We start from the raw sequence: 129225 nt of genomic DNA on the forward strand, positions 1-129225 counted from the left end.
CAGCCCCCGCCTGGGGTGGCATCCATGTCCCCCCGTGCGGGCGCTCCCAGGGTGCAGCTCCCACTGCCAAGCTTGGAGTGGCCCTGGAGGGGCCCTGAGCAGCCGACAGGTCAAGCACAGTCCAGGGAGGGCAGCAGCTTCGGGTCTGGTACCGGCCAAGTCCACGGCCTGAGCCGGGGCTGGCAGAGACCTTGCAGAGGCCTGGGGTCCAGCGCCGGCCTCATCTCTCTCTGGCTGTGTCCCACGTCCCTCCCCGTGGTAGTGTAAGCAGGTGCGGGGAAGGCCACAGGCCTCTGTGCACAGCTTCTGGATCTTTCTCTGGTCCTGTCCACCTTCCACTCCTCTCAACTCTCCTCTCAATGGGCAAGCAGCTCCCCCAAACCCCTTACCCTAAACGCCTGCCCAGACTGGCCCACCCAAGGGGCTCTCGGCTCCATTCCCACCGTCGCGAGAGCTTTAGGACAGCTGTCAGAAGTTCACTGAGGCAGGAGCCTAAATACCAGACCCTTCCGAATCCTCTCCCTAGGAGGGTTTGGCTCACCAATTCGTACAACCGTGCGCCAGGAGACAGAGCTCTGCGCTGTTGGGGCTGAGAGGGCGGCCCACCCAGTCCTGGTGACTGTGCTGCCCCAGGACGGCCGGTGCTGGGGGTGGCAGTAGTGCCCTCTGCGCGGGCAGCCGCTGTGGGCCTGACCGGGCCACTGTGGAGGAGCTGCGTGCGGCTGGGCGAGTGTGCGTCACGGCCTAAGCACTGCGCACTGCTTGTTAGGCTCACTATGCTCACTTGAAGTCAAGGGCCCTAACACCCAGAAACAGGGTTGATCGTGGAAAAGGTGGCCTTGGAGCCTCCTCCTCCCCCGCCCCATCCCAGCCTTTGTTCCAGGGAAAGCGAAAAAGGCAGCTGGAGGAGAGGGGTGGAGGCAGGAGCCCAGCTGAAGGTTGCCAGGGAAAAACTGATCCTTCCCCGGACGGGCAGCCAGTGCTGCCACCCCCACCTGGCCCCCACGCCCACCATCCCAGTGGCACCACCACTGCCCCATGTCTCCCTCCCTCCCTCCCTCCCTCTCCTTGGCAGGAGGAGCCCCGCAGCTGGAAAACCAGGCTCTCTCCGCTCCCACTCTCAGCAGTGCGGGACCTGGGGTACCTGTGGGTGGGGTGTGTGTGTGTGTGTATTTGTGAGTGTGAGTGCATGGCCTGTATGCATGTGTTCGTGCACATGTGTGAGTATGTGTGTGTGAGCGAGTATGTGTGTGTGTGCTCACAAACATGTACATGAGTGTGTGGTTGTGAAGGGTGCGCTTGTAGGCACACACGGCTGCAGCCGCCGGCACCCAGGTGCAGGTGAGTCAGTAAGACACCTGTGGGGGCCAGTGAGCCAGGCCTGAGCTGTGCCTCAGTGTTACCACCTGAACTCCATCGATGGCTCTTGCCCTGCTGCCCTAGGGCCGAGGTGAGGGCCATAGAGGAGCCCAGGCAGGGAGGGTAGAGGCACGTCCCCGAATCCCTGCTGTCACACCAATCCTGAGACAGGCTCTGTTAATTGTTCCCCCGACACACACACCATGTGAGGAGCCCAAGGCTCAGGGTGTACCAGGCCCGCAGCTGGCGAGTGACTGTGAGACAGGAACCAGGTGTCTGGCTGCCTGCGGAGCCCAGGCCAAGGCCCCTGGGCATCTCTCCCAGACCTGCACTGCCATCCCCAGGGCTCTCCCTCCAGGACTCCGTCCATGGGGAGCTGCCCCTCCGCTGCCTGTGGGACCTGAGGCCTTTCCCTGACTCAGGTTGGCCCGATCCCTTGTCAATCATTTGGGGAGCTTCCCAGCTTGGGCTACAGAACCCCCATCCCACCCTGCCATTGTCACTAAGCAGCACCACTGTCCTCCACATGGGTCCTGTCAGTCAGGGACAGGCAAGGGACGTCCACGCCCTTTGAGGATGGCCTGTCCCTGCCTCGTCCCCTTCCCTCGTGGGCCTGCTCCTTCTTGCAGCAGACACGCTGTGGTCAGCAGGATGGGCCACCGCTTGGGCCAGCTGCACCCCACAGCAGAGGGCCCGGAATCCAGTCCTGTCTCTGCTTCTGATCCAGCTTCCTGCTAATGTACCTGGGAGGCAGCAGGTGATGGCCCAAGTGCTTGGGTTCCTGCTACCCACATGGGAGACCCAGATGGGGCTCTGGGCTCCGACTTCAGCTTGGCCCAGGCCCTGCTGTTGCAGACGCCTGGGGAGGGAGCCAGCAGACGGACAATTGCTCCCCACACACATACACACACGAGTTCCTGCATGCGTCCAACCACCTCTTCCTGCTGTGGTCCCTCTGTGTGCTGGGAACCGAGCAGCACCAGCCTCGCCTCAGCCTCCACGCTGGCCGAGGAGACCTAGGGGTCGGGGTGAGTGCCCTGCACAGAGCCAGGAAGTGGGGGGCCCGGGGAGAATCCCCTGGCTCGCTGCTCTGCTCCCTCCCCTCCCCCCTGGGCTTTTCTTCCTCTGTTGCTTTCTCGCTGTCTTTCTAGGGCTCACTCCCCAGGGCTTCCTCCTTTGCCTTCTTGCTCGCCCCCTCCCCCTCCTTCCTTCCCTCTCTCTTTCTTTTTAAGATTTATGTATTTATTTGAAAGGAAGAGTTACAGAGAGAGGGAGAGACAAAGAAACAGAGATATCTTCCACCCACTGGTTCACTCCCCAAAAGGATGCCAGGAGCCAGGAGCTTCTCCCACGTGGGTGCAGGGGCCCAAGCACTTGGGCCATCTTCTGCTGCTTTCCCAGGTGCATTAGCAGGGAGCTGGATCAGAAGTGGAGCAGCCAGGACTCGAGCTGTCATATGGGATGACAGCGTTGCAGGCGGTAGGCTTTACCCACGAAGCCACAGCGCCAGCTCCTCTCCTCTGTTTCTATCTCACTGCTTCCTACACCCACCCAGCCTCTCCAGCTCCACAGAGCCTCCCATCCAGCCCTCCTGGGGAAACTCTCCCCAGTTTGTTCCACCAACTCCTCAGACTGCCCTGCACTGCCCACACGCACCCCAGGGCTCCCAGCCCCATGGGTGCCCCCACCCCTTCATGGCAAGGTCAGAGCCAGGGTGCATCCTGAGGCAGTTCCCATCACCAGCCAGGCCCATCCTCCCCCAGAGCCCCACTCCTGGCTCCCATCTTCCCAGACAACTCCTCCTGCAGGTGCGCATCGCCCTCTGGGGAGGGCCCACCGCTTCTGGATGAATCCCTGGCTCTGGTGCAAGACGTGCTGGCCCTTCTCCATTTGGCTGAGACCCTCCCTCCCCAACTCCACCTCGGCTGCAGGCTCACCACCACCACCACCCCGCCCCCGCCCCCGCCCCCGCCCCCGCCCCCGGGCCTTTGTTCAGCTGCCGCCTGTACCTGGGAAGCCAGGCGCTCTCTCGCTCCCACTCCTTGCACAACTCCACCCCCAGCCAATCAGCTTCCTGGCCTCTAGCTGACCAGGAGGCCTCTGCTCAGCCTCTGCATTGGCCCCTCTGCGCTTCCCACTCATCCGACCTCCCTCGTGCTGGGCAGCACAGCAGGTGGGAGCTGTCATGAGGGACCAGAAATGGGTTCGAGGTAAGAAGTCCAGGCAAAGCCCAGCCGCTGGCCAAGCAGAGCCCCAGGACTGCGGGGCTGGGGGGGTGGGGGGGCTGTGATCGCAAGCCCAGCCCTGCATGCCCCAGCTGGGGACCAGAGCCTGCTGCCTGGGATCCGGGCAGGCACCCCCCTTATCGCCTGGTGCTGGGCTCTTTGCCCAAGGCGCTGAGGCCAGTCAGGGTCATGCGAGGCTGGCCCCTGCAAACCACTGCCATGTCTGGCCTGGCTCCTGGCTGGCCCAGGCTGTGAGAGAAGCAGGGAGAATCTCCTTGCCCAGGCCCCGCCCCCGCCCCTGCCCATATAGCAAGTGCACAGCAGAGAATGGGGGTCTTTATGCCCACGGGCAGGAGGGCACCACGGCCCCTCGAGGTACCCCCACTGTGCCCTCTGGTGAAAGGGCCCTTTGTGGGGCTCTGAGACAGAACAGGGCCCTCCCCCTGTAGGAGGTGGCGGCAGCCAGCTACAGGGCCCTGCCCGGGTAGGGGTCACAGACCACGGCGGGGGAAGCCTTGGGCCCAAGGCCCTGAGGAAGAGGCCGGGTGACGGCAGGAAGTGAGGAAAGGCACAGATGGCAGCAAGAGGGGGTGGAACTGGACTCGCGTCCTGTGTCCCCAAGCCAATCCCGGGCCTCCTCCCTGACCTCATCCTCACCCCCCCCCCCCAGTCCCCTTGCTGGCCATGATGCTTGGTCGCCTGGTACCGCCCACCCTCAGGCTTTGCCCACTCTGCTCCTGTGCCCTTGACGCCCCTCCCTGAGGTGTGAGTGCTCACCGCCTCCTCCAGGGGGCCCACTGGGGCCACACTCTCCAGACGGCCTCTGCTGGACCTACCCCATCACCCTACTCAGGCTCCATCCCTGTCATTTAGTAGGTCAGGATGGGTTATTTTTTAAGGTTTTTTTTTTTTTTTTTTGAAAGGCAGAATTACCGAGAAAGAGACAGGGAGAAATACAGAGAAGATCTTCCATTTCTGGTTCACTCCTCCAAATGGCTCTAACGTTTGGGGCTGAGCCAGGAAGAAGCCTTCAACCCAGATCTCCATCTGGGTCCCCCATGTGCATGGCAGGGGCCCAAGGACTTGGGCCACTTCCTGCTGCTTTCCCAAGCACATTAGCAGGGAACAGGATGCAAAGTGGGGCAGCCAGGACTCAAAACAGAGCCCACATGCAATGCCAGTTTTTCAGGTGGTGGCTGAACCAGCCACGCCACAACGCCATGGGGTTTTTGGTTGGTTTCCCTGGTTGGAATGTAAATTCTATGAGGGGACTTACTTTTGTCTCCTGTCTCAATGTCTGACACCTTGGAGGGCGGGAGGGGCTGGGTTAGAACGAACGGACAGATCATTTTACTTCTCCTTCTCCAGCCCCGAGAGAGGCTCGGGGGACTGCAGGTGGTTCCCCACGGCACACAGAGAGAAAGAGGCAGAGCTGGCATTCCACTTGGGGATGTCTGACCCCCGCCGTGGCAATGTGCACCCACCTCCCTGGTGACAGCCACTCCACAGGTCACACCTGCTGCCTGCCTGGGCCCGGGCACCATGCTGCTAAGGATGCTCTTCCAAGTCAGCTCTGACACCCGGAGCCCTCCTGCAGGCTGGACCGATTCCAGTGCCAGGTGCGCATGCAGAGCCCTGGCAGCACCCAGCCTCCTGCCCGTGCACGCCAGGAGCAGCTCCGTCACTCCCCTGAGCCGCGCCCTGCCACCCCGTGCCACCAGCCAGGCTCCCGCTCTCTGCAGCCTTAGCCCCCACTGGAACACAGGGCAGTAACCTGCCCAGCAGGTGCATCTGTGAGCCATGCGGGCGAGAATGTGCAAGAAAGGGCTCCTGGGACCTGACCCCACCTCTCCACCAAAGCCTGAAGCTGGCAAGAGGGGAGAAAGGGGAGGATGCTTGATGTCCCCACCCCCCGGCCCCCAGCTGGAAGGAAGGCTGAGCCAGGGGCTGCCAAGGCCGTGAGTCAGCCTTCCCTGAAAAGCCAGACCGGGGCGGGGGGCGGGGGGGAGGCCTGGGTCTTCCTGCATGGGTGGGGAGGGCTCCCAGGGGAACAGCAAAGCCAGGGGGCTAGGAGCCACAAGGAGGAACCTGGAGCAATGTTCGCAGCCCCTGCTGGACAGCACTGGTCCCTGGAAAAGCGGCGTCTTCCCAAAGCCCAAATGTGGCATCCGCCTGAGGTGATCTGCCCCTCCCCTCCGACTGCCACGCCCCCCTCCATGCCTCCCCCCCACCTCCCGCCAGCCTAGGACAGGACCCCAGAGGGCAGCAAGCCAGCCACTTCACCGTGCAGATGGAGAAAGGGACCCAGGAGCAGCAGTGAGCCGCCAGGCCCGCCAGCCTGCAGGCCTGGCTCTGCTGGCCCCGGAGCCTGGCACTTGGCTCTGCCCTTGCCCCATTTCCCACGCCCCTCCGTCCCCACCTCCTGCTTCAGCCGCGTGGAACTTCTGGCAGCTCCCAAACTGGCTGGGCTGCTCCAGCCTCGGGGCCTCTGCCCATGCTGTGCCCGGGGCCTGGGAAGCTGTTTCCCCGCTCCTTTCTCTGGTTGAGCTCCCAGGCGCAGACGGGAGACTTCTGCAGAGCGCTGCTCCCCGTCCCCCAGCCCGCCTGTGCAGGCCACGTTCTGAGGCCCTCTCTGGACTCCCACCTGCTACGGCTCAGCTCAGCTCCCAGCAACACGCCCCCCCCCCCACACACACACAGCAGGTGCTCACTGTTTGCTTGTGAGGGTACCTGAGAACAATGGGGAATGACCCCACACGGGGGAGGGTCTCTAAGGTGGGAGCACACCCTCCTCCCTCCCCCACGTCCCTCCTATGGCCACCGCAGGCAGCTGGGGAGGAGCTGCGGGTGCCGACTCCACCCGCGGCTCTCATTGCCCCTGACCCAGCCTCGGGTGCGAACGCCCCCCTTCTCTAGCTCCGTGTCCCAGCTCCAGACAGCCACATGCTGGGCGCTGACCAGCCCAGACGCCCATCTGCCGCGGGCTGTCTCCAGCCAGGGACACAGGGAAGGCCTGAGAGCCAGGGAGCCAATGGTTCAGTCATTCATCTGTAAGCACCATCCCCACGCCGGGCACTGCCCTAAGTGCTAGGGACACCTAGGAAGAAAACAGGAGTGGGCCCTGTCCTCCGGGGGCAGCCAGCCCTGTGCCCCTCTCCCCGTCCTGCACTGTGGGAGCTTGTCTTCGTCTCTGGAGGGGACCTCCACGTGCCTCCTCTCCCTGCCAGGAACGCCCTCCTGGCACCCTCTCTGCAGGCCTGGAAGTGACCCCAAACATGACAGGACCGGGGAGGGGATGACACTGTCACCATGGCAACGCTCACGCGGGCTGTCACAGTCATTCTCTCAGGAGGGTTCCCAGGTCTGTGAGGCATGGTGAGGTTAACGGCGTGTCCTGAGGGCTCATGGTTGGTAAGCAGCAAAGCCAGGATTCAAGTCCAAGTCCACCGCCAGGCCCCTGGCTTCTCCAAGCCCAGGGGCTCAGATGCACTGGCTCACTCTCTGGCAACGGTGCCACCAGCAGGAAGGGCAGTGGCTGTTGGACTCGTCCACCAGGCCAGTTTTCTGTCAGTCATGAAGAAGGGGCTGGGTCTTGCCTGGCTGAAAGGGTGGTGGGCCCCCCCCGCCCCCCCCAAAGCCCCGTCTCTGTCTAGGGACCGCCATTCCTTCTCCACTGTTCCCAGGGCCTCAGGGGCCCAGCAGGGGAGGCCGTGTCCACCCCTCCCAACCCCGCAGCCAATGCAGACCACGCCAGGGACCCCGACTCTGCTGCCCCCCGCCTCCTGCCGCTTCCCCGACTGGTGCTCTTCCCCACCGGCCGTGTCACGGTGCGGCTGAGGCTGTGGGGGTGGCCCTGAGGCAGGCCCAGCATGGCCACCTGAGGCTCCTGGTCTCAAGCCAGTGAGTGAGCAACTCAAAATAACTGCTTCCCTTCCCTGACACAACTGTCTTCCCTGGGGAGCACGGCAGCTGCAAGGGATTAGGGGTGGGGAATGGAAGAAGTCCCCCCACCCACAGCCTCACCCCACGCGGCTGGATGAGGCAGGTGGCAGTGGGCGGGGCGCAAGGAGCCTGCCCCGCCCCCCGTCCATTGCCGCTGCTTCTGGGGACAAGGTCCTGCCCTGGGGCTGGACAGGGGACAGAGGGGATGTGAAGGGGGGCCTCTCTAAGCCCTCACCCCAGCCTGGCCAGCACGTGGCCCCTCACCTGACCACACCCCTCACTCTGGAACTGTCTTTCCAGTGAGGAACAGGCCCTGGATGAGGCTGACACCGCTGTCCCTTTCTTGGGAGAGCCTGGTGGTACTTTTCCTTCCAGCCTTTATTTACCCTCCCACCCCCACCCCGCAGTTTTATCTGCAAGGCAGGCAGACAGACACACACATGAACAGAGAGAGCCATTATCTGGTTCACTTCCCAAATACCCACAATAACTGGGGTTGGGCCAGACCAAAGCCCAGAGTCCAGAACTCCATCCGGGTCTCCCAGGTGGGTGGCAGGGACCCCGCTTCCTGAGCTGCCACCCGCTGCCTCCCAGGGTGCAGGTGAACAGGAAGCTGGATGGGAAGCAGAGCCGGCACTCCCCCCAGGGTCTCCAACTGCAACGCAGGCGTTGTAAGCAGCATCTGAACTACACGAATACTAGCCCCCCACACACACACAACGCTCCCCCAACTTCTAGCTTTCAAGAAACCCTTGCATTGTATGTATTTTTGATAAGCCACCTCATATCCTGTTTGGAACAGAGAGGCAGCATCTGTTAAGAAATAAGTAAACATCACCCACTTTCTCCCAACTGCCTGAAGGTATCCTCTCCTCCCCACTCCAGATGAGGGACTGCGCGTTCGTTCGCCTCTGACAGGTGTTAGGTCTGGGTAATCAGTGGCTACCGAAGGCACTCCCTCACCCTCATGGCTTCAACCAATCACCACTCTGTGCGCTCCTGAGGCTTCCTCTGCGGCCCCGCCCTCTGGGCAGTCCCGCGCCTGGCCTTGCTGGCAGCCCAGGCCGGGCCTCGCGCGCCTCTCACCTGCTCCACGTGTCTGCACAAGCGTCGCCAGACAACCTCGGCCGAGCTCATGGCGGCGTGCAAGAACACAGCAGCGGAAGCCAGTGGGGCTCCTTAAGACTCAGCCGGGAAGCCGCGCAGCGCACTTCCGCCCCGTGCTCTGACAGTTCCAGCAGGTGCAGGGCCCACCCAGATCCAAGGAGAAGGAGCTACAGGAGCGCTGCTGGGCCGTCCTGCTCCCCGGGCGGGGCCGTCGAAGTCGCAGGCTGTAATAAGCTACAGGAAAACACTGGGAGCGGTGTATGAGAAAATCATTTTTTAAAGATTTGCTTGAAAGAGTTACAGAGAAAGTGGGGGAGGGAGGGCGAGAGGAGAGGAAGAGATTTTTTTTAAAAAAAGATTTATTTAATTTGAGAGGCAGAGAGAGAGAGAGAGAGAGAGAGAGAGAGAGAGAGGTCTTCCATCGGCTGGTTCACTCCCCAAATGGCCGCAAGGGCCGGAGCTGGGCCAGTCGGAAGCCAGGAGCTTTTTCTGAGTCTCCCACGCCGGTGCAGGGGCCCCCGCTGCTTTCCCAGGCAGAGAGATGGGTCGGAAGTAGAGCAGCCACGACTGAAGGGGCGCCCATGTGGGATGCCGGCGCTGCAGGAGGAGGTGTAACCTACTACGCCACAGCCCTGGCCCCTGAAAAAATTCTAACAAGGGGCTGGAGCCACGGCTCAATAGGCTAATCCTCCGCCTGCAGCGCTGGCACCCCCGGTTCTAGTCCCGATTGGGGCGCCGGATTCTGTCCCGGTTGCCCCTCTTCCAGGCCGGAGTGCAGTGGAGGATGGCCCAAGTGCTTGGGCCCTGCACCCGCATGGGAGACCAGGAGAAGCACCTGGCTCCTGGCTTCGGATCAGCGCTGTGCGCCGGCCGCGGCAGCCATTGGAGGGTGAACCAACGGAAAAGGAAGACCTTTGTCTCTGTCTCTGTCTCTCTCTCTCTCACTGTCCACTCTGCCTGTCAAAAAAAAAAAAAAAAAAAAATTTCTAACAAGGGTAGTCTTGCATGGTGGGAATATGAGTACTGCGTGCTTTCCTGTTCTTACACTTGAGAAAAGAAATACAGGGGAGGCTGACAGGAGGCGTCTGGGCAGAGCTGAACCAAGGAGCCAGGCTCTCTGGCATCAAGGGCCCCTACCAGGGGAGAGGCACAGCAAAGGAAACCATCCACAGCAGAGTGAAAAGGTAATCCACAGAATAGGGAAACTATTTGGAAAGCATATATTTGATAAAAGGTTAATATCTGAAATACATAAGGAACCCATACAATGCAACAGCAAAACAAACCAATCAACCCAAATCACTAAGAAAGTGGCAGGCGGTGCTGTGGTGTAGCAGGTAAAGCCACCGCCTGCAGTGCCAGCATCCCATATGGGTGCCAGTTTGAGTCCTGGCTGCTCCACTTCCAACCCAGCTCTCTGCTGTAGCCTGGGATAGCAGTAGAAGATGGCCCAAGTTCTTGGGCCCCTGCACCCGCGTGGGAGACCCAGAAGAAGCTCCTGGCTCCTGGCTTCGGATCGGCGCAGCTCCAGCCGTTGTGGCCAACTGGGAAGTGAACCAGTGGATGGAAGACCCCTCTCTCTCTCTGCCTCTCCTTTCTCTATGTAACTCTGACTTTTAAATAAATAAATCTTTAAAAAAAAGATGGCATGAATTTAAAATCTACTTTTAGGGGCTGGCGCTGTGGTGCAGCGGGTTAAAGCACTGGCCTGCAGCGCTGGCATCCCATATGGACACCGGTTTGAGTCCCAGTTACTCCACTTCCAATGAAGCTCCCTGCTAATGAGCCTGAGAAAGCAGCAGATCATGGCCCAAGTGCTTGGGCCCCCGCACCCATATGGAGACCCAGAAGAAGCTCCTGGCTCCTGGCTTCGGCCTGGCTCAGCCCAAGTCATTGTGGCCGTTTTGGGAGTGAACCAGAGTATGGAAGACCCCCTCTGTCTGTCTCTGCCTATCTCTGTAATTCTGCCTTTCAAATAAGTAAATAAATCTTTATTAAAAATATATTTTAAAAAAGATAATTTATTTGAAAGAGAGAGAGAATCTTTCATCTGCTGGTTCACTCCCCAGATTGCTGCAATAGCTGGGGCTGGGTCAGGCCGAAACTAGGAGCCTGGAGCTCTACCGGTGGGTGGCAGGGGCCCGAGCACTTGGGCCATCTTCTATTTTTTTTTAATTAATTTATTTATTTGAAAGGCAGAGTTACAGAGAGGCAGAGGCAGAGAGAGAGGGAGGCCTTCCATCCACTGGTTCACTCTCCAAATGGCTGCAATGGCTGGAGCTGCACCAATCCAAAGCCAGGAGCCAGGAGCCCCCTCCGGGTCTCCCATGTGGGTGCAGGGGCTCAAGGGCTTGGGCCATCTTCCACTGCTTTCCCAGGCCACAGCAGGGAGCTGGATTGGAAGTGGAGCAGTTGAGACTCCAACTGGCACTCATATGCCAGTATTACAGGTGGCGGCTAACCCGCTGTGCCGCCATGCCGGACATCTGTTTCTGCCTCTCTGCCTGTGAAATAAGTAAATGACAACATTTTTTCAGTGCATCGACAAGCCCCTTCACTAAGCTGGAAGAACAGGTGGCACAGACCTTTTCCGCGCTAATACATTTTGTCCAGGGCTCTGAGATGCGTTCCCTGTAGCTCACCTCTGGGGAGCCAGCTACAGAATTACTGTTTTGCACTGTCTCGCAAGGTCAGAGGTTTAGGTCTGTTTCCAACACCAAGAAAAGAGGTCCCCAGCGTGGAAGAAGGCTTTAAGTTCGAGTGAACCCAAGGGCCATCTTGGAGGAGGGAGACTTGGAACCCGAAGGCTAGTGTGTTTATGGACAGATTTTACTGCGGTCACTGATTTCACTGCATTCCTTCTCAAACACCAGGAGGCTTCGCAGTTTAAGACTGTATGGAAGCAAGGCGTGGGGCAAGTCAAGTGATGAGAGAACCCACAACAGCTCTGACGAGCCTTCAGACGAGGAGGCTCCCGGGCTGTCTCAGACCCGTTTACAAGGGGCTCTGCTCGATGCATTTCCAACCCCGCCCCTTGCACACTGTTTTGCTTTGCCCCAGGAACCATGGAGACCAAGAGGCACACTTTTTCCAAGGCTCATGCTCCAGCCAGATGCTCACCGTCTTGCAGAGCTCCAATCCGGGAGCCTCTGTGCAGCCCGGAGGCACTGCTGGCTTGCATCTCGGGACCTGCATTTCCAGGGTTTGGAAAAGGTAGAGAGATGTGAGCTACAAGCTAGAATCGGGGAGAGGGTGGCGTCTGCGCCGGTGCCCAGGGCGGGCCGCTCTTTCCCTCCCCCCTGCCCCCCACACCTGCCTCTCCACCCGCCGACCCATCACTTCCACTCGCTCACTCCGGCAAAAACACCAGGAGTTAACACCCGATTCCCTGGATCCGAAGAGGCGCAGCCAGGACTAGAACCAGCGCCTGTATGGGATGCCGGTGCTTCAGGCCAGGGCTTTAACCTGCTGCGCCGGCCCCTGAATTTGATCTTTAAAAATTGTGAAGTTTGAATAACTAAAGAGAAAGTAAAAAAAAAAAAAAAAAAAAAAAAAAAACACAAAACCACTACTCAGGCTAAGGAACAGAGCACCGCTGACACTGGGAAGCCCCTGAAGAGGCCGTCCCGCGGCTGTGGCCCTGCCCCAACACCACCGTCTTCAGGTAAAGCCTGCTCCTGCCTCCTACAGCTACACATTGTTTTGTCTGCCTTAACACTTTGTATAAAGGGATCATGTTAACCTAGTACGCCTTGTGCTTTTTCACTTTGCATTTTGCTTTTTAATTTTTCTTGTCTTTGTAGTTGAAGAGCGAGCTCTGATCTGCTGGCTCACTCCTCAAATGCCCGCAGCGTCATGGCTCCCAGAAGCCAGGTCTCCCGTGTGAGTGGCAGGGACGCAGTCCGTTGAGCCGTCACTGCTGCCTCCCAGGATGTGCGCGAGGAGGCTGGAGTCGGCAGCAGAGCCAGCACCTGATACGGGACACAGGCTGCTCCGCCAGCGCGGGAGCCACTGTTCCGAACGCCCGCCCCTTGCGCTGCGTTTTGCTGGTGAGCTTCCTCCGTGTTGTTGCGGCTCGCTGTCATTTGCTCCTTTCCATTGCTGAACAGTGTTTACAAAGCATGAAGACAGCAGGCGGATGTGAGCTACTGCCCGCAGAAATATCTGCCAGCCCAGCTCCACGCTCAGCTTCCCATGCGTCCTCAGCCTCATTCTCTAGGGGAGAAAGCAGGCTCCAAGAAGTTGAGTGCTTTTAGTGCCCAGGCCCGGGGTTTGACAGCCGGACTCAAACCTGCTTCGGCCACTAGGAGCGTCACCGGGTGACCTTGGGCAGTCATGCCTGGGCTGTGGTTTCTAGTTCAGTGTTAAAATCCAACAAAAGAAGACACAAGTGCTACAACTTCTGCTGGCCACGGCAAGCTTGCATTGAGTGTGAGCTGCCAGTGTCAACAGACACGGCGTGTGAGCTTCAGCTCCTGCACCCCCTTCCCCTCCAGCACATCGCCACTGCCTTTTAGAACCTGGCTCACTCAGCAACCCTCGACTGAAGAAATGGTCAGGGACTCGGGAAAGCAAAACCTGAAAACCTGAACTAAGCTTCAGCAGAATCCCGTCCTGAGGGAGAGGTGGGGCTGTCCTTTGTGGACCCCACCCCCGTGAAGTCTATTCTAGATGCTTCCTGAGCAGGTGTTGTGTGCGCTGCAGGAGGCTGGCCTTATGACGGGCAGCCTTGGGCTTTATTCCCCGGCCTGGCCCGTCTGAGCCCTGCAGCCTGCATGAGTGCTTTGAAGTCTGTGCTTGTCTGTGGACGAGGGTGGCCCCTGCACCTGATCTTCCAGACGGGATGCTAAGGGTGCCATGTGGGAGGGACATGGAAGCATGCTGCCACCTGGGAAGCCATGCATCAGTGTAAGGCGCTGTCCCCACCTGCCCTAGAAACCATTCCCAGGGGGCTGGCGCGACCTAGGCCTCCCATATTGGAGCACGGGTTCGAGTTCCAGCTGCTCTACTTCCAACCCGCTGCCTGCTCACGTGCCTAGGAAGGCAGCGGTTAATGGCCCCTGCTGCCCAAGTGGGAGACCTGGATGGAGCTCCGGGCTCCTGGCTTCAGCCTAAATCAGCTGCAGCAATGACCTTGGGGAGTGAACCAGCAGATGGAAGTTCTCAATTTCTCTCTCTCCTCTATCACTCTGCCTTTCAAATAAATGAATAAACCTTAAAAGAGAGAGAGAGAGAGAAAGGAAGAAAGAAAAAAGCAGGCAATGACCCCTAGTACCAGGCCTTCCCAGGCTCCTGGGAGACAAGAATGACAGCAATGTGGACCCAGAAGGCCAGGTGCAGGGCGAGTGGCTTTGACTGACATCCCAACCTCTGGGGCTTGGGGCTGACTGCACATTCTTCATACCATCTGAATTCACGGTGAACATTTGTTACTCTAATGATCCATCCGTGGAACACAAACCTCTATCCCCTAGCTTTTCACCCTCAGGCCCTGGAGTTCAGTGGGCACACAGCCACGTACTGACCAACCAGGCCAGCCCTCACTGTGGTCACAGCCCCCTCGCGTTCTCCAGGCAGGGGACCTCCAACACAAGGGAGGAGAGGGATGGCATGTAACTCCCACGGGCGACCCAGGGCCTCGGGCCATCTCTGTCACCCTCAGAGGAGCTGACCCATTTCTCTCTGGGCCTTCGTGTCCTTATCAATAAAATGAGAGGCTGGGGTGCAGGCAGGATGTGATTCAAGGCCTTTAGCTAAGGCCACTGAGGTACGTGCAGTTTGGGGGCTGGTCTCCGGGACACCTGCTTCCCTCCAAAATGCCCCCGGATGGGGCCAGTCTTCCAGCCTGGCTGCAGAGGAAGCAGTCACTGGGTGCCAGGGTGGCCACGTGCTAGATCCACAAGGTCGTGCAGCTGACTCCGCCTCTCGTCTAGAAGCCAATTCCTGTACAACGCGCCACGACTTCCAAGGCACTGGATAATGCAACTCAGCCTGCCCCAGTGGCTGTCAACATACAAGGCCAGCCTCCAGCCCAGGCAGCCTGACCGATCTGTCCATCTTCTCTCAGCCTCTTGCCTCACAGCTGCCATCTCGCTAGGCTGGGAAGCTGAAGGCAAAGGGACCGTGTAGTCAGGGTGGCCCAGCTCCAGCTCAGACACCACGTCCGTCACCCTGGACGCCCCCCCACTTCCTCCAGGACGGATATGCGAAGCATCTGGGAAGCCAGCAGCTGCCGCCTGCCACCCCACGGAGGGCAGCGGTGAGGTCATCCCCATACATAGGGGCCGGGGGCCGGGGGTGAAAGGGGCTCTGTGTGCAGGAGACAGCCTCCCTGTCTTCCTGTGAACTCCAGGAGCACTGCACGGACATGCTGGCACCACAGATGAACCGGCAACCCCGCTCGGCTCGCCTCGCCACCACAAAAGCATCTTTCATCGTAACAGACTCCAGATCGCAGGAAGAGTTCACTGAACAGTGGCCGGAAACAAGCAGCCGCGCTGAAGGCGCTGGCTGACCCCGGCCATCTCTCAGGATTCCTGCTTTGCCCCGGAAAGTCGGGGAGACAGGTCCATGGAGTCTAACCGTGTGGACCATGGCATGTGGAAAGATGGAGAAGTGGACGGCATCCAGACCTGACCAGGCTAGCCCTGAAAGAGCAGGCTCTGCCATGCTCAGCCAGCAGGGGCTTCGCAGAGGGGTGGCAGCCACAGGGCAGGTGGCTCTAGCCTGGCTGTCAGCACACAGAGAAAGGGGCAAGTTGTGTTCTTTTCCCCAAGATTTATCTATTTGAAGGCAGAGTTAGACACACACAGAGGGATCTTCCATCTGCTGGCTCACACGCCGAATGCCCGTCATGGCTGGAGCTGGGCCAGGCTGAAGCCAGGAGCCTGGAACTCTGTTTCCCACGTGGATGCCAGGGGCCCAAGCACTCAGGCCATCTTCAGCTGCTTTCCCGGGCACATCAGCAGGGAGCTGGATTAGAAGTGGAGCAGCCGCGACACAAAGTGGTACCCAAATGGGATGCGGTGTTGCAGGTGGCAGCTTCACCTACGGCATCACAACGCCGGCCCCCGGGAAAGTTGTCTTAACTGAGCCCGCGGAGCTATGAGGCCTGTGACCACTGGGGACAGAGGATTGCTCAGCGAGTCACGCAGGGTAGCACAGCAGCACCACTCCCTCCACAGAGACAGACGCAGGACGTGCCCGTGGGAGAAGAGTGCTTCTTGCCACTTAACCTCTCAGGAGGCGGCAACGGTAGCAGCAGACCTCTAACCCCAGTGATAGCGGCTGGTGCTGCCAACCCCGAGCTCACCCCTGTGGAATGAAACCAAACCCAGAAGGAAGTGGCGAGGGGACAGCACAGATCTGGAATGGCCTTTTGTTTAGTTGACTTTTAACTTTCAATTGCATAAACATAACCTTTCCAAAAAGGTCTGGGTATAGCACACCAAAGTACACAAGTGCTGGGAAACCCACGCTGCCCGGGTGTCAGCACCGCGCGTCCTTCAAGGCGCCCGAGGACTGTCTGTCCCCACGCTGCTCTCCTCCGCAGAAATGCCGCATCAAATACACGTGCTCACCTTCTGCGGACTAACAAGAGCAACAGCGCCAGGCTCCCTCCCCTCACAGGCACACGCCCCAGAATAACGAGCGGTGGGGGAAAAGCAGCGCACAGCCTGGGTTCCGGCCAGTGACTCCGCACTCAAGCAGGGACTCCATCTGGAAGTCGGACAGGGAAGCAGTGAGCTGGTCCAGTGCAGACAAGACTAGATTATTCTAGTCCAGAGAGAACACGCGGGGCTGCAGCATGTCACCTACCTAAGGTGATTAAGAGCAATTTGGACCGTATGGCACCTTGCCTTAAGCTCCACTTAAGATCCAACTCCTAGTGAGAGGATTCTACTGGCCATTTACTATTTGTGTGTGTTTTCCATTTAGTTTATCTCAAAAGTTGTTCCCAAATCAGTTGTACACATCTGCCTTAGTCTTTAACTGCTCAGCGCGAGTTCCCAGTGCAACTGCACGCTGTTCTTGTCCTGTATCACAAAGGAAAGGGAAACGCCATTAAGAAAGGTGGGACCAGACTTACAAACCAAGAATATAGCATTTTATTCCTCTCCAGACGATGAGTCTTACACAGCGTGTATAGATGCGGATACTACAAAACCAAGACTGGGCCACAGGAAGAGCAACTGGGCTGAAACTGCCACACGCTGAGTTTTATTCTGTGCTGCGTGCTGAGTTTTCTTCCACATGCCGGGGCGGGCCGCAGTCGCGTGCGCTTCACGGTGCCCAGCACCACTGTACTTACACCGCAGTCACGTGGTCGCTGGGATCCACACAAGGGATACCAGGTAGTAAATAAAGCAATCACAGCACAGGGGATTAATATAAATATGGTTTTGCATTGTCCTCCAGATAGTTTCCTTTATAAACTAAAGATCCCATTCAGGCTCTTTCCCTTGAGTTGTATCTCAGTTATTGCTGGAGGGGGAAAAAAAAAAAAACAGAAAGAAAGCTCAGTTTAAGTTATTAGAAAATGGGAGTGGGGGTAGTGTGGTACAGCAGGTTAAGCTGCCACGTGGGATGGGCGCCATCCCATACTAGAGTGACAGTTCAAGTCCCAGTCATTCCACTCTGACCCGGGCTTCCTGTTACATGCCTCGGAAACAGCGGATGATCCCTCAAGTAGTTGGAAGACCCGGATGGCATTCCTGGCTCCTGGCTCTTGTGGGCATTTGGGGAGTAGTTAACCAACAGATGGAAGACCTGTCTGTCACTCTGCCTTTCAAGTAAACAACTCTTCAAAAAATGCATAGTGTCACCAGCCACCCCCTCCGATGACATGGGAGTGGGCACTGGGCTGCGGCACGCACACACTCCTGCAGCACTTAAGCAGCCACCAGTGTGTGAGGAGGGGCCTCTCTGCGGGGCTGATAAAGAGGCTGAGCTGGAAGATCTCGCTGGAAGGAGGCCCCGGGGAGGGGCGGGTCCCCTTGTGGCCGTGGAACAGCTTAACAGTCCTAGTCCTTCCTAGGGGCAATGCTGACACAGGGCTGACCCTGGAGGAAGATCTAAGATCTTCCAAGGTGACGGGCAGGCCAGAGGCGCTGCAGCCACAGGCCCCAGCTCACTGTCTGGCCCTCCCGAGAAGGGCCGGCTCACCTTCGCCTTGTTCTGCACTGGAAGATACAGTTTGAACTCTGCTGGCAGCTCATCTTCCGAGTACAGCCTGTCGGAGAAGTAGACCCGCCGGATGCGACAGTTGGCGTGGATCTGCGGAGGCAAGGCTGACTTTGAGAGCGCCCCCTCCCGCACCCTGGTTAAGCTTCATCTCACGGGCCCCTCTTCAGCAGGGCCCGAGCGCGGATTCTGGCAGGAGTGCCTTCTGTATCTGAGCTTTTTCCAAGTACAAAGCCCCCCAGACAGAGACTTGGAAACTTGAGCCAGAAGCCCACGGTGTTCTGCCACAAGCCAGGGTCAGAGCGCCCCCCGCGCTCCCCGGCCTGGGCTCTGTCTGGAAAGTGAGCGGTACCTGCACCCTCAGCGTCTCGATGTAATTCGTGCCATAGGCTCGCCGGGTGAAGTCGGACAAGTTGAACTGGATCTGGTTCCAGCCGTCGTCCAGCCGCATGGGCATGGTGCAGATGAAGGGCTTCACCCGGGTGGTGCTCTGGTAGTTACTCGCCCGAAACCGCCGGCGCACATTCTTGTCATCTAGCACCTGGGAAACAAGGGCAAGAGTCAGGCCACTGCAGCTCGGCACAAGCGAAACCACCTCAGTAAGAACTCCCGCAGCCTGGTCTCCCGAGGCGGATACCCAGAGGGAAGCAAAAAGACCAGACGCAGGCCAGGCCACACAGTGGATGCAGATGGCCTGGAAGCTGCAAGTTGATCTTGTTTGTTGCTAAGACAACATCAGCTGCTTATGACATATGACAACCAGCAGGCTGTCAGACTATAGAATAATTTCATAAACATTCTTTAATTTCAAAAGAAAACAGAATAACCCAGTTATAAATAATTACCCCTCACCCCACATGATACTACACTAATCCTTAAACTTGTAGCTTTTTTTTTTTTTCAAATTATTTAAAGGCAGAATTAGAAAGGACACACACACACATACACATACACACACAGATCTTCCATACATTGATTTACACCCCAAATATTAACAACGGCCAGGGCTGGGCTAGGCTGAAGCCAGGAGTTAGAACTCCATCTAGGGCCAGCGCCGTGGCTCAATAGGCTAATCCTCCGCCTGGGGCGCCAGCACCCCAGGTTCTAGTCCCAGTTGCTCCTCTTCCAGGCCAGCTCTCTGCTATGGCCCGGGAGTGCAGTGGAGGATGGCCCAAGTGCTTGGGCCCTGCACCCCCATGGGAGACCAGGAGAAGCACCTGGCTCCTGGCTTCAGATCAGCACTGTGCGCCGGCCATAAGGGCCATTGGGGGGTGAACCAACGGAAAAGGAAGACCTTTCTCTCTGTCTCTCTCTCACTGTCCACTCTGCCTGTCAAAACAAAACAAAACAAAACAAACTCCATCCTGGTCTTACCCATGGGTGGCAGGGGCCCAAGCACTTGGGCCGTCTTCTGCTGCTTTCCCAGGTGCATTAGTGGGGAGCTGGATCAGAAGTGGAGCAGACAGGACTTGAACCAGTGCACACATGGGATGCCAACGCCCGCATGGATGCTGGCAACACAGGCACCAGCTTAACCCACTGTGCCACAATGCTGGCCCCATCTTGCAGCTATTGATCAGATTTTGGGTGCTTACTATTTAAAACTTAGTCTTACATTTCAATTACTAATACCAAATTTACACCATAACACCAGACACACAGACAAGGACACACACACACACACACACACACACACACACACACAGAGTATACAGATGGTTTCACAGCCCCTCCTCCTCTCAGTTGAATGGCTCTGTGGCAGAGGCAGCAGTGAACATGAACATGCACCCATCTTCTACTTACCTGAACTTCAAAGGTGAAATATTTCTTCAGGTTCTTGATAATCATGACAAGGAAAGGAAGTTTAATTCCCAGTGTCTTCTTAGGGTCTGCAGGGCATGTGATGTAAGTGGTGCTGCAGAGAGAGGAAATACCAATACCCTCACTGTTTGTCTGCTTTCTTCTGTGGTATGCACAGCAGGAACACATGGGGCAGGAGGATCAACTGGAACGCAGATCTCAAAGATTAAGACTCATCACCCTCCACCCCAAGTCAAATAATGCCTTAAAAATACTCGGCTCAGCAACTAAAGTTAAGATGAGACATCAACAAAATAACAGAAAAACAAAGCCAGGGCAGTGGCCCTTCAAAGTCCTCTCAATGAGAGAAGATTTTAATGCTGAGCCAAGAGAACCATGAGATTCTAGAAGACCAAAACTATGACCACCATGGCACTGAAAACCACAGGCCACCCGATGATCAGTGTCCCGCCCCTCCCCTCTGGTTAAATAATACAGCTAATACTTACAGTGGGCTTACCATGTGTTACGCATGAGTTTAAGACATACTCGTCAATCTAATCCTCACAATAACCCTACTGTTATAGAGATGTCTCGTTCTCATGTCCATTTTACAGACGAGCAAACTGCGGCCTGGGGGATTCAGTGACTTGCCCAAGGGGAGCTCTGTTAGCACAGCTGGATCCACACGGGGTGGTCTGACTCTGCAGTCTGTGCCCTTAACCGACCGTACGACCACTGCCCCCTCGAATACATCGTGTCGGGAGAACAGAGTTGGCGATCTACCTGACATTTGTCCCTTCAATCTCTAGCACCAGGGACTGGATGTCGTTATCAGTGATCCTTTTGATGTGGCCATTTCGCACCTGTCAGGAAGAAAGTTAGATTGGTTAGTCCTGTAATAACTGCTAACAATCTTGTAAAGATTTTGAGGCTGAATTGGGACACATTTAAAGAAAATCACTGTAGTCCAAAGGGCAACAGAGGTTGGAGACACAGTCGGTTGAAGCTGATACATAAAGACACCAGGCTATTACCTCTATCCAGGGTGCCATCGGCCACCACAGGAATCCCACGTGACTTCACAACCCCTACGTCAGGATATACTCCTTCCTGAAGAAATCGACTGGATTCAGCTAACGTGTACTGAGCGCCTCCTGTGCACTTAAGGGTGTCACATCCATTCCCTCAATCCTCACAAAAACAAAAATGAAAAGCTGGGTGGTGCTGCTTCTGTGTTACCAACGTGGACACTGACCCCCAGGGCCCTCAGATGACAGACTAGAGGTGGGAGAGTCAGGATGCACCAGGCTGTCCACTGCCTGATCCTGCCTCACATACCGTGGCCAGAAAGGGCAAGGGAATGCGCACTCCTGAGAAGGAGGGTGGCGACCGAAAGAGTGAAATCTTTCCTCTGCTTTGCTCACTCCTACTCCTTGCTGCTTTGTCGACTTCTCCAGAATCTCTGCTGCAAGTATGAACTCAAGTCCCATCTGTGCCACACACAGAGGCCTGCGTTAGCACTGTCAGCCCACGCTGACCTCTCTTCTGATCCGCTTCTTTGGCTCACATTGTCTAGACTACACAATTTAGCACTTCATCCTCCATCGTTCTGTATTGTCTGCTGCAGATGTAGGAGGCACATAATGGGAAGAAATCAACATTCAACACCAACTCCTCCTCTCAAAACATTTAGGAAAGAAGTTCTCTTCCAGCATTAAACTCTTTAGCTCCTAACAGGGACAGAGCGATAGGCAAAGGCACTCTGGAGACAGGGCTACGCTGTGCCAGCATTAGAAAAAGATCCACCGCTTTAGAACAGGACACATCAGAAAGACAACGTGATCTTCTTCTAGTTGTGAAAATGGCTGTGCTGGGCTGTCAGATCCTATGACTTGATCCCACTAACTGAAGCTCTCCTTGTTCATTAATTGGCCTCATGGTTACAATTTTGCTTTTCATTACATCTGCATAGAGAGGGCGAGAACAGTGTTGAGTCTGAGAGCTGTATCTTTCAACATGAATGATTAATACGATGGCATTCTGTTTTTAGACACTGGTCTCTGTGAGCTCCGTTCCTGAGAGCCCGAGCCACTTGCAGCGCGCTTTGCTGTACCCCAGAGAACAGTGACATCACTGCCTGCCTTCTTCTACAACTGCGACTTGAATCGTCTCTCCTCAAAAGTGTAAGCCCAAGTGAGAACAGGGACCATGTAGTAAGCATCATTTCTATCTTCTACAAAGCTTTGTACTGTGCTAGGCGTAAGCTAAGCATTCAAATATGTGCTGACTTCTGGAATCTGTCACCCTAAGAGCTGGCACACATCAATAGGTTCGAGGAGGGTTTTGAAAATATTCCTGGAAACATATCCACCATGGACTATTATAGGAAGCCAGAGATCCTGGGGGATATCACAAGGCCCATGAAGCTGCCAGCATGAAGAACGCTTTCCCATAAAACATCCTTTGGTGTCCATTGTCAGAGACAGAGTGCTGGGCTGGATGGGCCCCCCAAGCTCTACCAATGAAGCATTTCTTGGGTTCTCAAGACACAAGCGTCACATTGAAATGCTTCTCAAACAAAGCTGGCGACACGCAATGCCCTTCTGCTTTGAATTCTGGGCTTCTGTCCAAGGGAGATTAAGAGCACAAAGGCGCGGGTCTGTGCAGAACATGCCAGTGCTGCCCACCTCGTTGTCCACAGACACGATCCCAACTAATGTGGCGATATGCCTCCTGCGTTTTCTGTGGAAAATCAGGCAGACTCATTGGTGAAGGAAGAATTAACCAATAAATTATCGCCAAATAATGTGATGCGGGCCAACCGATAAGAACTGGCAGTAATTCCAACGAGATGCAAACACTAATGTTATAACATGCCACAATTATTCTCCTTAACATAAACATTCTTTCTTTAAAAGGTGCACACAGCAAAGATCAAATAGATGGCTAAATTAAAGGATTAAGAAGTAATTAGGGCCAGAAGACTACTGTTGCTAAGAGGCAACACGTCACTATTTAGTCGTTGGTGTTTTTAAAGCCAGACCTCCAGCTCATGTCCCCAAAGGTCTCTCAGGCCAGATTTCCACCAGGCCTCTCTCGGCCCCAGAAGATCAGCTGATCTCGATCTCTCGGGGAGGAAACAGTATGGGATTTGCCTCTGCCCACCTCAGAGTTTCTAGCAGATGACTTCATCAGGACATGCCAGCAAATCTGACCCATTCAGGTGTTCACAGAGGAAAACAATGCCTTGCGGCCTCCCATAGAAGCCACAGGAGTCCCAGTGTCCCCACGCTCTGCCCCAGAGGGAAGCCGGCTTTCAGCTGGACTTTCCAACTTCCTAAAGAGACTTCTGTGGTGTTACTGGATAACTGCCACTCTCTCAGGTTTAATTCTCGCACAATGCATATCGCCCCCACAATGAGAGGCCGGGAGGGGAAAGGCAGGGTTTTGAAGGTATGCCGGCTAGTCTCTTTTGAGTGTGAACTTGGCTGGGGGACAAACAAAACAGAATTTTGCCCAAAGAAGAAAGTTCAGCCCCCAAAGAGGAAAAACACAAGCATTCCCATATCACGAGCTTTCAGAGCTTCGAAACCAAATTGATTTGCTAGTGAATTATGATTTTTCTCCATTATTAAATTCAAAGGGCTACAAACATAAACTCACTGGAAGAAACGAGGAAAATGAGGTGGGGAAGGCTAGCGCTGGGAGCTGGGAACGCTGAGGGCAGGAAGCCCCAAGGCCAGGTCTCCAGACTCTAGAGCTGGGGCCACAGGAGAAAGGGCAACTGGGAGGTCTGCCTCACTGCCTTCAGTCAGGTCCTCCAGGAAGCAACTCCTCTCCTCAGACGGCTGCTGACACACACAAGAGACATGAACAAGATCTGTTAGCAAGGCATCCACTTCCGCCAGCCTGGCTTTGAGAAGAAGCTAAAACACAGTGGTCAGCCTTCACTGCCCACGGTGGAAGCAGGGTCTCGCTTTCCTCTCTCAATCAGAAGGAGCGGCTTACTCCCACTTGTTCATTCGGGATACGTTCCTGTTACCACAGCGTGGCCCAGGAGGTTTATTCCTTGAAAACAAGGCCACGATGAGCTTACAGGATTTTTATTTCCTGCGCTGGAGGTCCTCCAGCAGCTCCAGCGCCCCGCTCACTGGCAGTTACAGATCCGAGTGGTTTTCAGCCTCTGCAGGCACCAAGAGTGCAGCAGACTTCCGAGTCCAGCTCAAGAGCCCTCTCCCAGGCTTTCCACGGTTGCTGGGCAACCAATAAAGAACACTAATTTTTTTTTCTCCTCTAATGTAAGCCCCAGGGAAGAGGATCAAACCGAAGGAGGAAAAAAAAAAAAAAAAACAACACTACAAGGATAGGGAGGAAATTGGCCAAGGCTCTCTATTTCTATGAGTGCTTTAAAAATAACATATGAGCTGTAGCCATTCCCTTCCCCTCCCCCCACTTTAGTTTTCTGGCTCCACCCACTCACCCTGGCAGGCAGCTGCACCCCAGCCATCTGGCATCCTACTCTTAATGACACATGTTCCAATTCACATTAAGCCAAGAGAGCTGTCCATTTCAGCAGGAGGGTTTCTGCCCCGAGTCGGCCGGGCTCCAAGTCAGAAAACAGGCTGAGGGCGCCCTCTGTGGGGCGAACCGGGCATAGCTCTGACTCACACCTGCGCCTTGCCAGTCTAGGGCCTCTTCCTTTGTAGCCCTTTATAGATCTACCTGGACTGCAAGCAGGTAGCTCTGAGCTTCTCCAGACCCTCATGGGACAGTCAGCGTGGGACAATAACGTGTACTGCTAGCCAGACTCTTCCTAACAGAGCCTCAACGGGACGACTGTAAGGAAACCCAAGCCCCGATCCAATGGCCGGAAAAGCTCTCGTCAGAATAACGACGAATAGCATCTGACTGACTCTGGGAAGGTCAGAAAAACAGCGAGTCCAAGGATCTTTCTCTGCCCAGATGCACTCAGTAACGGGCACCAATAAGGTTTACTCCTTAAAAACTATGGTGTAGAGTTTTTTTCCGGATACTTTGTTCACTTTAAAAATTAGAACAGAGAAAAGGACTCTAACACTAGCCAGTGAGACAACAAGGAAAGCCTGTGTTTGGGGATTTATTTGGGAGAAGAGGAGAAACAGCAGTAGCTGACAGGAATTCAGGAAGAGTTAGCAGTGTCATCTTGTGGCCTTTGAGCTGAGAATGCCGGCTGTAGCAGTTAACACACTGCTTGTGATTCCTGCATCTCCTAGCAGAATGCCTGGGTCTGAGTGGCCGTTCCACTCCCAATTCCAGCTAATGTGTAGGCTGGGAGGCAGCAGGCGGTGGTTCAAGAAGTTGGGTCCCTGCTGCACACATGGGAGACCTGGTTTAGGTTTCTAGGTTTTAGTTCTGCCCTGGCCAAGGCTGTTGTGGGCATTATGGGAGTGAACCAGCAGGTGAAAGATCTTTATCTCTCTTTGCCTTTCAAATTAATAAAATTTTGCTGGAAAAAAAATGACTGAGACTTATACAATGTTTTACACGTATGTGGGAATAGAACCTCCTGGTACTCTCCTTGCAAACCAGAAGTAACATTTACATTAAGCATGAGTCCTTTAATAAATTTAAGATTTGCCACTAGTCCAAGAAGAGAACATGAAACAAGACAAAGCTATTTTTTTTTTTTTTTTTTTGACAGGCAGAGTGGACAGTGAGAGAGAGAGACAGAGAGAAAGGTCTTCCTTTGCCGTTGGTTCACCCTCCAATGGCTGCCGCGGCAGGCGCGCTGCGGCCGGTGCACCGCGCTGATCCGATGGCAGGAGCCAGGTACCTATCCTGGTCTCCCATGACAAAGCTAATTTCTAAATGAGAGGCTTGAAAACTTTAAAAGGCCTCTATCATCAAGAAACAATGTAGTTAGTAGTACTTTTTTTAAGATTTATTTGTTTATATGAGAGACAAAGGGAGACAGAGACAGGGAGGGAGGGAGGGAGAGATCTTCCATCTACTGATTCACTCCCTAAATGGCCTCAATGGCTAGGGCTGGGCCAGGCCAAAGCCAGGAGCCAAGAGCTTCATAAGGCCTGTTAAGCATTTGGGCCATCCTCCACCATCCCCCGAGGAAAAGCAGCAGGGAGCTGGATCAGAAGCGGAGTAGCCGGGACTAGTACTGATGTTCATATGGGATTCCAGTGTCTCGGGTGGCGGCTTAACCCGCTGAGCCACAACACTGTCCCCAGGAGTACAGATCTTCAAAAGCTAATTCCAGTGTGACTACTTAGAAGCTTACTCAGTCTGCAGTCAGGAAGCCCTCTGTGAGGAAGTACCTCTGAACTGTGATCTGGGGACTACTGGGGGTGGGAGCAGCCAGTACAGAAACCTGAAGGGGAGAGAACAGAACTTCTTTCTATTGTGTAGGGGCTACTGCTAAGAGTGCCTTACCATGGGCCGGGTGGCCTTGGAGCTACATTATGAGCTTTGGACCAGGAAAGCCATGGTGCAAGGACAAACCCACTCTCATTTCTGAAGTCTGGTTTTTCTGCACTTTCTATCCATAGGCATGGATGCTGGGAACAGTTAGAACCATTGAACCATTATTTTAGTCTTGAATAAGCCTTGGTTCCTCACCACATTTTATACTATATGCCATAACTCTGTTGCTAAGCCTTTTAGATACACTTCATTTAATCTGCATAGGCATAAGTAGAAAGCAGACCAGAAAACCATGTGATTAAGTACTTGCCACTGTTCTTTCCTGCACAGGGAGGCAGCCTGTCGGGTTTCTCCCACCCAACAATAAACCTTTCCCCCCCAAAAAAAGTACTTGCCCCAGGCCACACAACTGGACGAGAACAGAGCCAGGAAGCAGCCCCGAGGTGTCTGAGCACAGCCCAGCACTGGCCTTTCAGGATGACACCATTCTCCTCCTACGGGACGTGCAGGCAGTGGGTGGCACACAGTGGGCAGGACTGCCCAGCGTGAGCTAGAGAGCCACACGAGCACACTGGGGACCTAACTTAGGTTCCCTGTGAAATATGTTCAAGCTGAAACGTGAAGTGTGAGATGGCTGGGAGGGTCGCAGAGGCCTTCCTCGACCTCCCGGGTATGAGCATCCGCGTGGCAGGTCCGTTGCAGGGGCTCAAACACGAGGAGAAGGCTCGCCTGCAAGTTCACTGGTATTGTGGAAACCACATTCACTTCTCAGGTTTGTAAGGAGACACAGCCTACACAGAAGTCGAACCTAATTTTTCAAGATTATTCTTCATAGAAACCGAACAGAAATTCTCCCTGTATAAATTCAGAAAGGAGACTCAAGTTTTGTGAAATCAAAACAGTAACAAAAATAGGCGCCATGGTCAATATGTACCTACAGGCAAGGTCGGGGTCATGTCTACATAAAGGTGGACTGTCCTCTCTTCCTCATCAAACTCTGCCCTTGTTACAACTTTGCTTTATTCCCTGGGAGCAAGGAAAATGCTTTTCCCAGCTCTGTCTCTTCCCAGGTCGACCCAACGCCTGTCACTCAGTGGCTGCCCACTACATCTTTGGTAAGTCTGCGAAAGTGTTTTCTGCCCTGGCCTGGATTCCCAACACTTTCTGAAGACACATTAGGGAGAAGCATTCGCACAACAGAGCCCAGAAACACGGCCTCCAACTTCCCCTTCCTGCCTCTCCTTTCCCTGCCCTGGCGGGGCACCGGGGAGACTCACCCGACACTTCCGAGCTGCAGTCGCGTTCTTCGTTCTGCCTCCCTGCCCAAGTGCTGCCCGAATGGCCTCTCAAAATCGCGATCCAGCCGCTGCCAGCGTTGCCGCTGCCCATAAAGGAGCTGAGGCGCCACGGCATGCGGCTACAGCGGGAGCTAATGATGCTCACGCTGTCTGGCGACAAAGGAATTTCTGTTCTCCCAGAGTCAGACAACCTTGGCAAGTGGACAGGAACCACCCATGGAGCAGCCGGCACAGCAGACCTGAGGGTGCAAGCTCTCGTGGAGTTCCCCAGTGGCTACCCTTAGAAGGCGCCCACGGCAAAGCTCCTCACGCCCTGCTACCACCCCAACGTGGACACGCAGGGGAACTCTGCCTGGACATCCCAAAGGACATGACATGAGGACCACCCTGCTCTCCATCCGGAGCCCGCTGGGCGAGCCCCACATCGACAGCCCTTCGAACACACACACCGCGGAGCTCTGGAGAAACCCCACGGCTTTCAAGAAGCACCTGCAAGGAACCCACCTGGAGCAGGTCTCCAGCCAAGCCCCCGGACCCGGCCGCCCAGCTCCCCCTGCGCTGTCGTCTCTCCTGGTTCCTCCTGAGACGTCTGTCCTGTTCCTGATCTCTGGACTGGACTCTCTCTTGAGCTGTGGTGTTATTTTTGTTTGTTTTTTTACATTAAGTCTCTGAGTTCTTGTGATATATATTAAATAAATACATTTTGGTTGTTTTTGTAAAAACAAACATTTTTCAATCCAGTCTGAATAAGAAGAGGAGAAACTGGTAACTTCTACTGTGAGGATTCTGCTTACAATTCCTTCATCAGGTTTCTGTTGCTGAAACGCCTGTTTAATTTACTCCCTGTCACCCTGCCCTTGCACATAACAGTGTTTTCACACCTGTTTATGTCATCAGGGTACCGTCGGACCTCTAGTGGCGTTGTTAAGAGACAAGAAGCACCATGGTTACTTTGCTTCTAGATTCCGAGTGTAAACATGCTGACTAGTCAAAAAGCGCATGTGGAAAATAAGACCCAGCAGGTCAAGCACAGAAGGGCTCAAACTGGCAACCCCGGCACGTTCACCAATCCCGAGGGCTCCTACGTGGCGTTCTTTCAGTGCTAGTAAGTCCCTGGCCTGCTCCGGAAACCTCTCCTCCTAGGTCAAGCCCCATTCTCTGTTTCAATTGCCTAATACTGATCTTCATATCAGAATGCAGTTGTGGAATTCAACTGGCACGCACGGCTGCTCTCTGCACGCCTTCCCATAGCCCCTGACTGACTCAGCAGGAGCTGAGAAGCCATCGTCCCTGTGGAGTTCCCAGGTACACTCGCTCGGGGTTCTCTCCGCTTTATTCCATTGAGAACAAAACCTCAACACTAAAACTCGGGAACAGAGTGAAGAGTGAAACAGTGTCTTCCTGTGCTCTAGCTGTGGACAGTACAATCGTGCGAAAGCCGTGGGTCAGATTTTCCATAGCGGCAAAGGCCCGGCCTCCTGCTGTTCGGCCTTCCAACCGTCTTCAGCACACCGCACTAGGAACACAGCACGCTCCGAGCTGCCTCAGAGCAGGGCTGCGCGCGACGACGGGCAGAGGCTGTTCACGTCCCCCCAACCCTGGCCGCGGCCCAGAGCGTTCACCTGTGGCGACAGGACGTGAGATGCATCCCGGAATTCCTGGCTTCCTGACCACTACACTGCTGCTTTAGGCTGCTGCCCTGAATCGCTGCACAAACACCATTCAGCCTACTCCTCTGCCTCTCCCCTGAGGACAGTACCAAGGAACAGTCCTTAAGCCACCTGGCGCCCACACAAGGTGCCTTCCTGAACTTATATTCAATAAACGGTACGGGCTGACGGCCGAGAACTTTCATGACAAACGAAGAACCGAAGCCATGAGGTGCAGAGCAACGCAGAGCCAGCTGGATCTTACTTAGCCGCTCCTGGAGCCCCGGGACTGCCTAGTGGGTGCCTGACTTCAGACAACAGGCTGGCACCTGGATCCGAGCTCACTGATCCGGACAAGCCCTTGTCGTCACCATGCAGTTTACCCCAAGCACAAACTGGGCACGGAAGGCGCGGTACGGACCCCTGGTTACGCAGAGCGTGGAGCAGGTGCACAGGCCACGATTTCTAGCTCGTTTGGGATCAGCGGGAGAGACGGAGCAAATGAATGAAACCCAAGCACCCGGCGCCTCCACAAGGGAGACGCACGCGAACAAGGGCCCTGTGTCCAGCGCCGAGCACCGTGCCTGGCACCAAACAGCGTTATCAGTAAAACCTCGTGGAAGCCGCATCCTTTCCTCTTTCCAGCTCCAAAGCTCCCTCACGGAAGCTCACGCATTTCACGCTATGAGGCGGGCACCAGCGACCCCACCATATTGAGGGGGATCCGTGGCCCCCAAGGATTGGGCGAGTGAAGTTTTCGGCGAGGGCCCGCTGTCCCAGGTACGCTGCAGCCGCAGGACACGGCCTCTCCCGCCACGCCCACCGCACGTGCACCCGCTCTGGGTCGGGGCACAGCAGCGGCTGCCCGCCCCGGCCCTCGGCTGAGCGGGCGCGGCCCGGCTCCCCGCCCAGCTGTCCCCGCCGGCCCCTGACCTTTTTGTCCCAGATCTGCAGGGGTTTGCTGCCGATGCTGTAGAGGATGGAGAGGAAGCCGCTCTGGAACGTGTTTTTGAACATCTCGCCGGCGGCCTTCCCCTCCGCCGCCCGAAGCCAAACTAGGCCTCGGAGGTAGAGACGAGCGCTGAGTAGCCAAGGGAAAGCAGGGAGCCCGCCCTACTCCAAAGAAGAGACGCCGAGCGCCCGCTCTCCCGACCTGCAGCCACCCACGGCTGAACAAGGACACACGATACTCCCACAACACCACCCCCACACGGAAACCACAGCAACCGCCGCCCGCGCCACTTCCCAGGAATAAATGGAGGCGGAGGGCCGCTCGCCGCGGGAAATGAATCCCTCCGCCCAAGTGAGCCCGCCTCCCGGAAGCGCGGGACCCAATCCAGCCACAGGAATCACAAACTTCCGGTGCCTTCCTCCCTTAAACCCCGCCCTAGCCCCGCCCCTTTTGTAAAAGAACTCCGTTGCCAAGGGACTATTTTTTTCCATCGTCGTTCCACAGCTGCTTTTACCGCGGAAAGAGACGGAAGATGAAAAAAATTGTTTTAGCACCTGCGCGGTGTCAAGGGAACGTGGCTGCGGGCGAGGCGAGGGGCGCGAAGGGGAGAGGACTGAAACGAACTGCTCAGCGGGTGCTCACCTGGGTGACCTGGGAATGCCAAGTCCATGCCTGTTGACTAAGCACAGATTAAAGGCAGCAAGAGTGTGAAGAACTCAGTGCGCTAAGCGCTTCTTACCCTTCAGTTCCTAAGAGCCGCAGTGCAGTCAAAACAATACTCTGAGGAAAATGGATGGCCTTAAATGTGATTAGAAAACATAACAGCCTGCACATTAAGATAAAAGCAGAAATTAAACAAAATAAAGTTAGTTGGTTGAATTGAACCAACGGCTAATGTTTTAAAGAAACAGTCAACACTTAGCAACATTTTAGAAAAGACATAAAATAAGCTGTGAGAGTTTAAGTGTGGAAGGAATCTCAAAAGTTGGAGCCTTGCCCCGTTACTGAATATCTTTCTAAATATGACCTGGTGTGCCTAAGCCTGGGCTAGGTGGTGTGGCTAATGGAAAAGCGATTTATAGATAACACCATCATCGTTACGGCGGTTTTCTTTTTGTAATCAATTACAAGAGTAAATACAGCATGAACTATGTGTCAGGCACTAAAATAAATGCCTTTGCCTTTATTATTAACTCTTTTAATCCTGAATAATCAAGCCAGAGCCTCCAGGCACAGGGGGGAAATATGTGAATCTTAAAAAAAAAAAAAAAGATTTATTTATTTATTTGAAAGGCAGAGTTACAGAGAGACAGAGGCAGAAAAAGAGAGAGAGAGAGAGAGAGAGAGAGAGAGAGAGAGAGGTCTTCCATGCGATAGTTCACTCCCCAGATGACCACAATGGCTGGAACTGCGCCAATCCGAAGCCAGGAGCTAGGAGCTTCCTCCGTGTCTCCCACGCCTGTGCAGGGGCCCAAGCACTTGGGCCATCTTCTGCTGCTTTGCCAGGCCACAGCAGAGAGCTGGATGGGAAGTGAAACAACAGCTGGACCTTGAACCAGCATCCATATGGGATGCCGGCACTGCAGGCGGTGGCTTTACCTGCCTACACCACAACGCCGGTCCCATGTGTGACTCTTACTAGAGAGACCAAAATGTGTATATAAAACCGAATTTTGGATATGGATTCAGCGAAATAACTCATAATCAGGAAATAATGAACCAATCGCTCCCCACAGTAACTTGAGCCTCATGTGTGCTGCTCTCTGTAGAACTGTCGCTGGTCTGTGCCCTTCCAACACACGGACTCGGATTCCTTCAATTTCGCATGAATCCCATTAAAAACGGGGGGGGGGGAGAGAAAAAGGTGTTTCGTGTATATAGCTTCTGGCCCTGCACTAGTGACTGTTTCTGGTGGGAGAGAAGTTCCGCTCTGACCAACCCAGCTTTGCCAGACCCTCATCCTCTGCCTACCATTGCAAACTTTACGACACCTTGTGGACCGCCTCAGTGAACTGCTTAGGCATCTCCCGGGGACTTGGAAGGAGCCCGGTGTGTGGGGGTCCCTAACGCTTGAATTCCCTTTGAGCGAATATGCCTGTTTCTCTCATATCCCTTACTCCTTTCAGCCAGACTGGACTTGACATTTGCTATGATCAGGCGCTCCCCCGCCCCTCACCCCTGCCTAAGCCACGCCCTCCTTCACCTGGTAGCTTATTTCCAGGGGATTGGGCTTCCGCTTTAATATTCTTAAGTCTTTTTCCCTTTGCACCCCTCAGCCGCTGGGATTCAAGCTGCTGGTCCTTCCCGGGCCTCTGAGACCATTCCAGCTGCTTTGCACCTCCGGTCACTCACTGCAGCCATCTGGGATCCCTCGAGCATCCCTTGACTGACGTCTGGCCAGCATCTCCTCCTCCGCTGACCTCCTGATTGACATCTCTGATGTGTGTGTGCATGTGTGAGCTTTGAGGTAGGATTTGCTTATTGTGCAGTTCACCCCATTTTCACTGTTAAACTTTTTTGATGCATTTACTGAATTGTGCAACCATCATCACAAATTTTAGAACATTGCTGTCACTCAGACAGCGCTGTGCTGTCTGAATATGCTACTTTGTGTTCATCCTTTCATCAGTTGATGGACATCTGCGTTCTTTCCAGTTTGACAATGTGCATGATGCTGCTATGAACTCTCATTTCCACCTCTTTGTGATGACATATACTTTCACTTTCTTAGAACTGTCACTCAGAGGGGAGTTACTGGGTCATCTGGCAACTTTGTTTAACATTTTGAAAAACTACCAGGTTTTTTTTTTTGTTTGTTTTTGTTTTTTTGTTTTTTTTTTTTTTTGACAGGTAGAGTTAAGACAGTGAGAGAGAGAGAGACAGAGAGAAAGGTCTTCCTTCCATTGGTTCACCTCCCAATGCCCGCCACGGCCGGCGCACTGTGCTGATCTAAAGCCAGGAGCCAGGTGCTTCTCCTGGTCTCCCATGGGGTGCAGGGCCCAAGCACTTGGGCCATCCTCCACTGCCCTCCTGGGCCACAGCAGAGAGCTGGACTGGAAGAGGAGCAGCCGGGACCAGAACCTGGTGCTCATATGCGGTGCGGGCGCTGCAGGCAGAGGATTAGCCAAATGAGCCACAGCACTACCAGGTTGTTTTCCAGAGTGAATGCAGCACTTTGCCGCCCCATGGTCGGGTTTCTCCATGTCCTCTGCAGCTCCTGTCACCTAGGCCTGCCTTCCGCCCGGCCACACCCTCCTCTACAAACACCTCTCAGGCATTCCGGAAGGCTCCTTTCTGCAGGTGCACAGAGTCCTCACATTCTTCACCACCACTAGGAATTTGAATTTAGGACTCTGACACTTTGTGTTTCCTCACCTCCATCATCTACATCCTCACTTGTCTTTGTCCTTGGCCTTGATTGCACAGTTCATTCTTAACCTTTTGGTTTGAATACATCCTTTTTTTTTTTTTTTTAAGATTTATTTTATTTGAAAGGCAGAGCTACAGAGAGAGAGAGGGAGAAACAGAGAGAGACCTTCCATCTCCTAGCTCACCCCCTGCAAATGACAGTAACAGCCAGGGCTGGGCCAGGCCAAAGCCAGGATTCAAGAGCTTTATCTGGGTCTTCCACATGAGTGCAGGGGCCCAAGGACTTGGGCCATCTTCTGCTGCTTTCCCAGGTGCATTAGAGGGATCTGGATGGGAAGTGGAGCAGTTGGAACTCCTGCTTGTACCCATATGGGATGCTGGCACTGCAGGCCGTGGCTTTACCTGCTCTGCCACAGCACCGACCCCTGGAATATATCCCTAACAACCTTGTTACCCTCTCCCTCCCAGCAACTCACATGAATTCAAGGGGCTAAACTGCAGCCCTGCTAAGATGTGGTTGCAGCTACTCCTGCTATCCGCAAGCACCTGGATGTGGCTGGAGAAGCGTTCCGAGTTGCGTGGACGGGTCTCGCATGTAGCCTCCTAAAGTTCGAAGTTGAGACTTCAGCTCTCCCACCCCAACGCACACACCCCTTGCTCAAATCCGCTCTACCCCTCTTGCCCATTCTAGTGAATGCCGACTTAACGCCTTGTTCAGACCAAAAGCCTTGGAGTTGGCCCGGGGTCCCCCCCCCCAAACCCCCAGGCCACATGGGTGAATCCCCATCTAATCGCATCACCAACTTTGTGAGTACTGTCCTGATCCTAACAATCAGCTGCTCTCCCCTGTACCCCCGCAGCACCCTCTCTCTCACTTCCACCTGTGGGATCCGACAGCCTGTTCTCCACAGGGCCTACGGGGTTGGGGAGGGGTCCTCTTGGTAGCTCAGCGCTAGTGGCCAGGAACAAAACCCAACTTACTAGAGGATGTGATACTCTGAATGTAATTCAGTGTCTGAGGAATTTCATATTAGATCTGTGACTTTAATTTTAAAAAGGCTAAGCAAATTTAATTAAATGGGTAAGCAAGGAATGTTTAAAACATTTTATTAAATTTGAGTTTAGACTTAGGTTTGCTAGTGTTTGAAAGCTTAGAAGATTGCATGAAGCTTTAGGTCTTTCTTATTAGCTATTCCAAGTATTTGTGCAAACCAAACAGGTTGAGTTTTGAAATGTCTAAGGAAACTGGATTGTGTATGCAATGTTTAGGGCTTAACACATTAAGTTTTGCACTAATTGAACATCCATCAAAAATTAAGCCGAGGTGTTTATATTTGTAGCTGTGAAGGATTTGGAGTTGATCTTAAAGACACAAGATGAGAGGCCAGTGCTGAGGCACAGCGGGTTAAAGCCCTGGCCTGCAGTGCCAGCATCCCATATGGGTGCCGGTTCGAGTCCCGGCTGTTCCACTTCCGATCCAGCTCCCTGCTAATGCACCTGGGAAAGCAGCAGAGGACAGCCCAAGTCCTTGGGCCCCTGTACCCACATGGGAGACCCGGAGGAAGCTCCTGGCTTCTGGCTTCAGATCGGCGCAGCTCCAGCTGTTGCTGCCAGCTGGGGAATGAACCAGCGGATGGAAGATTTTTCTGTCTCTACCTCTCTCTCTGTAACTCTTTCAAATAAAGAAAATAAATCTTTAAAAAAGACATAAGACGAATCTGATTCTTACATGCCCAGCTTTAGTAACTAAGCTATTGCTTGAACACTAGTAACCGCAGGCGTCCTATTTGAGAACCTTTGCTCACTGCTGAAGGTTTCCCCACAGCACTTCAAACACACTAAAGTGCAGCGACTTCTCATGTTTACCCTACATTTTTCCTGTTATTTTCAGAAAGAAACTTTAGAAGCTGCTTTTGAAATTATTTCATTAATTTTCATAAAAGAAATTTCTTTTAAAAAAAGATTTTATTTATTTGAAAGATGGAGTTACAGAGGAGAGACAGAAAGGTCTTCATCCACTAGTTTCTTTTTCTTTCTTTTCTTTTTTTCTTTTTTTTTTTTTTGACAGGCAGAGTGGACAGTGAGAGAGAGAGAGAGAGAAAGGTCTTCCTTTGCCGAGGTTCACCCTCCAATGGCCGCCACGGCTAGTGCGCTGCGGCCGGCACACTGCGCTGATCCGAAGCCAGGAGCCAGGTACTTATCCTGGTCTCCCATGTGGGTGCAGGGCCCAAGCACTTGGGCCATCCTCCACTGCACTCCCTAGCCACAGCAGAGAGCTGGCCTGGAAGAGGGGAAACTGGGACAGAATCCGGCGCCCTGACCGGGACTAGAACCCGGTGTGCAGGCGCCGCAAGGCGGAGGATTAGCCTAGTGAGCCGCGGCGCCGGCCCATCCACTAGTTTCACTCCCCAAATGGCCGCAGTGGCCGCAATGGCTGGAGCTGCACTGATCCAAAGCCAGAAGCCAGACCAGGAGCTTCTTCTGGGTCTCCCATGCAGGTGCAGGGGCCCAAGAGAAAGGGTTTTTTTGTTTGTTTGTTTTTTGTTTTGTTTTTTTTTGTTTTTGTTTTTTTTTTTTTTTTTTGACAGGCAGAGTGGACAGTGAGAGAGACAGAGAGAAAGGTCTTCCTTTGCCGTTGGTTCATCCTCCAATGGCCACCGCGGCCAGTGCGCTGCGGCCAGCCCATCGCGCTGATCCGAAGGCAGGAGCCAGGTGCTTCTCCTGGTCTCCCATGGGGTGCAGGGCCCAAGCACTTGGGCCATCCTCCACTGCACTCCCGGGCCACAGCAGAGAGCTGGCCTGGAAGAAGGGCAACCGGGACAGAATCCGGCGCCCTGACCGGGACTAGAACCCGGTGTGGCGGGGCCACAAGGCGGAGGATTAGCCTACTGAGCCGCGGCGCCGGCGAGAAAGGTTTTTAAATCAAATATTGAACTATCAAAGTTCAGAGTTGGACATTTTAAGACGTTTAATTCCAATTATCATTTTCAATTTTCTTAAGTCAGAGCCCATATTTCTGTTTGTTTCAACTTATTTCTGGAGGCCCACAGGCCGCGGGCACCATGCCCCAGTGCCTGACAGGAGTCCTGCAAGTGTCCCAGGACCGAAGTCACTGCACGGCAAGGGACAGCGTGGAAGGCCCCTTCTTCAGAATTGCAGCTGTCCTGCCCAAGTCATGTGGCACAGCAGCTCCTGTCTGAGACTTTATCCCACACACACTGCCTAGTGCAGGGGCCGGCGTCGTGGCGTAGTATGTCCAACCTCTGCCTGTGACGCAGCCAGCACCCTCTGTGGGCGATGGTTTGAGTCCTGGCTGCTCCACTTCCCATCCAGCTCCCTGTTAACGCCTCTGGGAAAGCAGTAGAAGATGGCCCAAGTGCTTGGGCTGCTGCACCCATGTGGGAGACCCAGGAGAAGCTTCAGGCTCCTGGCTTCAGCCTGGCAGCCCCAGCTGTTGGGATCATTTGAAGGGTGAACCAGCAGATGGAAGATCTCTCCCTCTCTGTCTCTCCTCCTAACTCTGTCAAATTTTTTTTAAAAAGTAATGGCCGTGGCTCAACAGGCTAATCCTCCGCCTGCGGCACTGGCACTCCCGATTCTAGTCCCAGTCGGGGCGCCAGATTCTGTCCCGGTTGCCCCTCTTCCAGGCCAGCTCTCTGCTGTGGCCCGGGAGTGCAGTGGAGGATGGCCCAAGTGCTTGGGCCCTGCACCCGCACAGGAGACCAGGAAAAGCACCTGGCTCCTGGCTTCAGATCAGCGCGGTACACCGGCCGCGGCGGCCATTGGAGGGTGAGCCAACGGCAAAAGGAAGACCTTTTTCTCTTTCTCTCACTGTCCATTCTGCCTGTCAAAAAAAAAAAAAAAAAAAAAAATTAAAAAAAAAAAGTAATGGAGGTGGCAAAAAGGTTTCATTCCAAATACTACATCTTACCTGAAAAAAAAAAAAAAAATGTATGTGCAAATGTGTTCCTTGCAGCCATACCAGTAGTAATATTGAAACACAAGAAACAACCCGGGGCCAGTGCTGTGGCACAGCGGGTTAATGCCCTGGCCTGAAGTGCCGGCATCCCATATGGGTGCCGGTTCGAGACCCGGCTGCTTCACTTCCAATCCAGCTCTCTGCTGTGGCCTGGGAAAGCAGTAGAAGATGGCCCAAGTCCTTGGGCCCCTGCACCCGTGTGGGAGACCTGGAAGAAGCTCCTGGCTCCAGATTGGCGCAGCTCCAGCCGTTGCAGAGTTGGGGAGTGAACTATTGTACGGAAGACCTCTCTCTCTCTGCCTCTCCTTTCTCTGTAACTCTGACTTCCAAATAAATAAATAAAAAAAAATAAATCTTTAAAAAAAAAAACCCAGCACCCATTGACAAAGGATTGCTTCAACTCTGGTACACCACACAATGGAGCGCCACACAGCCCCGGAGAGGTGGCAGCTCCAGCCATCCGTGTCAACACGGGACGATTCCTGCAACTGAATGAAGTCACAAGTTGCAGAGAGAGAATGTATACTCTGGTTACATTTCTGTAAAAATGAAAATCATTCTAATTAAGAAATGCTAGTAAATGCATAGGGAGAAAATGAGAAGATACACACAAGTTCAGCAGGGGTTACCCCCAAGGGAGGCAAAGAGCTTGTGTGTGTGCATTGTGTGTGTGTATGAGGTGCTGGGGCAGGAATTTCATTAATTACATTTTTGTTCTACGACAAGCGTATGTTCTTAGTTTAGTAACCAGGGAAATCCAGGATTAAACCACCAAACAAACGAGATGTGAAGATGTGAGCTGACATTCTGAACATCCAAGCGTATTGTGGACAGAGCTGCAGCAGGTCCTTGGGTCAGTGGGCTTCTTGTCCCCATCTCTCAACGTCAAAACCACTAACTCCTCCTTTCCCTTCCTTCTGCAACTACACCTCCACTCCTCCCCACCCCCGTCTTCTACAACATCCAAGATTATTTGATGTGCTTCAGAGGCTTCTGGGAAATAAGACTTCCTCAGGGGGAAGCTAGAGAGAGCTCTGGTTTCAGAAAATGGGGGGACGGGTAGCTGGATGGGCCACTGGATGGACCCAGCATTCCAAATTCTGCAGGCATCTAAAAAATCCCAAACCAATCAACTCTCTGTCTGGCGACCTCAAACAGCAGTGGGTCAACAGAGGAGGTGCAGGCCCGTCACGTGGACAAATGCCAACATCCCAGCAAGGTGTCTTGTTGTCCCAGATATCCAGGGGATCAAGGGGAATGTGCAGAGCCTGGAGCCAAAAAGGGCTGTTTAAGAGCCAGCTTGAGGCAACCAGGCTGGTGATGGAGCCAGGAAGTACCAGGTCTACCTGCTCTGTGTGGCACTGGCCTCACAACTCTGGTGTCCAGCGGGGACTCAGTTCCAAGATGCCACCTCAGGAACTGAACATCGTGACATCACAGTAGCACCAGAAAGGGCCTCTTTGCTTCTGGCCTTGCCCGGCCTTCAAAAACTACACGTCCTCGCTTTGGCTTGAGTCGTTCAGAGGAAGCAGTGGAAGAGCAAGGGAGGCGGAGTGACTGCCCCCTGCTGCAGGACGCAACCAGCCTCCAGGCTGTACTTCTGGAACGGGGTGTTGGGGTTGGGGGACAGGATTGGAAGACGGGATGAACCAGGGAGCCACGGCAGGAGGCAGTAAAGGGGGAGACGACCCCGGTTCACTGAGGGCCACTTACTGTTCCCGACTGGGAGGTTTGCCCGCTCCCCGGGACTGGCTCACTCCCCACACCTTCCCACTCAGCAGCTCTGTGCAAAGTGTCCTTCTAACCGGCCCTCCTCTGGCTAGAACACGGCACAAATGCGCTTCTGGGCCACTCGGTCCTCTGGGATGCAGGTCTCAGTGAATGGCTGCTTCCGCACTGAAAACTCTCCATGCGTTTCTTTTAAAACCTTTTATTCAATAATATATACTTTTAAAATAAAATGTTAACTGCCCGCCATGCCATATATTGTCCCCACTCCCCCGCTGCGGCATCTGTGGTGCGCTGGCAGAACAGACGGCCACGGGACGGGACAACAGGAACCGACCATTCTGCACACCCTTCACAATTCCCATGCTTCTGGGTCAGGAGGGAGTCAACAGGAAGCCAAAGGCATGTGAACCTTTTACATTCGGAAGTGAGGTTTGATATACGGTGGTGGGCTGCCCTTCGCTTGGTCTGGTTCGTGCTCGCCAAACCTGCCACCGTTTTGTCTGCTCACGGAACGTGATCTCTCTACACACCTTAAGACGTTGGATTTGGTTCTTGTTCTGCTTATGGAAAAGTGGGAGGAACTGCAACAGACCTGGGGAAAGAGACGGGGGGGAGGGGAAAGACGGCGTTAATCGATCGGACCCTCTGGGAGACGCCCCCACTTGTGTGGGGCTCCCTTCTCTTGAAGAGGCCTGAGGACAGACTGCAAGCTTGCCTTTCCCTGCCACTTGGTGGTTTTCGGTTCCAAGCAGCACCCTCTCCCCAGCACCCGAGCACAGGCCGACCTCACAGCCTTCTGCCAGCTCAGCAAGGCGCTCTGGGCCTCCTGCCTCTTCTCTTGGGTCCAGGTGCTGACGTGGAAGCCTTGGAGCCCCCTGACCACTCTGCGCATGCCAAGCTACAAGTTCAGCAGCCCAAGTCTAGGTCCCCCTCACACCTGATCCCATCTGAGAACGTCTTGGGCAAAGCATCAATGACTTCGTACTGATTCAGAGCAAAAAGGTCCACTAACAGAGCGTGAAAGGAACTACCCTCGGCATCAGGAGGCTGACAGTGCGGCCTGAAAACTCCACTTCTCCTTCCACGTCTGGTCCTGCAAAGAATGTGCTGAGATGCCAGCAGCGGAATTCTAGAAGTGTCTCCCAGATTGGGACAATACTAAAAGGAAGGACCTGAATCATTCCACGACTTGGGCAAAGAAAGGGTTCCACGCCTACATAGTGCACAGCTAAGAAGTTACTGTGTGTGCCTTAAGGCACTTCAATCCATTTCCAAGGGGCCAACTCCTCTGGGGGGATGAGAAGGAAGCACACCAGACACACCACTGTTGGCCAAACAGTGGGCCTGCAAGGGCACACACGTGTTCCAAGGAACAGGAGCAGGGAGACATGTGCATCAATACAGAGCACTGGGCCACAAGTTACAGTCACGCAACAAAGGCAATCCCAAGCAGCGGTTGTCTGAGTGGTGTGGTCCAGCACCACACACCAGAGTAACCCCGCAACTCTGCTCGCCCCACTCCCGCGAGAGCAAAGCCCTCCCACCACGGTGAGGAGCCTCGACCACCAGGCTGGCCTCTATGCAGCTCAATTATCCCGCCCATCCCCCCTGTCCCCCAAGACACAGGAAATTCAAGTTAAGGTCCTCATAGCAACGGTTTGTCTTTCACTTGGGAAGGCCAGTTATTGTCAACATTTTTATTTATGAAAACAGGATTTAACATGGCATTTTTCTTCCCTCTAAGGGCAGCAGCACAGAAGTCACACATCGGTCGTCCAGGGATACAAAGAGGCGGCCAACGGTGTCTCAAGTAGTCACTTGTAAAGGATCACAACCCACGCAGTGTGGCTCTTCTGCCAACAGAAGGCTCCACGGTTCTTGAAGCTTATCCAAACTTTCCACTGGATGTCAAGATTTCTGTCCCAAACTCTTGTTAGTTATCATTTACAGCAAGAAGAGCCAGCAAGTGAAAAACTGTTAATTTATTGATTCAAAGTTGTATTTCGTTTTTAAAAACAATCCCCAATACATGCAGTTCAGGGTTAAGTATCACATTTGTAGCACACTGTTGAGTCTCAACACAGACGGAGGCATCACCTGCACAACCCCATCTCCTTTCCCGCCAGCCTCTACAACGCCTGGCTGGGAGTGTGGTCGCTAACATCCACACAGCTCAAAACCGCACCACCAGTTCTCTGGTCCCAGTGTTTCCCTGCCACCTGCCCTCCTCCCTACCCCATTCTCGAGCTAACTTTAAAGGCAGGACATTACCCAGTTTCAATTCATTAAGCTCACTTGCTTTAAAAAGTTTAATTCATTCAACTTTGGCTTCTCCGTGTGCTCGTGTGGCCCCCGCCTGCTCTTGCTGTTGGAAGGGTTCCAGTTTAAATGATGGCGACTCTTGTCAGTTATCATCCACTCATTCATTTGTAGGAGGGAAGTTTACCTTTCCCTGTGGGTGTCCATGAAGTAACACAAGTTCCTAAATAAATCATCTAATCTGAACTGGCATTAAAGGAAACTGTTAACTGGGCTCTCTTAAGAGTTACATCAATGCATATATAAAAATTCCTGCAACTGTTGCTTGTGTCCCCACATAGTTTTGCTTCTCTCCTCATCACTGCAGCACCTGGGAGAACCTAAGTCATTTCCCTGAGTAGCACAGACCCACAGCACCCAGGTCCCCCTCTGGGACTCAGCACCTGACTCCTGAGCACCACCTTCCAGTCCCACTGGAACCACTCCAGGGCGCAGGGGGTGTTCCAGGACATGGACTCGGGCCTTCTAATTTTAGCCCCACAGGAAGTGTTTCCTCCTCCAGATCTACCTTCAGGTCTTTTTTCTTATTGGTTCCTTTTAACTACACCTGCTCTTGGTCACTCTCCACACCCAGGGACTAGGTGCTCTCCTCGGCCTCTCATCAAGCAATCCGAGTACCTTCCTGTGTGCTGGAGAACACACTGTGAGTACAGATGCACTGGACAATGTCTGGAGCCTCCCCAGGCCAGCACTGGCACTTCTCTAATGGGTAAAACACCCGGGAATGCTTGGTCTGCCTTACGTACTCAACAGCTTCTCCCTACCCGGAGAGGGGACAGGAGCAAGGCCAGCTGACGGGACCCAGGGGAGCACGAACTGCCGCAGATGCACATGGCACGGACTGCGGCACAGTTCCACTCACACCGTGGGGTTTCGCCGCTGAAGCAAACCTTGCAGTTGTGCTCGCCTGTGGCCAGCCAGCGGCGCTCTACCCATCTGGATTAGGCACGGGAACCTTTGTTCTTACCCTGCCAGCTCTATGTTCTTGAACATAGGCAGTACCTGAGATGACAGTGTAACACTACCCTGTTCCCCATGTTTTTTGCTTTTCTTTAGGAAATAATTAAGTCCTTATCATAGGCACTTTAACCTGTTATAAGGTAACGAAGCAAACAACAATTACTGAGATGAGCTTAAGAAAATATGAACTGAACTGGATAATGAGTGGGTAAATTCACCACAGTTTAGTCTAAAAATAAGACTAGACTTACACTCCCAGTCTCTTTCTCCCTCTCTCTCTCTCCCTCTCTCTGTCTCTCTCTCTCTCTCTCTCTCACACACACACACACACACCCCACCCACACCCCTCCACACATCCTTTTGGAAGGTCTGAAGGCTACCTCCTAACCCAGTTAAACCCTATAAAATCTCAGGGGAGCTGGGTTCATCTGGAGACAAAATGGTTTTGAAGACAGGTAAAAGGGAAAGCCTGGATTAGACTCCCTTCATTCTGGGGAAGGCCAGCCTAGCTGTGAAGACCAGACCGGGGAGGGAGTGAGCATTTCACACCCAGTTACTCTCTCAGTCTAAGGCATGGCAAGAGGTCGAAAGAACAGGTGCTGGAGAAGTAAACTGTGCTGAACAAGGAGGAACCACTCCTGTGTCACAGCTGCAGTTACAAGGACGAGCGGCTTGGCTGTGTCTGCGCCAATGTCATGGCCAAAGGAGAGGGGAGGAGGAGGTCACTCTGCTTCTCCAGATGCCTTTACTGCTTCTGGGGACCCAAGTGGGCGGGGGGAGCAGGGGACAGAAAGGGTTACTGCTTCCCCAAGACCTCCCGAGTAGGCTCCTGCCTGGTCCAGACAACTTGCAAAATAAAAAATGCAGGGGGGAGGGGAGGAGGTGCTAAAGGAGACAAGAGGCAGGGGAGCAGGAAAGATACCCGGTGCCTGTGCGGGCGCACCTGAAGGCTTCTGATCCCCAACACGCTGAGTCTGGCTGCCTGACACGTATCGGCAGCTTCAGCCGAGAGCGCCCATCTTATTTTTGATTTGCAGGTAGAACAAACATTTACGTTAATATTCAGAATGTGCAAGGCTGTTAGGCAGCACTGATATGAGAACCTTAACAATGTATTTCCTGGCTTCGGGATCTTTTTATATTTTTTAATCCGTAAACTCAACTCTACAGTAAGAGAAGAGTTTCATTTGCATTTTAAGTTTCCATAAACCAAACAACAAAAATAGAATCTACATTTAGAGATAGGACCTGCTACCAATACGATTTTATTTGAATATGGAATGTAAACAGATGTTTCAAACAAACAATCTAACCTTATAAAAACGTATGGCATTATTGAATGGTTAATAGAGAAGTCCTAGAGTGTGACTGGGGGGGACACCTCCAGCACTAGCTCTAGCCTAGGTGTTAGGTCCCCAGAGCTGCAATACGGCTCTGCAGCTGGGGCAAAGGGACCAATGGCAAGCCGCGCTCACGGAAAGGTAAGCCCCCAAATGCTATCAGCCCTATCACTTTTTTAAAACAAAGTCTACTTCCTTTGCTAACGTGAAGGTTGAGTTAGCACGGTGAATCAAACGAAAGCTTTAACACTTGCCCCAGGGGCACTCCCTCCTTCCCCAAGCCCCTGTACATGCGTCTCCTCTCAGGCGCCTGAGTTACGGGATGGCCTTGCCCACACAACGCCAGTACCTGCATGCCAGAAAGACTGATCATCGCCATCACATTCACGTATCACACATCAGAGCTGACAAATGCACAGTACCCCGATTACAGCCAGAAACCTTCTCGTAGGGGTAAAAGGAAAAGGGGGTAGAAATTGGCAGTACATTTTTTTTCAGTTAAATCTTTCCTGAAAAATTCTAATAGGATATTTTTCTCTTTCCCCGATCAGCCTGAAAACTGACTTTCCAGTTTTAGTTATGGTTCTGAACAAAAAGGTCTTTGTTTCACAGGTGCATTAAAATAGGTGTACACACTGGGACGTGCTGGGAACGGGGAGATTTTCCTTCCTTAGAAGGCTGTGTGGGGGGGAAAAAGCCAAACAACAAAAAAAATAGCAACAAGATTTTATGGTTAGGAAAATCCAAAAGGGTTGCAGTGCGCTCCCAGTGACGCACTCGGCGTGGAACTTTTGAGACCCATGGACCTGCTCACGGCATCAGATTTAAAGGGATGCCTTCTGACACCAGAGGGGACTCTTGTGAAAGCGAGTGATGAACAGCACATGTAGAGGAAAACTGCAGGGATGGGAGACATTTCCTGGAGAGCTCATGGCATAAAAAAAAAAAAAAATACATAAAACATGGATTTGTAAAAGAGTTAAAAAAAATACTGTCACTGTTTTAATATCTCTTTCTCGTACATGAGGCTGGTGTGGCAGTACAGACTGCTGACGTTTGCTAAACTGGAGCCTGACTTCTCGTCAAAGGAAACCCAGACCACAATGGAATAGATAGGAAGTCAGATATTCAGAGCTTGTTGATTGCACGGGTTAACTCCACAGTGCTGTCCTGTGAACTAAGGGAATGTACAACAACTCCGAGTTTCTCATCTCCCATGCATTCCAGCGGCAGAGTGCCCTCAGATCCTGAACTACGTGCAGGGCCAGGCCGCGACGGCAGCTCCCTGCCGACTAGTACTGGGGAGTTGCTTTCTTTTTGACAGGCTTTTAGGTCTTTATTCTTCTTTTTAGAAGGAATGATTGGAATTTCTTTTTATCACACTGTAGTTTTCCTTCAAGATTTGTGTTGGGTTGGTTGATTTTATTGGCAAGCATCAATGCCAAATTACCCGTCGCTCTCCCGTCTTCATCGTGCTGCCGTGAGACCACTGGAGAGCACAGCATTATCTGCACAAGGCTGGGACTGCTCCTTCACCACAGGGTCTGCAAGAAAGCAGGGTCAAGGTCAGCAGGGCCAGGGCTGGGGAGGGCAGCCAAGCCCTCGGCGGAGACACAGCCTCACAAGCAAGGCGGGTCAGCCGCGTGCCCGAGCGGAGTGCACATCACACACATGGAAACCAGACGTGGAGCAGTGACCGGGGCCCTGTTCTTGTAGCCAGCTCTTACACTTCCTCAAAGCACAGGCTCAACCGCTGGGACACACGGAACCCCCACTTACCATTGTTCAAGAGGTCTACTAATCTCATGTTACTTGCTTTGAATACTAACCCTAATTTCTTCAAACCCCAGACAATAAGCCGTTCAGAGGAAATGGTGAATAACAAGAGCCATTAGGAGTCTATCAGTCTCGGGGCTGGCACTGCGGTGCAGCGGGTTAATGCCCTGGCCTTGAAGTGCCGGCATCCCATATGGGCGCCAGTTCTAGTCCCGGCTGCTCCTCTTCCAATCCAGCTCTCTACTATGGCCTGGGAAAGCAGTACAGGATGGCCCAGGTCCTTGGGCCCCTGCACTCGTGTGGGAGACCCGGAAGAACTGGCTCTTGGCTTTGGATCTGCGCAGCTCTGGCCACTGCGGCCAATTGGGGAGTGAACCATTGGGGAGAGAAGACCTCTCCCTCTCTGCCTCTCTCCTCTCTGTGTAACTCTTTCAAATAAAAATAAATAAATCTTTAAAAAAAAAAAAAAGCAGCAGCAGTAGTTTAAAATTTTCTGAATTGAAGTTTGGAATGGATTCAGAAAAGGAGACCGTGAATGGCACGTTACAGACATCGGTCTAGCGAGCTAGCTCAACGGGAGAGGAGCTCCGTGCCAGGCCTGGGGCGCGGGAGGACGGCAAGCTGCACTTGTCTGAGGGCGGGAAGGCAGACGGTTAGACCTTCTAAAATCTGCTTTCTCCTGATGTGTAAGGGCCAGAGGTTCAAGACCAGAGCAACAAATTCTTCAGGCAGGGATTTTATCTCTGGAGGGAAGAACGAAGCTGGAAAGACAGCACATCAGTCAAGCAGCCAGTGAAAATGATGAAAGCTTCCACTTCGACTCAGAGAATGACTGAGCCACTCATGTAAGCTCCCTGTCTCCAGTCTCCTCCCTGACTAGGCTGTTACCCCAAAAGTGAATCTTCTGAGCAAAGTTCATTTGAAACACTCTACCAACAGCAAGAGCCACCTGTATAAAATGAATGCACAGGGCTGGTGCTGTGGCGTAGCAGGTAAAGCCTGTGCCTCTAGTGCCACCATCCCATAAGGGTGCAGGTTCAAGTCCTGGCTGCTCCACTTCTGATCCAGCTCTCTGCTTTGGCCTGGGAAAGCAGTGGAAGATGGCCCAAGTCCCTAGGCCCCTGCACTCGCGTGGAAGACCCGGAAGAAGCTCCTGGCTCCTGGCTTCGGATCCGTGCAGCTCCGGCCATTGCAGCCAATTAGGGAGTGAACCAGCGGATGGAAGACCTCTCTCCCTGCCTTTCTTTCTCTCTCTGTATAACTCTTTCAAATAATAAAAAAAACTGAATGCACACAAACTTCTGAGGTGCCAGTCAGATCAGGTAGATTTCAGTGAGCTGTTGCCATACCTGCTTTCCTTTTCCTCAAATTTCATTTGTCATTTCTTTGCCTTTTTTTTTTTTTTAAAGATTATTTTATTTTATTTATTTGAAAGATGTAGTACAGAAGAGACAAGAGACATCTTCCATATACTGGTTCACTCCCCAAATGGGCTGCAATGGCCAGGGCGGGGCCAGATGAGCCAGGAGCCAGAAGCCTCATCCAGGTCTCCCACGTGGATGCAGAGGCCCAAGGACTTGGGCCATCCTCTGCTGCTTTCCCAGGTGTATAGCAGGGAGCTGGATCAGAAGCAGAGCAGCCTGGACTTGAATCAGTACTCATATGGGTTACCAGCTCTGCAGGCAGTGGCTTAACCTGTTATGTCAACTCCAGCCCCTATTTATTCTCTTCTTTAAAAATATACTACAGTGGGGCTGGTGCTGTGGTGCATCAGGGTAAGGCCACAGCCTGCTGCACCGGCATCCCATATGAGCACTGGTTTGAGTCCTTGTTGCTCCACTTCCAATCCAGCTCCCTGCTAATGTGCCTGGGAAAGCAGCGAAGGATGGCCCAATTCCTTGGGCCCCTGCACTCACAGGGAGACCAAGAAGTTCCTGGCTTCAGATTGGCTCAACTCTGGCCACTGCAGACATTTGGGGAGTAAACCAGCGGATGGAAGACCTCTTTCTTTATGTCTACTATAACTTTGTCAAATAAATAAAATAAATCTTAAAAAAAATATATTATAGTTACTTACTTTTGACTAATCATTAGCTTTAATTTTTTAAACAAATTTATATATTTTATTTTTTTAAATATGGAGACAGACCGAGATTTTCCATGTACTGGTTCATGCCCCAAATGCCTACAAAAGCTAGGTCTGGGCCAGGCCCAAGCCAAGAGCTCAATTTGGGTGGCAGAGACAGAAGTACTTGAGTCATTGTCTGTGGCCTCTCAGGGTACACATTAGCTGAAACCTGGAATACGAAGGTGAGGCAGGGAACTCAAATCCTGGCACCCTGATACATACAGGATGTGCGTGCCAAACGCTCACCTCTAATTACTTGCTTCTTAATGTATATGTCTGAAAACAAATTTTTACATCTTTGTGATCTATTAATTGAGGGGTTAGGAAACTGTCAAATAGACTGCACCCAAGGGAGCTCCAGCTTGTGAACAAGCAAATACTTCTGGGGATCAAGAAACCAATTTGCAAAGTTGTCTCAGCTGTCTAGGACAGCTGTCTAGGACAGTCAAACTGCAACAATCTAATCCAAAGAGCCAGAATGCCTCTGAGTGGTCTCAAAGATAAAGGGGGAAAGATTTTTCCTTGAGTGAAAGATAAACCCCGGACCCCAGTCCCTGGTGACTCACAGAAGTACGGGTGCTCCATGGCCTCTTTAGCGGTCAGTCTCTGTTGATGGTCGTATCGCAGGAGTTTGTCCAGAAGATCTAGGGCCTCAGGGCTGACAAGGTGTCTGTTTTCACTATGGATAAAGTTCTCCCAGCGTTTCCGGGAATGTCTGACAAGAAAAAGGAAGCATTGGTACTCTTAGACCATGACTCAGAATACCAATGAGAGTACAAGAGCCCTCACCTATTAGGGCCAAAGTCAACAAAATCATGGAACCCTGGGCTCATTACGATCCTGCTACATCTCATTTTCACGGGTGCCCACCCTGCCCCCCACTGTCATATTATAGCATCATGACACAAAACAGTGCCCTGGGATTCAAAAGAACTAGTCAAAATCTCAAAATTTTATTTAGAATTTGTAACCTTTCTCAGTAATCTTTTATGCCCCAGGCGGTTATTCTGAGTTATATTTACTGGTCAGGAGACATATTTAGAGACTAACCTCAGAAACACAAAAATTCCAAAAAATATACTGTTTATTGGAAACTGTCAAACTTTTCAACATGATGGCATTGCACCTGGAAATTCAAATATGCTATAGAGAACACAGAAAATCTAATAATCTCTTATTCAAAGAACAATCACAGCTTTCTAAGATTGCCATTAAAATAAACACATGCTGTACCAGAAAGTTTTCTCTAACACTATGATTTTATTTTCTATCTTCTATCCAAACACAAGTTATATCCTGAAGAAATTAAATGATTAGAAGATACATATCACGCCCAAGTTATCTCAAAATACACATGGGGAAAAAAAAGAGCATTTCACTTTTGATACAAGTAGGAAGGGGAAAGAAAGTGATTTTGGCTAACCTTCCCGCTTCCAAAATGGGGTGAGGTCAACCCCCCCCCCCCCCCCTTACTTACTGTCCCAGGATATCATTGAAGTGTGGATCTAGGTCTATGTGATACTTCTTCAGATACCCATACAGCTCATCGGTACCCAGAACCTTGGCAATCCGAACAAGCTGAAACATAAAACAAGCTGACCAAATCACTGAGCACAGCACTCGGACTGCAAGTCTGTGAGGACACAGGACCAGCGGAGCCAGAAGACTCCGCACCACCAGGCCTCCAGATTTGAGTCTAATGTGGACTGACAAATCCAAGAACATGAGGTCCACACAAATGCCTGTCACCCTACTGGAAGCTCATGATCACGGGAGCATCAATCTAGAATCTGCTGTTAGTAGACAAGGAGGGCCCCAATTGCTTCATAAAATCACTTGGCAAGTGTAGCACAGAGGATATCATCTGTCTCTGTAACCAGAGAGAAGATTCTGAGACATTCTTTACCTTGAAGAAACGTTTATATGCAGACATTGCTATTTAGTGAGTAGCTCAAAAATAGCATTCCTCACTAAGGACATTATTTTTTTTTTAAATATGTATTTATTTATATATTTATTTGGAAGAGAGAGAGAGAGAGAGATCGATTGATCCATTGATCTCTCTTCCTTCCACTGGTTCACTCCCAAATGGCTGCAAAGGCCAGGCAGGAGCCAGGAGCCTGGAACTCTGGTCTCCCAGGTGGGTACAGGGGCCCGAGTACTTGGGCCACCTTCCAGTGTTTTCCCAGGCACATTAGCAGAGAGCTGGATCAGAAGTAGAGCACTGTGGCCTAGTGGGTTGGGCTGCAAAGGCCGGCATCCCCATTTAGGGGTTGGTTTATGTCCTGGCCGCTCCACTTCTGATCCAGCTTCCTGCCGATGTGCCTGGGAAAGCAAGATGGCCTAAGTACTCGGGCCCCTACCATCCACATGGGAGATCCAGATGAAGGTCCTGGTTTTGGCCTGACCCAGCCCTGACTGTTGCAGCAATCTGGGGAGTGAACCCGTGGACATATAGCAGGTATAGCCAGCAGCAGCTTAAACCACTACACTGCAGCAACAGTCCAGACGTCCTTTTCTTGGCATTCAGCCCCAGCAGACAGAAGTGGATGGCGTCCGCTCACCTGGTCATAGTTGTCCTGCCCGTGGAAGAAAGGCTCCTTTCGGAAGATCATGCTTGCCAGCATGCAGCCCAAACTCCACATGTCCAGGCTGTAATCATACATCTGAGGCAATAACGATCAACAGTGTCAGAAACCCGCTTCTCTGCTAAGCATCTCTTATCTGCGTTTACAGATTATTTAAGAACTGAAAGCTTGCCTCTCCTCATATAAAAAAAGTACCCGAAAAAAATCTGCAAGTTGCTTTTGGGGGGTTAGAATAATGGCTGGGTTCTGGAAGGACCTAAACTGACTAAATAAACAGCAAAGAGGGAAAGCCCCAAAGAAGTTTAAAAATAACCCCAAGAAGCTCTACTAACAAGTTTACCTGATAGTCCACAAGGAGCTCTGGTCCCTTGAAATACCTCGAGGCTACACGAACATTATACTCCTGAGCAGGATGATAGAACTCTGCCAGGCCCCAGTCTATCAGTCGTAGCTGCAAACACGACAGGAGTAGAACGCGTGAGAGGAGGATTTCCAGGCGCCAGTGCCAGAGAACAAGGCTTCATCACACAGGCAATGATTATATGGCCACAAACAAAATGTGAGCAGGTGCACTCGTTAAAAAATTAGTTTCAGCAGCTGTCTAAAAGGTCCCTTCTAGAGCAGAACACCTGGAGTTTTTTTTTTTTTTTTTTTTTGCTGTTGTTAATTTAAATTACCCTGGCTCACCACTCTCTCCAGATAACAGAACTCAATGTTCACAGTACTTCCATGTGTAACATATTTCCCCCACATTCGTGGCGTTCATTATAAGCTCCAGGCATAACTGCAAGGGGTGGGGACACTGCCCCATCCCAAGACTGAAGCACTGCTCTCACTTGTCATTAATCGACTACTAGCTGATCCATTTACTCACCATCAGCGACAACCAGAGCTGGCTATCAAAAACAGGAGAGACCCAAGGGTATGTTTAAGGCCAGGCAGATTGGTCTGAGGGTCACTGAGAAGCAAAGCAGAAACCACCATCTGTAGTTTCTGAGACCCTCGGGAAAACTATGACCAAAATAAACAAGCGATAACAGGGTCCTCCGGCTACTTTCCTTGTGTACTGTTGCTATGCAAAGCAGAAACCAACATTGGAAGGGGAAGAAGTAAGAGTAATTAACACAAGTCCATCAAAGAAAAGAGCACGGTCTCCAGAAACCACCGTGGTCGTGGAGAGCCTCCGGGTCTGCCCTACGCCTTCTGATTCGGGCTTGCCACTGCCTGGCGGTAATGGTACCTTTTTCTGTTGGTGATCTATCATGACATTGTGAGGTTTCACATCCCTGTGCATGATTCCCTTGCTGTGGCAGTAATCCAGAGCCTATTAGGTAAGAAAGCACAGAGAAAAGTAAGCAAACCCTCAACCACCCTCCAATGCAAGCATATGCTCATTAGTGACACCTTGACTTGAATACAATATCCCAAAGTGGGCTCAATGCCTGTAATCAACAAGGGAAAACAAGCTTCCAAAGGCACCCCTGGCTCTCTGTGCACACCACGGCTGGCAGCTGGTGGGAAGAGGGCTCTGGAAGGAACATCAAGGGCTATGAGGAAGGTGTCTTTTAAAAGGTAGAAGAAACCAGATCTGGAAACCCCACTGGAGTCGCCTCTCACAGTGGTTCAAAGGATAAGCCAGAATGCACGTGCACATGGACAATGACGTGCAAATACATCTTTCAACATGGCTTGTCTTTTAGACAAGTGTCCGCATGTGTGTTCCAGATCAACAAGCATTAGTATTTTCCTAAAATACAACTGCTGAGTCACTTGGCCTTTGTATTATTACTCAAGGAGAAAAGAGCTTCCTTTATTTGATACAGATAGGGTGTTTACGTATGCAAGTCAGTGTTTCAGAAAATTCAGAGTTGTGCTACCATCACTTTTCCATTAGCCCCAAATTTCTGTTTAGCAGAATCCTTGACCTCTACCCACAAGATGCCAGTAGTACCCCTCCCACGCTAACAACCACAAACAGTTCCAGGTATTGCCAGATGTGCCCTGAGCAGCAAACCTGAGCCGGCTATTTTAGAAGACACTGCATGGACATCTTCACGTTGGAAACCAGGGAATGTTCCCTAGTATCTGCATCCCAGGAATGAGCTCCTCTAGTCTGTATCAAATTCTGCTTCCCCGCCCTCCAAAAAAACATATAAAATACACACTGCTTTTTATTGGAAGATCAAGAATTGGCAGTGCTAAACTATGGTGACAGAAGAACACCATCCTCAGGGAAGGGGACATGAAGAGGAAGGCACAACGGAAGCCCTCAGGTTTGTTCATAATATTCTCCACCAGCCCCGTGGCACCGTCTACAAGCATGGAAATACTCCACACCTTCGCTCTGCCGTGCTTCACAGCAGCTAACACCACCCGAGGCCACTGAGCTTCTGAGTGCGGCTACTGTGGGTAAGATCGGAGTTCTAACTTCACTTCGGCAGCTACCTCTGGGAAGCAGCTACGATATCAGACAAGGCAAGTACTATATCAGACAAGTAGATCTGGGTGACGCTTTACACAAGCAAAATTTAAAAAATACATTCCAGATTTATTCACTTCCCCTCCTCCTTCAATTCTGTTTTTTCTTTGTTTTCTAACACTTGTCAAAGATCCCAGCTCAGGAAGGCACACCTGCCTGAATCTGTGTCAAGGATCAGACTCTGCTGCAGGCCCCAGCAAGTCACTGAGCGATCATCACCCAGCAGCCACGACCTCGGTGAAAAGCGACATTTTCAACCAAGTTAAATATTTTCTCTTCCTCACCCTCACTGCTCCCTGTAAACACCACCATGGTTATCAAACACTGACTGGTATTTCACCTAGACTTTGCCCAAAGGAACAAACCAACTAGGACCACAATACCTGGGAGGAAAACTAAAGGCTGAATAAATACAGGAGGGTAACTAATCCTCTTGTCAAGTTCACCAATCAGACTCTCTGTGGAGGTACTGACATGCTTTGACATTCCTTGAGGAATTACTTCGGTTTTAAAACCTGGTACAGTTTGTGACCACTGGCATAAAAGATGCTTCTCGGGTTTCATCTGGGCTCCTGTCCTCACCAGCAGACCGAGTATGCCCCGCAGCCTCCAAGCAGGGAGATTAGACACGGAGCAGCTGCATGGCCAGCTTGTGAAGAGCTGCGCCACTGTGATGTCTTTGCCTGATCCAAGGGTGAATGTTAAGGTTATAGAACTGCTACCTTTGGCGCTACCTGACTTGAAAACAACCAAGTGTGAGATGCGGGGTGCACTCTCCTGGGGAAAGCTCCTGGGCTTCTCCGGGATGCACCTCCAGGAAGGGAGCTGCCTCACTGTTCAGTGCTGCAAACCTCATCCACTCGAGGCTTCAAATCCAGTTTGGAGAGGACAGGGGAAAAGGCAGGTCCTAAGTCAAGCTCCGCCTCTTCTGCTCCTCTGTTCTTACTGACAAAGACCTCAGACTTAGTGTGAACACTTCTCTAATGACGAGTGGTTAGAAGCGCTCGTAAGAACGAGATTCATTTCTTAGAGCTGCTGTTCAAATTCCCATTCCTCAAAGCCCAGCCCTGACAGCCTGATAACTTCAGTATCTTAGTCCGAGATCCACAATTGTAAAACAGTGTGCAATATCATATACTAATACCTACATTTCTGAGCGGAATCCACAGCTCGCGGCAGGCTCTTAGTCATCCATGATCCTAAAAAGCTAGAACTTACTGATCTGTTCTACTTTATAAACCTTTTTCGAATTCTTCATCTAGGCATTTACCTGGACAGACTAAAAAGATCACTCCTCTATCAATCAGTACTATCTTCAGTGCCATAGCGCCTGAAATTAGGAACTCTCCTAGAAGGTCTACTAGCCAGGGGTGGCAGGAGGGAAGAGTGACTGTCTCACACAGGAGAAAACCAGCGGCACATGCTGCCATCCTACACCTCACTGTTACCTTCACCACCATCAACAAGTGGAGTTTATTTCTTCACTCTTAAGACGGGGTGGCCACGGGACTTGCTTTGCCAATAAGGTACTGGCAAACAAGACACAAGAGAGGGTTGAGCTCTGTACCTCTCTTGTTGCTAGGGAGCCCAGGAGCACCCTGGGAGGCAGCCTGGAGATTCATCTCCCAGATGATGAAACCTCAGCTATCCCAGCTGCCCCAGACATGTGAACAAGGCCACCCTAGACCACCCTGTCCCAGTCAGGTCAACAGTTTACTTACCCAACTATGAAAAACAATGAATTATTTAAGTCATTACGTCTGGGATGATCTGTTATACAGAGAAAACTACTAGTAAGCCTGAGAAAATCCAAAGGCTAGCCAGGGCTAAGGGGTCCCAGTCTGTGGTGTACCGTCCCTGTGACCCCCCACTCAGCCACCTTCCCCAGTCCCACTGCAAAGTGTCTACATGAAGAAGACACAACAGAACCCTCAAGAGGCTAAAGACACCTAAGTTCTCTGGGTATCAAGAAACACTCTGCGGCAGTACTATTTGTCCCCTCAAAAACTCCTCCCTGAGTAAACAAGTCTGAAAAATTCAGTTCATAAATGCCACTTACTTTAAGTAGTTCATACATATAAAACCGGATATCAAAGTCTGTGAGGATCTGGTAGAGTTGCTGAAACAGATTTCAGAAAACAGAAAGTTAATTTAGTCTTATTGCATTCTATCATCCCAAGTGTTGGTCATTCGCTGTAAAATTACTTAGTGCTTACGTTACTAAGAAATCTCATGACTTTTTACCATCTAACCTGGAATAAATGGGTACAAAGATTACAAATGAGGATGCAGTATTTCAATCTTCAGGAAGAGAGAAAAAAACCAAGCCTACATGGACCTTTTCTATTTAATGCTCTGCATGAACATGTATACAAAATTACTTTATTGTGAGTCTGAGCTATCCAACTGTCCCCATATTTTTTTAAGATTTATTTCACTGGGGCTGGTACTGTGGTGTAGAAAGTTCAGCCTCTGCCTGCAGTGCTGGCATCCATATGGGCACCAGTTCAAGTACCAGCTACTCCACTTCTGATCTGCTCCCTGCTAATGGCCCAGGAAAGCAGTGGAAGATGGCCCAAGTGTACCAAGTGTTTGGGCTCCTGCCACTTACATGGGAGACCTGGAAAAAGCTCTGGGCTCCTGGCTTTGGTCTGGCCTAGCCCTGGCTGTTGTGGCCATCTGGGGAGTGAACCAGCAGATGGAAGATCTCTGCCTTTCAAATAAATAAATAAATAAATACTTTTAAAAATTCATTTATTTATTCATTACAGAGAGATTGACAGACACACTTTTCATCTGCTGCTTTATTCCTCAAATTCCAAGAACTCAATCTGGGTTTCCCATGTGGGTGGCAGGAACTCATGCAGTACTTGGGTCATCATCTACTGCCTCCCAAGCTCATTAGCAGGAATATGGATTGAACAGGACTAGCTGGGACTTGAATTAATGCTCCGATATGGGGTGTAGGCATCCCAAGCGATGGCTTAACCCAATGTATTGCAGTACCCACCGTCCTGACACTCATACGACATGTAAACAAATTAGCTCTACTGTGGCACCAGTGTATTTTGAAGATCTGAGTGTATAGTTAAACTCTGAAGAACTTCCATCTCATGATAAATTCACAGTAAGGCAGGTTGTTGGCGGGAAAAAAAAAAAAAAAATGAGGAAAATGAGGTGCCAATGAGGTACATCTGGAAATGGCAAGAGACTTTCCAAAAACCTGTGTGTTCCCCAAATTAAATTCCAGGCTAGAAAAAAGGTAACATTCCATTAAGACCAACTGTGGCTTGAAAGCTAATCAAAAAGGAGTGATGGGACAAACATTTGGCGTTTAGACAGCTACGACACTGCTTGGGGGGAGGTGTCAGCATTGCGGCACGGTGCTTAAGCCACTGCCTGAGACAACGGCATCCCATATGGGTGCTGGTTTGGGGATCGGCTGCTCCACTTCCTATCCAGCTCTCTGGTTTTGGCCTGGGAAAGGCAGAAGGTGGCCCAAGTGCTTGGGCTCCTGCACCCACATGGGAGACCCGGAAGAAGCTCTGGGCTCCTGGCTTTGGCCTGGCCTACCCCTGGCTGTTGTGGCCATTTGGGGAATGAACCAGCAGAGTGAGATCTGTCTCTCCTCTTATAACTCTGCCTTTCAAATAAATAAAAAATAAATGACATTAAAAAAATGCATCACTAACCCGTGTCAGAAATTATACTATTATCTTTGATAGTCAGTCAATTGCAAGTAAATCCCTTCACTCATTAAGCAAGCACTGCTTTCCATAAAATCAAACATCTCTTGTTCCTCTCCTCGAGGAAAGACCAAGCAGAGTTGGCAATGTCTCCAAGAAGCACAAAAGGGAGAAAAGAAAACTACACCTTCATAGTCTCAAAACTACAAACACGATAGAGAAGCAACAAATTAAAACGCAGCCTCACAAATACGTGTGGAGGAACAGGCAGCGGGGATGCAAGGAGACAAAAGGCACTTGCAAGCAGGTACTGCTTTATCTTTTGGATCCGTGCAAATACATCACCTGTGCAAAAAGGGCTTTTTTTTTTTTTTTTTTTTTAAATAAAAGCATCCTATTTTCTGAGAACCATTTAACATTTTCTAAGAACATCAGGACTTAGCTTCTTCTTCAAATTTCTCTTTTTTTTGACAGGTAGAGTTAGACAGTGAGAGAGAGAGAGAGACAGAGTGAAAGGTCTTCCTTCTGTTGGTTCACTCCCCAAATGGCCGCCATGGCCAGTGTGCTGCACCAATCCGAAGCCAGGAGGCAAGTGCTTCTCCTGGTCTCCCATGCAGGTGCAGGGCCCAAGCACTTGGGCCATCCTCCACTGCACTCCCTGGCCACAGCAGAGCGCTGGACTGGAAGAGAAGCAACCGGGACAGAACCAGCACCCCAACCAGGACTACAACCCGGGGTGCCGGCGCCACAGGCAGAGGATTAGCTTAGTGAGCTGCGGCACTGGCCCAAGTTTCTCTTTCTATGTAAGAATACTCCTCCCTCCCAGCTTACTAAAAACCTGATTTCATCAGCTTCAGACAGCTGCTAGCTCAGGGCATGGCAGGCCGGCACACCAGTGGGGTCTGGAAGCTGCTCCACACTAGGGGCCAATGCTAGCTGGGGCTGAACTGCATTCTGGGAGAACAGCATAGATAAGCCTCCATTGGCAACCACACAATTAAGGAGATCAGGTGCAGAACTGCATTTCACTGAACTTCAAGTCAACAAACAGCCCACAAAAGATGAAAGATCGAATTTTTGACCCTCAGAGGGCTGGAACAGTTTATCTCCAGAAAACCAATAGGGGCTATTTTATTTGGACTTTTATCTATGGAATGCTTTCCTGTCTTATCATGTGGTATCAACACCAATCATGTGTGCAACAGCATAAGGCATAAAAACAAATGTCCTTGGATTGCCAACGTACTATTTCAAGCTATTCCACCAGTGTCAATTGTACTTAACACAAAAGACACAGCTGTATAACACTGTTTAGGCCTAGTTCCACTGCAAAGTTGTTCACCTTCACATCTCAGGAACTCTGGGTACGAGACAACCAGACTACACCTGAACATTCAGTCATCTGGGCCTAACATGTAGAGCTTTCCAGGGACAACAGTTGGGATCTTTCAACTTTTGTAGCTCTGTTCACCGTGGTCCTCACCACAGTTGTGTCTATCATCTCCAGGCTCTGTCTGACACCTTCATTCTTCCCTCTGCAGTCTCCATGCCCCCATCTGGAATACCCTCCTCCTCTTCCTCAACTCAAAGTCAAACCCAATCCATCCCGCCCGGACCCCTTTCTGCAGAGCTGACAGTAGTCTTTCTTTTCTCTGAACCCCCAGGCCATTTGCTCTTCATCTGGGGTGTTCACAGGACACGGAAGATACCAGTGCCCCTAGAGTTAACATTTCTCACTCAGGTATTGGCAATGCTGCGAAGTACTCCGTTGAAAACAAGGGGCTCCTTCATTTGACTTAGGTGCTGAAGTCTTGTGGCCACGTACAACACCAAGGGTCCCCAGGTCCCCACTTTTTCCACACTGAACTCTCCAACCACATTCTAAGTCCTTGTGCAGAGAACAGCATATGCTTTGCCTACTCCACACCCCTAGGGCACCTCTCTGCCTCACACACTTGCATCATGCTCACCGGTCAATGGAACAAAATAGAAACTGTCTTCCAAGACAACACAACACGAGCCCAGGACAAATCAGAAACAGAGGGGCCGCACTGCGGCACGGTGGGTTAAACTGCCACCTGTGACATCAGCATCCCACACTGGAGCACCGTTCAAGCACTAGCTATTCTGCTTTTGATCCAGCTCCCTGCTACTGTGCCTGGGAAGTAGTTGAAAATGGCTCAACCACTTGGGCCCCTGCTACCCATGTGGGAGAATCAGATGGAATTCTAGACTCCTGGCTTCGCCTGGCCCAGGCCTGATCATCGCAACTATTTGAGGAGTGAACCAGTGGATGGAAGAGCTTGCTCACTCTCTACCATTCTGCCTTTCAAATAAATAAAATAAATAAAAAAAAAATCAGAAAAATGGGGCCAGCACTGTGACACAGCCACTGCCTGCAGAGCTGGCATCCCATATGGGTGCTGGTTCAAGTTCCGGCTGCTCCACTTCAGATCCAGCTCTCTGCCGTGGCTTGGGAAAGCAGTAGAAGACAGCCCAAGTCCTTGGGCCCCTGCACTCGCGTAAGAAGAGCCGGAGGAAGCTCCTGGATCCTGGCTTCAGATTGGCACAGCTCCAGCCGTTGTGACTAATTGGAGAGTGAACCAGTGGATGGAAGACCTCTCTCTCTGCCTCTTTCTCGCTCTGTGTAACTCTTTCAAATGGATAAATAAATCTTAAAAAAAAAAATCAGAAAAGAGAGACTTCAAAAGAACCAGTTTCCCTCCATTCTGCTTAACAAACCAACTGAAAAATGTTGGTGGGAAGTTAGCTTTGCTTACATGTTCATAAATTACATGACTTACCAGAAACATGAAAAACAAAACAAAGAAACCCAAGTCTATGCTTCCCGGAAGATTGCTCCTCTTCCAATCCAGCTCTCTGCTTATGGCCTGAGAAAGCAGTGAAGAATGCCCAAGTGCTTAGGCCCCTGCACCCACGTGGGAGCTCCTAATTTCAGATAAGCCTGGCTCTGGCCATTGTGGCCAGATTGAATGAGCTGACTTTAAAGAAGTTAGGGAGAAAAACAGTGAAAGTTGAAGGAAGAAAAATAATTAACTTAAGAGCAGAAACACAATGAACTGAAAACTCATAAAAACAGGAGCTGCGCAAACTCAAAAGCTGGTTCTTTGAAGGATTAAAAATGACCGCTAACAAGATGATTTAAACTGGAAAGATAAAGAAAAAAAAAGGGAAACAAAGCAAAGGTTCAAGTAATTTAGGAAAGCAAGGGGCTGGTGCAGTGGTACAGTGGGTAAAGCTGTGGCCTGCAGTGCCGGCATCCCACATGGGCATTGGTTCAACTCCCTGCTAATGGCCTGGAAAAGAAGTGGAAGATGGCGCAAGTGCTTGGGCCCCTGCACCCACATGGGAGACAGCACTGAAGCTCCTGGCTTCTGCCTGACCCAATTCCAGCCATCTGGGTAGTGAACCAGTGTATGGAAGATCTTTCTCTACCTCTGCCTCTGTTTCTCGGAAACTCTTGGAAATAAAATAATCTTAAAAAAAAAAAAAAAAAAAAAAGATTTAAAAAAGCCTAACCACGTACTAGCATGACTAGCATGTAAATCATGAAGAGAATTCTATTAACAGCTTTGTGCCAATAAAATTCCAAGTGAATTACTCTAGAAATACTTATTATCCAAATAGACTCAAAAGAAGATAAAAACTTGCATAAACCCTTCTTAGTATGCTTTAAATTTATTGATCTATTTATTTGAGATAGAAAATTCTCATCTGTTAGTTCACTCTGCAATAGAGCCAAGAACTCAATCCACTGACTCAACAGACCAAAAAAACCTGAAAATTCCACCAACAGCAAAGTGGTCCTAAAGCAAGAGCTGCAAACTAAAACCAGAGAAAGCCTCAGGAACCGGTAAGCCTCAATGTTGCTGCGAGAGAACAGACCTGAAAACAGAGAAATTAAGTGAAAGTCACATCCACACCCCACAGCTCTCCTTAGCAGTCAGGTTCACTGCGGGGAGCAGCACCCTCAAACAGGAGACGGCATTCAAGAACCTCGCCTTTTCAAACAACTGTAGCAGAGACAAACAACAAAAACACACACAAAGAAAGGAATTTGGAAGAAAAGTACAGAAAAGGAATGAAAGAGAAAAATATAATATTCTCAACAAGAAAATACAAGCTATTACATAAACCATGAAAGAACACGACACTATTTTTAAAAGCTCACAGGCCAAAATGGAGTTCTTAGATGTGAAGTCTAACATTCGAATGAGTTCCAGAAATTGAGAAAAAAGAAGAAAGGAGAGAAAATCAAAAAACCTTAAAAGTACTTTTCCAAAATGGAGGGACATGAGTTTTTAGATCAAAAAAGCCCAGCAAGGATCCAGAGCACAAGATGAAAGGGACCCACATGAGGGCGCATCGCTGTGAAATTTCACAAGACTGGAAATGAAGGGAAAACCTTTAAGGCTTTCAGAAAAAGAAAAAAAAGGGGGGGGGGGAATCACATAAAATGAATCTGTAGTGGCTTCAGGGGTAATACTGGAATAACCTCTTCAAAATTAAGGAAATTTTGAATTATAACCTAGAACTTTACACCGAAGCACATATGCAAATTGAGGGGATAAAATAAAGATGTTTTCAGATATGCAACCCTTATAAAACATGAATTTCCAAACCCTTTAAAGGAGCTACTAGAACATGCAAGCCTGCTTCAAAATATTTCCTTGAGGGTTAAGATTCCAAACAAATGATATGTACCCCAGGGAACTGGAAGTCCTGCTAACTGATCTCCAGCACGTAAAACAGGGCAGCTGTCTGTCAGTTAAAGTGACAAAATGCTGAAGTGGAAGTTTTCATGTGTGGCTACATAACTGGAGAATGGGGTACAGGCACGTGAAACCTGGGCACTCACATGATGACACTCCACCACCACCAGCTTTTGAACTTGTGCATTAGGAAAACATCTGGTCTCAATGAGGGCTGTCTAGTTCTCAGACATACACACACATTCCACCACGCACACCTGGATGTTGGCGATTCACACCATCAGCTGCAAAGCACTGTTACGCCACTGAATGAAGACACTTAGATCCCACTTTGTAACATTCACTAGTGATTCCAACTGTAAGAAGTCACATTAACAGGAAAATGTCACATTTAGGAAATGCTATCTGTACACAGACCTTGCTACTTACTGCTTAAGTCAAAGTAACTTTGTGCTCATTTATCACTAATTAACCTCAAGGCTAAGGATGCAGTGTTTATTTTACCCAAAAGCATCCCTCCTGATACAAGCATCTCTGAACCGATCTGGTTTTGTGCCCAGCTCCAATGCTTACAAAATCCTAACTCTTTCACTGATGGAGTTAAAAATCACTCAAGTGTCCTCTGAATGCCCCTAAAAATCACCATCGCTATTTTGTTTTCATATTAGTTTTCAAATTATGGCCTAAAAAGGAGTTTCTATCAGGTCTCTATGCCTACCCCCAACAACTGTCACAAGTTAAGTGTTCAGTATTCAAACAACTACTAAAACAAATTCATAAAACCTAGCTTAGTAATCCTACCTCTAAAGGAACACTTCAAAATTTAATATACATTCTAAGTATAAAATGTAAACCCAGAATAAGGAGCAAATCTTAACTAGTTTATCATTTGCTTTGTTCACGGTGTACATAATCACATATGTTCATTCTCTGACAGCTTGAATCCAAGGTATTGCTTCTTTTCCTAAGAATTCTGTATCAGTTTATCTCTTCCCACGAGCAATGTTATATTTATCACAAAAATCAAAGTTAACATCTACTTTAAAGATACGGTGTCCAAAACAAGAGTATTACATACAGCATCAATGGCACTTAACAAAACCTCCTCACCTCCCAATAATCCCACGTCAGAAGGAAAAGGTATACGCACCTTAAAATCTGTATTATTGATATATTCAAATACCAAAGCTGGTGTCTTTGACTGTAAGAAAGAATACCAATGCTTGTAAGTACTCAAATAATGAAAAATACAATTTGATTCTGTCACAATGGTCCACTTCCAAATCCCACTTAGATGAAAAAGGGGATTCACTCAGCAGGGACACATTCCCTGCTAACGTTTTTACTTTTACGTTTTACATTGTATGTGGAGAATTCACCTCAAAATCACTGGGAATGGTGGGAAGCAGGGAAATGGGCAGGGGTACACAGGAAACAAAGCTGGCAGCAGGCTGATCAACCCCCACCACTGGGTGACATGTGTGGGAGGTTCAATACATTATTCACTTAGTTTTGCAATGGTTGAAACTTTTCATGATAAAATTTTTTAAAAAGATACACATTCTGAACAGCCTATCACTGGCCTTGACCAACCTGTTAATGGTTATCTGAAGAGTTACACTCTGCAGTGTTCGTCTGAAAACTCTAAGAGGAGTGACACATTTCATCTTTGTGTCACAAAACAAGCATCTGACAGAATTATCATAGGTCATAGGTCTTGGGAGCCTATTGTAAGTCTTTTCAGGATCCAGAATGAAAATGTTTATTACATTATCACCAAACTACATTGTGAAATTACTCCGCTAAAGAGTGTCTCCCTTACAAGCAGACATGTTCCCCCAAAACCATATATAATCAAGTACTTTTAAAGCACTACGATCTTTAGCAGGAGTTTTAGTTTAGTAGGAGCAGAATGTTCAATCTCTGTATTATCAAGTTCAGGTGGGTACTTGCGATGCCTGCATCCCATGTTTAAGTGTTCCAGCTCTACTCCCAACTCCAACTTCCTGCTAGTGTGCACCCTGGGAGGCTTCAAGTGATGGCTCAAGTACTTGGGTCCCTGCCACCCACACACATGGGAACCTGCACTGAGTCTCCTGGGCCTTTAAGGAGTGTACCAGCAGATGTCTGTGTTGTGTCTGCCCCTCTGCCTCTCAAATAAAATATAAAATACAATAATGCTAACTGTCAGTGATAAGCTTTCAAAATCTGAAGAAAAGCAAAAAAAAAAAAAAAAAAAAACTTGGAAATCTTCATTGCTGACAACTTTTGCTAAGGCACTAGAAGTTTCCTACGAAATAGGCCACATGCAGGCTTGCAGATCTTTGTGAGGACAACAAGAGCCCCAGCAGTAGCCATGATCAAATAAATCTGTCTTTTGTGGGCCCTAACTATAAGGGTTTCTTCAAGACCAGTACATCTCTCTAGACTACAGACTACATCTGATACTCTAAAAGCCAAGGGGTGATGGTTCCCTGTTGATTTTATTCATTGCAATTTACTTGTCTTATGTGTCATGGAAAATACATAAAGAAACTACAAAAACAGTACAGCATCACTAAGTTCTGTTAAATTAAAAAAAAAAAAGCAAAACAAAGATGCTCTTGGTATACTACATATTCATATTTTAACATGGTATTTTTTTTTTTTAATGGTACAGCCTCTTTTTCAATTGCGGCCATTTTCAAACATTAGGCAGTCCAAGGCTAGTAATTCCAAAGTTAGTCCAAGCTAATTAGGATGTGACACACTTTTAGTATTTACTGGATACAATCTGCTGCATAACCATCTCTTCAGGGTCTCCTCCTTCTTCAGTCCAACAATTATGATCTGGAAAATAAGCTGGGTGTCCCTCTAAGGTCCAGGTGTTAATGTCTTGATCCCGAGCTTTATGTTAACAAATTCAGGATAGCTTAACTGAACCATGGTATCTGATCGCAGGGCCTCACAGAATGATTAGACTGGGTTAGGCTGTGAGGGCAGAGGCCCTATGAGGGACCCCTGCAGCTAGAGACCCATGGATGTAAAGAGCATTATCCTGTGTCTGCTTCCTGTCTGGCCGTGTGATTCTTCCTCCACAAGCACTCTGCTATCCATCAACTCACCAGACACCAGACCAATGGGACATAAGCCAAAAACAAAACAAAACAAAACAAAAACCCCAAACAAAACACTTGCTTCCCTCTTAAATAGCTCAAGTATTTTAGTTAAGGCAATGAAAGCCGGCTGATACAAATGGTATCATGTCATCCTGGGCAAACCGCCTAACCCTGCAGCCATCAGCTCTTCCAGCTCTACAGTGCTGGTACCATCCCCTCTGCACTGCTGTCAAGATGAAATGATGTGTAGTTAAACCCTAGGAACAGTGCCTGCAATGGCAGGTGCGCCATAGCCACTTCAGAAAGTTAATGGAAAATGGACATTATCAAAAAATTATGCATAAATTTAAAAACTTTTATACCAAAATAAACTTAGCTTTTTATTTCATTATCCACTAAATCTTTGAATTACCCCCTATGAGGATGTCTTTAGTAGACAGAAGCAAAGATCTAACTATGATGGGAGGAGCACAGGAAAATACATGAGGTAGAGCACAGGCTAGGAAGTGAAGTGGAGGGTCCTGCAACCTTAGCTAGTCAAAAATACTGAAGCTTAAGTTATCCACAGGGAGTAAAAACAAAATTAAATGGCACATTTAAAATGGCTAAAATGTAAGTAAAACAATATTTTTGTTCTATCTACACCTACAATTGAGAGCGCTAATGGTGGATGCATGAGAAACAGCAAGACTTCTTCCTTGGGGCTGGCGCTGTGGCGTAGTGGGTAAAGCCGCTGCCTGCAGTGCCAGCATCCCATATGGGTTCTGGTTTGAGTCCCAGCTGCTCCACTTCCGATCCAGCTCTCTGCTATGGCCTGGGAAAGCAGTAGAAGATGACCCAAGTGCTTGGGCCCCTGCACCCACGTGGGAGACCCAGAAGAAGCTTCTGGCTCCTGGCTTTGGATTGGCGCAACTCTGGCCGTTGCGGGCAACTGGGGAGTGAACCAGTGGATGGAAGACCTCCCTCTCTTCTCTGCCTCTCCTTCTCTGTGTAACTCTTTCAAGTAAAATAAATAAATCTTAAAAAAAAAAAAAGACTTCTTTCTCAGAGGGCAATGGGGCTGTCACTTGCTTAACTCTACATCAGATGCCTACATTCAAGTTTCAAATGTCAGGCTTCCCTGAGTGAGCTAAAACAATACAAATCAGTAATAGCAAGCTTTCAAAACTGAGAGAAACGCAGGGCTTCAAAGGAGATAAAAATCTGTGGGCTAAAAATAATGAGGTAAAAGGCATGGGACGGGGGCTTTTCAATACACTTTTAGGTTCTATCAGAGTGGTGAGGACCATCTTATCATTGGGTCACCATGATTTTCTTTCTGGTTTTCAAAACCATTCAGTTGTAAAGACAAACGTCATCACCCCACCAAGTGTCCCTATTTGAGAAGTTAAACACACCTCCCTCCCTCTCCATGCCCACACCTGGGTTCCCTAGTGAACCCCCCCACCCCCCCTCAACCACCAAGCACCTACCACAGGGTCCTTTACAGTGTCAATCAACTTAATGATATTTGTTCCACCACGAAGGTTCTCCAGAATCTTAACCTCTCGTTTTATCTTCTTTTTCTTCACTGGCTTAAATACACAAGAGTTATCAGAAGTGAGATTCCCTTTGAAGGAAATACATGCAGTAAAACTTTAAAACAATGTTAGCTAATCAAATACTGTATGGTATCTTGTACACTCTGCTGTATTAGAGGGCATGCCTACACTGGAAGAGAAAAGATGGAGATACAATGGGCTTGTCCTTAAGAACCTTCACCACCAAGTGAAGTCACTGACAGACTCACACAGCTCACATGTCAAGACCTTTCAGTAGTTACATTTAGAGCACTTGAAAAACTGGAACACCCATGCCACACTTTACAAAAATAAAATGCTTCCTTACCAGATAACTGCCAAATGGAAAATGTTACAGATCTGAACAGCTGTCTATCATGCACTCACCAATGGAAAAACTGAAACAAAATGGTAGACACCTGCTCTGCCAATGAGTTACTGTAATTCTGTCTTCTAGGAGTGAAGACCAGGTCACTGACATCAAGTTACAAACTTGTTTCCCAGCTGCTGGCTCCCATTTCCTGTCACCACTCCCATTTCCTTCACATCTACAATCTGGAACCAGCAGGGCCAGCAACATTCCCCAACGATCTCATCCCTAAAGAGACAGATGCTGGTCAGCAAAGGAGAAAGCCGATCTGTCTGGTACAGCAGTGATTGAAAACCGCTATTTGTGAACCCATCAATGTGCTGGGTAGAAAAAGTAAAGAGCTTAGTCAGAAATACAGCACGCCCATTACCTCTTGCTTAAACAGGGTGAAGAATTCAGAGGATAAAAGTGGTTCTGAAAAATAAGCGTATCACAAGGGAGTACGCCTTATAAGGCACTTAGTAACAGGGACTGGAAGACATTACGTACTCAGTAAATGTTCGCATTAATATTCTCACATTTCTAGTTAGTACTAAGTCATATTCAATCCTCCCAGCATCCTCTGCAGCAGATTCAGCAAAGCTGAGCTATTCGCCAAGGCCACACAGCTCACGTAGGGACAGGAGTCAAATCTGGGCATTCTACGCTGTATGCCATACACAGTCACCTTTGTGCCTGTTTCCCAAGTATGGCTAAAGGGAGAAACAGAACTAAGAAAAAGGAGTGCCCCACGAGCCCCAGGCTGAGAGGCGCCAATGGGTTCTGTGAAACAATCAAGCATGATTTTAACCAGGGAAACCCTCCTCTTCTGTTGGTCACTAAGATACACACAACAGCGCACAGGAGAAGACCGACACACGGAGCACCTGCATCACCTGCGCAACGGCAAGACCGAGTTCTACAAATCAGCTGCCGCAGTGAGGCCCCTGAGGTTAGTCCGTCAGGGCTCCTGTGCAGACCTGGCTGCTGCGCATCTTCCTCACCTCCATGCAGGAAGCTCACCCCTCAGTCTATGTTCAGTAGGAAGCTCAGTACTTGGGGAAAATGAAGTGCTATGCAAGCTGATCAAAAAGACTACAAAGCCTGCGGATTTCAAAACTGTCCGTTTCACGAAACAAACCAAACAACTGTTTCAGATTAAAAAGACATAACAGAGGCTGGCGCTGTGGCAGAGCCACCGCCTGCAGTGCTGGCATCCCATATGGGCACTGGTTCAAATCCCGGCTGCTCCACTTCTGATCCAGCTGCCTGGGAAAGCAGTGGAAGACGGCCCAATTCCTCGGGCCCCTGCACCAGCGTGGGAGACCTGGAATAATCTCCTGGCATCAGATCAGCCCAGCTCTGCCTGTTGTGACCATTTGGGGAGAGAATCAGTGGATGGAAGATTCTCTCTCTCTCTCTCTGCCTCTCTGTAATTCAAATAAATAAATAAATAAATCTTAAAAAAAAAAAAAAAAAAGCCAGCGCCGTGGCTCACTAGGCTAATCCCCCGCCTGCGCCGGCACTCCCAATTGCTCCTCTTCCTGTCCAGCTCTCTGCTGTGGCCCGGGAAGGCAGTGGAGGATGGCCCAAGTGCTTGGGCCCTGCAACCGCATGGGAGACCAGGAGGGAGCACCTGGCTCCTGGCTTCGGATCAGCACAACGTGCCGGCGGCCGTAGCAGCCATTTGGGGAGGTGAACCATCAGAAGGAAGACCTTTCTCTGTCCAAAAAAAAAAAAAGACATGACAACCGAACAATTTGTGGTTTTCTTTTGCTAGAAAGGACATTATGGGATAGGTGCTCAGTACAGCATACAAGAGGCTGCTTTGGGATGCATGCCTACACTCCAAATCAGAGTGCTTGGGTTGAGTCCTGGTTTCACTCCCGATTCCAGCTTCCTGTTAATGTGTACCCTAGGAGGCAGCTGGTGATATGACTCAAGTACCTGGGTCCCTGCCACCAACGAGAGAGACTCAGACTGATTTACCAGCTCTTGGCTTCAGACTGGCCTAGCCTCAGTGGCTCTCAACATTTGGGGAGTGAACTAGGGGATGGAAGATTGGACTGTATGTCCATCTGTCACCTTGCCTTTTAAACAAGTCTTTAAAAAATTTTGGGGGTTAGGAGCCAGCACTGCGGCACAGTGGGTCAAAGCCCTGACCTGAAGCACCAGCATCCCATATGGGCACTGATTCTAGACCTGGCTGCTCCTCTTCCAATCCAGCTCTCTGCTATGGCCTGGGAAAGCAGTAGAAGATGGCCCAAGTCCTTGGGCCCCTGCACCCATGTAGGAGACCCGGAGGAAGCTCCTGGCCCCTGGCTTCGTATCGGCACAGCTCCAGCCATTGCGACCATCTGGGGAGTGAACCAGCTTATGGAAGACCTCTCTGCCTCTACCTCTCTAACTCTTTCAAATAAATAAAATAAATCTTTAAAAAAAAATTGGGTGGGTGGGGGCTGAAATTGTGGCATAATGGGTTAAGCACCTGTCTGCAACGGAGGCATCCCATATGGGTGCAGGTTCAAGTCCCGTCTATTCTACTTCTTTTTTAATTTATTTGACAGGTAGAGTTATGGACGGTGAGAGAGACAGACAGAGTGAAAGGTCTTCCTTCCGTTGGTTCACTCCCCAAATGGCCGCTACGGCCGGCACTGCACCGATCCGAAGCCAGGAGCCAGGTGCTTCCTCCTGGTCTCCCACGCGGGTGCAGGGGCCCAAGCACCTGGGGCATCGTCTACTGCCCTCTCGGGCCACAGCAGAGAGCTGGACTGGAAGAGAGCAACTGGGACTAGAACCGGTGCCCACATGGGATGCCAGGCTGCAGGCAGAGGATTAACCAAGTGAGCCACGGCACCAGCCCCATATTCTACTTCCAATCCATCTCCCTGCCAATGTACCTGTGAAGGCAAAAGATGTGCCAAGTGCTTGGGCCTCCACACACACACACACACACAGGAGACCCAGATGAAGCTCCTGGCTTCATTCAGCCTGGTTCAGCCTGGTTCAGCCCTGGCCATTGTGGCCATCTGGGGTGTGAACCAGTGGATGGGAAATCTCTCTCCCTCTCTGTAGCTGCCTTTCAAATAAATAAATCTTTGAAAAATTTTTTCTAATTTTTAAAACAAGCATAAAGATAACTGCTAAATACAGATGAAGACTGTAGATTAATTAAAATAATTGTATCAATGTTAATTTTTGCTATTTGATCAAGGCAGTATATGGTCATATAAGAAACTGTCCTTGTTTTTAGGAAATACACACTACTTAGGGATGACTGTAACTTACCTTCAAGTACTTTAGAATATGCACAAACCTATATATGTATACAGATATGTACATACATGTAAATGTATGGGACATACTCACATGGAAAAGAGAAGGCTAAAGTGAATGCTAACATTTGAGGAATCTGGGTACAAGACATATGGGAACTCCTGCAACTTTAAGTCTAAAACTACATCAGGAAGAAAAATACAAGCTGGCTACCTTGTGTATCAATGCTAACAGTATATTATTCAATGCTTTCACAGCAAGCAAAGTCTATGGAGCTGTCACTCACTACTAGAAAGCAGCTTCAGATCTGTGGGAGTAGTAACAGAGAGGGGAGGAAGAACCCAGCCAGAGCCTGCACACAACCCCAAACCTCTCCTGCACCCAACAGTCACACCAGCTTCTTCCTGGGGGTGGGAGCCGTTTAAGCAGCTGCCCCAGATAAAGCCCTGCATTGCTCTCTTATTCAGCAACAGGTCGAGCAGGCACACTGTTCCCAGGCAACCCAGTTAGGAGGAAGCTATCTTTTGATCTGTCTGAAGGTAACTTGTACAGCAAACGAAGCAGATGTGACTGCCCAACTGGTAGCAATCTAACAACTTCCCAAACCAGAGACTGGCACCAGCAGGACAACTTGAAGTGGCACAATGGAGTCCCGCAGCAGCTGCAGTCCTCACGTGGATGAAAGACCAACAGATCGCAAAAAAGCAAAGACCTGCAGCCCAGGGCATTCTCCTCCAGGCATCAAGAGCCAGGCTGCAGGGGCCAGCGCGGTGGCACAGTGGGTTAAAGCCCTGACCTGCAGTGCTGGAATCCCATATGGGTTCTGGTTTGACTCCCGGCTGCTTCACTTCTGATCCAGCTCCCTGCTAATGGCCTGGGAAACCAGTGGAAGATGGCCCAGGTCCTTGGGCCCCTGCACCCACGTGAGACCTGGAAGAAGCTCCTGGCTCCTACTTCAGATCAACCCAGCCCTGGCCATTACGGCCATTTGGGGAGCGAGCCAGCAGATGGAAGACACCTCTCTCTTTCTCTCTCTCTCTGTAAGTCTTTCAAATAAACAAAATAAATCTTACAAAAAAAAAAAAAAAGGTAAAGCAAAAAAGGAATCTGGCTGCAGGCAGCTCCCTTTAGCCTTAGTTTATTTCTCTGAACCTGACAGGTGTTCCAGAAGTTTAAACACAATTAATTCCAAGGCAAGGCAAGTACCTTCTACTTCTACAAATGGAATAGGAGAGAAATTTAGGATTTATGAGAGAACTGTTGGAATCCTAAGGAAAATAAATGAGGAGTTTTATAGCAGTAAGGATGCTCTGCCTGGAGTCTGTACCCACTCCCCACCAGGTGCACAAACGGCGAAAGCACACGCATCCTCAAGACAATCCTGTGTTTCACCTCGCAGTTCAGAAAGTCTGCCACGCAGTGCTCATTTATTCTGATTCATGGGCTACCTGTCTGATGTTTAAACTGGCTAAACTATTTTCCAAAACAAAAAAGAACTCAAAGTACCTACAGAAAAGTGGCAAAAAGTTAAAGAAAGGACATTTAAAGTGTAGACTTCCTAACCTACAATGAACAATCGCCATAATTGTTGGCAAGAGTGTAGAAGTGTCGAGGAAGAAAGCTCAGCCTGGACAGATCTTTCATCTCGACAGTATCTCTAACACCCACTGCACCTGGGCTTCAACAGTTTATTTCTTCACAATCCCGTTTCTTCTAATCTTTCAAGTCTTGCCATTCCAATTATACTATTAGTTCCTGGAGAGAAGCTATTTATTCTCAGGATTAAAAACTTTTTAATATATAAAAGGGCGAGGTATAAAATAAAACTGACAATGAGATACCACCTCATACACATTAGAATGGCTACTTTACACTTACAAATGGTTAATTTTGGGGGCCAGTGCTGTGGTGTAGGTTAAGCCTCCACCTGTCGTACTAGCATCCCATATGGGTGCCAGTCCGAGTCCTGGCTGCTCCACTTCCTATCCAGCTCCCTGCTGATGGCCTGGGAAAGCAGTAGAAGATGGTTCAAGTACTTGGGCCCCTGTACCTGGAAGAAGCTCCTGGCTTTGGATCAGCCCAGCTCCGGCCATTGCAGCCATTTGGGGAGTGAACCAGCAGATGGAAATTTCTGTCTCTCCCTCTTTCTGTCTATCTCTGGCTTGCAAATACATTTTTTAAAAATGGTAAATTTTATATTGTATGCACCTACAATAAAAAAAAAAAGGGAAAAAACAGGCATATAGTGAGCCTTTGAATCCCACCAAGAGAATGTTACAACTCTTTCTGCTGTTGGTTCTGCCTCTAAATTTGTTTACTTGGTCTAACCATAACATTGTTAGTACAATATATTGCTCCTAGTGCAAGTCACTGTCTGTCTGTCTGTCTATCTATCGTTCGATCGACCCAGTTTCCTGCCGGTGGCCTAGGAAAAGCACTGGGAAGATGACCCAAGTGCTTGGGCTCCTGCAGCCATGTGGAAGATCCACATGAACCAGATGACGGAGGATCTCCCTCTCTCCCTTAACTCTTTCAAACAAACAAACAAACAAAAAAAAAAAAAAGAGGGGGAGGTCCAAAGCATATAACTGAAGAGCTCGATGCAGAACCCAAGTGCGCCCTCCACGCACAGCCTAAGGTGCGCCCTCGGCTGTGAGGCGGCAGACACTGCTGATAGTCTACAGATGACCTGCAGCCCTGCCCCACACATGGAAATGAATATTCCATATCAAGAGATTCTTTGCACACATAGCTTACTCTCTAGTAACTCTAACATAAAAAATGTAAAGAATATTAACCCCAAAATCTAGTAAGTGGTCTTGATGAGACTTGGAAAAATCGTATGGATTAAAAAAATAAAAACACTGCCTACTGAGGCTTCAAGCCCAAGAGAGTAAAGTAGCATTTCACGTATGCCGTGGACACAAATCACGGAGAACCCAGGCCCGGGTCCCTGGAGCTCTCTGGTGTTGACTCACCCCACATTCAACTAGCAATGGGGCAACTGTAAAAATCATCAGAAACAAATGAATTTCCTTGCACTTCTCGTGAGTGTTCTTCAGTCTCTGCACAGCCCAGCACATCACGGACCCAGCAACGTGCTATACCTAGCGCTTGCACCCCTCAGTCAAGTGACCCTGAATAAATAACATACATTACATCTTTTCTCTGGGTCCTGGTGCATCTGTAAAAAGGGTTTGGATTTTAAAGGTTTCTAAGCTCCTATGTCCTGTGACACAGGTTAGCCACACTCTCCATCTGTGACCCCGCAAACGTCATACTAGAAACAGCACTGACAGTTCTCACACAATTCTGAACAATTACTGTTAATGTTAGTAATACTTTAATAATATTGGGGGCCGGTGCTGTGGCCTACTGGGTAAAGCAGCTGCCTGCAGTGCTGGCATCCCACCGTTTCGAGTCCAGGCTGTTCCACTTCTGATCCAGCTCTCTGCTATGGCCTGGGAAAGCAGTAAAAGATGGCCCAAGTACTGCCCCTGCGTGGGAGACCTGGAAGAAGCTCCTGGCTCCTGGCTTTGGAGCAGCCCAGCTCTAGCTGTTGGGGCCATTTGGGGAGTGAACCAGTCAATGGAAGACACCTCTCTCTGCCTTTCCAGTAAATAAATAAATCTTAAAAAAAAAAAATACATTGTTTTAACCACTATGAGACATTTGTGAAAGCGAGAATTCACCAAAACTGTAGATCAGTATCACTGATGTGTAGCTTCAGAAGCTGTCTTGGTACACATGCCTGAATGGAGGGTATAAAACCTACCACCACAGAAAGTAGAAATAAAAGAGAAAGCACTCTATCATCATGAAACAAACACCAGTTTGATACAACATAAAGATCACCAGTTCACTATGAAGGTATGAATAAGGATCCATAATCAACATTACTCCTTTAACACTACTTCCTGCCAACACAAAATGCTAAGAACATCTATAGGGGCCAGCACTGTGGCATAGCAGGTAAACCCACTGCTTAGAATGCCAGCATTCCTTATGGGCACTGGTTTGAGACCTGGCTGCTCTACCTCCAATCCAGCTCCCTGCTAATGTGCTTGCCTGGGAAAGCAGCGGAGAATGGCCCAAGTGCTTGGGCCCCTGAACCCATGTAGTAGACCTGCAGGGAGCTCCTGGCTTCACCTGGCCCCACATGGGCTGTTCCAACCATTTGGAGTGAACCAGCAGATGGAAGATATCTCTCTTTCTAATTTTGTCATTCAAATATATAAAACTTAAAAAAAATAAAAAACACCAAAACAAGACTATCAATAGGAAGCCTTGTCATTGGAGCACTGGCTCTAAAAGCTGTAAAATTTTTTTTAAAGATTTACTTATTTATTTGAAAGTCAGAGTTAAAGAGAGAGGTCTTCCATCCACTGGTTCACTCCCCAGTTGGCCACAACAGCCAGAACTGTGCTGATCTGAAGCCAGGAGCTTCTTCCTGGTCTCCCATGTGCGTGTAGGAGCTGGACTTGGGCCATCCTCTACTGCTTTCCCAGGCCATAGCAGAGAGCCGGATTGGAAGTGCAGCAGCCAGGATACAAACCAGTACCCATATGGGACACGGGCTCTGCAGGGAGCGGCTTTTACCCACTACGCCACAGCGCCGGCCCCTACATTTATTTTTATTTATTTATTTATTTGACAGAGTTAGTGAGAGAGACAAGGATCTTCCTTCCATTGGTTCACTCCCCAAATGGCCACTATGGCCGGCGCGCTACGCCAATCCGAAGCCAGGAGCCAGGTGCTCCCTCCTGGTCTCCCATGCGGTTGCAGGGCCCAAGCACTTGGGCCATCCTCCACTGCCTTCCCGGGCCACAGCAGAGAGCTGGACTGAAAGAGGAGCAACCGGGACAAGAACCCAGCACCCATATGGGATGCTGGCGCCAAGTGAGCCACGGCACTAGCCCCCCTACATTTATTTTTGAAAAACAGTGTTGCTCTCAGCTTCTGCATAGGAAATAGCAGTTTAATTTGAAAGACGCCAAGGACTCAAGAAGCTGCAGTCCACACTCCCATGCAGGGTACACAAATTCTACAAGTTGTCACAAACGGCCAAAGGCTTTTTATTTCTATGTGTATCTTTCTCACTTTTTTAAAAAAGGCACTGAATGGGGCTGGCGCTGCGGCATAGCGGGTTAATGCCCTGGCCTGAGGTGCCGGTTGGAGACCCAGCTGCTCCACTTCTGATCCAGCTCTCTGCTATGGTCTGGGAAAGCAGTAGAAGATGGCCCAAGTCCTTGGGTCCCTGCACCCGCATGGGGGACCACAGGGAAGTTCCTGGCTCCTGGCTTCAGATCGGCGCAGCTCCGGCCATTGCAGCCATCTAGGGAGTGAACCATTAGACGGAAGACCTCTCTCTCCCTGTGTAACTCTGACTTTCAAATAAATAAATAAAATCTTTAAAAAATAAAAAAGGAACTGAAGAACAGTTTTTTTTCGAAACCAAAAGATGAAATTTCTGACACTGAAGGAGCTTTCTGTTCTGCTATATAAACCTCTACCATTTCCCCCCTTTTCTCCTCAAAACAATTTCTGTAAAAAAAAAAAGTATAAGCTCCATAGTGACTGAACAACTCTTGAGACTTCAGTCTCAGAACTTTACTTGATAGAGGCATTTTGCACACCAGTTTTTAAATTCCTAAAACGTAATGGCCCCAATACATTCTGATCATTGAAATAATTGGAAATGTACCAATGACAATGTATGTCATTTATGAATGACATAAAACTCCTCCACAGTCACTCCCCTTGCAGCCTCTATCAGCTATAGGGAAGAACTGACGACACTTGTAACTGACAGCAGAGAGAGGGAAGACTCCTCCTCCCCAAGGGGGACCCCCTGCACCTCAGTCACGTGTGCACATTAACACTTAGCTCCCGCCTGCAACTGCAACGTATGCAGTAGCCTTACACGACAGGGAAGCCTTTTCTCCATTCCTCTAAACACAGCAGCTATTTCCTATGAGCAAACAGCACAGCGGTAGGCATCAGTCCTAACTTCATCTCTGAGTAATGGAGCGCAACTCTGGATAAAGACCTTACTCTTTAAAACAGTACTTTTAATCCACTTTCCCAACAATACAATTAGTGGTTTCTTATCCCATCCTTTAGACAGGAACAACATCTGGATAGAAACGCTGCAGGGCTTTGGAAAGCATACAGAAGGAGTGTAGTGTTCAGCCCTGGAAGCAAGGTGGTTCACGCCGCACCGTGAAAAGAAGCAACAAGAAACGCTTCATCAACTGGACACCAGAGGGGCCTGCGGAGCTCATTCCAGAACACTGGAACTTACTCTGGGCGCAACATGAAGATCCCGCAATCCAGCGCCGAAGAAAGCTGAGAGGGAAAAGCAGGGAGCAGCAGTGCTGGTGGTGAGCTGCGTGAGTTTCTTTGTGCCTGGGCCTCTCCTTTGTAAAAACCACCTGTGGCAGTCTTCATATTGAGTTCCCTAAAACATCCCAGCACGCTTCAGAGAACAGGAAAAACTCTCTAGTCACCAGGAAGTGCTGTGCAAGGGTGACCCAGGAGCAACGCGATGCTCTCCTAGACAGACAGGCATTCACACACACACCTGAACGCTGTGCCGTTCAAAGAGGACACAGGAAATGGCACTTATTCTAACAATGCTGCTGTTGCACCAAAGTTTAGACATTTTTCTGGAACTGCCTCAGAGTCAGCACTCATTCTTCCAGACAGACAGCTGGGGAATACGGCTATTTCTAATTCCAACTTCAGCTCTGCTTCAAGTCAAAGCAGCCTGCAGTAAAGCATTTTGCTTATGTACACAGAGGAATTACATGGTCTCCCCAGGTGACTGCCTTGAAGGGAACACCATTTCTTCACATATTTATGCTTGTTGGGGTTGGGGGGAGGCCCTGGGACTTCACTGGTGGCTCATATTCAGGGGAGGGGGCGCCAGTCTGCAAATCCCTAACACCCGTCCCTCACTTCATGTGCCCAGCGTCTGACGGCACAGCGGCCTCTGCCGCTTTCTCTCTACCAGAATCCTGCTCCTCCGTCATCAGCTAGGACGGCACTGAGCGAGGCTGCTGGGCACGGTTCTGAGAGGCGGCTCCCAGAAAGCCTGAGCCCGGCCCGAGAGGACAGGGCCTCCCCGCACAGCCTGACACGCACAGGCAGCTTCTGAGCCCCACAGCCCCCGCCACAGACCCTCTCCAAACACACGTTCAGGGATCTGGCGATAATGAAGACCCATGACAGCTTCTAAGAACGACTTTGCAGGACACCCAGTAAAACATTATTAAAGCCACACAGTTACCTGAAGCCAACTCTTCAGGCTCATTACATCTTCACTCAAGAGATAACAGAAGGCCTATCATCAAACTTAAGATTGCGAAAGCAGACATCAGACAGTTTTGTTCCAACAGCTTGAGTGATTAAAAGTGCCTTCTAACTCCAGTTTTACTAGCTGATAAGCAGCTCCATGGCTCCCAGCACTCCCTGCGCCCCTCAGCTGTCCCACCTGAAACTTCACTGTCAGAGGAGAAACAAGTGGTTATCACCCCGAGGAGTTTCCTTCCCCTTGGCTCCAGTTTTCTCCAACTTTCTTTGTGGACTAACAAACACAGCGCTCAAAGAGCCCTCGGATCCATGGAATCTCCATGAAAAGGCTTTTCTTCCCTCTGAATATTTATTTATTTTGTAACAAATGGGGCCCTTTTGGGATTTTTGCTTTGGGAACCTCTAATTTACATTTTAGAACAAGGGTGTTCCTGATCCGTTCTGCTTAGATTTAAGGCCGGTCTGCGTGTTTTCTTAAGTCCAAGGAAAACGGGGTGGGATCCGGGCGTCCTGGACAGAAGAGACATAACGCAAGAGCCGGCACAGCTCGTTCTAGAAACGAGGCTCGGGTAACTCACGTCCTTTTGGCCTGTGGGGGAAAAAGTTACAAACCACTTATAGGAGACTCACCTTCAGAATTTTTACAACCACTCTCTCATTGTTGGTGATGTTAATGGCCTCAAATACTTCGCTATACTTTCCCCGACCAAGTTTTCGAACCAGCTGGTAATCATCTTGATTACTGTGAGAGGCAAAAGACACACATAAATGCTGGGCCTTGGGGTCCGCCGAGCCTATGCCCACGATACGCCCCGGCCGGCCACTTCCACGAACCAAGCGCTTGGAAGTGTCTATAATCCATGCTGCAACTCAGTCCCTATATGAAAGCTACAACACACACCAGGCTCCTGCTGCTCTGCAGGGCTCCCAACCTAACTGGTCCCTTGTAACTTGGGGGTAGACGCTCTGAGTCCATCATCCATCTCGCAGACCCTGGGAGCACTCCGCCCTGCCCGCGGTTCCACAGCACCTGCCCCCTATTTCACACCCCGAAGGTAGCCAGCGCCAGCTCTGAGAATCTGCACATCTTTCGAAAAAATCCCCCCCACCCCGCCTCGTGTCAGAAAACTAAAAAAGCAGCGCATTTTCAAAGAAGACAGCTGTTGACTCCCCACCCCGAGAGAAACCCCCAGCCTGAGGGGCGGCTGCTGCCTCCCTTCCGCGCTAGGCCCTGGTCCCCCCCTCCCCCCGCCGGAGGGAAGGGGCAAGAGGGGTGCACAGAGCGGGGGGCGGGGGAGGAACGGCCGCGGGTGAGGGAAGAGGAAGAGGAGGACATGTGCGAGGTGGGGGCCTCTGCCGCCCAGCTCAGCCCTGCCCCGGCGAGCGGCCTGCGGGAGGCAGATCGCGGGGGCCGAGTGCGGTTTGCGCCGGGGGGCGGCCCGGCGGGGGTGGGGGTGAGAGGCCCCGGCGGGGGGCGGCGGCGGCGGCTTTACCCCCAGCTCGGGACGTGAGCCTCGTAGTCCCAGTAATCGCGGCTCCTCAGGCTGTTCACTTCGGCGTAGACCCGGGCCCTGCTGCCCGCGGCCGGGCCGGGCATGGCGGGCGGGACCGGGGGGCGCCGCGGGGCGCAGAGGGCGGCGGCGGCGGCGCGGCGGGGGGCGCGGGGCGGCGGGCGAAGGAGGCGGCGGGCCGCGGGGCGCCGGAGGAGGAGGAGGAGCGCGGCGGCGGGCGGCCGCGCCAGGCCGGGCCCGCGGGGGCGGGCGGGCTGGGGGCGCGGGGGGCGCCGGCCGAGCCGGCCCGGCCCTGGAGCAGCCGGCGGGGCGGCGGGGCGGGCGGCGCTCGCGCTCCGCGGCGGCCTCCGCTCGGCTCGCGGCCCCCAGGCGGCGGCGGCGGCTGCGGCGACGGCGGCGGCGACGGCACCGGCAGCGGCAGCCACCGGCCGGGAAAGGGGCAGCGGCGAAGAAGGAGGAGGAGGAGGAGGAGGAGGCGGAGGAAACCCGGAAAAGGGGCCGCGCTCACTAGGAGCGGCCGCCGCCCAGCCCGGGGCCGCCCAGGCTCACAGCGCCCCCTGCAGCGTGGGGGGACCCGCGGGGCGGTGCCGGCCCCGCCCCCGCCCCGCCCCCCGCCCCGGCGCGCCGGTCCGGCTCTCCGCATCCTGGGGCTGGCCGGGTCTCTCCCGCAGGGCCATCCCGCCTGCCGTCGGCTGCCCTTGAGCCCTTGAGGACTGACCCCGAGACGCCCACCCCAAGACCGTCACCTCTGGTCATCCAGACCTTACCCACCCCAAGACCTCCCGCAGTACCCGGTCTTGATAGCCCTGTTACCCAACCGCTCTTCCCCAGTGACGCACTCTTCAACCGCAGAACCTCCCCCACCTCAAGATGTCCCCTCCCCTCGTGTGTGTGTGTTTTAATCCCTTTTCCCCGCTGTGGACCCTGCTCTGTCACTCGCAGACTCCTTGTCCTGAGACCCCATGCTCCTTCATCCCAAGTCTTCCCCACAAAACCCCTCTCCTACACCGTCCCCCACGTTCTCTTCCAGAGCCTTCTCTGAACGTCCACTTCGGTCACTTGGTTAAGCTGGGGTGGCCAGTCTGGCCTGTTTTGTGCCTTCTAGCCCTGAACTCTCTTCTCTCCTGCATCTTCTGGGTCTTCCTTGTGGCTGGCTCCCCCTTCTGCCCCACTCTTAGCGGCCCCTCACCCAGCCAGCCAGCTCTGACTCCCATCCTTTTTCATGCTGCTTCCTGGATAAGGCCCTTGATGGAGTTCAGCATTGTAGATTACCCTGCCGCCTGGGCATCCCGCATGAACTCTGGTTGGGGTCCTGGCTGCCTCTCTCTCTCTCTCTCTCTCTCTCCCCCTCCTTCCCTCCATCTCCTCCTGTCTGTGACTCTGCCTTTCAGATAAACTAAATCTTTAAGAAAAAAAGACCCAGGGCAAGCATTGCAGTGTGGAAGGTTAAGCCACCACCTGTAACACTGGCTTCTCGTTTGGGCACCAGTTTGAGTCCCAGCTACTCCACTTCCAATCCAGTTCCTTGCTAATGAGCCTGGGAAAGCAGCAGAAGGTGGCCCCCAAGTCACTGGGCCCCTGGAATGCACATGGGAGACCTGGCTTCGCCTAGGCCAGCCCTGACCTTTATGGCCATTTGGGGAGTGAACCAGTAGATGGAAGATTTCTCTCTGTCTCTCCCTCTCTAACTCTGCCTTTCACATAAATTCTTTTTAAAGGAGAAAAAAAAAAAAGACCCTTGATACAGCTAAAAGCACAGATTATGGAGTCAGAGCTATCCAAACGTGAGTCCCAGCTCTGCTGCTTACAAGCTGTGTCCTTGAACCAATTACTTAACCTCTCTTGGCTGCAGATTTCACAGCATGAAACTGCTGATGGCGCTCACTTCCCAGGGTTGTGCAAAGAACCCAGACTGGGCAAACCTTGTAAAACGCTCGGAGCGGTGCTCAGTATTAGAATACTCAGTGCACTGCACGACCAGTACCAGACCAGGGCCTTATTCCTGTCATGTTTCCCTCCAGGAGACGAGCCCACGTGCCTTGCAGTTCCTCCCACCCTTCCAGGTGACCAAGGGACACCTCCACCCCCACTTTCCTATGGCTGACTCCTTTTTCCTCTTCAAGTCTCACCTTTAAGTCACTCTGTCTAAAGTGATGTTTCTGTATCTCAACACCCCAGCCGCATGCATCACAAAACTGCACATCTTGGCACGGGTTATTTCCTGGTTTATTGTCTGTCCTCTCCCCACTGTGAAAACAGTGTGAAAGCAAGGAGTGGCTCTGGCAGCCCCTCACCGGCTCACCCAGCAGTTGCCACAGTCAGAGGCCTCCAGTGGTGCTAACTCACAGAGGACTTACGGGTTAACCCACGGAGAACCTAGGCGTCACTGCCTTAACTGCGGCCCAGACTTATCATCCACAAGGAACCAGCTGAGCCTTCAAAGTGACACGCTAACGGGGGACATATCACCAATGGTTCCTCCTGCCAAAAATGCGGAACCTGAATTTAATCGTGACACAATCAGACCAATGCAAACTGCAGAATATCCTGCAATGTGGCTAGCCTGGACTCTTCAAAAATGCCGGTGTCACAAGAGAAACAAAACCGAACCCTGTAGTCATGCTCTTGACTACAGGAGACTGACTTGGCTATGGATCGGCGCAGCTCCAGCCATTGCGGCCAACTGGGGAGTGAACCAGAGGATGGAAGACCTCTCTCTCTCTCTCTCTGCCTCTCCTTCTCACTCTGTATAAAACTTTGACTTTCAAGTAAAATAAAAAAATCTTCAAAAAAATAATAAATAAAGGAGACGGAGAGACCTAAGTGAAGTGAACAATTCTGGACCAGATTGTGGGTTCAGAAAGAAAGGTGGAAAGGAGAGGAAAGAGGAAGAAAGAATATAGTTAACAAAGGACACCGCTGGGAAGACTTGCATCTAGGATGTCCGCTCTGTGATAGCATTGGATAAATGTTAAGTTCTGTGAGTGCGAGCCATGTACTGTGGTTGACACAGCAAGGACATAAGCCTTGGAGCCTTGTCCATGTGACTGAAAGTAGATCCAATCCTCCAGGGACTTCCTAGACCTCCAAATTCTTCCTCAAATGAGTTTGACCCCCACTTCAGTCATTTAGCCCTCAAAAAACCCACGCAAACCAGCTCAGCCCTGCCTAACGCCTTCCCCCTCATGGCCCTCAGTTGCCTTATGCTGTGTGAACGTAGCCTGTGAAAGAGTTCAGACCTTCGACCATGTGTGTGTCCTGTGTGCACACTGGTAGAGGGCCCCTCTCAGGTTTATTCCCTTGAGTAAACTTGCTCTGGCTGTGAGTTCGTATCTTGCCTCCTCTTTGTCCGGCACTTCTTTCCTAACAGTGATTATTCTGGAGAACAACTGGATTTTCAGAGCCTAGTGAGGAAGTATTTAGGAAGCATTATATCTGCAACTTATTCTCGAATGGTTCTCCAGAAAGACACGGGTCCTTGAGAGCCTAAGTACACAAGGTGGGAGGGAAGCCATGGAGGGGAGAAGCGGGCGCTCAGTGATGAATGTGGTTGAGGAGTATGTGAGTTTTGAGTAGATTGGGAAATCTTCTAAATACAAACTGGGAGAAAATCAGTGAGGCATTTATGGAAAAAGTGGGCTTTAGGATTTAGTTCCCGTGCCTGCGAACCTCCCGGAAAGTCTCGCACCAGAAGATACAGCTCTTCTCAAGCTCATATTGGAGCATTACAGCTTCCTTCTGACACGTCCCTGTGAACTAGCCCAGCGCAGATATTCTTAATCCTAAGCCCTTGGTTGAGCTTCCTGGGTTCCTTGAACCCCGATGTTGTGCACAAAATGTGTGAATCAGTGTGTGTGTGTGTGTGTGTGTGTGTTCTTAGCATACATCAAATTCTCAAAGGAGGCCATGACCCAAAAAGAATTCCAAACCACTGATGTGACTACTATGTCCACCTCTAGCTGGGGCCCCACTCCTCATCTCCACCCTCACCCACCTCTGACCCCACCCTCCCTCCCTGCACCTTCCTCTCATTCCTCACCACCTAACCCACACCCATCTCATGTAACCTGCTCCCACACCTGTGGTGTGTCTGAGGAGTCACTCACCCACACACACTCTGGTGCAACACACTCTTGGATTTGGCTGACACCTCACTAACTCAGCCAGCCCTGAAATCTGCAGTCAGTGCTCCCCCAGCCAAATGCAATATGTTTTTATGGTTTGTCGGGAGGTAGGCTGGGCACCCCACGGAACTGGCGGAGACCCACTGCCTCTCCTTCCTGCCTTCCCAACATGCAGCAGGCTGGGCGTGAGTTAACAAGGGCGATGTGAGATGGTATCAATGCAACCCTCGCTGAAGGAGTCGCCTTTGGATGTGGCAAGGGGCAGGCCGGTGACTCTGCAGGGGTGGGTGACCAGGCAGGGGGATTCAGTGAACCAGCATTGATTTCCCCTAATGACTGTGGGAGTGCGATTTCGGGGTGAGTATAATTCATGGCTACAACAAGGGAGAATCAACAAGGGCATCTTGAGTTAAATAGCCCAACCTCCCCAGTGCCCCAAATTCTACCTAAATACCAAAACAGTCACCCAACACAAATACATTTTAAAACCCCAGGAAGACCACCTTCTATCTTTGTAAGATCTATTTCCAAGACACGTGAGAGGTTTACAGGTTTTAAGAAGCCAGTCTAGGGGCTGGCGCTATGATGTAGTGGGTAAAGCTGCCTCCTGCAGTGCCAGCACCCATATGGGCACCTGTTCAAGTCCCGGCTGTTTCACTTCTGATCCAGCTCTTTGCTATGGCCTGGAAAGGCAGTGGAAGATGGCCCAGGTCCTTGGGCCCCTGCACCCATGTGGGAGACCCGGAAGAAGCTCCTGGCTCCTGGCTTCAGATCAGCACAGCTCTGGCCAATGTGGCCAATTGAGGAGTGAACCAGCGGGTAGAAGACCTCTTTCTCTCTCTCTGCCTTTCCTCTCTCTGTGTAACTCTGACTTTCAAATAAATAAATAAATTTTTTATATAAAAAAGAAGCTAGTCTATGAAAATTATGAACAAATAACTATTTGTTATTTGTTATTTGATGGCTTCAGTTGTTTAGTCCTAGATAACACAAAGCATAAGGCAGTTACTATATCTGTGTGCTCTACATCACTGAGTCCTGAGAGAGAGACACACAGTAATTGTACATATTTACAGAGTGAACTATGAAATTTCAATACATGTACACAATGTATGATAATTAGTTTGGAATGATTGGTATATCTACCAATTGTTTTATTTTTTAGAATATTTTATTTATTTATTTGACAGGTAGAGTTACAGACAGTGAGAGAGAGAGACAGAGAGAAAGGTCTTCCTTCTGTTGGTTCACCCCCCAAATGGCCGCTACATCTGGAACTACGCCAATCCGAAGCCAGGAGCCAGGTGCTTCCTCCTGGTCTCCCATGCGGGTGCAGGGAGACCTGGACCATCCTCCACTGCCCTTCCGGGCCACAGCAGAGAGCTGGACTGGAAGAGGAGCAGCCGGGACTAAAACCCAGCACTCATATGGGATGCCGGCGCCGCAGGTGGAGGATTAACCAAGTGAGCAAAGGCTCCAGCCCCCAGCAATTCTATCAAGTGAATTTAGCCAGAACTCCTCTTCATAGTGCCTCTTTTTTTTTTAGCAAAGCAAGAACCCCCCTGCTGCAGCAGGGAGGGGGGAGGCGATAATTCAAGGAACAATCAATCAAAATGAGGGGACAAAAACCCATCAGAGAGCCAGAACTGTAATGCTATCTAGCCTGCTCACGATAAAACAAAAAAACCCTCAGAAGGTATGATTGGTATGATTACAAGGTGTGAGTCCTTCTATTCCCATGATAAAACCAGACCCTCAGAAGGGTGGGATTGACCCTTTTGTCTTGCTAAAGGTGGCTTTCTGGGGAGAAGTATGCATTTTGTACCCTCTTAAAGAGACTTCCCCCTTCTCTCATTCCCACAGGGACCTGACCTAACTGCCTATTAGTTCATCTATCTCCTCATGTTCCCCCCACAGAAGAATGAACCCTAACTGCTGTTAGGGATATGGGGGTGACAACAACTCTGGCTGCTTCATGCTGGAAATGGGTGTCATTGAGGGACACCAGTAGAGCATTCCTCTGAGGGCTGATCTAAGCGTCCCTGGTAGAATGTAGATTTCCTTGGGGGTGTCTGGAGTAACGCCTGGAGATTGATGGCTTCAGTTGTTTAGTCCTGGATAACACAAAGCATAAGGCAGTTACTATATCTCCCAATTGAGAGCCTCATCTTTTGACACTTCCAGGGATCCAGCTAGAAGCCTCAATGTCAAAGACTCAGTTTTAGAGCTTTAGATGTAAAAGAGTTTTCAAGAGTTTGAACCATTTGGTCAAAGTAAGTTAAACCTGCGCATCTTAACCATAGCTATGGACTAGATCGAATTACAGTTATAAAGTTAATTCCTTTAAGACCCAAAATTTTAAAGCAATTAAATTTAATAAAGGCAACAGAAAGGACATGAAACTTCTCTGAGATACATAAAACTGTGTTACCTAGGTAAGTTACAAAGCACAGAAAATCCTTGATTGAAAAGGAGTAACATGTGGTATCAGTGTAGGAGCCCATCACTCAGCATGGTTGAATACATCACCTTACAAAGAGGTAGAGAATCAGATAAGCCTACTACCTGTCTTTTAAGAAGAGCTAACTTTAAAATAAAACAATCCTCAATACCTCTAAATTAAGAAAAAAATCCTATAAAAGAGCATAGAGAACTTTAACCCATAGTTGTTTGTTTGTTTGTTTGTTTTTTGACAGGCAGAGTGGACAGTGAGAGAGAGACAGAGAGAAAGGTCTTCCTTTGCCGTTGGTTCACCCTCCAATGGCCGCCGTGGCCGGCGCGCTGCGGCCGGCACACCGCGCTAATCTGAAGGCAGGAGCCAGGAGCCAGGTGCTTCTCCTGGTCTCCCATGGGGTGCAGGGCCCAAGCACTTGGGCCATCCTCCACTGCCCTCGCGGGCCACAGCAGAGAGCTGGCCTGGAAGAGGGGCAACCGGGACAGAATCTGGCACCCCAACCGGGACTAGAACCCGGTGTGCCGGCGCCTCTAGGCGGAGGATTAGCCTAGTGAGCCGCGGCGCCGGCCCAACCCATAGTTTCTTTAAAGCAGTTTTTGAATTTTGAAGACATTAAAGCAGCTTTTGAATCCAGGTAAGAAATAGGTAAGTGATTTTTTACACATTTATGCTTTACCAAAGTGTTGCAGACCTTAGGAGTCTTAGGAAAACATTTAACCTAGAAGATAAGACACTTAAGTATAGTACAACAATATTTTGTTAACAGACATACATAAACATTTTTGAGAATCACATTGTAGATGGCAAAGATTTAAACTAGATATATTTAAACTATATACAGTAACAATGACAACAACAGCTTATAGCATCTTAGTATAACAGAGTTTCACAGACCTTTGTACTTTTTAGAACAGTGGCACTCAATTGGAGAGCTCTAGTTTAACAAGGCATATTGATCAGAGGATAGAAGAATCTTAAAAGGAGGGCAGAGAAGCTTCTATGATTTAGCAAGCAAGAAAATGTGAACTCTTTGAGTCAGAATAGCCAGGGTGCCCACCTTTGTCAGTTTAGGAAAAAAAAAAAAACCTTAAGAGGGAGATTGGAAAACATGGCCCTGCAGAGAGTCTGGTCGATGGTAAAAACACAGCCGCATTAAATGAACCCTGTTATAATGAGTTCTTCCTCATGTCTCTTCAAAATGGTGAATAAGGGAGTAGGGAAAATGAAATGTGGCATCCTTTAGTGGAAAGGGCCGACGGAGACCAGGTGCTGGGCCTTGGCTGCTGAACAGAGGCAACGTTCCCCCTGCACACACACTTCCCGACAGATGAGATGAAGGAGAGGGGTGGTGAACAGCCCCTGGGCAGACCAGGCACAACAAAGTCAGGAGGGCCTAGGTAGAGAGTTTGAGAGAGAGCTGAGTTGGCCTAGGCCTCTTTTTTTGTAAGCTTTTGTGTTTTTTTTGTTTGTTTGTTTGTTTTTTTTTTGACAGGCAGAGTGGACAGTGAGAGAGAGAGAGAGACAGAGAGAAAGGTCTTCCTTTTGCTGTTGGTTCACCCTTCAGTGGCCGCCGCGGCAGGTGCGCTGCGGCCGGTGCACCACGCTGATCCGAAGGCAGGAGCCAGGTGCTTCTCCTGGTCTCCCATGGGGTGCAGGGCCCAAGGACTTGGGCCATCCTCCACTGCACTCCCTGGCCACAGCAGAGAGCTGGCCTGGAAGAGGGGCAACCGGGACAGAATCCGGTGCCCCAACCGGGACTAGAACCCCGGGGTGCTGGCGCCGCAAGGCAGAGGATTAGCCTAGTGAGCCATGGCGCCGGCCAGGCCTAGGCCTCTTTTAAGATACTCCTCCTGCATGAGTGTGGCCAAGAGACTTTGGCTGGAAAAGAGGTTTTGTCTTCGCACAAGAATTTAGATGTGAGACTGAGGGTAGCAGTAGCAAGGTAGCAAGGTATGGGATTAGGAACCCAAGATGTATGGGCACGGCTGCCCCATTAATGAGGCAGGGATGCTGTGCTAGTCTAGTCTCCACCTGGCCTTTGAACCCCTAGACCTGGAGTGTTGCAGGGACTGTTGCATGGATTTAAAATCCCCTGCATCCTGAGATTATCTATGATGATTCTTGGTCTTTTCTGAGTCTCAGGCTTTCGTGGATGTTGTCTCTGATGGGGAAAGGAGGATGGGTCTTTAAAATGAACCTGGACAGGCTGAGCAGTGATAGCCCAACCAACTTTTCCCTGGACTCTCTCTCTCTCTCTTTTTTTTTTTTTTTTTTTAAGATTTATTTATTTGAAAGTCAGAGCTACACAGAGAGAGGAGAGGCAGAGAGAAAGAGAGAGGTCCTCCATCTGATGGTTCACTCTTCACTCCCCACTTGGCCACAGCAGCTGGAGCTGCGCGGATCTGAAGCCAGGAGCCAGGAGCCAGGAGCTTCTTCCTGGTCTCCCAAGCAGGTGCAGGGGCCCAAGGACTTGGGCCATCTTCTACTGCTTTCCCAGGCCACAGCAGAGAGCTGGATTGGAAGGGGAAGCCGTGTCTCAAACCGGTGCCCATATGGGATGCTGGAGCTTCAGGCCAAGGTGTTAACCCACCGCACCACAGCGCCGGCCCTCCCTGGGCACTCTTACTTAGCGATTGATGTTAACTCTGTCACAGGGAGGCAAAGTCTCCCCTGCTCCTTTCAGAACTGTGGTCTTCATCTGGGCCAGGAGATCTTGGCATAGTAAAGGAGCTGAGCTCTCTGGTATGATCAGAAAGCAGTGAGTAGGCCGGCGCTGTGGCTCACTAGGCTAATCCTCCGCCTGTGGTGCCGGCACACCAGGTTCTAGTCCCGGTTGGGGCGCCAGTTCTGTCCTGGTTGCTCCTCTTCCAGTCCAGCTCTCTGCTGTGGCCCGAGAGGGCAGTGGACGATGGCCTAAGTGTTTGGGCCCTGAACCTCCATGGGAGACCAGGAAGAAGCACCTGGCTCCTGGCTTCAGATCGGCACAGCGCCTACCGGCTGTAGCGGCCATTTGGGGGGTGAACCAATGAAAGGAAGACCTTTCTCTCTGTCTCACTAACTCTGCCTGTCCAAAAAAAAAAAAAAAAAAAAAAAAAAAAGCAGTGAGTAAACATTAGATCATTCCAGACATAGCTCAAGACTGGGTGAGCTATCTACCTTGGCAGGCTCCTGAGACACCTTTTATAGTTGCTGTTTGAGAGGCGGCCAAAGCTAGAGCAAGTAACAGAGAAAGTTGTTCTCTGCATCCAGAAGACAATGTATAGGCTTTCCTTTCACCACGAGAACCACCTGGGGCTCCTGAGTGCTGACCTGATGGGTCACTGGAGCCTGTAAGGAGAGCCCTGGGCCCCTTCAGTCCAGAATGGGAGATCTATTGGAAATGCTTTTTTTTTTTTTTTTTTTTTTTTGACAGGCAGAGTGGACAGTGAGAGAGAGAGAGAGAGACAGAGAGAAAGGTCTTCCTTTGCCTCCTTTGCCGTTGGTTCACCCTCCAGTGGCAGCTGCGGCTGGCGCGCACCGCACTGATCCGATGGCAGGAGCCAGGTACTTTTCCTGGTCTCCCATGGGGTGAAGGGCCCAAGTACTTGGGCCATCCTCCACTGCACTCCCTGGCCACAGCAGAGAGCTGGCCTGGAAGAGGGGCAACTGGGACAGAATCCGGCGCCCTGACCGGGACTAGAACCCGGTGTGCTGGCGCTGCTAGGTGGAGGATTAGCCTATTGAGCGGTGGCGCCGGCCAGTTGGAAATGCTTGACCCTGGAGTTCTTGGCCCTCGGGGCAGTCAAATCTCCAATGATCTCTGCAAATAGGACATGACCCTAGGGGTCCTTTTTGATAATCCTTGGTGAAGTGTCAACTGCTTTTGCAACAAAAGCACTTGGGAGCTTCCTTGGGGTCTCACTGGAGCTCTCCCCTCCTCTTATCCTTTTGCTCTGTTATTGAGTCTCCTCCTGATTTTTTTTAAGATTTACTTATTAATTTGAAAGTCAGAGTTACAGAGAGGCAGAGGCAGAAAGAGAGAGAGAGAGAATGAATGAGTCTTCCATCTGCTTGTTCACTCCCCAAATAGCTGTAACAGCTGGAGCTGCACTGATCCAAAGCCAGGAACCAGGAGATTCTTCCAGGTCTCCCACATGGGTGCAGGGGCCCAAGCACTTGGGCCATCTTCTAATGCTTTCCAGGTCATAGCAGAGAGCTGGATCAGAAGTGGAGCAGCCGGGTCTCAAACCAGCTTCCATATGGGATGCCGGCACTGCAGGTGGCTTTACCCGCTATGCCACAGTGCCAGCCCCCCAACCCCATCCCCTCGCCCCCACCGATGTTTTAAAAGACCATGGTGGCCACCTTTAAGAGGTTGTCTAGGGTACTATCAGGTCTTACTGTAATTCTCTGGAGCTTTCTCCTAATGTCTGGGCAGACTGGATTAGGATTCTGTCTTTTTAAAACCACCTGTCCCTCTACAAAGTCAAGAATCTAATGGAATATATTTCTTTAAGGTCTCCCTCAAGTCTTCTAAGAAGGTGGAGGGAACTTCCTGTGGCCCCAGATCTATCAGGGATAGTTCAGCACAAAGAAATTCTGGATATTCGGAACCTCAAACCACGTAGGCTAACCTTCTCCATCCTCTAGCTTGTAACTGCGCCATGTGGTGGTACAGAAAAAGATCAGACTTTTTTTTCATTAAGCTCTGGGGGTGTCAAAGGAATCCCAAGGTCTAAGAATCCAACCCTAGAGAATGACTGTTGTAGACAGTTTGTTTCCCATCTGGAATGAGAGGATAAGAAACAGAAGTGTCTTTCAGCTCTTATCTCTCCTAAGTTTGAGACATCTCTCAAAACTCTCTTGTGGCCTGTGGTGTCCAGATGTGCACTGAAGCCCACAGGGATGGGAGGAAGGTGGAGGTGGGACCAGCACATATAACCATGCTCGTTCAGCCTTCCATGCCTCTAACTAGGGTATGTATTTGTCAGAACAGCATGTGTAGGGAGTAATCAGTTCTCTTTACCAGTGGCCGGCCAGACCTGGGCCCCTGCCCGGTCAAATACACACCATCATTTTGTTCCTCTACATGAAGAGAAATAGTTATTCTACACCTCTTACCCATGAGTCCTATCTTATGGGCCTGATTTTGACAATGAGTCTTCACGACAAAGGTGTCTTAAGCTAGAGTTTGGAGGCAGGGTACCAGAGTTGGCCATCACCTAGGTTGGTAACCAGGCAGGTGAAGGGATAAAAGAGCATGGTGGGGAATAAAGTCTCTCCAGTGACCTTCCTCTGAGGTATAGGAAGGACCTGACAGAGGTGGCCCAAAAAGAGGGAAGAAAGGGAATATCAGAGAACATGCTGGAAGATTTGTCCCCACAAGTCCCGGTCACCTGGGGATCTACAGCTAATGAGGAGTCAGCTGCCTATCTGTGAAAGGGCTATGTAAACTCTGACCCAGAACCAACCAGATGTCTAAGGAAATAGCGGCTAATGGGACCTAGAATTCAAGTTTGTAGGAACTGAGGAGATTTGGCGAGGTGAGGAGAACATCCAGAGTGAGACCAGCAGAAAGAGAGATACAGATGGTCTTAGAGTCTGGGGTGAAGAAAGGATCCCTTGGGGCAGGGGCACAGAGCCCATGGCCTCATTCCAAAGCACGCCCAGCCTCACTGACAAATTGATCTCCGAAGAAAGAAGAACAGAACGCGGTTTTCAGCTCGACACCCTAACGGGCTGTCAGAGTCTAGTGTCCAGGCAAGGAGCCTTTGAAAAACACCAGAGTGTGGCCCTGGCCTGCTTTCACAGCTGCTCTAAGACTTTCTCCAGTCTTGTGCGATGGACTGAGCCCCACAATAGGAAACCCAACATTCCCAGAGCTGAGAGGGGGAGTACAAAGCCTCAGGTCCAGAGGACCGCTCCAGCCTACTCAGTAAGCCTGACCAGCAGCCAGGCTAAGTGCTTAGAACTGGCTGACAGGGACCCAGCGTTCTTGCGAAGAGAGAGTTACTACAGAGGAGAATGAGGCTCTCAAGAAACGGAAGCAAGAGGAATCTGCTTGCTCACCAGTCTGGCGAGGCGAATTCAAACTGGATCCAAGTCACGGCACCACGCTGTTATGGGTAAAATGTTGGCAAAGAAAAGAGATCTTGGTTCTTGTCTCACGTAAAAAAATGTCCACACGGACAACTCAGCAAGCAAAGCAAGATTTATTGATGTCAGAAACCTCCCGCTGCAGCAGTCAGGAGGGGGCTCCAAGAGAGGGAGACCCCCGATATCTCCTCTTAATGATTGTCCAACTGCTGACCACTTGCTTCTTTGGTTATAAATCTCCACTCGTCTTTGATGGAGTTGAGCCCCAATATTCTCCCAAATTGCAAGACCCTGTTACAACGGTCCCTATACACAGTTCCATGTTCCCCTTTGAATGAAGTCTGTCTTACCATCTTTACCAAGTGTCATGAATATTTTAACATTAATAAACATTTTTCTAGAAACTCATAAATCAGTAAAGCAAAAAGTGAAACTTACCTTTGTTGTCTTTTACATTCCCACGTTCGGTGTGCATCTTTCCAGCCTATTTTTACCACGTAAGTATGTATGGTACAATCTATGTTCTTCTGTTTGGCTTTCTTTTGTTTCAAAGTGTACATGGTTAAGTTCTCAAATATGTAAGAATGCAAAGGAAAAGAACTAGAAGGAAATTAGATCCTTTTGGGTCCTGGAATTATAAGATTTGACTTTTTTAATCAGCAAGGAAAAAACTCAAGGTCTCCAGGCTATTGACTATCCTAATCCTCCCTCTAATAACTATGGGTCAATAGGGGCTTTCCACCTGTTAGGAAAAGGTAGAGGGGAAAAGTAGGGTTCTGAGTTCTCCATAGCCCTGAGGAATGCTGTACTCTCACCTTTGCGTGTCTTTGAGGATCCAGGTGGGTGAATAAAATGTGTTAATTAGGGCCCAACTGGATAAATTCCACCTGGGTACATTGCATACAAATTCCTAAACGATATCATTTTTTATTCTTTCTGTTGCCATCATCCTTACAGTGCAACCCATCCTGTCCTCCGTCCTCTGTCCCGAGCGTGCTGCTGAGGGAAGAGGTGGGGATGTGGCACAGCATGGCCCATGTGAGAGTCACAGGAATGGGGATTTCCTGTTGGTGCTCCCATGAGAGCTCCTTTCATTCAGCCTATCTGGCAGGGAAATGGACACATTTGTAGCCTGTCCGGCACTCACCTGTTTCCAGTGAGCTTTAACTCACCTAACACCCTGTGAGAAGGATGGCTAAATCCATTCAGAATAAGATGTAAGTACAGGCTGAGCATCATAACCCAAAAATCCAAAATGTTCCAAAATTCAAAACATTCTGAGCACTGACAGGATACCACAAGTGGAAAATGCCACCCCTCACCTCATGTGACAGGTCACAATCAAAATGCAGAAACACTAAAAATATCGTGTAAAATTACCTTCAGGTTATGTGTATAAGATATATATGAAACATAAGTGAAGTTGTGTTCAGATTTGGGTCCCATTCCCAAGAGATCTCATCGCGCGTATGCAAAATTCCATGGTTCAAAAAAATCCAAAGTCCAAGCCACATCAGGTTTCAAGCTCTTTGGACCAGGAATAGTCAACTATCTCCAAGGTGTTTGCACTTTACAAGGTCAGGACTACAAAGTCTAGCAGATGCATCCTTACTCCTGGAGTTTCAGAAATGCAAAGGTGGAGGGGGGATTCTGGAGGGTAGACAGGAGGGCAGATAGAAGGGAGTATCGTGGAAGGTGTCCTGGGGAACACACTCCACGTGGCTGGGGCGAGAGGGGGAAACTTTACAGTAGCAGGCACCCATAGCATCTGGCAAAGCCATGATGCCTCAGAAGCTGCACTGCTCTTCTGCAGTATCTCTTAGTGCAACCAAACTGCCAAGAATTTCCACCAGCTCCCACGTCCCATCCATCACCAAGTCCAGCTGGCTTTCTCTCCAGATGGCTACTCACCTCCATTCTGTTGTCGCTGCCCACAGTTTTCACCCCAGTCAAAACCCAAATCATCTCTCTGAGCTTTCTACAGTGACTTTTTTCACATTGCTATCCAGACTTTCAGACACATCATATATTTTGTTTTTTTTTCAAAGATTTATTTATTTATTTGAAAGGCAGAGTTACAGAGAGGCAGAGGCAGAGAGAGAGAGGTCTTCCATCTGCTGGTTTACTCCCCAGTTGGTTGCAATGGCTGGAGCTACACTGATCTGAAGCCAGGAGCCAGGAGCTTCTTCCGGGTCTCCCAGGCAGGTGAAGGGGCCCACGCACTTGGGCCATCCTATACTGCTTTCTCAGGCCACAGCAGAGATCTGGATCAGAAGTGGAGCTGCCAGGACTTGAATCGGTGCCTATATGGAATGCCAGCACTGCAGGCAGCAGCCTTACCCGCTCCGCCACAGCGGCCGGCCCCAAGACACATCATGTATTAATTCAGATGTCCTTAATTGGGGCCAGTGGCTGGAATTTAGCAGGTTCATAAGCTTGGACGAAAAAAAAATCACATTGTTCTTCACTGACCTCTAAATAAAATTTAGCATTTCTTCTGTTACAGACGTAGTCAAAATAAAATAAAACTTGACAGCACCAGCAGTCCCTGTCACTTTGTCACCGGCAGAAATCAGATACTTGTCTGTCATTTTACAGTTGGTGTTATTTTGAAGCAGGAAAACTTACTCTCCAGAAAGGCCAGCTGCTTTGATTATTGTGGGCAAAAGAACAGAGAGGCACTCCTTTGAGTCGGGCTTATCTTCTTGCACACCAGCCCCTTCTCTTCCTCACCTTGGGGCATCTGTTCAAAAGACTCGAGTGTGAGATTCGACAGCTTTTTATTTTCACCATCGTTGCTAGCTACCCCAAGAAAAACTAAACTGAAAGATGCTGCATATGCAAGCTTTACTTTTTGTTGGAGGAAGCGCACCACTATGCATACTTGCTCAAGTCTCACGTTTGACTGGAAGGTGGAATGAAAGCCCAGATACTAGTAGTGGACCCTATGTGACAGGACCTGCCAGCTCGGCTGCCCACAGTGGATAATACGCCAGTTCCAGGAAGCACAATCCAAGCCCAAGAAGAAAACCAAAACTCCACATGCCTGGGGTGATGACCAACCTGGCCACTGAGAAAGTGGAGGAGACACAGGGGACAGTGGAGAAAGGTTGGTTGGGAGTCGACGGCACCAGTTGCAACCACACTAGGCATCTGGCCATTGCTGGAACTGTCAATGAGTCCAGCAGAGACTAACCCAAATTACCAAAAAAATTGCATCATTCTGCTAACACCGATACATTATGACCACCGAATCTTTTTAGATCCATTTCCAACATTGCCATTTGCCCCAATAAATGTCCTTCAGAGCTACGCGATCCCCTCTAGAACTACATGGATTATGTAGCTGTGTTTTTTCCTCTCTTCCAGTTTAGAACAGTTCCTTAATGTCTTTTAGAAAACTAGAGGCCAGTTATTTTGTGGAATCAGTTTGGGGTTATCTGATGCGTCTTCACGATTTGATTCAGATTATGTACTTGTGCCTTTGGCAAAAAGATCACACGGATAGAGCTGTGCGCTCCCTGCAACCTACCAGGTGGCATGCAATTGTCCCATTACTGCAGATAGTAACTTCAGCTGGTTAATTACCCAGGTGGTGGCTGCCAGGTTTCTCCACTGTGAAGTTACTCTTTTTACCTTTTTAATGAAAACATATTTTGGAAGGGAGGATTTTGAAAACCATATAATTATCTTGATCCTTTCAAATTTTCTACTTATATCTTATGGACTTATGGATGCTTATTTCATTCTGTGAATGAATTACACTCAGTTATCATGAACAATTTTGGTGCTCCACCTGAGCCATATCTGGCTGGTGGGAGCCCCTTCCAGCTGGCTCCTTTTTCTTTTTGAAGCATCCCCTTGCCCCTTGAGCACTTTTTTTTTTTTTTTGACACAGGATGCTCCAGGGGCTGGCATTGCGGCATAGCATGGAAAGCTGCTGCCTGACATGCTGGCATCCTGTATAGACACCGGTTCGAGTCCTGGCAGCTCCACTTTGGATCTCTCCCTCTCTCTCTGTAACTCTGACTTCAAGTAAATAAATACATCTTAAAAAAAAAAAAAAAAGATGCTCCAGGCTCATCTTATACTTTTCCTGCTCCAGCCCTGGAATCAGCCATCACTTTGTCAATCCTTTTAGTGGAGAATAGGGTTTAGAAGTCAAGATCCAGGCATGAGTGCTCATTCTCAGGAGACCACTGCTGCTCCCAGGGCTTCGCGCGTGGACTGAGATAGAGAACACAAGTGTGTCCACACACTCACATGTGTGTGCACCAGCACACACACACCATTTGCACCTTTATTTCTACTTCCATTCATGCATATTGAAAAGCATGAGGTAATACTCTAAAATTCCAACAACACCATTCATTCTCGTTCTCACTTTCTGTATTTGTAACCCTCTTTTCTGACAGTGAGTAAGCCAGCAATATAGGGCTCTTTTAGGCACAGAAGAAAAAAAATTTTTAAAGATTTATTTATTTGAAAGTCAGAGTTACAGAGAGAGAGAGAGAGAGAGAAAGAGAGAGGTTTTCCATCCACTGGTTCACTCCCCCATTGGCCGCAACAGCTGGAGCTGCGCCAATATGAAGCCAGGAGCCAGGACCTTCTTCTGGGTCTCCTACGTGGGTGCAGGGGCCCAAGCACTTGGGCCATCTTCCACTGCTTTCCCAGGCCATAGCAGAGAGCTGGATCAGAAGTGGAGCAGCCAGGACTGGAACCGGTGCCCAGATGGAATGCCGGCACTGCAGGCAGCAGCTTTACTCGCCACGCCACAGCGCCAGCCCATGTGAGGGAATGTTAAGAAAGACCTCTCTGAGGGGGTGATTTTCAGCTGTGATTTAGAGCAGGGGAGGACATCAGCCGTGTGGATCCCTGAAGAAGTGTGTTCTATGCAGAAGCGTGCTGGTATGTTGGAGGAACAGCAGATGTCCTGTGGCTAAGCAAGGAGCAGCTGGTGGCTGCTGGTAAAGGGGGCATGGTCCAGGGAGTGCTTTATAGAGTCTTAGAAGGATTCTGCTTTGATAGTGACCACAACAGGAAGCCATTGGGACATTTGGAACAGAAGAAGACACTGCTTTATAAAGGATTGAATACAAAATTGAGAAATCAGCAAGACGTGCAGTACACCAGGTAAGTGAGGAGGACAGCCAGGAAGGTCCTAAAGAATGTTCGTACTTGGGGATCACTTTTCAGGGGAGCTAACAAGATGTGACAGGTGGAGTGTGAGACAGGCGGTGGCAGACTGTGCTGTAAGTGTATGTAAAATAAATTAATAGATACATACAATAGAAAAACTCTATGCAAAGCACCCAGCGCCCTGTGCAGCATGTCATAAATTACATTCACCGCCCACGGAGTGTCCGTTGATGAATGGAGCTGAACGTTTACCCTCATTGACCCAATTTTGGCCCTGTCTCAACACGCTGGAAGGGACCCTTGAGCAGAGCCAGTCCTTTACAACCAGCGCGCCCCTCCCTCCCTGCTCAGTGAGCCCAAACTCCCACTTCCTCTGAGCCCTGTCCCCCGCAGGCTGTGGGCTGGCATCTGATAAACAAATTCACAATAAGGTATTGACTTCTTGCAGGATGCCTGCCCCTCCCAGAAGGATCCACATTTTTTAAATGGCAGCAACTCATTCACTTACTTCTGGGAGTGCAGTGGAATCTCTGACAGCACAGCAGGGGGGTGGAAAAGGTCATTTTGTTTCCTGTAGCCCTCAGCTGACACCTTACAGTTGTCTAGGACCTCCTTGAAGGGGCCCAGCCCAGGGCCAGGCTCCATTCCTCCTTCCTCTGTCTCAAACAACAACTCTGGGCTTTCATCACCTCTATTTTCCACGGGTATCTGGTTCCCAGGTCCTGCCCTGTTGGGGGCACCCATTTGTGGGATGGCTCAGCAAGGCAGTCTTTCTTCACTCATCAACCAGACTCAATGCACAAACAGAAACAAGGCTAACTGGAGGGCACAGCACTAGGTGCCTCCGATTGAGTGAGAAATTGATTTCTTTTTATTTATTTGAAAGGAAGAGTTAGAGAGAAGAGAGACAGAGAGAGGGGTCTTCCATCCACTGGTTCACTCTCCAAATGGCCACAATGACCAGGGCTGGACCAGGCTGAAGCCAGGAGCCAGGATCTTCTTCCAGGTCTCCCACATGGCTGCAGGGGCCCAAGGACTTGGGCCATCTTCTGCTGCTTTCCCAGGTGCATTAGCAGGGAGCTGGCTAAGAAGTGGAGCAGGTGGGTCTCAAACTGGCATCCATATGGGATGCCAGTGGTGGCTTAACCACCTATGCCATAATACTGGGCCCGAGAAATTGATTTCTGAATGAGACTGGTCTAAGAAGCAAGACCACAAAATCACAATGAGGTACCATTTCCTGTCCACTAAGATGGCTATAATAACATCAACAATAAAACAGCTAATAACAAGTATTAATAAGGATACAGAGAAATGAGAATTCTCATACACTTTGCACACTGACTGGCACATAGTAAACCATGTAGTTACCACCATCCATCAATGAATGAAGATGAAAATAGCCTACACTGCTGCTGGGAATGTAACATGGTGCAGCTACTTTGAAAAACATCTTGGCTGCACTCTGGCTAGAAAGGTTTGACTTAGCATTACCATAGGACCCAGAAATTCCACTCCTAGGTATTTATCCAAGAGAAATTAAAACACATGTCCACCAAAACAAACAAACTTGTAGCAAGTATTTACAGCAGCATGTTTCATTATAGCCCCAAGGTGAAAACAACTCATGGGTTCGTCAACTGATTGAGCAGATAAATAAAATGTGGCATATCTCTCCGATGGAATGGTGTTTGTCAAATGAAAAGGAATGAAGTGTTGATGCATGTTGCAAGATGGTTGGATCTTAAAAACATTAGAGAAAGAGCTGGCATTGTGGCATAGCAGGTAAAGCCACTGCCTGCAATGCTGGCATCCTATGTAGGTGCCGGTTTGAGTCCTGGCTGCCCCACTTCTGATGCAGCTCCCTGCTAATGCACCTAGGTAAGCAGAGGAGGATGGCCCAAGTCCTTGGGCCCCTGCACCCACATGAAGACATGAATGAAATTTCCGGCTCCTGGCTTCTTTCTGGCCCAGCTCTGGCTGTTTTAGCCATTTGGGGAGTGAACCAGAGAATGGAAGATTTCTCTGTGAATCTCCCTCTTCTTTAATTCTGTCATATAAATAAAATAAATTTTAAACAATCATTAGAGGAGACCATCATAAAGGATCCACAGATGGCATGATTCAAATGACAGGAAATATCCCAAACAGGCAAATCCATGGAGACAGAATGGTTGCCAGGGGCTGGGTAGAAACAGGGATGATTGCTAATGGGTATAGGATTTCTTTTTAGGGTGATGAAAAATGTTCTAAAACTGATTGCACAGCTCTATGAATATACTAAAAGCCATGGAATTGTATGCTTTACCTGGGTGTATGGCATGTCAATTATATCTCAATGAAAGTTACATATTTTTAAAACTGAAAGCAGGTAACAAAGGAAGAAGAAAAGAAAGGAGCAGAGCCCCATGGATGAGGAAAACTGGCCAAGAGCCACTAATTGGAAATATCCAGGTCCCTGAGGACTGTCCCTGCTTTCCCAGAGTGTAGGTTCAAGGGGAAGAAAATGGGAAATGAAAGGAAACTTGTCCACTTCCCCTTAGGGAACACTGTGCTGAATTTGCTCGGGGAACTAGAGGAAAGAAAGGGGCTATTAAGAAAAATTACTGAAGGGGCTGGCATTGTGGCATAGTGGGTAAAGCCGCCGCCTGCAATGTTGGCATCCCATATGGGATTTGAGACCCAGCTGCTCCACTTCCAATCCAGCTCCCTGCTAACATGTCTGGGAAAGCAGGGAAGATGGCCCAAGTCCCTGCACCTCCTGCAACCACATGGGAGACCCGGAAAAAGCTTCTGGCCACTGGCTTCGACTTGGCACAGCCCTGGCCATTGCAGCCATTTTAGGGAGTGAACCAATGGATGGAAGATCTCTCTCACACATTCTCTGTCTCTTCCTCTCTCTGTGTAACTCTGACTTTCAGATAAATAAATAAATCTTAACAAAAAAAGAAAAATTACTGAAAACTTGGAAATAAGGCAGAAAGTGGGCGGCAAGCCATAGTGTGGTCTCACAGATCACTCCTGAGTGTTCCACTATAAAAAAAGTGTTCCTTTGCTGGACTTGAGTTTTTCTGTTGACTGGGACCTAGAATCTGTAGAGTTACATGCTTACTTGTAGAACTTCATTTCATAGAGATGCAAATGATTTTTGTCTGGTAGAAAAGATAATCCTAAAGGTTATAGTTGTACTGCCCTGTATAATATACTTTATGCTTATTTATTTGTTTTCATTTTATTTGAAATGCAGAGACACAAATGGAAAGAGATCTTCCATCCACTAGTTCACTCCCCAAACACCTGCGATAGCCAGGCTTGGGCCAGGCTAAAGCCAGCCTGGACCTCAATCTGAGTCTCCTACGTGGGTGGCAGAGACCCAGGTACTTGAGTCATTATCTTCTGCCTCTCAGGGTGAGCATCTGCAGGAAGCTGGAAGAGAAGTGGGGTAGCTGAGACTCAAAACCAGGCACTCTGAGATGGAATAAGGGCATCCCAAGCAGCATCTTAACCACTGTGCCAGATGTCCACATCTATGTAATATCTATAGGATTTTTTTTTTTGACAGGCAGAGTGGATAGTGAGAGAGAGAGACAGAGAGAAAGGTCTTCCTTTGCCGTTGGCTCACCCTCCAATGGCCGGCGTGGCCAGCGCGCTGCGGCCGGTGCACTGCGCCTATCCGAAGGCAGGAGCCAGGTGCTTCTCCTGGTCTCCCATGGGGTGCAGGGCCCAAGTACTTGGGCCATCCTCCACTGCACTCCCTGGCCACAGCAGAGAGCTGGCCTGGAAGAGGGGCAACCGGGACAGAATCCAGCGCCCCGACCAGGACTAGAACCCGGTGTGCCGGCGCTGCAAGGCGGAGGATTAGCCTACTGAGCCGCGGCGCCAGCCTAGGATATTAATCAGTTTGTCTCTAACTTAGCAGACTGATTTGAAGCTGCCTTTCCCGAGGGACCATATAATCCCTTTCCCTCTAATTCTCCTTTGCATCATGTTTATCACTTGCTGTTTGCCTATTAACAAGTTAACTCCATCTTGGGTACATGCTCAGTACATGGGACTTAAGTTTTTAATATTCTTCAAGTTATGCTTTGAGAGGGAACAGCGGTCGTTCTCTGTATTTCACACAAGATAGTGACCAGTGATGGCCTTTGTCAACACAGACATCAGAACTTGAGCTGTAGGGTGAACTGCCCAATGTGCAAATACGAAGTGATTGCAAAAGGTGCTTACAGCAGGGAGACATATTATAATGCTACCATATGAAAAGAGGTTTTATTTAAAACGTTATACACACATGTGTACATATATGTGAAGGAAATGGGAAAAGAGAAAAAGCCAAGTGCTTTTTCCTATTCTCTGCTCTCACAGAATCACTCAAGACTTTTGACCCCATTTTTGGGTAGAGGGATGCTCCACCCACCAAACAATTCTCTGGTAGATTCTCCAGCAAACACCTGCTGGATGCCCTCTAATTTAATTCAGTTATGATGTTGTCTAGGGGCAGAGAGTGTCAGAGCCCAAGGTCATGGGCTTCGTCCCACGAGATTGCCCACTTCAGCAGGCAATCAAAGCATCAGTTGTGGCCTGCACTTCTGACCAACTGGCTATACGTTGAGGTCTCCACACCCACCTCATTAAAGTTGATGAAACTGCTAGAGCAGCTCACAGAACTCAGGGAAATCCTCTGCTTACATGTACCTACTTATGATGAAGGATGTTATGAAGGCTACAGATGAAGAGATGTACAGGGCAAGGTGAGGAAAGGGAGAAGGGGCAAAGCTTCCATGCCCTCTCTGGGTGCACAACCTCCCAGGAACCCACATGTCCAGAAGCTCTCAGAACCCATCCTTTTGGGTCGCTAGGGAACCTTCCTTATGTGGGCATGGTTGATGAAGCCATTGGCCATTGGTTTATCGACTCAAACTTGAGCCTGTTTCTTCCACCACCTCCCACCCCCATTGTCACTCTGGAGGTTACAAGAATTTAAGGAACTGTCCATCAGGAAACAGAGATGAAGACCAAATGTAGGTGGTGTGGTTTGAACGTCACCCCCAAAATTCATATTGACATTCAATCCCCACTGTGACGCAGTAGGAGGTGGGACCAGGTGGGACATTTAAGAGGTGATTAGGTCATGGGTTAATTGGTTATCTCGAGAATAAGTCTGTTAGGTTCTCTCAGGTGTACTTCTGGGGACTCAGAATGTCCTCCTCCCCACTGCCAGCAGCAAGAAAACCCTCACTAGATGAGGCCCGTCCATGTGGACTTGGCGGCCTCCAGAACTGTAAGAAATAAATTTCTTTTCTTTATGAAATACCCAGTCTCAGTTATTCAGTTACAGCAACGGAAAATGGACTAAGACAGTATATTTCACAATATCGCAATATACATACATACCTTCCATACAGAGAAAGAGAGAGAAAAAGACTGGAAAGTAAAAGAATAATCAACAAAATAACATTATCATGGTTATCTGAAGGAGAGCTTAAGGGAAATTTTTAATTTCTTTCCCTGTGCTTTCTTATATCCCCCAATTCTTAGCAATAAATGTGTATGACATTTGAGGAGTGGATGTTTGGCGCAGTGGTTAAGATACTGCTTGGGGGACTTGGTGTTGTGGCACAGCTGGTTAATGTGCCTCTTGTGACAACAGCATTCTGTATTGGAGTGTCAGAGCAAGTCCCAACTGTTCTGCTTCCAATCTAGCTCCCTGCTCATGTAGCTGACCCAAGCATCTGGACCTCTGAGACCCCTGTGAGAGATCAAGATGGAGTTCCTGGCTCCCAGCTTTGACCTTGACCAGACCCAGCTATTCAGAAAGTGAACCAGCAGATGGAAGATCCCCTCTTCCCCCTTCCTCCATCACTCTGCATTCAGAAAATAAATACACACATTAAAAAAAAAAAGAAAAAGAAAAGACACCAAGATGCTACTTGGGATGTCTGCATTCCATATTGGAATACTTGGGTTTGACTCTTGGCTCCATTTCCCATTCCAGCTTTCCATTAATGTACACCCGGGGAGGAAGCAGATTATGGCTCAAGTACTTGGGCCCTTGCCATGCAGATAGATCTGAATTAAGTTCTTTTTTTTTTTTTTTGAAAGATTTTATTTATATGAAAGACAGAGTTACAGAAAGAAAGAGAGAGAGACAGAGATCTTCCATCTGCTGGTTCATGCCTCAAATGGCCACAACAGCGGGGGCTGGGACAGATCAAAGCCAAGAGCCAGGAGATTCTTCTGGGTTCCCCTTGTGGGAGCAGGGGCCCAATAACTTGGGCAATCTCCCACTGCTTTCCCAGGTGCATTAGCAGGGTGCTGGATTGGAAGTGGTGCAGCTGGGACTGGAACTGGCACCCATATAGGATGCTAGTGTTGTGGCTATGCCACAACGCTAGCCCTCTGGATTGAGTTCTAGGCTCCTGGCTTTGGCCTGGCTTGGCCCTGGCTGCTGTGAGGATTTGGAAAGTGAACCAGTGGATGAAAGACCTCTCTCTGTCTCTGTCTTTTGAACAAAAGATAATTTAATTAAAGTTTAAGTTTATCACATAAGTTTGAGTCGATAAACCAATGGCCAATGGCTTCATCAACCATGCCCACATAAGGAAGGTTCCCTAGCGACCCAAATGTATCACATTTTAAAGATTTTCAAAATTCTTTTCTTTTAAATTTATTTGACAGATAGAGTTAGACAATGAGAGAAAGAGACATAGAGAAAGGTCTTCCTTCTGTTGGTTCACCCCCCAAATGGCCACTATGGCTGGCGCTGTGCTGATCCAAAGCCAGGAGCCAGGTGCTTCTCCTCGTCTCCCATGCGGGTGCAGAGCCCAAGCACTTGGGCCATCCTCCACTGCCTTCCTGGGCCACAGCAGAGAGCTGGACTGGAAGAAGAGCAACTGGAACTAGAACCCGGCGCCCACATGGGATGCCGGCGCCACAGGCGGAGGATTAGCCAAGTGAGCCACAGTGCTGGCCCTCAAAATTCTTTAAAAGAAAGCCAGTAAATAAACTTGATAAGAAAGACCTAAGAGTAAATTAAGAAGAATTAACCTCCTATAAATGCCTACAGAATAGAATGTTGAAAAAATAGAAAATCATAAATAATTATTTGTTACAGAAAAAAGGAAGACAGCTGACTGGGTTACAATTGCTAAGAAGTCTTCAGGTCAGTTGAGAGTAGTGTTTTTTTTTTTTAATAAGAATTATGGTTTTTATTAGCATATTTCAATAAGCTATTTTTGTTTTGTTTTTCTTTATTGAATATTTGTGTTCTTTTTCATTGCTTTTTGCTCTATCTTTATTATTTACTTCCATCTAGTTTCTTGGTATTTTATTTGCTTTTTTTTCCCTCTTTTTTTAAAGATTTATTTATTTATTTGAAAGTCAGAGTTATACAGAAAGAGGAGGAGAGGCAGAGAGAGAAAGAGAGGTCTTCCATCTACTAGTTCATTCCCCAATTGGCTGCAACAGCCAGAACTGCACCAATCCGAAACCAGGAGCCAGGAGCTTCTTCTGGGTCTTCCACATGGGTGCAGGGGTCCAAGGACTTGGGCCATCTCTCACTGCTTTCTCAGGCCACAGCAGAGAGCTGGATCAGATGTGGAGTAGCTGGGATGCCGGCACTGCAGGCGGCAGCTTAACCCGCTACGCCACAGCACCAGCTCCTTTTATCCCTTTTTTAAAAATTTATTTTACTTATTTGAAAGAGTTACAGAGAGAGGCAGAGACCAAAACAGAGTGTGTGTGGGGGGGGGGGGGTCTTTCATACACTGGTTCACTCCCCAGATGGCTGGATCTGCACTGATCCAAAACCAGGAGCCAGGAGCTTCTTCCAAGTCTCCCACATGGGTGCAGGGGCCCAAGGGTTTGGGCCATCCTCTGCTGCTTTCCCAGGCACATTACCAGGGAGATGGAACAGAAGTGGAGCAGCCAGGACTTGAACTAGTGCTCATATGAGATGCCAGCGCTGCAAGCCAGGGCTTAGTGCGCTATGCCACAGCACTGGCCCCAGTAGTGGTTTTCAGTGTGGTGTGTGTGTGTGTGTGATTTTGCCCCTCCCAGCCTCAGGAGACACTAAACAATGTCTGGAGACATTTTTGTCACAACTGGGTGGGAAAGTGCCTTTGTATCCTATGGAGGTCAGGGAGGCTGCTAAACATCCTACAACATACAGTGCCAATGCTCCCTTTCCCAAGAATGACCAGTCTAAAGTCAGTAGTGCCAAAAGTTGAGAAACCCTCGTTAATAGGAATAAAGCCAAGAGGGAAAAAAATTTTAAGTCCAGAATATGGTTAAAACTATGTATTCCCAACCCTGTTCCCTGACCTTGGTGCACCCCTGCTCCTCCTCCACTGTTGTTCTCTCCCTCCCACTTTACCTCCATCTGCTGGGAAATATCACAAAAAATAGACGAAGTACAGTGTTTGCCAGGTGAACGGCACGTGTGTGCTGTCCAGTTTGCACACCTGTATATAGTGGCCCTCACAAGTATCAAGGAAATTCATGAACTTAAACCACAAAATGTTAGGAGTTGATCCAGAATGGTGGGATGGAGGTAGAGTGGGATTAAAACAGAAGCATGAGTAGGACCTCTGTATAAGAGGTAGTGAGAGCAGTGTGGAGATTATTTTCCCAAGATGGCCACTATAATAAATTTTATTCCATATGCTACTCCACTATGTGACTGTGCCCTTCCTCCTCTTGAGAGCTGGAGTCTATGCTCCTTCCCACTGAATTGAGGCAGGCTCAATTGGAGTGACCAAAGAATGCAATGGAAGTGATGCTGCAAAATTCTCGAGACTGGGACTCTCATGCCGGAATCAGAAACTTCTGGGTCTGCCACGCTGCGAGGAAGCCCAAAGTAGCCGATATGCAGACACCATACGGAGAGGCCCTAAGACTACACAGATAAGAGAGGACTCCTGTCCAGTTCCCTACTGGTCCAACATCAATCAGTGTCCAGCTGCAGCTGCATGAAGGATCCCAAGCTACAGCCACCCAGCTGAGCCCGTCCCAAGTTCTTCAACCACAAAAACTATGGGAGATAATAAAATGAGTGATGTCATTTTAATTAGATTGAGGTGAAATTTTATATAGCATTTATAACAGGAATAACCAGTTGGCGTACCTTTCAGATTTGGTGTGGCCAGGCAGCTATACTTTCCACACCTTGGCAGAAGTTGAGAAAAATGGAACCAGGGAGGTTCGTGACCCAAAAACACCAATCATGACAAAGGGCAGGAGGAAGCACAGTACTAAAAATGAGGACGACTTGTAAGTGTGCATGGATCTTGGCCCCGCCTATCACTTGGCTCCAAAGATGCTGCCAGCCGGGCACATTTGCTCTCAGGAGGAAACGGGAGGAATCTCAGAAACTCACAAGCCAAGTTAAGTCTCCTTACATCAGCAAGAATGAGCCTTTTGAAATATATGTTAGTGGGTGAGCATTTGGTACAGCAGGCAAGACGCCACTGGGGGCTCTTGCATCCCATACCAGAGTGCATGGGCTCGAGTCCAGACTTTGTTTCTGATTCCAGCTTCCTGTTAATGCGCATCCTGGGAGGCAGCAAGTGATGGCTCACATACTTGGGTCCTTGCCACCTGTGTGGAAGACCTGGATTGAGTTCCTGGCTCCTGACTTTGGCCTAGCCTGGGCCTAGCTGTTACAGGCATCGGTGTGTGTGTGTGTGTGTATGTGTGTGTGAATCAGCTAATGGAAGATCTCTGTCTCTGTCATTCTATCTTTCAATAAATAATTTATATTAATATTCTATTATATTAATAACTAATTTATTTCAAATAAATTTTAAAATAAAGGAGCTATTCTTTAAAAATAAATGTTATATCTCACTATAATTAGTATCAATAAATTGCATCCACAAGAGAAGCAAATGTTCCTGTTTAAAAAAGGGAAGGGACTGTTTTGGTTTGGGTTTCTCCAGAAGCAGACTCTGAGACAGTGATTCCAGTACAAGTAATTTTTGGAAGAAAATTTCAGGGGGCTGGCGCTGTGGCGTAGCAGGTAAAGCTGCCACTTGCAATGCTGGCATCCCAGATTTGAATCCCAGCTGCTCCACTTCTGATCCAGCTCTCTGCTGTGGCCTGGGAAAGCAGCAGAAGATGGCCAAGTGCTTGGGCCCCTGCACCTGCATGGGAGACCCAGAAGAAGCTCCTGGCTCCTGACTTCAGATTGGCCCAGCTCTGGCTGTTGAGTCCACTTGGGGAGTGAACCAGAGGATGGAGGACCTCTCCCTTTCTGCCTCTGCCTTGGCGTAACTCTAACTTTCAAATAAATAAGTCCTTAAAAAAAAAAGAAAATTTCAGAAAATACTGGGTTGGAGAAGTGAGTCAGGGAAGAGTAGGAAGACAACAAAATGTGTGCTGTCAAATCTGTTACCATCGCTGGCAAATGGAGCTTGATCTCACCCGGGCACTCTGGATGATGGTGCAGGATTTGCCTCCGAGGTATTCCAACCAGTGGGCGCAGAGTTTCCAGCTTCTTCCAAGGGAACTGACCTTTGTTTCTTCCAGCTTTTCCTGCACTCAGGCTGAGGCTGCCACCTGGAAGAAAATAGACCTTGGGCAGTCATAAATATTCACAGCAAACATGCAGGGGCAAATGCCAAGGATTATGGCTAGAGCACCAAAAGTGTCAGCTACAGAGGCAATCAGAAAATATGAGACTTTTGTAAATAAAAAAGTAAAAGCAGAAATAAAACATTCAATGAGAGGATGAGAAGGGAAACTTACAGAAATTCTTCACAAAGTACAATAATAAGAAAGATAAGAAAAGAAGAAAAAATCCAAGAGGTCCAACATACAACTAATAGGGATTTCTGAAATGAAAATGGAGTATAGGAAATTGTTATAAAACAATTCAAGAGCATGACTTTACAGATTTAAAGGGACTATCAAATGCCCAGCCAATGAAACAAAAAAGAGCCACAGCAGAACACATCAACAGAAAATTTCAGACTACTGGAGTTAAAGAGAACAGCCAAAAACCTACCATAAAGACAATCAAGTTCCTAAATCAAAGATTAGGACAAGAATTGCATTTTTCAGAAACAACACTGGGTGCTAGGATATAATGGCTTCAAAATTCTTAGGAAAAGTAATTTCCAACTCCAGAATTCTAAACTGAGCCAAAGTTTCATTCCATCAATTTTTTTTTAATATTTATTTGAAAGGTAGAGTTACAGAGAGACAGAGGCAGAGAGAGAGGTCTTCCATCTGCTTGTTCACTCCCCAAATGGCCACAATGGCTGGAGCTGGCCCAATCTGAAGCCAGTAGCTGGGAGATTCCTCTGCGTCTCCCACAGGGGTGCAGGGAACCAAGCACTTGGGCCACCTTCTTCTGCTTTCCCAGGCCATAGCAGAGAGCTGGATTGCAAGAGGAGCAGCCAGGACTTGAACTGGGGCCCATATGGGATGTTGTCTGCGTCTCCCACAGGGGTGCAGGGAACCAAGCACTTGGGCCACCTTCTTCTGCTTTCCCAGGCCATAGCAGAGAGCTGGATTGCAAGAAGAGCAGCCAGGACTTGAACTGGCGCCCATATGGGATGTTGGCACTGTAGACAGTGGCTTTACCTACTACATCACAGTGTCGGCCCCTAAATTTGGGTGTAAAATCAAAACATTTTTGGGCATACAACAGCCCCCAAATACACTCCTATGCAGCATCTCTCAGAAAGCTACTAAGGGATCTTCACCAAAATGAAAAGAGCGTGTCAAGGAAGAGAAAGACAGCAGACTCAGAGTATGCTCAGGGATGAAACAGAGAAGGATAGAGAGCTGTGTGGCAGGCCACATAGGAAGTGCAACCTTTCTGTAGTGGAGGACCTTTTCAAAGGTCTCTGTAGGAAATGGAATTTGCAAATGACCTGCTGTATTTGACAGTGTAGACGACAGCACTCAGAGGGGCTTGAGAAGAATTACTGAGATATAGAAAACTAAGCAGATATTAAAAAAAAAAAAAAAAAGTGGGGCCGGCACTGTGGCTTATTGGGTAAAGCCGCCACCTGCAGTGCCGGCTCATATGGGTGCTGGTTCAAGTCCTGGCTGCTCCACTTCTGATCCAGCGCTCTGCTATGGCCTGAAAAAGCAGTAGAAGATGGTTCAAGTGCCTGGGCCCCTGTACCCATGTGGGAGATCTGGAATAAATTCCTAACTCAGAATGGCCCAGCTCTGGCTGTTACGGCCATTTGGGGAATGAACCAGCAGATGGAAGACCTCTTTCTGTCTCTCTCTCTCTCTCTCTCTCTCTCTCTCTGCCTCTGCTTCTCTATAACTCTGCTTTCAAATAAATAAATAAATCTTAAAAAAATACCCTGCTTCTTTAGGCTTGAGTATAAAAAAATATTCCAGAGTCAAATATTAAACAAGGAAACCAAGGTAACAGTACTTGGTTTCTCAACAATGGTTCTTACTCTTGACTGAAAATTGTAAACATCTGGGGAGCAGCAAGAAGTACTGATGCCTGGGCCTCAACCCAGGAGAGCCTAGAATTAATGGATCTGGGGAGCAGGCAAGCTTTAGGGTTATTTAAAGTTCCCTGCATGATTTAATGTCCAGTTACAGTTGAGACCCACTGCTTGGCAGGAAAAAATACTTCCATGACCACAGTAAATGTAAACAGGGAATACTAATTTATCATGTAACTCTATGGCAAGAATGGAGAGAGGAGAGGCAGGTGGGTGGGTGTGAAGCATTAAACCTGCTTCTACAATAGGAAGGTAGTTGACCAGGGCTGCTAAGCCAAGATATCACATCTCAGCATCTTATTCACACATATGGACATGAATACCAGAAGAAACAGCTGAAAGAGTAACGAGGCATTTTCTTATATGAGCAGGACTCAGAGATGGAATATATGTGTATGGAGGAAGTGGCACTGATTTTTTTCTGTAAGCCTTGTGATATTTTTAAAGATTTATTTATTCGAAAAGCAGAAGGACACACACACACACACACACAGAGTTCTTTTTTTGCTGGTACACTTCTCAAATGGCCACAATAGCCAGGTCTGGGATATGCTGAAGCCAAGAGCCAGGAACTCCATCTGAGTCTCCTACATGGGATACAGTGGCCCAAGCATTTGGGCCATCTCCCGCTGCCTTCCCAAGTGCATTAGCAGGGAGCTGGATTGGAAGTGGAGCAGCCAGGACTCAAACCAGCACTCTGATATGGGATGCTGGTGTAGTAAGCAGTGACTTAACTCGCTGCACCACAATGCCAGTTCAAACTTTGTAATATTATTTGACATATTTACACCATGACATGCATGAATTTGATCAAAGTTAAAGAAATAATTTTTATAAAGGATAAAAGAAAAAATTAGAAACAACATAAATAGGAAAAGGATAAATAAATTGATATAGCCAACTAATAGAATACCACATTATGCTTAAAACAGGTAGCCTTGTATGTCCAACATGGAGGAATCTTCAAGATTCCATAGGATGGTGGCTGGAAATAATAGGTGTGAAAAGTCAGTGTTTATAGAAAACACATGCACACAAAATAAAGCGACACATTTCCCATGCAAATAGATATAGGTACAATTAAAAACACATAGAGAAAGATGGAAAAGGTGCATAAACTTGTAGAGGGTGGATATGGATATGAGATAAAAGTCAAGGTAGATTTTTTTAATTAAAATTTTTATTGACACACAGTAATTGTACATATTTACAGAGTAAACTATGACATTTCAATACATGTACACAATGTGTGATGTAGTTTGGAATGACTGGTATATATACCAATTTTTTTTTTAAAGATTTTATTTATTTATTTGACAGGTAGAGTTACAGACAGTGAGAGAGAGAGACAGAGAGAAAGGTCTTCCTTCTGTTGGTTCACTCCCCAAATGGCCACAATGGCTGGAGCTGCGCCGATCTGAAGCCAGGGGCCAGGTGCTTCTTCCTGGTCTCCCATGCGGGTGCAGGGGCCCAAGCACTGGGGCTATCTTCTACTGCTTTCTCAGGCCACAGCAGAGAGCAGGACTGGAAGAGGAGCAACTGGGACTAGAACCAGCGCCCATATGGGATGCCAGCACCGAAGGTGGAGGATTAACCTACTGTGCCACGGTGCCGGCCCCAATCTACCACTTTAGATACACTGTTTCTTTGTGTTGAGAACATACAACATCCTCTCTATCAGCCATTTTAAAATATTCAACTAATTGTTGCCAGCCATAGCTATTCTGCTGTGTTACATAGAACATCAGAAGTTAGGGGCTAGCATAGTGGAGCAGTGTCATCCCCTGTGACACCAGCATCCCATGTGAGTGTCAATTTAAGTTTTGGTTGCTCTGCTTCTGATCCAGCTCCCTGCAAATGTCCCTGGGAAAGCAGTGGAAGATGGCCCAAGTGTTTGGATACTTGCCACCCACATGGGAGACCCATATAGGGTTCTCAGCTCCTGGCTTTGGCCTGGGCCAGACCTGACTGTTGCAGCCACTTGGAGTAAACCAACAGATGGAAGATCTCTCTCTGTCTCTCTCTCTCTCTCTCTCTAACTCTGCCACCGAAATAAAAAAATCTTTTTTTTTATTTTTTTATTTTATTTATTTATTTATTTTGACAGGCAGAGTGGACAGTGAGAGAGAGAGACAGAGACAAAGGTCTTCTTTTGCCATTGGTTCACCCTCCAATGGCCGCCGTAGCCGGCGCGCTGCAGCTGGCGCACCGCACTGATCCAAAGCCAGGAGCCAGGTGCTTCTCCTGGTCTCCCATGCGGGTGCAGGGCCCAAGGACTTGGGCCATCCTCCTCTGCACTCCCAGGCCACAGCAGAGAACTGGCCTGGAAGAGGGGCAACCGGGACAGAATCCGGTGCCCCGACCAGGACTAGAACCCTGTGTGCCGGCGCCGCAAGGCGGAGGATTAGCCTAGTGAGCCGCGGCACCGGCCATAAATCTTTTTTTAAAGCTATTCCTCCTGTCCAACTACAAGGCTATTACCCTAACCATTCTCTCTCCATTTCTCTCTCCTCCAAGGCAGATTGTATCCTGTTTCATTTTCCCTCCACGGAACATAAATTTTAACCTTAAAAAAGTCAAATAAATTTACACAACATCTGGAATATTCCACATCAAGTTGTAAACAGGTTTCCTTTGGGGGTGGACTGGGGTGGAGGACAGGGAGGAAAACTGTTTCTGTTTTACCAAGACTGTGATGGTGGGGAAGAGGTTGAGTAGGATGGGGTTCTGGGGTCCTGGTGGCTCTAGCCTGGCTCACATCTCCTGATTTTGACTCTGAAGGAGAGGAAGGGCAAGGCTCTGCCTTGCAAGGGCGGGCCCCAGATCTTGGGGGACCTGGTAGAACTTGCTGTGATGTCACAGGGCATGTTGACAAGGTGACTCACTTTGGGGAGGGGTGGAGATGGTTCCTCCCTCCTCTCCTTTCCCATCAGCCACCTGTGGCTCTGGATCCCATAGACAGCTGCATTTTAGCAATCCTAAAGGAGTCCTTTCCCAACCCATGGAAACAAAGGACCCTTTCAACCAGGCTTTGCACAGGGTTCTCTTGGAGCCATCCTGGGGAAGTTGTGCAAGGCTGATTGATTAAGGTAAAAGGTGGGGGCTGGTGCTGTGGCATAGTGGATAAAGCAGCTACCTTTAGTACTGACATCCCATGTGGGCGCCGTTTCGAATTCCAGCTGCTCCACTGCCGATCCAGCTCTCTGCTATGGCCTGGCAAAGCAGTAGAAGATGGCCCAAGTCCTTGGGCCCCTACACCTGCATGGGAGACCTGGAGGAGGCTCTTGTCTCCTGGCTTTGGATCAGCCCAGCTCTGCCCATTGTGGCCATTTGGGGAGGGAGTGAACCAGCAGATGGAGGACCTCTCTCTCTCTCTCTCTCTCTCTCTCTCTCTCTCTGCCTCTCCTTCTCTCTGTGTGTAACTCTGATTTTCAGAAAAAAAGAAAAAAAAAGGTAAAAGGTAAAGGAGGCAAGGAAGGGATGGAGGAGAGCTGGGAAGTCTTGAGAGTGACTCCTGGGCTCATGCATGAGGAGGTGGTTGAGCGAAAGGCTCTAATCACTCCAGAGGCTTCCTTAGTGACCTTTTATATTCATAGAGCTCCTAATTCTAGTTCTAGCTATTTTCTTCCATTTTTAAAGCTTTATTTATTTATTTATTTGAAAAGCAGAGTGACAGAGACAGAGACATCTTCTGTCCACTAATTCACTCCCCAATTGTCTGTAACCATTGGGGCTGGGCCAGGCCAAAGCCAGGAGCCTGAACTCCATTCAGGTCTCCCATGTGTGTGGCGTGTACACAAGTACTTGGGCCATCAGGAAGCTAGATTGTATGTGGAGACAAGATTTGATCCCAGGCATTCCAATACGGCTTGCAGGCTCCCCAGGTTCAACCCACTGTGCCACAGAGGCCTCAGGACCACTTGGGAAGTATTGGACCTGTTGCAAATATCTCCATTTTCTGGATGAAGAGAATGAGGCCCAGGGAGTATACACCATTTATCTGGGGGGCAAGTTAATAACTGAGTACACTGACCTCACGGCCCAGCCCACAGTCTCTGCCTTTTCATCAGACCTGACTCCCTCCTGGAGAGAGGATCAGAAAGACATCTGTGGGGAGCAACTGGGAGCAACTCGGACTAGACTAAGTTACTGGAATTAAGACTTATTCTATGCATCTGCTCTCCCACAATATGGCGCTGGGAGAGGAGGAAACAGCTTCTACACAGCTGCCTCCAGTTCAACCAATAAACTGCGGACCTGCTCCTGATTGGAGGAGAGCAGCGTACTCGGCGTGTGGGTAGCAGAGTTGGGATTGGTGGAAGAGGACTATAAAGGAGGAGAGAGACACCATGCACCAGGAACATCTATCTGAAGGAACACCTGTGCAGCCCCCGAGAGAGCCGGCCGGCGGTGTGCCACTCCCCCGCGGAAGTGGGGAAAGTGGCAGGGGGAACCGCCCTTCCACGGAGGTGGAAGGGACGGTAGCCAACCCGGGAAGAACCAGCAGCAAACCCGGGGAGGGCCGAGCAGACAAAAGAACAGCGCAGGGTCCTGTGTCGTTCCTCCACGAAGACGGGGAGCGACATAATGGTGCCGTGACTCGGATATGAAGCCTAGGCAGGGTTTAGTGTCGTTCCTCCATGAAGAGGGGGAGCGACAACATCACTGTCCCCAAGACAACAGTCTCCCTCCTGGAGATCCAATATTAGCTCCGCATTTGGTGCCAGATCGGCAGGAGCAGAGGGGCCCTCAGCCCACATGGGTATCTCAGCCAAGTGCTGGTCTCTCCAAGTGATTCATCCCTTGTGAATCCACCCAAGGCTGCCAAAGCACCTGCTCTCAGCTGGGTCTGTGCTGAGTGCCTCACATCCCGGCCCTCATTTCAGTGTTACAAGCAGCCTCCAGTGCAGGTGACATTCCTGTCACCTATGAGGAGCTGGCCATTTGGGCAATTTACCTATTTATTCTTGCTTCTCTTCATTTTGTTTTTAAATTTTATTTATTTTGTATTTGAAAAGCAGAGAGTCAGAGATCTCCCATCCACTGGTTCATGCAGATGGAGTATCCTTTATCCAAAATGCCTAGGACCAGAAGGGTTTGGGTTCTGAATTTTTTTCAGATTTTGAGTTATTTGAATATACATAATACAATATCTCAGCATGGGACCTAAGCCTAAAGACAAAATTCATTTATGTTTCATGTACACCTTTATACACATAGCCTACAGGTAATTTAAAAAAAAAGATTTATTTATTTGAAAGGCAGAGTTACAGGGAAAGAGGGAAAGACAGAGAGAGAGAAATCTTCCATCCACTGGTTCACTCCCCAAATGTCTGCAATGGCCGGAGCTGGGCCAATCCAAAGCCAGGAGCCAGGAGCTTCTTCCAGGTCTCCCATGTGGGTGCAGGGGCCGAAGCACTCGGGCCATCCTCCACTGCTCTCTCAGGCCATCAGCAGGGATGCTGGATTGGAAATGGAGCAGCTAGGACTCAAACTGGTACCCATATGGGATACCAGTGTATCAGGCGGAAACCTAACCCACTATGCCACAGCGCCAGACTCCCTGGAGGTAATTTTATACAAGGTTTATCTAGAACTTATGTTTTGACTGTGACTGATCACATGAGGCCAAGTGAGGAATTTTTCCAGGTAGGACATTTGGCTTGCATCCCACAAGAAAGTTCCTGGGTTTGATGCCTGGCTCTGGCTCCTGATTCCAGCTTCCTGCTAATGCAGACCTTGGGAGGCAGATATGATAGCTCAATTTGGGAGGCAGTGATGACAGCTCAGGTAATTGGATTCCTGCCACCCACCAGAGATGTGACTTCTGGCTTTAGGGTGGCCCAGTTCTGGCCTTTGCAGGTATTTGGGGAGTGAACTAGTAGATATTGCTCTGCTTCTCTCTTTCTAATCTATCAATCAATCTATCTATCTATCTATCTATCTATCATCTATCTATCTAGATATATTTTAAAATTTATTTTTGGTTGTAGAATTCTCCAGCTGTGGCATCATGTCAGCACTCTAAAGATTTCAGGGGGCCAGCGCTGTGGCAGAGCAGGTAAAGCTGCCACCTGTAGTGCTGGCATCCCATATGGGCGCTGGTTCGAGACCTGGCTGCTCCACTTCCAATCCAGCTCTCTGCTATGGCCTGAGAAAGCAGTAGAAGATGGTCCAAGTCCTTGGGCCCCTGCACCCACGTGGGAGACCTGGAAGAGACTCCTGGCTCCTGGCTTCAGGCCGGCACAGCTCCAGCCATTGTGGCCACCTGGGGAATGAACCACCAGATGGAAGACCTCTATCTCTCTCCCTCTGCCTCTCCTTCTCTCTCTGTGTAACTCTGACTTTCAAGTAAAGTAAGTAAATCTTTAATAAAAAGATTTCAGATTCAGGAGCATCTGGGGTTTCAGATTTTCAGATGAGGATGCTCAGCCTATAGTATAGGCATCATTATGGGGTGTAGTGGGGAGGAAATGGGATTATTTGGATCCACATTTGTTTTTGGATCCACATTTAAGAAGAATCTCAACTGTAGACTTTCAGTGTAACTATCTTATATGAAACACAATGTATTTGCATCATATATATGTTTGCTTTATTTTTTTAAGATTTATTTTATTTGTTTGAAAGACAGAGTTACAGAGAGAGGTAGAGACAGAGAAAGAGGTCTCCCATCCTGACTAAGAAATGCAAAAGGAATGATAGAATTAGAAAAATCACCATTTGGCAGCTGTCACAGTAACAATTTATTCAGGCAAGCAACACCAATGAATACTAAAACTGGTGTGTGAAAGTAGGATGAGAAACAACATATTTACATAGACTCAAAGTATCTCCCCCAAAGATACTTATAATTACAAAAGGAAAAACAGTAACTGCACTGCAGAGGAAGCTGGCAGGCACCATCTTAATCAAGTGGTCAAAGCCAAAATCACCATGTAGATAACAAGTGTATTCTGATGCACCATCCCAAGAACCACATTTTTCTGATATTCCTGCCCATGATGGAGAACCTAAACAGACCATGAGAAGACATCAGAAAAGCCCAACTGAGCAGCACTGTTAAAAAATAACTGGCTTTTACTCTCTAGAAATTGTCAAGGTCACCGGTGTTGGCATTGTGGCACAGTGGGTTAAGCTGCCACCTACGATGCCAGCATTCCATACAACCACTGGTTCAGTTCAAGTCCCAGCTGCTCCACTTCCAATCCAGCTCCTTGCTAATGCACCTAGGAAAGCAGTGGCAAACCGCCCAAGTGCTTGGGTCCTGCCACCCCACATGGGAGACCAGGATGGAGTTCCAGGCTCCTGGCTTCAGCCTGAGCCAACCCCAGCCACTGCAGCCACTTGGGGAGTGAACCAGTGAATGGAAGATCTGCCCTCCCAACCCCACCACCATGTCACTCTGCCTTGCAAATAAAAAATAAAGAAAAATCTTTTTCAAAAACTCATGGTCATCAAAGACAAAACAACTTTTTCAGATAAAAGGAACCTGGAGAGACACGACCACTAAATGAAATCCTGGACCAGAAAAGTTCACTTATTTATTTTACTATAGAAGACACAAATTATATAATGAATTAAATCTCTTGTTTTTCATAATCTTGTAAGAAAACATCTGGTTTCCAGGATACACACAGAAACAGTTAGGGATAAAGCAGCATCAGTTTTGCAAGTTACTCTCAAATGTTTCTCTCTCCCTCTCTCTCTCTCTCTCTCTCTCTCTCTCTCTCTCACACACACACAGGAGGATAAAGCAAAGGTAGTAAAATGTTAACATTATACAGCAATTCCTTATTCTGTTTTGCAGCTGAAATATTTTAAAATGAAAAATTAAAATACTGCAGTCTTAAGAGTATACCTCATGAGGACCAGTGTTGTGGCGTAGTAGGTTAAGCCCCTTCTCCTGACACTGGTATCCCATGTGGGTGTCAGTTCAATTCCCAGCTGCTCCACTTCCAGGCCAGTTCCTGCTAATGGTCTGCGAACACAGCAGAAAACAGTCCAAGTACTTGGGCTCCTATGCCCACATAGGAAGCTAGAAGAAGCTCTGAGCTCCAGGCTGTCTCTCCTTCTAACTCTTTCAAATAAATAAATAAATAAATCTTTTTAAAGAAAAAGTATACTCATATATTGGAATTATTAATGTGATCCCCAAAAAAGGAAACTTCTACCCTAAGGCCAGTGTCTAGAGTGACACAGACACATTTATCACACGTAGTATTTTATCAGATAAAGTAAGTTAATTGCTGGCTTGTTAAATCTGAAGGTTATGACTCATTTTTAGGCCATTATAAATCATACATAAATAAGTATATGACTGAAAAAAATTGAAGTATAACACACATGCAGTGAAAAACAATTTTCTGTTACACATTGGTGTGTATATGTATGCATGTGTGTGTGTGTGTACAGGCTCTATTCTCTCAGTAATGTTGTTCATTCAATCCCTAGGAAGCTGATCAGGTGGCCATTACTATCTTCATTTCACAGGAAAGGAAATTGAGACGGTGGAGCCAGTGGTATGGTGTAGTAGGTTTAGCCTCCGTCTGTGGTGCCAGCATCCCATATGGTCACCGGTTTGAGTCTTGGCTGCTTCACTTCCAATCCAGCTCCCTGCTAATGGCCTGGGGAAGCAGTAGAAGATGGCCCAAGTCCTTGGGCCCCTGCACCCATGTGGGAGACCTGGAAGAGACTCCTGGCTCCTCACTTCAGATCAGCCCAGCTTCAGCCATTGAGGCCATTTGGGGAATGAACAGCAGATGGAAAATCTGACTCTCCCTCTCTTTGTAACTCTGCTTCTCAAATAAATAAATAAATAAATCTTAAAAAAAAAAAAAAGAAACTGAGATACTGCAACTCTAACAAAGGGTGAAATTCAGATTCAAACCATCATCTCTTGAATTCCAAAGCCAGTGTATTTTTGCATTGTACCATACAACTTATTGATGCTATTGCCATCAGCAAAGACTGATTGGGTACTAGTGACTTTACCTCTTGGTGCCTCAGTATGCTCATCCATAAAGTGGGATCACACTGAAAGATGCTAAGTTAAGACATCAAATGCTTAGAACAGTGCATATAGCCAACACTCATGTGTGAGTTGTTATGATGAAGGGTCTTAAGGAATTCATGAAAAAAATGTATATTATGAAAAAAACTATGCATAGATTTCAAAATTTGTTTGCACCAATATAAACTTGACTTTTAGATCAATTTTTTAAAAAAAACTTATTTTTATTTATTTGAAAGCCAGAGTTATATAGTGGGAAAGACAGAAAGAGAGAGAGATATCTTTCATCTGCTGGTTCACTCCCCAAATGGCCACAATGGCTGGGGCTTTGCCACGCCGAAGCCAGGAGCCTGGAGCTTCTTCTAGGTCTCCCACGTGAGTGCAGGGGCCCATATACTTGGGGCATCTTACACTGCTTTCCCAGGCACATTAGCAGGGAGCTGAATCACAAGTGAAGCAACTGGGTGTCAAATTGATGCCCAGTGACTTCAAGAGACCATGATTTGAATCTGAATTTCACCCTTCTTTGTTAGTGGTGTTTCACCATCTCAGTTTTCCTTCCTTCCTTGCTTCCTTCCTTCCTTTCTTCCTTTCTGATTTTTTTTTTTTTGAGAAGCAGAGTTACAGACAAAGAGAAAGAGAGACAGAGAGATTTTCCACAGGCAGTGGCTTAACCTGCTAAATCACAACACCAGCCCTACCCATTTCATTTCTTAAAAAGGTTTATTTATTTTATTTGAAAAGCAAAGTGAGAGAGAGAGAGAAAGAGGTCTTCCATCTGCTGGTTCATTTCCCAAATGGCTGCCGTGGCTGGGACTGGGCCAGGATAGAGCCAGGAGTCTGAAACTCCATCAGGTTCTCCCAAATGGACAGCAGGGACTCAAGTACTTGGAGCATCTTCTACTGCTTTCCCAGGTATATTAGCAGGGAGCTGGATTGGAGGCAGAGCAGCCAGAACTCGATCCACTGCTCTGGTATGGGATACTGGTATCACAAGCGGCAGCTTAACCCAATGTGCCACAATGCCAACCCCCGTTTCATATTTGAAGTACCCTCTTAGTACCTACTATGCATGAGTCTGGGAATATCATGAGGTCTGAGATGCCATTCTTCACTCCTGGGTTGTTTCCACAGAGGTAAACGGCCATCAAAGCATCTCATGCTGAAGGCTGGTCTGCAGACCCCTGGCCCGTAGACCCAGACAGAAACATGTCTTGGAGGGAACAGTCTTGGCTAGCAGGACACTGCCATGACCACCCCTCACTGCCCTCAGTCCTAGAGGAACTACTGCTCCCCAGTTGGCATCAGGTCTCCTGGCAACTATCCAGGCAACCCAGAGCATGTAACAGTCCCACAGTTCCCAACCCATCTCATCTGGCACCACCAGTGCAATGGTCTCCTTGGATGAGATGTCCTTTTGCTAGAGAACTCCCAACCAGCCTTGGAGGTCCCTGCCAGAACCAATGCTGGTCCAGTGGGAAAATAGAAACCACCATGAAACATCTAAAGAGAGAACGATTGTGAGGAACTGGATAAGCAGGTGACAGAAGAGCAAGAAAGGTGGAGAGGCAAAGCAGCAGGAAGCCACTTCCATCCCTCAGCTGGAGGGGCGAGAGATCAGGAGATGCTACTGGAACCCAGGGACCAAGGTCAGCTGCAGAAGCTGGAGCCATGCCAGGCTTATCGTCTGGGAGCTGGAGCCACAGAAGAGATGCAGCCATAGCCAGAGGCACCGCCCAAGTCAGAGAGGGAGGAGCCCCCCCACCCAAGCTTCTTTCCTTCTCCTGTCCACCGAGATCAGCCAGTGTCTTCCAGTTGACCCAGCACAGAGGAAATACAGCCTGAAGAGCTCAGTACGATCCCACAGCACCCAGTCCTGCCACGTGCCCACACACGAGGGGAGGGGTGAGGAACAGATCTCAGTGTGCACGGGCCAGCATCAGCCCATGGCCTTTCTATCTTGGCATTCTGGTGGCTCATTGCCGTGCCTGGTCAGATCTGAGCTTCATAGATGTGTGTGAACAAATGATTGGCCATTGAGGAAGCAGGCTCCTGTGCCCCATGTCATGGATCAGGTATATAAAAAAATTACTCTGGGGGCTGGTTCTGTGGCGAAAGAGGCTGAGCCTCTGCCTGCAGTACCGGCATCCCATATAGGTGCTGGTTCAAGTCCCAGCTGCTCCACTTCTGATCCATTTCTCTGCTAATGTGCCAGGGGAAGCAGTAAAGATGGTCCAAGTGCTTGGGCCTGTGCACCCACATGGGAGACCCAGGAGAAGCTTCAAGCTCCTAGGTTTGGCCTGGCCCAGTCCCAGTTGTTGGGGCTATTTGGAGAAAAAAACCAGTGGATGGAAGATCTGTCTGTGTCTGCCTCTGCCTCTGTCTCTATCTTCATCTCTCTCTCTCTCTCTGCCTTTCAAATAAATAAATAAATCTTTAAAAAAGACATACCCTAGAATATTCATCACAGCCCTTCCCACAATAGCCCCAAACCGGACACTCCCTGAACACTCATCAACAGTGGAATGGGTGACCACAATGGAACACCATATAGCAACACGAGTGAATGATCTATAATTATCTCCCTCAGTGTGGGTGACTCTCATCAGCCTGGTGCTGAGTGAAAGAAGCCAGACACAGAGGACTATGTGCAGCATGATTCCACTTAACATAAATAGAAAAGCAGGCTCCACGGATGTCTGGCTTCAGAAGTCAGGGTAGTGAGTACTCTTGGAGGTAGCGGTGAAAGCGGTGGGGTGGGGGGTCACAGTGTCCTTTGTTGACACTGTGACTCTTTGAGACCCTGAGAACCCCACCCCTCAACCACCAAAGAGCCCTTTCCTGCCACCACTGTCAGTATTACCCACCACACCTAGGGCTGGTCATGTTCCTTCTTCAGCTATGTACTGGTTAATAAGTGTGTTCCATCTTTTGAAATTATGTCAAGCTGCATATTATGATTTGTGCATTTTTTGGTATGCAATTCTTTAATCAGAAGTCAATGTTGTAATGGAAGCATTGCCCCCCCCCATTTCCTGCTTCCCCCCATCCCACCTTAAAGCACTTCCCTGGAAACTGGATAAAGGAGAAGGCTGGGCCTGGTTCATGGCTAAGGTTGAGAAAAAAAACAGTACCAAAAGACTAAGCCTTTTTTGGGTGCCAATCCATGGGAATGGTCTCTGGTCCCTTTGTTGGACACATGCATACTGTCCCCAAGGAGGTAGCACTATGATTTTAAGGAATAAGGCTCGGTGAGGTGAGGTGACTTGCTTCTCCCTCACAGGGACTGGGGTAGAATTTGAACCCAGTCTCACCGACTCCAGAACCCAGGCTCTTAACTCCTTTGTTCTTTTTTTTTTTTTTTTTTTTTTTTTTTTTTACAGGCAGAGTGGAGAGTGAGAGAGAGAGACAGAGAGAAAGGTCTTCCTTTTTCCGTTGGTTCACCCCCCAATGGCCGCTGCGGCCGGTGCACCGTGCTGATCCGAAGCCAGGAGCCAGGTGCTTCCTCCTGGTCTCCCATGCAGGTGCAGGGTCCAAGCACTTGGGCCATCCTCCATTGCCTTCCTGGGCCACAGCAGAGAGCTGGACTGGAAGAGGAGCAACCGGGACAGAATCCGGCGCCCCAACCAGGACTAGAACCCGGGGTGCCAGCGCCGCAGGTGGAGAATTAGCCAAGTGAGCCGCGGCGCTGGCCTCCTTAGTTCCTTTATGGTCCAGAGGGAGCAGGAAACACAGGTCATGGTGACTATGGCCTCTCACTCTTAGTTATGTGCTTCCAATCTTGATTTTCCAGATGAGAGCAACCTTGTCAGTAAACAGGCCCTGACAATGACACTTTCTGGGGACTTTCTGTTTCTGTCTCACCCTCAGCTGGGACAAAGAAATTTCTGGACACCAAAGATGTTGGGTCATGCCTGAAGTCACTCTCTGCTTCTGAATGAGGTCAAAAGACCTTGGCCTGGCCTGGAGAGCAAGCCTAGGCAAGGGTCCCTATAACTCTGAGAGGAGAGGAATCATGGTCAACAGGGACACACAGGGAAAGTACTAGAACTGCTCACACTAGAAAGGAGGGTGGAAGGGAGCCCTAGAGGACAGGCAGGAAGTCCCAAAGGCAGTCCCAAATGACCTCTGCTTTGTTCTTTTTTTTTTTTTTTTAATTTATTTTTTCTTTTATTTTTTTTTACAGGCAGAGTGGACAGTGAGAGAGAGAGAGACAGAGAGAAAGGTCTTCCTTTGCCGTTGGTTCACCCTCCAATGGCCGCCGCGGCCGGCGCGCTGCGGCCGGCGCACCGCGCTGATCCGATGGCAGGAGCCAGGAGCCAGGTGCTTTTCCTGGTCTCCCATGGGGTGCAGGGCCCAAGCACCTGGGCCATCCTCCACTGCACTCCCGGGCCACAGCAGAGGGCTGGCCTGGAAGAGGGGCAACCGGGACAGAATCCGGCGCCCCAACCGGGACTAGAACCCGGTGTGCCGGCGCCGCTAGGCGGAGGATTAGCCTAGTGAGCCGCGGCGCCGGCCCTCTGCTTTGTTCTTCTGCAGAGGTGAGACACAGAGGACCTTCTTCAGTTCCCCAAATGCACACTCTTCCCTTCCGGGCCTGTGCACTAGCCCTTCAATCTCCAGACACCACTCTTCCCTTGGCTTCTACTTGGGAACAAAGACTGTGGTTGAGTTTGGGCATAAGAGCCTGGCTCACCAGGATCTGAATCCTACTCAGTCTTCACCTCTCAACCAAGACCTCGCCTGCTCCAGAACACTTTCCCTGAAGCCTTGCAATCTTGGAGCATCTGGCACTTCTCCTCTTACAGAATTGATTGCCCTGAGTTGTAAGTGTTTCTGTCAGACCAGAAATGCTCAGTGCAGCATGGCCAGGGTCAAGCACATAGTAGGTGCTTAATAAATCTGTGTTGAAAGGATAAGCCCACTGTCAGACAGTGGGCTACCTCCCGCAGCTGGTCCTTTTTCATCACTTGTAGTTAGTCACTTGCCTGTGAGTCTCAGTTCCTTTCTGATTTTTGAACTTTTTTTTTTTTTTTTTGACAGGCAGAGCGGACAGTGAGAGAGAGAGACAGAGAGAAAGGTCTTCCTTTGCCGTTGGTTCACCCTCCAATGGCCGCCGCACCGCGCTGATCCGATGGCAGGAGCCAGGTGCTTTTCCTGGTCTCCCATGTGGTGCAGGGCCCAAGCACCTGGGCCATCCTCCACTGCACTCCCTGGCCACAGCAGAGAGCTGGCCTGGAAGAGGGACAACCGGGACAGAATCCGGCGCCCTGACCAGGACTAGAACCCGGTGTGCCGACGCCGCTAGGCGGAGGATTAGCCTAGTGAGCCGCGGCGCCGGCTGATTTTTGAACTTTTAAAAAAAAATTATTTATTTAGGCCGGTGCCGTGGCTCACTTGGCTAATCCTCCGCCTGTGGGACTGGCACCCCGGGTTCTAGTCCCAGTTGGGGCGCCGGATTCTGTCCCAGTTGCCCCTCTTCCAGGCCAGCTCTCTGCTGTGGCCCGGGAGGGCAGTGGAGGACGGCCCAAGTGCTTGGGCCCTGCACCCCATGGGAGACCAGGAAGAAGCACCTGGCTCCTGGCTTCAGACTGGAGCAGTGCGCCGGCCGTAGTGGCCATTTGGGGAGTGAACCAACGGAAGGAAGACCTTTCACTCTCTCTCTCTCACTGTCTAACTCTTCCTGTCAAAAAAAAAATTATTTATTTATTTGAAAGACACACTCACACACATCGATTTTCCACCTACTGGTTCATTTCCCAAATGGCTGCAACAGCCTGGGCTGAGCCAGACTGATATCAGGAGCCTGGAATTCCATCTGGGTCTCCCATGTGGGTGGCAGGGGCCCAAATATTTGGGCCATTTTGCACTTGGCCCAACAGGATGAAAAGGCAGAGCAGAGGAGAGATGAACCTGGCTTTGAATTTCAGCCTCACCCTGGAATAGCTACGTGACCTTGGGCACGTTGCTTAACTTCTCTGAACCCAGTCTCCTCGTGAGTAAAACGGGGGCTTACAAAGGTACCTGTATCTCACAGAATCATCCTGCTGATGAACTGAGATAATGCATAGGACGTGCTTACTACAGCGTCAGACACACAGCTAGGAGTCAGTAAATGGTAACTGAAACAATAATCGCCATATGTTTTTATTAAGCAACAACAAAATTACCTAATTTGTAATAAATATATTAGGAAATAACTATGGTAATTATCATTAGCATTATTTAAAGCCTGCAAGCTGAGTCACTTTTTCATGTAGTAATCTACTGTGGACTACTGCCAAACCAGAGCGGTGGTTCCTCCCAGACGGAGGTGCTGGAGTGCCCATCTCGGTGTCATACTTCCCAAGCTACCACTTTGTCTTACTCCATCCCACTTGAGCCTGATGGTAACCGTGTAAGGTGCATAGAGTCGCTTCTCAAAATGTGTCCGTTACCATTTCACAGAGGTGGAAACTGAGGGACAAAAAGCACTGAATGACTTACCCAGGTCTAAGCAGCCAGTACCCGAGCCAGCGTGCCACCGGAACACAATCTGCTGCTCCCTTTCCCCACCTCTTTCACACCTGGCCCTGCTCCCCTAGGAAAGTCTGACCCTGAGAACAGCGGCTGATGGGCTGCGGTTTGGAGTGACTTTATATTCAACAGCTCTCTCCCTCAGAGTCATCTGCACAGTAACCCCCTCGCAGCTGAGAAGTCCTCAGGTAGGTGGGTTCCCGCGCGTTTCTGAGGGAGAATTCCACTCGGTTCTACTCAAGAGAAGTTAGCGAAGGGAAGGCTAAGAGAACCAATAAGGGTGATGCGGCACGAAGGGACCCGCGGCATTTGAGGTGTGAAGGCGTAGGAGAGGGAGAATGAAACCAGCGTCCAGTGAGGCTGGCCGTGCCAGTGAGGGACCGCCAGAAGGGGATGTTGTGATAGAGGGCCTGCGACTGCCAGGATGGCGGTTCTACACACGGAAGTGGGCAAAGAAATACCCTATCAACGCTCCCTTCCGCCCACCCGCCCCTGTCTCCTGTCATTGGCTGAACCCGTCCGGAAGTCAACCGCAAAGGGTCATGGGAAATGTAGTCCACGGAGACCGGCCCCCGAGGTCTTAGAGCATGCAGGGAAAGGGTTTTAAGGGGGAGGAGGTTGAGGGAGCATCACTGCGCAAAGAGGGATGGGGTGGTGATTTCACGGGGCAAAGGGAGAAGCAATAGCACAGTAGTGCGCTGGGCTCTCTTGGCGTGAACTCTGCCATTAATTGTGGCCTGAAAATGCACTGATTTGGCCCCTGGGTTCTTGGTGCTTGTTTCAAAAGCAACCAATTCTACTGGGTAAGTTGGCAGCACTGAGAACGGGGCGGTCGGGAGGAGATAGTCTTGAAAGATTATTGAGTCTGAAGGAGGTGAAAGGAATAGCCGGTGTTGATCTGGGCGGAGGGTGTCCAGGAAGAGGGAACTACTGGAATGAAGGCCCAGAGGCAGGAGTGTGCCTGGCGGGTTTGAGAAACAGCCAGGAGGCCAGTGTGGCTGGGAAGGAGAATGTGACGGGCTCGGGTCCGAGATGCGGTCAGGGAGGAGAGGTGGACAGGGTGGGCCACTGTATCTCAGAGGGAAATGGGAAACCATTGAGAGACTCAGTGCTGGGGAGGCGGGACCCATCAGCTGTGGCACAGAGAACACACTAGAGATGGAGGAGGGACGAGAGGCTTGGGCCTTAGAGAGCTGTCATTGCCTCCCTCCCTCCTACCCTTCCATCCTTTTTGTATGCAACCAACAGTGAGCATCTTCTCCTAACACCTGGTGTGGTCTTTATATTTTTTGTACACTCTTACAGGTGTGTAGAGGTAACCTGCTGTGCTCTTAATGCTCATTTCCCTAAGGACCAGTGAAATGAAGCATCTTTTTGTGTGCTTATTTGCTACCTATGTATCTTTGATTGAGTGTTTGCTCATATTCTTACCCATTTTAAAAATTGTGTTTTTCTTGTTCTTCTAATTGAGTTTTGAGAGTTCTTTCCTTGTTCTAGATACAAGTCATTTTTCAGATATGTAGTGGGCAAATATTTTTTTCTAGCCTGAAACTTGTTTCTTCATCCTCTTAAGTCTTTTGATGAACAAAAGTTCTATTGATATTTTTTCTCTTTTATGGATGTGGTTTTTTTATGGTGTTCTACCTGAGATATCTTTGCCTCACGTAATATAAAAAAGGTTTTTCTCTTGGTTTTTCTCCCAGAAGATTCAGTTTTAGGTTTTACATTTAGTCTACAATCCATTTTGGGTTAATTTTTTATGAGGTGTATATATTAACTGGATTTTTTGCATGTAGATATCCAACTGTTCCAGCACCATTATCTTTTCTCTACTGATTACTTTTCTACTTTTGTCAAAAATCACTTGACTGGGGCTGACATTGTGGCTCAACCAATCAAACTGCACCTGTGATCTCTGTATCCCATATGAGCTTCAGACTGAGTCTTGGCTGCTACACTTCCCATCCTCCTCCCTGCAAATGCTCCTGGGAAAGCAGTGGAGGATGGTCCAAGTCCTTGGGCCCCTGCATGCATGTGGGAGACCTGGATGAAGCTCCTATCTTTGGCCTGGCCCAGACCAGACCTTTGCAGTCATTTGGGAAGGGAATCAGCAGATGAAGATCTCTCTGTCTCTCTCCTGCTTTCTCTCCTGTTACTCTACCTTTCAAATAAATAAATAAATCTTTAAGGGAAAAAAATCACTTGACTCATATATATGTAGTTTTGTTTCTGGACTCTTTTGTTTTGTTGACCTATTTCTCTATTTGACCCTAGTGCTACACTATCTTGCTTGCTCGCTCTCTCTCTCTCACTTAAAGATTTATTTTATTTATTTGTAAGACAGTTCCAGAGAGAGGGAGAGGGAGAGAGGGGTCTTCTGTTTGCTGTTTTACTCCCCAAATGGCCAGGCCTGGGCCAGGCTAAAGTCAGGAGCCTGGAGCATCTTCCAGGTCTCCCACATGGCTGCAGGGGCCCAAGCTGCTTTCCCAGGCCCATAAGCAGGGAGTTGGATCTGAAGTGGAGCAGCCAAGTGTCGAACCAGTACCCATATCATACGCTGGCATTGTAGGCAGAGGCTTAACCTATTATGCCACAATGCCAGCCCCTGAATAATATCTTTAAGATTGAATTTTTTTTTTTGACAGGCAGATTTAGACAGTGAGAGAGAGACAGAGAGAAAGGTCTTCCTTTTTGCTGTTGGTTCACCCTCCAATGGCCACTATGGCCGGCACTGCGCCCATCCAAAGCCAGGAGCCAGGTGCTTCTCCTGGTCTCCCATGCAGGTGCAGGGCCCAAACACTTGGGCCATCCTCCACTGCCCTCCCAGACCACAGCAGAGAGCTGGACTGGAAGAGGGGCAACCGGGACAGAATCTGGTGCCCCGACCGGGACTAGAACCCGGGATGCCAGTGCCGCAGGCGGAGGATTAGCCAAGTGAGCCGCAGCGCCGGCCTAAGATTGAAATTTACTGGTGCTGGTGTTGTGGTGCAGTAGGTTAAGCCATTGCCTGTGATGCCAGCATCCCATATGAGCCCCGGTTCAAGTTTCAGCTGCTCCACTTATGATCCAACTCCCTACTAATGTGCCTGGAAAGGCAATGGAAGATGGCCCAAGGGCTTGGGCTCCTGCCACCCATGTGGGAGACCTGGATGGAGTTCTGGCTCCTGGCTTCGGCCTGCCTCAGCTCTGGCTATTTCAGCCATTTGGGGAGTAAACCAGCAAATGGAAGATCTCTCTATCTCTCTCTCTTTTTCTTTCCGTTTTCCCTCTCTGTAAATGCCTTTCAAATAAATAAAGGAAGAAATTTATTCCTTTGTCGGTTTGCATCCTCCGAGACAACATGAAGTTGGACATGAAGAAATTTATTTATTGGTGAAAAGGTCTATAACAGATCAAGGAGAGAAAACAGGAGAAGATAAGGAGAACTTTCAGACTGTGATACAGGTCTGACCCTTGGGAAATGAAGGAGGGAGGATGGGGGAGTAAGCATCTCACAAGGGATCACAGTTCTAATAAAATTTCAGCTGGCCTGATGAGGAGTCTTTGAGCCACAGTTGCCCATTAGATGCATCCCCTGGGGCAACTTCTCCCTGTACATAAAATAGATGAGCAGGTTGGCCGGCGCCGCGGCTCACTAGGCTAATCCTCCGCCTTGCGGCGCCAGCACACCGGGTTCTAGTCCGGGTCAGGGCGCCGGATTCTGTCCCGGTTGCCCCTCTTCCAGGCCAGCTCTCTGCTGTGGCCCGGGGAGTGCAGTGGAGGATGGCCCAAGTGCTTGGGCCCTGCACCCCATGGGAGACCAGGAGAAGTACCTGGCTCCTGCCATCAGATCAGCGCAGTGCGCCGGCCGCAGTGCGCCAGCCGCGGCAGCCATTGGAGGGTGAACCAACAGCAAAAGGAAGACCTTTCTCTCTGTCTCTCTCTCTCACTGTCCACTCTGCCTGTCAAAAAAATAAATTAAAAAAAAAATAGAAGAGCAGGTGCACCACTCACATCTTGTCCGTTGGGAAGATCGTTCCCTCTGCACTGTCTTCCAGCACATTCCCATGAAGGTGGTTACAATTCAGCCACTGTCCATTTTCTCCTTGTACTCACATTCCAAAACAGGCTGTTAGCCAAGCGCAAGCCTTTGATCCTTTTACAGGTGGTTATCACCCTCTCACCTGCAAGTGGTCATGTGTGATCAATTCTCTGCAGTGGACTGCATGACCTTGTTCCAGAACCCTGGGTCCTTCACTGAGTCTCCCACTGGGTCTCGCCTTAATCCTCTGCATCCTCTTCCACCACCGACAGCTCCAGTGCCATAGTCTGCTGAGTCACATGGCCTAACTGGCAGAGCCGTGCACACCAGAGTCTGGAACTACTGCAGAGCCCTTTCCTCTCCTCCTCCCCCTTGGGGCTGGCATCCACCTGTGTCACTGCGTAAACGGACATATTAATTATTCCCAAATATGATCTGCATCACTCTCAGAATCCAAAAAGGCCTACTACTAGCAGAGAGATAAAAAATGTGGTTGACAGGGCTGGGCCTCTCTGTTAACATCTCCAGAAATTCTACTCTGACCCCCACCTTCTGCATCCGAAGCATCAAAATGAAAGCCCTCCCCTGGAGTCCAGTGCCAGCCCACTGATGCTCATGCATGTCCCTTGCAGGGGAAGGTGACTGACCTCCACCCCAGGCTGGTCATCACAGCGTGTTTTCTAACCACGTCCAGTGAGTTTTCCCATCCTGCCCTCTGCTCTCTTCAGTCCCAATGGGGAGCAGACAGAGAGGTCCCCGGTTACCTACTGACCCTTGGCATGTCACACATCACTTTGGAAGCCAAGAGTGTGGCTGGTAGGCTGCACTCGAGCTTGATTTCATTCCTGTGCGGCCACTGGCAACCCTTCTAAGCTACTCTATTTCTTGGTTTCCTGATCTATAAGATGAAATGATAATATCAGTTTCAAAACACTTCTCTGAAGATTGAGTGAGATGAGGACTATGTAGCAGTGTGAGGCCGACGTGACTACACGTCACCCCAGGTTGCAATACCTTGTTTAGGGGCTGTTTCCCTCATTTAAAGGTAAGTTCCTGGGGTGCCAGAATGGTCTTTCCTGAACATTCTACGTACTTAAGGGCATAGTAGATATTTTGTGCCTGTTTAGGAATGGCTCTGAATTTCTACCCATTTTGTAATCAACCATGTTTTTTTTTTTTTTCCCACCAGGAATGCAGGGTGTTGATATCTGAGAGATTGCAGTTAGCAAATATGAAGCAGCAGGCAGTGAGAGAGCACCGGCCTTAAGCTGAGGTA

General features: G+C 49.5%; 2 protein-coding genes, 1 long non-coding RNA gene and 1 pseudogene across 9 annotated transcripts; 1 reads left to right on the forward strand and 3 right to left on the reverse strand.

Moving 5' to 3' along the window:
• Positions 1 to 16718: 16718 nt before the first annotated feature.
• Positions 16719 to 30313, reverse strand: CFAP20 (cilia and flagella associated protein 20). Of its 2 annotated transcripts, XM_089319724.1 has the most exons (7): positions 29914 to 30291; positions 23283 to 23467; positions 20403 to 20482; positions 19620 to 19731; positions 18169 to 18357; positions 17799 to 17909; positions 16719 to 17117 (listed from the first exon to the last, which is right to left on the reverse strand). In XM_089319724.1, exons 4-7 carry the CDS (start codon positions 19662 to 19664, stop codon positions 17112 to 17114), a joined length of 351 nt encoding a protein of 116 aa, XP_089175850.1. In that variant the 5' UTR covers positions 19665 to 19731; positions 20403 to 20482; positions 23283 to 23467; positions 29914 to 30291; the 3' UTR covers positions 16719 to 17111. The 2 variants fall into 2 exon arrangements, with proteins under 2 accessions (XP_089175850.1, XP_008255573.1); XM_008257351.5 differs by lacking the exon at positions 23283 to 23467 and having other exon boundaries at positions 29914 to 30313.
• On the forward strand, positions 27244 to 28490 carry LOC127491398 (ubiquitin-conjugating enzyme E2 C pseudogene; annotated as a pseudogene). Its single transcript, XR_016225010.1, has one exon. The product of XR_016225010.1 is annotated as a ubiquitin-conjugating enzyme E2 C pseudogene (transcript).
• An 8881-nt stretch (positions 30314 to 39194) lies between the features above and the next one.
• Positions 39195 to 78579, reverse strand: CSNK2A2 (casein kinase 2 alpha 2). Of its 5 annotated transcripts, none has more exons than XM_051846823.3 (12): positions 78110 to 78579; positions 77247 to 77358; positions 65591 to 65692; positions 62171 to 62221; positions 54661 to 54720; positions 51363 to 51446; positions 50463 to 50573; positions 50099 to 50200; positions 49012 to 49112; positions 48101 to 48249; positions 45081 to 45174; positions 39195 to 39603 (listed from the first exon to the last, which is right to left on the reverse strand). In XM_051846823.3, the coding sequence occupies exons 1-11, from the start codon at positions 78211 to 78213 to the stop codon at positions 45098 to 45100; spliced, it is 1053 nt and encodes a 350-aa protein (XP_051702783.1). In that variant the 5' UTR covers positions 78214 to 78579; the 3' UTR covers positions 39195 to 39603; positions 45081 to 45097. The 5 variants fall into 5 exon arrangements, with proteins under 5 accessions (XP_051702783.1, XP_089175852.1, XP_051702784.1 ...); XM_089319726.1 differs by having other exon boundaries at positions 65591 to 65688; positions 78110 to 78188; XM_051846824.3 differs by lacking the exon at positions 51363 to 51446 and having other exon boundaries at positions 78110 to 78333.
• A 25655-nt stretch (positions 78580 to 104234) lies between these two features.
• LOC127491307 (uncharacterized) lies at positions 104235 to 124384 on the reverse strand. The gene is made up of 3 exons (XR_007919920.3): positions 123899 to 124384; positions 116261 to 116380; positions 104235 to 106477 (listed from the first exon to the last, which is right to left on the reverse strand). It is a non-coding gene; the product is annotated as an uncharacterized LOC127491307 (long non-coding RNA).
• Positions 124385 to 129225: the final 4841 nt, after the last annotated feature.

The sequence above is a fragment of the Oryctolagus cuniculus genome, chromosome 18 (assembly GCF_051225735.1).
Source record: "Oryctolagus cuniculus isolate XC-2025 breed Fujian yellow rabbit chromosome 18, ASM5122573v1, whole genome shotgun sequence".
In the NCBI taxonomy this organism is placed as follows: domain Eukaryota; kingdom Metazoa; phylum Chordata; class Mammalia; order Lagomorpha; family Leporidae; genus Oryctolagus; species Oryctolagus cuniculus.

What these genes read in the sequence shown, in the direction of transcription:
- CFAP20 (XM_008257351.5), bottom strand. Translation starts at nt 29,997, where the DNA reads ATGTTCAAAAACACGTTCCAGAGCGGCTTCCTCTCCATCCTCTACAGC. An exon ending in TGCAGATCTGGGACAAAAAG is followed by an intron (nt 20,483 to 29,913) that starts GTCAGGGGCCGG and finishes TCTTCCTGACAG; the next exon opens with GTGCGAAATGGCCACATCAA. An exon ending in ATTTCACCTTTGAAGTTCAG is followed by an intron (nt 18,358 to 19,619) that starts GTAAGTAGAAGA and finishes CTTGTTTCCCAG; the next exon opens with GTGCTAGATGACAAGAATGT.
- CSNK2A2 (XM_051846823.3), bottom strand. Translation starts at nt 78,213, where the DNA reads ATGCCCGGCCCGGCCGCGGGCAGCAGGGCCCGGGTCTACGCCGAAGTG. An exon ending in TGGTTGTAAAAATTCTGAAG is followed by an intron (nt 65,693 to 77,246) that starts GTGAGTCTCCTA and finishes TGTGTATTTAAG; the next exon opens with CCAGTGAAGAAAAAGAAGAT. An exon ending in GGCAGGACAACTATGACCAG is followed by an intron (nt 49,113 to 50,098) that starts GTGAGCGGACGC and finishes TTTATGTTTCAG; the next exon opens with CTTGTTCGGATTGCCAAGGT.